General features: G+C 42.2%; 2 protein-coding genes and 1 pseudogene across 4 annotated transcripts; 1 reads left to right on the forward strand and 2 right to left on the reverse strand.

Moving 5' to 3' along the window:
• Positions 1 to 7,212: 7,212 nt before the first annotated feature.
• On the reverse strand, positions 7,213 to 12,066 carry Mrpl40 (mitochondrial ribosomal protein L40). The gene is made up of 4 exons (XM_041677934.1): positions 11,509 to 12,066; positions 10,825 to 10,908; positions 8,659 to 8,817; positions 7,213 to 7,652 (listed from the first exon to the last, which is right to left on the reverse strand). The coding sequence occupies exons 1-4, from the start codon at positions 11,559 to 11,561 to the stop codon at positions 7,328 to 7,330; spliced, it is 621 nt and encodes a 206-aa protein (XP_041533868.1). The 5' UTR covers positions 11,562 to 12,066; the 3' UTR covers positions 7,213 to 7,327.
• A 205-nt stretch (positions 12,067 to 12,271) lies between these two features.
• On the forward strand, positions 12,272 to 110,475 carry LOC121464852 (protein HIRA). 3 transcript variants are annotated; one of them, XM_041677931.1, is made up of 25 exons: positions 12,272 to 12,581; positions 33,658 to 33,720; positions 35,462 to 35,572; positions 36,741 to 36,831; positions 38,570 to 38,664; positions 46,738 to 46,833; positions 48,067 to 48,227; positions 51,229 to 51,396; positions 53,932 to 54,045; positions 57,127 to 57,197; positions 57,693 to 57,798; positions 60,283 to 60,498; positions 61,799 to 61,884; positions 67,959 to 68,153; positions 69,879 to 70,040; positions 81,675 to 81,879; positions 82,751 to 82,855; positions 83,829 to 83,977; positions 85,907 to 86,068; positions 86,382 to 86,440; positions 86,804 to 86,909; positions 88,445 to 88,567; positions 89,081 to 89,244; positions 91,203 to 91,291; positions 109,639 to 110,475. In XM_041677931.1, the coding sequence occupies exons 1-25, from the start codon at positions 12,545 to 12,547 to the stop codon at positions 109,753 to 109,755; spliced, it is 3,051 nt and encodes a 1,016-aa protein (XP_041533865.1). In that variant the 5' UTR covers positions 12,272 to 12,544; the 3' UTR covers positions 109,756 to 110,475. The 3 variants fall into 3 exon arrangements, with proteins under 3 accessions (XP_041533865.1, XP_041533866.1, XP_041533867.1); XM_041677932.1 differs by lacking the exons at positions 12,272 to 12,581; positions 33,658 to 33,720; positions 35,462 to 35,572 and adding an exon at positions 35,612 to 35,722; XM_041677933.1 differs by lacking the exons at positions 12,272 to 12,581; positions 33,658 to 33,720; positions 35,462 to 35,572 and adding an exon at positions 35,647 to 35,781 and having other exon boundaries at positions 109,639 to 110,474.
• LOC121464855 lies at positions 73,575 to 76,778 on the reverse strand (annotated as a pseudogene).
• Positions 110,476 to 144,179: the final 33,704 nt, after the last annotated feature.

The following is a 144,179-nucleotide window of genomic DNA, read 5'->3' on the forward strand; positions in this document are numbered from 1 at the left end:
GGTGACAGGGCTGCTGACAGGGCTGATGAAGATGTGGCCTGGACAAGGAGTTATGCATTCATGGTGTGCCCAGAGATGAAAGTCTACAAGCTTGTTTCTTTTCTCTTTTTTTCTTTTTTTGGTTTTTGAGACAGGGTTCTTCTGTGTAGCTTGGTGCCTGTCCTTAGCTCTTGGCTCTTGTAGACCAGGCTGGCCTCGAACTCACAGAGGTCTAACTACCTTTGCCTCCCGAGTGCTGGAATTAAAGGCATGTGCCACCACCACCCGGCATACAAGCTTGTTTCAATGATGTCTTATTTCCAACTGATTTAGGTAAAGTGCTTAATAATCCTGCATGCTGATGAGATATAGGAGACAAAGAATTCTGCATGGTGATAGAGAAGGCAAATGGAAAACGGTACCCTTTCCTTGTGACAGAAGTTGAAGTAAAAATCAAACTGGACTTGATGAAGAGATTCCCACTCACCTTTCTGTGGTGGTGTGAATAAGAATGGACCCAAAGGCTCATATATTTGAATGCGTAGTCATCAGAAGGTGGTACTACTTGGAAGAGATTTGGAGGTGTGGCCTTGTTGGAGGAAATGCATCACCGAGGATGGGTTTTGAGGTTTCAAAAGGTCAAGCCAGGCCCAGAATCTTTCTCTGTTGCTACCTTCGGATTCCTATGTAGAACTCTCAGCTGCTCTCCAGCATCATGTCAGTCTGTGTGCTACCATGCTCCCGTGATGACAGTAATGGACCAAACTTCTGAAACTGTGAGCCAGTCCTAAATAAACATTTTCTTTTATTAAGAGTTGCAGTGATCATAGTGTCTCCTTACAGCAATAGAACACTGACAATACAGGGGTGTAGACTTCTTTGTTTCTGAGCTGGCAGAAGATAATGTACAAGGGGCAGCAGTGAGTTCTTAGAGGAGGGTCCATGTAACGGACCATGCTAAAAAACAGATGGCAAAGATCCAGAATGTGAGACGCCATATGATGACGGCATCCGCGGAGCGTGTTATGTGAGGTAGCATCTGTGACATCAAAAAAGACTTTTAGTACTGTTACAATTCTTACTGAGATTGCAGTTAAGAAAACAGTTTGGGAAATTTTGCCCTCATTAGAAGAAGAGAATGGGCAAGGGAATCATTTTAAAAATAGCAGGTTTTGTCATAGGTGATGATTTTACCATCATCCATTACCTTAAAGCCATTGGTTTGGTGAAGGAGAATTTGACATTTCTCTTTGACCAGCATAAATTCAGAGTTGGACATTGGATCTCCTCTATTACAACTTTGTGGGAAACGCTGAGACAAAGTTAATAAGGAAAATCTTTTTTTTTTTTTGGTTTTTTTTTTTTCGAGACAGGGTTTCTCTGTGGTTTTGGAGCCTGTCCTGGAACTAGCTGTTGTAGACCAGGCTGGTCTCGAACTCACAGAGATCCGCCTGCCTCTGCCTCCCGAGTGCTGGGATTAAAGGCGTGCGCCACCACCGCCCGGCAATAAGGAAAATCTTTTAACATCATGGTTAGTGTTAGTTTTGTTTAGTAAGGTGAAATGTAATAGAACAGCTGGCTGGACCATGTACTGTAGTTCTGTAGAAGGATAACTGTGTAGCCAGCTGTTTTTGCATCAGAAGGAGAAAGGTGTGTACTTCTAAGTCCTGCTGAAGAGGGGGTCCTCTGGTCACTTAGCTGACAGAGAGGTCTACCTTGATTGGACCATGCTATTGACGCATGAATTCCTAGAGAGACTTTTGAAACACAGAGGGCTGTAAGCAGATTGTCTTGGTTAGGTTACCATTGCTGTGATAAAGCACTAGGCCAAAAGCAAGTTGGATAGGAAAGGGTTTATTTGGCTTACACTTCCATATCGCTGTTCATCATTGAAGGAAGTCAGGGCAGGAACTCGGACAAGGCAGGAACCTGGAGGCAGGAGCTGATGCAGAGGCCACCCAGGAAAACTACTTATTGACTTACTCCCGTGGCTTGCTCAACCTGCTGTCTTATAGAGCCCAGGACTGGTCCAGGGCTGCACCTCCTTCACCAATCACTAGTTAAGAAAATGCCCTAGAGGCTTGCCTACATTACAGTCTTTTTTTTCTTTAAATATTTATTTATTTATTATGTATACAATATTCTGTCTGTGTGCATGTCTGCAGGCCGGAAGAGGGCACCAGACCTCTTTACAGATGGTTGTGAGCCACCATGTGGTTGCTGGGAATTGAACTCAGGACCTTTGGAAGAGCAGGCAATGCTCTTAACCACTAAGCCATCTCTCCAGCCCCTCTACATTACAGTCTTATAGAGCACTTTTTAAATTGAAGGTCCTTCCTGTCTAATGACTTTAGTTGGTGTCAAGCTGACAAAAGCTATCCAGCACAGGGATGATCTGGTCAGAGTAAATCAGAGGTTGCTGAGGCGGGTGGAGGTAAGGGGAGGAGAAGAGAGAAGTGAGTATAGAGTTGATTGTGGTGGCGGTGACTAGTCCCACTGCCAAAGAGAACCGGCAGAAGCAGCAGGGAGCTACAGAGCATCGAAGGGAGGGAGCAGCAGAAAATATAGGACTAGTGTAAAGAATTGTATCTAGCCTGGGTGAAAGGAATGCAGGTCCCTTGCTGCTGGAGTTTCTCCCCAGCATGTAAAAGACCCTTTTGCAGGTATATCAGGAACAAAAGCAGTTGTGGGGTGGGAGCTATTGGGAGAACTTATGTGGAACATTTTGTTTGGGTATAGGGGAAGTTCAGTAAGTCAACATAAGTATGAGGATACTAAGGAAGAAAGAAGTGATGAAGGGGAGGAACCAGAGCATCAGGGAACTGGAAGCTCGTACATAGGAGGTTTGTGGCTGAGTGTTTTCGTGTCCCTGTGTTTTTGGGCCACATCTTTGACAAGTTAGTTTATTTGGTGTGGAAGCAGCATTGTTCCTGGAGGAGTACCAGGTCCCATCATTAGCAGGTTAGAGCTAGTCTTAGAGTAGCAGGAGTCAGTTGAGTTGGTCCTGAAGGATGTTAAGCTGATCCAAAATTTCGCTAAGGTTTTTTGAGCACTAGTGAGACAGAGAGGTTAACTGATGCAAAGAAGGCTCCAGTCCAGCTGTTTTGAGTCCTAAAAACAATGCAAGAGAAGGGATGAGTTCAATGGCCCATGGCCTGTTAGTCCCCCTTCCAGAGGTCAGCCAAACTGCTTTCAGGGATTTGAGGGGGCTCCAGTCTCTCCTTAATAGTTTTAAGCTCACAAAATGTAGGAGGGGCAACAGTGTGCCTCAGAGGAGGGTCCATCTAATGGGATACAATGAAACTTAACAGATGGCAAAATTCCAGAATGTCAGTCAGGAAGTAATAACTGTACAACCTTGTGGCGAACATTAAGTGACAAAATTAATGAGGTAAATTCTACATGAGTTAATAAAGTCTATTAATAAAGTTAAAATAAGATTAAATGATACTGTACAACTGGCTTCTCTAATCGAGAACATTGGTGGTTGGGGCACAGGATGCTATTCTTACAAAACTGTGAGAAGTGCTTTTCTAGAATAAAATATTGTTACCAGGAAGAGAATCATTAGTGAGAGATAGTTGTTCAAATAATGCCTTATATGGTTGAGTAATGTCTGGGTTTTCTGTCCTGCCCGGCTTCCACGGTCATTAAGTCCCAAAGAAATCACACAGAGGTCACATAAACTGGCCCACTAGCTCAGGCTTCTTATTAACTCTTATAACTATATAGCCCATTATTCTAGTCTATGCTAGCCACATGGCTGGGCTTTTCAGTGGGGCAGTCACATCTTGCTTCTGTGGTGGGTTTACAGCTGCAGAAAGAGCTTCCTCCTTCCCAGAATTCTCCTGTTCTCATTGACCCGCCTCTACTTCCTGTCTGGTTGTCCCACCTATACTTTCTGTCTGGCTACTGGCTAATCAGTGTTTATTTAAAATATAATTGACAGAATGCAGAGCATTCTTCCACACCAGTTATGTCTGAGGGCTCTTAAACATATATTGATCATATTAATCCTGGTCATACTTTCCTTCTGCGTGTTTAAGACCATGTAGGCTGCACAAATCACTTTCTTTTCTGTCAGGACCAGTTGAAGATTGGTCCTCAGAGGTCACATGGATTTGGGAGGAGTCTCTAGGTCCTCTAGTCTCTTCTTTTGCTAGTGAGCCTATCTGAGGATACGTTGGGCTTTGCTTGGTCAATGTTTCATTTGTAAGTGTGGAGGACTTTTCTTCTTTATTAGCTCTCCTCTTTATAGACTGGACACTGGTTAGAGTCCATTCAGTGGTGTCTCTCAGACAAAATGTGGCTTTCCATAGTGACAGACTTCTGAGAGTGCCTCACAGTTTGCTGGGACTTAGTTGACCTTGGGAGACAAGGAAAATATTCTCTTTTAATTCCTCTGACTACATCAGGGTATATATGTGAGTATAGCTGTATGTATGTATGTATGTATATATATGTGTAAGTACGGTTATTGAACACCCAGTGGGTCACTTGCACCAGTTTGGTAGTTTAAAAAACATAAAAACGAATATACAGTGTTTAGGTAAAGCTTGAGTAGAAGCTAACCACTTTGAAAATAAACCTTGATTAGCCACACTTAAGTCTATTACAGCTCAACTCTGTGGAGCACGCATGGTGATTTTCTTTCTATTAAAAAAAAAGTACTATCTAAATTATGATGTCCTTTTCATGATCATGTTTAAATTGGGTTTAAGTCCCTGTAATCTAGAGTGTAGTAAACTTAGAAAACAAAACAGGGGGCTGGAGAGATGACTCAGAGGTTAAGAGTATTGACTGCTTTTCCAGAGGTCCTGAGTAATGGGGTGTAGATGGGGTTCTGCAAAGAAGTTATCAAGGCCGTGATGGTATACCACTTGGGAGCTTGGGAGGTGGAAGGAAGAGAAACTCAAGGTCTATTTTGGCTACATAGTGTGCTTTTTAAAAAAGTAAAATGAATAGAATTAACACACAAACAACAATTCCCTTTCTGGGGGTAAACCCCAAAGAATTAGAGCAAGAGAGTTGGAGGCATAGTTAGGTGGTAGAATACTTTCCTGGCATGCTCAAAGCCATTATCTCTCTCTCTCTCTCTCTCCTTCCTTCCTTCCTTCCTTCCTTCCTTTCTTTCTTTCCCGAGACAGGGTTTCTTTGTGTTGTCCTGTCTTGGAACTTGCTTTGTAGGCCAGGCTGGTCTCAAACTCAAAGAGATCTGTCTGCCTGTGCTTCCCAATGCTGGGACTAAAGGCATGCACCACCACAGCGCCACCAAAGCCATTATTTTCATCTCCAGTACTTTTTCCTCAGAAAGGAATTTAAAGCAAGGTCTTTAGAGATTTGTACACGTGTGGTGGGAGCAGCTGCGTTCCTGACAGCTAAACCACAGAAGGGACAAGGTGAATGGATGAACAGAATCACCCTACAGAAATCGAAACAAGTGAGGGATCAAGGCCAGCCTGAGTTACAACAGTGAGACCTGGTCTCAATCACACACTACCCTGAAAAAAATCTAGCAGTGTGTGTGTGTGTGTGTGTGTGTGTGTGTGTGTGTGTGGTGGCATACATAAAGAGGCAGTTACTTGGGAGGCTGAGGCAGGAGGATTAGTTGAACCCACTTTGGGAAGTCTTAAAAAAAAACAAACTGAAAAAATAGAGGCAATATGCCTACAGAAGTGAGGCCAGGCAGAGAGCAACGAGGATTTCACTTAAGTGAAGCGCATGAGTTTGAGGGGTCAGCATCACATGACAGGAGGGATGGCAGGGGTTGGGCTGGGAGAATAAAGAATAGAGGCTAAGTTTCATGATATAGCCCAGGGTAGCCCTAAATTTGAGATCCCCTTGCCTCACTCTCCCAAGGAGCTGGAACTACTGTCACGTGCCATAGTTGGTTGGAGTTTTTTAATAAGTAGTTTTCCATTTCATAATGCAAAGTCCTGAAATAGCATTATAAATATACTGTCAATAGATTGTAAACTATAAATACACAAATATACACTAAATTAGCTAGAACCAGTCAAGAAAGTAAATTTTGCAAAAAGAAGCTTTTTTCTTTGTATGTGATGCTGGCAGTGAAAGCTAGAGCCTCTCATATACTAGACAAACTTCCGCTAGGTCGTATCACCAGCCCTCACTATCTAAGCTCATACTCAGACAAAACTTTCCCCTGGTTTATTTGCAATACAGCACTTAAGCCAAAGCCTTTCTTTTTTTTTTTTTTTTTTTAGTTTTTCAAGACAGGGTTTCTCTGTAGCTTTGGAGCCTGTCCTGGAACTAGCTCTTGTAGACCAGGCTGGCCTCGAACTCACAGAGATCTGCCTGCCTCTGCCTCCTGAGTGTTGGGATTAAAGGCGTGCGCCACCACCGCCCGGCTCAAGCCAAAGCCTTTCTGCAGTTGCATGGCGTCACTAGGAGAAATGGCACCATACTATCACAGGGCTTGTACAAGGCCAAAACCTCATTAAAATTCACATGTTGAAGCCCTAGCCCCTGGCACCTCGGGGTGTTGCGACCATTAGGTTTGCTGTATGGCCACATGAATAGTGCCTTAATAAAATGATAAAACGAGGGTTGAAAGACACCTGTGAAGACAAGGAGGCTGCCTGCAAATCAAAAGGCGGCCTCAGGAGAGATTGCAGTATGGGAAGTTCCAGAAAAGGTTTCCACTGTGGAAGCTGCCTGCGCCCTGGTATTTTGTTACAGCAGCTGGAACAGAAGACTACATTCACTAGTTCTGTGCTTTGGTGTTGTTTAGCAGACAGGGTCTCAGACTATACCTTAGGCTAGCTGCAGTCTTCCCGTATCAATCTCCCCAGTGCTGGACTCCAGGAATAATCCAGATGAATACAGTAACTGCAACAGTCTCAGCCAGGTCTCCTTCTCTTCTGGAGGCCAGAGCAGCTGTCCCTATCATGTTCCTGGCATGTCCCACTCTCGAAAGTCCACCTCCTCACATTAAAACCCAGAGAAACTCCGTAGCTATCCCACAGCAAGGCCCAGCTTCTGGCACGCCTGCCCAACAGGCACAACCTGCATAATTTTTACCTCTGGTCCTTTGGGTTATTTTGTGCCTTCTGCAAATAGTTCAAGACACAACCAAAGTTTTTATTTATTTTTAAGCCATACTTTCCTCACTGGAGGGCCAATGTTGTCTTTCTGCCATTGTTTTACCAGCATCTGAAAATCCCACCGAACCTTAGGCAAATTCATTTAGATTGAAACAAAAGACAGAGGTGCCTTTGATTACATTTTATTTGGTATCAGGCTGTATCATCTGTGGAAAATAGACTTCAGCTCGGTCACTCTGACTCCAAGGGCCAGCATCTTCTGAAGATAGCAGTTTTCAGTTTTATTTTTTGAATTCTATTTGTGTGTATACCTTGGTGATGTCATTGTACCTGCCTTCAGGGGCCTGGTAGTTAGAGATTGGTGGCGTGTGATGTGGCCCTTCTTTCTCAAAGGGAAATAGGCTGCAGTCCCGCTTCACGGCCTCGGCATAGAGCTCTGGAGACTCAAGCTTCAGTTCCCGAAGTGCTTCCTGCTGGGCTTCCAGCATGGCTCGGATGGCGTCCCTCTCTGCCTCATGCTCCTGCTTCTTGTACAGTGCCCACCTCTTCAGCAAGAGAGCTCTCTGCTCACTCTCCTCGGAAGAATGCTCTTCCTGAAGTCGCTGTCTGTGAAAACACAAGTCTAGAGTCGTGAGGCTGAGCAGTACTGACCCTGCAGCAGAGGGACCCTTGTGACCGCACACGACTTACTGACCCTGCAGCAGAGGGACCCTTGTGACCGCACACGACTTACTGACCCTGCAGCAGAGGGACTCTTGTGACCACACATGACTTTATTGCCTACTAGCAGGTACTGCCTCGGAACAACCAGGGCTCAGGAAAATAGTAAATTTGGGGGTAAATTAAGAATGTAAAGGCTGGAGAGATGACTCAGAGGTTAAGAGCATTTTCTGTTCTTAGAGACCAGAATTTCTTTGGCAGCCCCAGAATTAAGTGGCTTACAGCTGCTTATAACTCCATTTCTAGAGGATCTGCTGCCCTCTTCTGGCCACTAAGGGACCTGCAGTCACATGAACATAAAACACACATACGTACACATGAATAAAAATATATCTTAAAAAAAAAGAAAGAAGAACACAGTGTAGGACATGGAAGCAGCTGTTGTCCACCAGCAGAAAGAGCACACTCTGAGAGAACTATGATACCACTGTTTCTTCCCCAGGCAAAGCCTCCTTTTGGTGAAACAAAAACCAAAATCTCAGAGACAAGTGCCCATTTGGTCCTAGAAGCCCACAAAGCACCAGTGCGTCTCAACTTTTTCAGGAAAGCGTGAGCTACCTGCTAAACTTGCAACACACACCAACTATAAACATTTGTAGGTGAGGCTCTGAGTTTTCTATAGTGCAGGCAGGTTGAGAGTGAGCCAGTGCCTATATCATAAGTGACAGTCAACATTCATGGACATGAACAACAGGACCCCTGGAGCAAAGCTGATCCAAACTCCCTTGAGTGTCTGTCTCCAAATCCCCCAAACCACAATCAAGACGAAAAGGACTCCCACCTGGGCCAAGTCGGCCTGACTCACCTGTTCCCAACAGAGAAGAACTTCAGTCAGAACTACTTGAGGGAATTCCTTTGCATTAAGGATGTCAACCCAGATGAGAACCTTTACCTTGATTTATCCAAGAACCGCACAGGGGTGATAAAATCTTCAATGGGAATTAGTTCTTGGGTGGCCTTTTCCAGTTTTCGAATCCTCCTTTTCAAGCGATCCTTTGCTGCTTGGTCCTTTTTAGGGTCTACCTTCTTCTTCTTCCGTAGTGGTTCTGCTCTAGTGGATAGGAAAAAAACATTCAGTGCTTCCATTTCAACCTCAGGATGGACACGATGCTGAATAAAGTGCCTCACACGTGTACCAGATGCCCTGAGAAGGAGGTGTCCACAGTCCTGACTCCAGGAGCCTAGTGACCGGTTTTAGCCCATTGTTTTTGTGAGGTCTGTAGGGATCCTATCAACTCTAGGAAGCAGCAGGAAACTACAGGGACTTATTAAGGGGAGGTGTTAATTTTTCTTTTAAAGACACATTCCCACATAGCCCTGACTTGCCCTCAGACTCTGATCCTACTGTCTCTACCTCCTGACTGCCAGGCTCGTCATTTTCTACCACTCCTGATATTATGGTGCTCAAGATTAAACTGAAGGCTTTGTGCATGCGAGGCAAGGAACTGGGCTACATTCTTAGCTTGGAAGTTGTCAGTTTGTGCTGCAGGGATACCTTGAAACCTCCTGAGAAGTGAACTTACTGAACTAAAATCTACTTACTGAAATTGATAAAAAGCTCATTCACATTTTAAATGAATTTGTGTTTTAAAATATGCTCTAAGAGGCCGGGCGTTGGTGGCGCACGCCTTTAATCCCAGCACTCGGGAGGCAGAGGCAGGTGGATCTCTGTGAGTTCGAGACCAGCCTGGTCTACAGAGCTAGTTCCAGGACAGGCTCCAAAGCCACAGAGAAACCCTGTCTGGAAAAACCAAAAAAAAAAAAAAAATATGCTCTAAGAGCTGGACGGTGGTGGCGCACGCCTTTAATCCCAGCACTCGGGAGGCAGAGGCAGGCGGATCTCTGGGAGCTCGAGTCCAGCCTGGTCTACAAGAGCTAGTTCCGGGACGGGCACCAAAGCTACAGAGAAACCCTGTCTCGAAAAACCAAAAAAAAAAAAAAATGATCTAAGAATTAAAGAGAGCTGGGTAGTGGTGGCGCACGCCTTTAATCCCAGCACTCAGGCAGAGACAGGTGGCAGGTGGATCTCTGTGAGTTCAAGGCCAGCCTGGTTTACAGGTTAAGTAGAGAAACCCTGTCTCGGAAAACCAAAAGGAAAAAAAAAAAAAAGAATAAAAGAGGATAGTAAAAGTGACTGGCCATGTCTTTATTCACTTCTCAGAATTTGTTACCAATTTCTGGAGTATTAAGATGACTTAATCACTTAAGTGATTAAGACTTGCTGCTCACTCTTGGTTCCCAGCACTCACATGGTGGCTTATAACCACCATTAATTCCAGCTCCAAGGGGTCTGGCACCTTCTTCTGGCCTTTGTGGGCATCAGACATGTACACCCATACATACAGACATAACACATTAAAAAAAATTCCATGCCCTGAAGCCGGCAATTATCTGGTTTGCTTTTAGGAACACATCTCTAAGACATAATTTGCCACTAGGAATAAACAAATCTGGGGTTGGAGAGATGGCCCAGAAGTTAAGAGTGCTTGCTGCTTTTGAAGACTGGAGTTTGGTTCCCAGTGCCCACATCAGGGGCTCACAGATGCCTGTAACTCTAGGGAGGGTATCTGTAACTCCGTCTGGCCTCTGAGGGCACCTGAAAACATGTGTGTATACATATGACTGGTACATACACATAAATAAAAGGAAACATAAAAAAAAATCAGCAAACCCTTTAGCATTAAAATCAACTAAATCAAGTCCCAAGAAAGCATCCAAAGTACCCAGAGGAACTATTTTTAGTCTTTGAACCTTCTGCCCACTCAGAATCAGAATGAGCAGGAAAGAGCATGGAAAGAGATACAGAAGTTAAGATGTGTCCTTTAACACACACAAGACTCCTCAAAGTTAACTGCTATTATTTAAACTACTTTACTACACATAAGCAATACATATATATGCTATTATAGTACAGTGTGTTGAAAGGACACAGGCATCTACCTATATTTAACTATAGACGGATCTGCTAACCAAAGATTGGGCAGTCTTACTTTGTTTTGGTCACATGCATACATATGTTTCTCACACCCCAAGAGATAAGGGTCATGTTGAATTTTACCTCATGGGGATGAGTTCCCAGAAGGACAGCAAGGAAGCTCTTTGGTGGGTGTGTCTGGTCTGTGTCTGGCAGATTCCAGGGATCCTGAAGGAAAGAAGGCTATCTATAAAGATCTGACCGGGGAAAGAGAAGGCACATACACATAACCACAGGGCTCTCCAAAACCTGGAAGGCAGCTGTATTTTTTTTTTTCCAGACAAAAGTCTCCGTAATTCTGGCTATCCTGGAACTTGAGGCAATTCTCTTGCCTAGGCTAATCCACCATATCTAGCTCACTTGTATTAGGCCAGCAAGATCAAAGTGAGGACTTTTCAAAACTCCGTTTCGCCCCTACTTGCTCCAGAAGGAATTTTTTTTTAAGTAGGGTCTAATACAGCCTGGTTTTTACGCGGGCTGTGCAGCTGTAGATGACCTTGAATTTCTGACCAAGCACTACCTACACAGGCGTGGAATTGCAGGCGTGTGCCGCCACGCCCAAGATTTTTGTGGCGCTAGGTTGGCGCTTTAAGGCTCCAGACTCGGTAGGCAAGAAGTCTGTCTACTGAGCTATATTCCCAGCTCGGATTTTCATTCGCAACAGACGCGAGCAGCTCAGCCCTGAAATAATCTGCGAGCACCACAGCTGCGCCAGTGCAGAGCCCGCGCACGCGCCCTGGCCACTTCGCCACCCGTGTCGGCACTCACCAGCTCCGCGGCCGCAGAGCTCGCGCAGCACACAGCATCGCAGCGGTAGCCATAGCTTTTCACGCCACCCGCCGGCGGGCAGCTTCCGGCAGCGCGCCCCTGGGCGGTCCGAACTGTTGTACCGAGTAGAGTCAGACAGGCCGCGGCCCGGAACTCGCCGGTCCGCGATTCGGAGAGGCGGGCTCACCCTGGCCCCGCCCCCGACGCAGCCCCGCCCCCGGCAAGCGCGCCTCTCTCCCTGCGGCTGCCGTTCCGCCTCCTGCTGGTGCTGCTGTACAGCCTGCAGTCTTGCCCAAGTGTCTCTTGTGCCTATGTGGCTGCTTTCTGCTCCGCCTGTCCTATGTGTTCACGTCTATGCAAACGCCCCAATAAAACGCGCCCGTCTCGTCCCTTGTATCCCTCCACCAGACTAGCTCTTTTCTGCATCCATTCGAGCCCAGGACCACTGCTGTCTGCCGCTAGCTGCATGCTGGCGCCGGCCCGGATGCAGCTCAAGAGATGCCCAATAGCGCGTGTTGAGGGATGACGGAAGCTAGTTACTAAAGTGGACTCGGAGCCGCGGAGGTATAGAGATCTGGACACTACCCTGGCCCCGCATCGTCGGGCGGCATCTTGAACCTCTGCCCAACCCGTTCACACCGAGCCTCACCAGCGACCGCGCCTGTATCAGACCCAAAGCGGAGTAGCCCAGCGCTCCCCCTGCCTGCCAAAGAGCCGAGGCGGGCCCGTCCGCGTAGGGAGCGGTTTCCCGCCGGGGCGATTTGGCAGGTGCGCGCCGTGACTTCCGGCGTTGCCCCGGAGCCGCCGGAGGAGGAGCGGCGCAGGGGATGCGGCTGTGGCGGCGGCGGCGGCGGCCGAGCGCAGGAGGCGGCTGTGGCGACGGCTGGGGGCGCGGGCCGGCGATGGCGCGGCGGCGCTGAGGGCAAGGGTGGGCGGCGGCCGGAGGGCGGGCGGCGCGGGAGGAAGCGGCTGCGGCTCCATGGCCCAGGCGCGCTGAGGGACACGGTTCTGGCCTCAGCCCGGCGGCGGCCGAACAATGAAGCTCTTGAAGCCAACCTGGGTCAACCACAATGGTGAGTGCGCGCTGGAGTCGTGGGCGGCCGAGCTTGCATCGGGGTGGGGTCTGGAGTTGGCTTGCGGCGCGCGCAAGCCCTGCCTGCCTTGCCCGGACGCCGGTGCCGGGTGCTGGAGCTGCAGAGCGGGCGGGAGCAGACTTTGTCCTCGGCTCCGGGATACCGGCGAGCCCGGGCACGTGCTTCGGGCTGGTTGCGGCCAAGTCCGCCTTCGCCCCAGGCATGGCGCTGAGTCCTGCGCCGCCCACCCCTAGTCTGGAGTGCCTGGCGCCTGGCTTCTGAGAGCCAGCCTGGGTACCGGCCTGGTGCTGCCACCCGGCTTCACCGTCCAATGTGTGCTCGGATGGTTGTAGTGAGTATGAAACTGGGGCGACATCCCCCTTGTGGCCTTTCGGTGGCCTTTTGGAGATATAGACTCTGCATGAGAGACTGACTACACTACCGCTTCTGAGGCCTGGAGCTGATGACAGTGCCCCCACTCGGGCTCTTGCGGTCCTGGGAAGGACCTGGGCGCAGGGTCCTTTGGAGGGCCACGAAGGAACCACATTTAATGCAGGGTCGGGGCTTCAGCGTGACTAAGATCGGGGCCCGTAGTGCACAGGTTATTCTAGGAGACGAGCGACTTTGGATGTGTGGTAGTGACTTTAAAGAACGGGCCACACATCCTGGTCGAGGTGGCTGATGCAAAGCAGCCGGTGGCATCCAGCTTTGTGGAGAACTACTTGCCCTGCCTAGCGGAGAAGAGCTAGAGCCCTCCGCCAGCTGTTAGTACTTAGTCTCTGGAAGCACCCGAAGGACGCAGTGGGAAGCGGCCACTCTCTACCCAAAGCGAGAAGAGTCCCCCCCATACTGTCTTAGTTCCTCCTTTCTACTTTATAGTACATCTAGAGGGAGCTACAGTTTTTTTTTCTTTTTGTAAAGCAAGAGGAGTAGATGCATATTTCTTTTTTAAAAACCCACGTGGTCTTTTCATTTTGTATTTGGTTCGGGAAGCTTTTCACTCCTACAGCCTTGACATCTGCTTTTTGGGTCACAAGCAAGGAGAGTGGTGCTCTGCACTTCACAGTATCATTATGAAGTTCATCTAAGAACAGAGACATTAAAGTTCTTAGCCTAGAAAGCGCATTAGAGATCTAAGTGAAGGGGAGTGGAAAGAATATTACCAAAATACATTGTATGATTTTTTAAATTAAAAATATTGAAGCGATAATGTTTATTAGTGATAAAAATGTTGAGACTTAAGCAAATTTCTGTTCTTTTTTTTTTTTTTTAACAGAACTTGCCTCAAGTTTACTTGTAAAAACAGCATAAGGTCCTGAACATCTGCAAATACTGTGTAGGTGTTCACACCAGTCCATCTGTCTTCACACTGGCAGACTGCAACCTTTTTTATGGGGCCTTCACAGGGGCCTGGGCACCTTTGGAAGCCTGAGCTGCAGCTGAGGCCTCTACCTTGGCTTGAACCTTGGGCTTTGTTTTTTGGAGCCTACGACCCCTGGCCATGTAGCTTCTAATCTGCTTCCCAAGCTTGGGGTGAGCAATTAAAGCCAGGCGGGTGAGTTTGTGGCTGGGGCCCTTTGGCACCTTGGACTTCACCACCCGGGGCTTCACCAGGGCCTTGATGGCCTCCACACGTATGCTCATGGCCTTTGCATTATTTGCCTGCATCTTCTTCAGGCCTTTCTTGTTGTGCTTCTTGGCAAAGCGCATGTTCCTCAGGAACTTGGGGTCAACCCCCTTGAGAGATTTGTATCTTTGTGACCGGGGTTTCTTGATGCCGTTTCTGTGCCATTTCCGGGACTGGTTGTGTGTGGTGTGGTTCTTGGACTTGGCCATGGCTGGACGATAATCGGCCGCTCCCGAAGCGCCTGCGACCGGAAGAGAAAGAGAGAAATTTCTGTTCTTTTAAAATCTAAAGGCACCCTCCCTCTCAGTTGCCTCTGTCTTGGAGAGGATGCTGTTGTGAGTCACTACTAAGCCGGCCTTTAAAGATGGCAGTGGTAGTGGAAGCTGCTTGCTAGCCAGACCCTGAATGGTAGTAGATAGTAAAGCCAATTTCCTTTGAACGAAGGGCCCCACTGCATTGGAGGCGATGCATGCTTGTACTTCCTGTCTTTCTTATTTAGCCGTATAGTTTCCTGCCTCTCTATACAGCATGAACATACTTTTCTCTGGGATCTGAGAGTTCAGAGAGGGGAGGAAAAGAGAGCTGAAGGTTTTCCAAAAGATGGCAGGGTATCCATTTGGACAAGGTAGCTTGAAGAGGTTAAAGGCAGAGAAAGAAGTGTTTGTTGGTCTTCATTTTTGTGGTCCAGTACTAGAGAAACCTCTCACATAGGATTTCTCAGCCCCAGCATGATGGATGTTTTCGTCACACAACTGTCTCAAGGGCTATCCTATGTATTGTGTGATCCTTACTTAGATGTCAGCGTTGTCCACCGCCATAACTTGCCCTTAACCAAAAATATCTGACATTCCTGATGTCCACCTTTTAGCCCAGATCACCTCCACTTGAGATGTTCTGGCCTATGGTTATTAGCATGTTAGTAAATCTTGACATTGTCATTTTGCGGTGAATTTTGCCTTGGATGTGGATTTAGACACAATTCAAGATAATATCGTTTACTAGTTAAAGATTCTTTAAATTTACTAATTCTAGGCTTTGGTAAAAGCATGTAAAAAAGACATATTTCTTCAGCTTGTACTCTATATAAATGATTGCCCCTAATGTATGATGTAAAATAACAGTATCTATTGTTTATATTGATGTTAAATGTAGTACACTTTACACGAATACAGTTTTGAGATGTAATCCTATTGACTTTATTTATTTATTTATTTATTTATTTATTTATTTTTGAGACAAGGTAGCCCTGACTATTCTAGAACTCACAGAGCTTCTCCTGCTTCTGTCTTTCAAGTGCTGAGATTAAAGGCATGCACAATCATATTTTGCCATTTAGTTTACTTTAATCATGGCCAAAATAAGCTTCATTTCTGAATAAGGTTAAGATTATGTATTGGGCTGGGTGGTGGTGGCACACGCCTTTAATCTGGGAGACAGAGGCAGGTAGATCTCTGAGTTCGAGGCCAGTTCCAGGACAAGGCTCCAAAGCTACAGTGAAACCCTGTCTTGAAAATTCCCCCCTCCTCCAAAAAAAGAATTATGTATTGGGTGCTAATTGTGGCACACATCTATAATTATAGTTTTTTGGGGAGGCTGAGGCAGAAGAGAGTTAAAGAAGGGATTATCTCCACGTGTGCATACACTATGTAGATGAGTTGTTCTTGGACAGTCAGGATCAAAGTCCCAAGCATCTAGGAGACACAGAGACTACTGAAGAAGGTAAACTAAGGAGGGAAAGAAGATGTGCCTGGGGGATGGGTGGAGCTGTGACTTTGTTTTTTGGGATTGAGTAGGGGAGTGTTGAAGTTTGAGGGATTTGGACTTCTAGCCTGTGTCTTATGAAGTCCTTGTAGGACTTAGAAGGTGATCTCCAGATCTTGGTAAGATGTGCTGAGAGAGGGACGAAAGATCAGGGGTGACGAGATGAGAAAGATGGTGAGGCAATGTAGATACCTCAGTGTAGGAAGAATTAATGGGATTTAGCCATTATATGCATGTAAGGTAGATTCATATCATTTTTTGAGCTCATTTCTTAAGTGTTCTGGAGAAAGACTCCAGATAAGAGATGGGCACTAGGCAGTGGTGTCTTTTGTGTGTTTGTGTAGGTGCACAGGTATGTGCCAGTGCATATGATGGCACACATTTGGAGGCTGGGAGGATGTCAAGCATACTGCTTTATCACCACTCTGTTGCTTACATCCCTGAGCAACTCTGAGTTGCTCTGAGTCTAGAGCTACTCTGTCAGCCCATCACTCCCAAGCTGGAGTTACAGGTGGATGAGTGGACGTTTTAGGTTTTTAGATGGGTGCTGGGGATTTGAATTTAGGTCCTCATGTTTGTGTAGCAAACTCTTTACTCACTGAGCCATTTCCTGAGACCCCCAGTGGGAATTCTCTCAGACATTTATTTGTATGTTTGTGAGCATGTGCTACTTATTACTTGTATGTTTGTGAGCGTGTGCATGCACATGTATGTAGGAAGTCAATGTGGAGTTTCTTCTGCTGCCCTCTCCCTTTTTGAGACAGTGTTTCTTACTGAACTGGAGCTCATCCTTTAGGCTTAGACTGACTAGCCAGTGACCCCCGCAAGACACTCCTGTCTTTGCCTCCCAAGTGCAGGGATTACTGGTGTGGTGTGACACCTGGCTTTTTATGTAGGTACCAGTGACAGAAGGTATCAGGTATTTAATGTAGGTATCAGGCCCTTGTGCTGGTATGGCAAGCACCTTACCAACTGAGCCCCTGCTTCTAGCCTCTTAAACATTTATTGAGCCGGGCGGTGGTGGCGCACACCTTTAATCCCAGCACTCGGGAGGCAGAGGCAGGCGGATCTCTGTGAGTTCGAGTCCAGCCTGGTCTACAAGAGCTAGTTCCAGGACAGGCACCAAAGCTACAGAGAAACCCTGTCTCGAAAAACAAAACAAAACATTTATTGAAATAACTGTATACGTGGCTTTTGACTGTAAACCCAGCACCAAGGAGGCAGGAGGATTGCAATGAGTTTGATGCCAGCCTTGGTTTAAGATTGAGATCCTTTCTCGTGTGTGTGTTTTTCATTTTAGAATTCTAATCTAATAAGTGGCTGAAAATATACTTTAAACTTTATGAGGAGATTCATAGTTATACAGCTGGGAGGCATACCTTGGGTAGTCAATGGAGGACCTGGTGTTATTGTCCCAATCTTGGGTCTTGTGGTTGTCCATGGAAAGGTTGCATACTGTGTCTGCCTTGACCCTGCAAGTTACCTAGATGTTGCTAGTGTAACCTAGTTACTTTCAGTATTTGCTTATAGACTTGGAGAGACCTAGCAAATGACACAGAGCTGGACTCAGCCCTGGGGACTAAAAATGGATGCAAGCACATTTTATGTTTTCAATAAGATCAGCAACATCACCCAGAGGACTGGGTGGGGCTGTTAAATAGTGGGAAGGGGTACTGCTGATCCTCTGGCCTGTTCTCTTCTTTGCTAACAGAAACCCAGGATTCCTTTGTTTTCTGCCCGACTTTTTCTGCAGGACAATCTCTAGGTAGGGGCATGTGTGTTGATGCTCCTAACCTGGTACACCTGCGAGTTCTAAGGACTTTTAAAATTACTACCATGTAATACTTCTAGCTAGCAAGATATTTGCTGGAGTCTTTTGCATTCCAACTTCTTCTGCAGACTTCACTGGGTCTGAATGTGGCAGCCAGTTTGTAACCAAAAGGACAGGCTCAAACTGAGGTTGACGAGAGGAAGATGGAGGGACTTAACTTGATAAATTACATTAATAAACTCAGAAGAAGTAGACCTATTCCAGGACTTGTCATGTGAGCTAGTGAAACACTCTTTTTTTTTTTTTTTTTTTTTTTGGTTTTTTGAGACAGGGTTTCTCTGTGGTTTTGGAGCCTGTCCTGGAACTAGCTCTTGTAGACCAGGCTGGTCTCGAACTCACAGAGATCCGCCTGCCTCTGCCTCCCAAGTGCTGGGATTAAAGGCGTGCGCCACCACCGCCCGGCTAGTGAAACACTCTTAAGATTTGGAGTAACTTGCATCAGACAGAAAACATGTAGCAGTACAAACTGGCTGAGTTTTGCAGCCTTCTCCAAGATGATAGTAAAGATGAAGGAAATGAGTTGGTAATCCTACCTAGACCAGATCAGGATTCTTCTTTCTGCCTTGCTAAGTAATGGTCTTGTGCTGGTTCTGACCACCTCTGTCTTCCTGGAGAGCTTGGAAACCATTTTCTTCTTCAGAAGGACAGCTTTCAGACACTAAGTGGCACTTGGTACAAGGAATATTATGCTTGGAGGTCACTGTTCTGTGGCTATTTTTGTAGTCGCTTGGTACCTTGGTACTTCCGACCTAGATTTCATTTGAGTTGCTTGGAGAAACTTCTCTAGCATTTGGTTTTTGAGAACTGTCTAGTCATGGAGAAATCAAAGCTGTTTTCTGGGAGGAGGAGGAGGGAGGACTGTAGTGATATTTCACTTGTATTTTAATAAATAAAGCTTGCCTGAAGATCAGAGAGTAAAACAGCACTGATCAGCCTTACAGACCAAGCAGTGGTGATACATACCTTTAATTTAATCCCAGGAGCCACACTAGTTTGCCATAGAAACTGGATGGTAGTGGTACACGCCTTTAATCCCAGCGCTAGAGAGGAATATAAGATGGGAGGAGACAGCTCTCACACACAGTCTCATTCTGAGATTGCTGGAGGCAGAATAGCCATTTCGAACTAAGGTAGGGGTAAAAGAGCCAGTGGCTGGCTGCTTTGCTTTTCTGATCTTCAGGTTGAACCTCAGTTTTTGTTTCTGGGTTTTTATTAATCATACTACAGAGAACCTGTGTTCCAGCTTTGGCCCCGAGTCTTCCCTGTTAGCCCGATTGGACCTTCTAGGTTATATGACTTCTTTTGCTTCGGTTACTATTGACTACTGATTTATATGGGTAGAGATAGATACTTGAGTAAAATAAAATTGAAACCCATTGGAGACTGCCTACAGAGAGTTAGCTCCTGGAAGGCAGACATTTTATCTTGGCTCATGCTTTATTGCCAAAGCTGCAAGCGGTTCCTGGCATACACTACAGTATTCACCTAATCTATTAGTAAACACTTCTGTGTGCTGGATCCTGAAAGAATGGGATGAAAGTTACCTGGTGGGTGGGTGGCCACTACCCTTGACTTGCCTCTTGTTTGTCCTAGCTGTGTCTTTTGTTTTTGTTTTTCGAGACAGGGTTTCTCTGTGTATCTCTGGCTGTCTGAAACTCACTTTGTCAACCAGTCTGGCCTCAAACGTACAGAGATCCGCCTGCCTCTGCTTCCCTGAGTGCTGGGATTAAAGGCATGTACCACCACTGCCCGGACTAGCTGTGTTCTTATAGATCAGATTTTATAGATCTTATAGATTTATAGATCAGGTGGAGTCTGCTGGGACTTCCAGTGATAAGGAAACATTTTGTCCAAGCTTCTACCTAAGGAATTCATTTATGTCAGGGCTTCTTAAATTTTGTTTGTTTCTGTATCGTTTTTGTGGGGGGGGGGAGAGAGAGAGAAAGCAAGAGCTCACAGGCATATTGTGTGTGTGGAAGTCAAGAACTCTTCAGAGTCAATTCTCTCCTGCCACCTCGTGGGAGCGAAGGATCACAACTCAGGCCTGTGTCTTTGCCCTCTGAGCCATGGGCCATCTCACCAGCCCTGTTAGGGTTTAAACTATTCCACTTTTTTTTTTTTTGTTTGATTTGATTTTGTTTTTCAAGACAGGGTTTCATAATGAAACCCCTGCTGTTTTGGAACTTGATTTGTAGACCAGACTGGCCCTGAACTCAGATCAGCCTGTCTCTGCCTCCCAAGTGCTGGAGTTAAATGTGTGTGCCACCACACTTGTCAGCCTTTCCACTCTTGTCCACTTCCCACCCAAAACTTTTTGGCTGTGTAAGTATATAAAAGAGGCATACAGGTCAATCATGATTAAAAATAAATTTTACTTTAAAACAATTTTTTGATATATAATTTTATCATTTATTGAAGATAAGCAAATTTACATACTGTTGAGATGGATGTTTGCCTATTTTTAAATGAAGAACTGAATTAGCTCAGCAGTTGATCCTGTGTGATGTAAAGAATCTTTGACCTCTTTCAGAATTGATAGTTTGATTTTATAATTTTCAGTGCTGAAAACCACTTCCTATATACACATAATGCAAAATGGCAGAAGTTTCTTTAGGGATATTTTTGGAATTGTTCTAATTCTAAGCCCAAACTCATTAAATGGTTTCTTGTGAAACTGAAATCAGTAATTCAAATAGTGGCTTTAAAGTCAAGCATTCTAATACAACAGTCCAAACTAGTATTTTTCTATAAGCCAGAAACATTGTCTGCACAGTAAAAGAATGGTTCCTAACAGAATAATCTTGAATCTGAGCTGTTTCAAGGGGTACTGCTTTGTGATTGAATGCATAGTGAGTGAGACGTGTGTATGTTGTATGTTTAGAACTGAGACAGCAGTGATGTTGTGCAGGGGAACATAGGCAAGAACTGTCGGAAATACCCAGAACCCTACAGGTTTGATCTTGAGTTTTTGATCATTGTGCTATTGGAAACCTTTTGTTGTTGCTAAATTTTTTGTGGCTTTCACATTCGGGGTTCTGATTTACAGTATAAGAACCCTAAAGCTGGGTCATGTTCTATTTTAAGAAGGGAAATGAGTAAATAGAACAGATAGCAAACAACTGACAGTCACCTCTCCCCTGGCAAAAAGAAGACCCATTTAGGTCAAAACTTGTTCTTAAAGCTAACATCTGCTTGATGTATTAACCAACATAAGACAAAGTTTATAGGGAGACTGTTCTGGGAAGCAGCACACTTAGTGAGGAATAGACAAAAGGGACAGTAAGTCTCCTTTAAGGACCAAACATAGACTTTATTGGAACAGACGTCAGGTCTATGGCACTTTCCAAAGATCATCCTGCAGAGAATATAGTAAATCTACCCATTTGACAAATACCAAGGGCTAACCGTGTGTCAGGGAGTGGGCTAAGAGGTAGAAACAGTAGGAAACTAAACAGCATCCCAGATAGAAGTCATCCTTCCAGAGAGCCTGGGGTGGGTATCTTGTCCACAGGAAAGAGATGGTATAGGGAGAGGACTTCCAGAGTAGTCGCTTAGCAAGTCGATGACTACTGTGTACTAAAAGAAGGGTGGAAAACCATCAGTGTCTGCCTGGCAAGTTTGATGATAACAAGTATGTTGTCATGTGGAAAATGGCAAGGACAACAGCATTGCAGGTAAGGCCAGAGAGCAGAGACATCCTGAGCAAGAGCCATCAACAGGGAGCGGGTAGGTTGGTGTGGAGAGGAACAACAGATAGAGAGACAAAAGCAACACTAGGGAGAGATGTGCATAGGAGAATTCCAGCTTTAAATTCAAGAGATCCTCCTCCTGCCTCCCACATATCTGGGACTACATATATGTGCTACTGTTACCACCTTGAGTAGGAAGATTATAAATAAAACATGCTTTGAGAAAAGCCTGAGTAAGAAGCTAGTATTTGGACAAATACTTTGCTACAAAAGTTGCCCACCTGAGAGTTTTGTACATGGGAGGATTATTGGGGAGCACTCTTGGGAATCACACAAGTGTGAATTTGAAAGGTGTTACTAACAGATGGTGACTTGGAATGGAGGCAGAGTGAGAACCACAGGTGGCCTTGTGGGGAGGAAGTAGCTATACCACAACAGGAGGAAGTGGGAGCTGAGAGACTCTTAGGAAGCTCTTCTGGTGATCCAGGCAAGAGATGCTTATGTTTGATTGAGTTGGTAATGATTCTGATAGTCACAGATGGTTTTATGCGGGTACATATGGAGCTGAATTCTCCTAAGTCAGACTATGAGGGGTTGGCCTTTGTACTCTTATGTGCATAGTCGCTGAATGGAGTGGACCTTGCTGAGGATAGCACTTATCCAAATAAGTATTGCTGGAAGCTATCTTGGTGCTAGCACCATACTTTATCTTGTACCCATTCCTGTAGGCAGGAGGCTGCCTCCACAGCATGCTTGAGAGAGATGTGGCAAGTGCCATATGAGGGAAGCACAGTTTAGTTTAGATCTACCAGAAAAGAGCTGATGGCATTGTGGTGTGAGCAATGTCAAGGCTAAGAACCCCAGAGGTGAGGCCAGAAAAAAATAATGGGTGCATAGGGTGATTTGACTAGGCTCTTGGAAGGGAGGTACTGAGGGTAAACTGGAAGAGTATGTGGATTTCTAGGAAGACACTAAGACATCCATACATCTGTTTACTACAGATAGGGGCACTGATAGACCAGAGAAACAATTTCATACAAGTCCAGGTTGATGAAACAATTCATTTATTGAGGTCGGTTATAGGAGCACAGGGACGAACATGAGAACTGCACCGTTGTTCGATCCTCAGTCAGCTTGCTACTTCCTGTATGCTCAAGTGCCTTCCACACAGCTGTGAGACAGGAAGGAATTCAAGGGGAATCTCAGGGTAGGATCCTGTGACTCTACCCTTCTTTTTTGTGAGAGAATTGTAATAGTTCCATTGCTGCTAACCATAGACCTCATCGCTGACCTTGCCATCACTGACCTGGTCATCACTGCATATTTTTGCTTATTTCTTTGCTGTGACTTTAGGGGCAAGGTATTCTCTAGGTTACCACTGGACTCTCTGATGGTAACGGTCATGTTATGCCCAGAGGGAATAGCTATACCACAACAGGAGGAGGAGGGAGCTGGAGACTCTTGGAAAGATGTATTGTGATTTAGGCAAGAGATGATTATATCTGAATGAGTTGATAATCTTGTAGTCATAGAGTAGTTCATGTGGGCATGTGTGCATATATAGAGGTTGAGTGTCCCTAATCCTAAATCCAGGATGCTTCAAATTCAAAGTTTTTTCAGTGCTACTGTGGTGCCACAATGTAGCACTTCCATACCATGGGATATGATTTAAGATACTGTGTATATGAAGTAGAAATGAATCTTCTGTTGTGACTTGGATCCAATTCCCAAAAGAACTTTACATATAAAGTTAGACTCTGGTGGGGCACACCTCTAATATCAGCACCCAGGAGGCAGTCAGATAACTGAGTTTGTAGCCACCCTGGTCTGGATAGTGAGTTCTTAGAATCTGAAGCAGTCCCAAGTGTTTCAGATAAGGAATATTGCATCTGTATTATACATCATTCATTTTATATAATGTGTTTGCATCTGAATAGTATATAGAATATTATGTAACTGAGAGGCAGTATAACAAATCATATACAGTATGTCTGTACATTTAAGGCAAAACCACAGCTTTCAAGAGACTAAGAGAGTTTATTCTGGAGCCACATGAATGACCACAGCCTGGGAAGTGGATTGAGGTTACCCCAAATACCATGTTCCAATGGGGCAAAAGTTTGATTAAGTTCTCATAGTAACAGAGCAAAGAAAGTTATAAATCAAGACATTTTTCAAATACATTGGTGGAAACATTAAGGAGGTAGTTATAGCAAAGAATGGGAAGTCTCTGTTGTAAGCCTCAGATGTTTGAGTCGGTGGAAACTAGGGGACTGTTTGTATAGTTTAAAATTCTTTTACCTAGTCACAAGGATGTTAGGTCACTCAGAGATGGGAAATACATGTCTGTTAAGGGTAAATATAACACAAGATAACTTTGGCTCCCAATTTGTTATACTCTAGCTCTTTAACAGTCAGTTGGCCTTGTAGAATGCTTAACACAGGTGAGACTTTTCCCCAAGAATTCTAATTCTCAATACATACATACATACATGCATGCATGCATACACCTTCCCTCCAATCCTGGCTGTTGAACCAGGACTTCATGCATGCTAGGCAAGTACTTTACCACAGATAATATTCTTTTTTTTTGTCTTTTTAAGAATGTGCATAGTTGTATTTTTTTGTTTTAAATAAAGTTTTAAAATTATTATATTTTATATGTATGGGTATTTTTGCCTGATTGTATGTCTACACCATCTATGTGCCTGATAGTCTCGGAAGCTAGAGGAGGGCATTGGATCCCTTAGGAAGGAATTATAGATGGCTGTGAGCCTCCATGTGGGTGACGAACTGAACCCAGGAAACCTGGAAGAGCAGCCAGTCCTTCCAACTATTGAGCCATCTCTCCAGCACTCTCTTTTGTTTGTATTTTGAGCCAGTCTTGCTTTATAATATAACTCATGCTGAGTTTTTCTTGAGATGCAGCTTTTAGCTTATTTTGGTAAGTATTTAAAAGTAGAATTGCTGGATCATCATGGTTATTCTGTTTCTAATTAGTCCTCAAACTTTCATGTGGTAATCCATGTTTAACATTTTTGAAATCCCAATAAAGTTTCCATTTCCTCCATATGCTTGCCAATATTTGTCATTTTATAGCTTGCTGAATAGTAACCTTTGTTATGACTGAAGTGACATGATAGGTGCCTTGTTGTGATTTGGATTTCAGGATTGCTGAGAATGAGCATCTTTTCATTGACTGCTTCCTGGCAGTTCATGTTTTCTTGGGAAAAATGTGTACTTAAGTCCCATGTTTATTATTTATTTTTTAAAAGTTGCTTTTATTATTTTTAAATTATGTGTAGGTATGTGTCTGTGCATGAGTGCAGCTATGTATGGATGAAGATCTCCTGCAGTGGATGATTCTTTTTTTTTTTAAATATTTATTTATTATGTATACAATATTCTGTCTGCGTGTATGCCTGCAGGCCAGAAGAGGGTACCAGACCTCATTACAGATGGTTGTGAGCCACCATGTGGTAGCTGGGAATTGAACTCAGGACCTTTGGAAGAGCAGGCAATGCTCCTAACCGCTGAGCCATCTCTCCAGCCCCCTGCAGTGGATGATTATGAGTTGCCACAGTTGTCATAGATGTTAGGAGTTGCCTGACGGCTGCTGGGAACTGAATTTAGGTCCTCACAAAGAACAGCAAGTGCTCTTAGCCACCAAACCATCTCTTTAGGCCTCTGTTTGGTTTTTGTTTTAAGTGTTTTAATTTTTATTTTTATATGTATAGGTGTTTTGCCTGCATGTATGTCTGTGCACCACATGTGTGCCTGCTGCCCCAGGAATCAGAAAGTGTCTGCCCACAGAAACTAGAGTTGTAGACGGCTGCGAGCTGCCATGTGGGTGCTGAGAATTGAACCTGGGTCCTCTGGAAGAGCAGCCAGTGCTCTTAACTGCTGAGTTACCTTTCCAATCTTCCTATGTCCATTTTTTTGAGGTTGTTTTTTGTTTGTTTTCAGTCTCTTACCAGATGTCATTTGCAAATGCTTTCTCTTTGCAAATGCTTTCTCCCATGCCTTTTCATGCTATTGGCAATAAGTACCCTTTGATGTACATACACTAATTTTTAATGAGGCCCAATTTGTTGTTTTTGTGTATTAGTTTTATTTTTGTTATATTTTTGTGTGTAGGGTATGTATGTATGTTTACTGCAGAGTGCATTGAAGGTCAGAGAACAGCTTACAAGATTCATTTCTCTTCTACCATGTGCTCTGTGTGGCTATATTCCTGGGGAGATGTGAAGAAATATCTGTCCAACGCAGCTAAGGAATCAACAACAGACCAAAGTGGAGATGCCATCAAAGTTCATCTTGATAAAGCAGTGAGTTTATTGGTGCTTTTTAAAAGCCCACGATGAAGGTTTCCTTCCAGAAGCAGAAATGACTGAAAGAGCAAATTTCCAAAATCGCTAGTGAGAGCGACAGCTCCTGAAAGCTGGAACCTCGGGTTAACTCACCGTGGGACTGTAGATAGTCCTGTAGCTCACTGCAGTCAGTGGTCTGAGAGAGGCTTGTGTTTAGTCATCAGTCCTTAGCTGGGCAGTTTCTGGACTTGCTGAAACTTACAAGTTTTTTACTTCCTGAATTTCAAGGACATACAGTCCTCTCCCCATTAAATGGTCTCCTTGTCAGGACTACAGGTTCACAACATCATACCTAGCTCTCTTGATATTATGGTCTAACAGCTCACTGGGAAGATTAGCCTGAAACATGCTGTGAATGTCCTGGGAATTGGGGTTTGCGTAAGTTTAAGGCATTTCTTTGACTCATTGCATTCTGCCTTAGCAAGTGCCCAATAAAACTTGGCTCAAAAAAATACTGAAATTCAGAACTAAGTGAAGATAAACCAGGAGTGGTGGTGCACACCTGTAGTTCTGGCACTCGGGATGCAGAAGCAGGCATTCTGTGAGTTCAAGGTCAGCCAGAGCTAGGGAAACACTTCCCAAACAAACAAACAAACAAACAAAACTCATAGCAAGTTTAGTATAATTTCTTATCAAAACTCTGATAGTGTTTTGTGCTAGGAGAAAAGCCATTTCTAAAAATTCTTGAAAAAGTTTAAGGATTCCTCCCTCCCCTTCCCTCCCCCCAGATAGGGTTTCTCTGTGAAGCCCGGTCTGTCCTAGAACGCACTCTCTAGACCAGGCTGGCCTTGAACTCTGCCTCCTCAGTGCTTGGATTCAAGGCTTTGCACCACCACCATTGCCTGGCTCTAAGGATTTGTTAATAAGCAAAATAACCTTAAAAGAATGAAGTTGGAGATCTTATACTTTGTGATGGAAATAAAGCGAAGCTATAGCAATGAACACCATATGAGACTGGCGTAAGGACAGACACCAAGAACAATGGAATAAACTAGGGAGCCTAGGAGGATATGGTTAATTGATTTATTAAAATTTATTTTGTTGTTGACACTAGAGTCTGAACCCAGAGCATCACAACCCTGAGCTACTGACTACTGACCAGCTGGCCTCAAACTCACTCTATCTTCCTCTGCTTCCCAATTTCAGGTATTAAAGGCATGTGATTGTCTGCCTGGCTATTCAGTAGGGTCTTGTGTGGGCTGAATAGGAGTGATCTGGAAGCAAATCCTTGGAGAAGAAATAAACGGCTTGTTATGGGTATGCAGGAGTGTTCTAGTTCAGGTTGACTTGAGAAAAGATAGTGCCGTCTTGGGGTTTCTATTGCAGTGAAGAGACCATGATTATGGCGACTTTTTTTTTTTTTGTTAAGGTTTATTTATTAATTTTGTATACAGAGTTCTGCCGGCATATGCCTGCTGGCCAGAAGAGGGCACTGGATCTCATTATAGATGGTTGTGAGCCACCATGTGGGTGCTGGGAATTGAACTTGAACTCAGGATCTCTGGGAAGAGCAGCCAGTGCTTTTAACCTGAGCCATCTCTCCAGCCTCTCCCCCCTCCCCACATGGCAACTCTTATAAAGGAAAAATATTTAATTGGAGTGACTTCCATCTTCAGAGGTTTAGTCCATCATCATCATGGTGCAACATGGTGGTGTGAAGGCAGACATAGTACTGGAGAAGTAGCTGAGAATTATACATCTTGATTTGTAGGTAACCGGAGTGAACTGACTCTGGGCGTGGCTTGAGTTTATATGAGACCTGAAAGCCCACCCCCACAGTGATGTACTCCAACAAGGCCACATCTACTTCAAGGCCACACCTCCTAATAATGCAACTCCCTATGAGTTTATGGGGCCAGTCACATCAAACTACCTCACTGCCCAACATTGCTAGAGTTAAGGGTTTATGCTAATTTATCTGTTGTCTCTGCCTTTAGGCAAAGGAAGGCCTGAAGGTGGAGGTAGTTGGGAAATTATCTTTATCTTGCTGTGCCAAAAGAAAAGTTCTTTAGCCGGCCAAACTGATAAGATCCATTCCCACTGCCCAAAGACCCTTTCATTAAGGTCCTTCCCATTGAGAAGGTGTAGTGGCTGCTTTCTCAGGCCTGAGAGGTCTAGGTTCTGTGGAGTTGGGAGCCAGCACTTCAGGCAGTGCTGTGTGGGTCCACCACCTCTATACTTCCTTTAACCTACAGTGAGGAAGAAAGAATGGGGTCAGGAAACCAGTCATACTTTTCACTATAGTGTATCCTGGTTTGGCAAATGTTAAATTATGAAGTAGATGCATCTTAGAAGCATTGTGATATAGTATCTTGATTTGTCTGTCCACAAAGAGCAGGTGTGTGTAAGCTGAGCATGTCCTCACCACTTGTACAGATTAGAAAGCTGGTGTTTTGGAAAATTAAACAATTTATCAAAGTTGAATAACAGATACTAAAGAGTCAGTCCAGAGAGGGCCAACATTAAAGTCTAAACCTTTTCCTAGTCTTTATTTCCATCTTCCTCTGCAGCGCCTTGAAACCCCCCTGTTTTTCCACATAGCATTTGTTGAGCCATGATGTGACCTTGGCAGTGCTTCTTTGAAATATGACTTTTGAATAATGTCTAAGCTCCTGGATGTGTCCTCATTCAACTGTGCTTACCTCATGAACTCTGGGGCAGTATATTAGTATATTAGGCTGCTTCTTGATGCTATATGTCCTCTGGCTGATCCCACCCTTCTGGTTGACTTGCCTTCAACTGTCGGGATTTAATTGTTACTTCTGAAGGAAGCCCCAGGCTAAGATATATATATATATATATACACACATATATATATACACACACACACACATATATATATATATATGACTGTAGCTTTCTGTCACTGTATATCTTTCCACTTAGGTTTGTATGATTATCTTTAATTCTGGGAGCTTCCATAGGTAAGGGCTATCATACTATGTGTGTTTTTATATTAGGCACACTGTGGATATTTATTAATGGATTGGGTGAGAAAGCATCTAGGTGATGCTTTAATGTATGTGTTCTAAAGGACTAGGCTATAACTGGTATCTGTGTCATCGACTTCTTGGGTAACAAGAATGGTTTGTAGAATGCAAGTAAGTGTTCTGACAAGTTTCCTAAGAGGGCCAACTTGTAATATGATATTTCACAGGCTTACAGGACAGAAAACCATTCTTCCCTGATATGCCTGTCACAAGATATAGAGGTTTTTTTTTTTTTTTTTTTTTTTTTTGCTTATCTTAAGTTGTCTGAAGCCGAAAGGTAGATTGGCATTTTGGATTATCCCTTGTGTGACATACTACTCTCCAGCCTTACTGACTTAAAACAGCCGCTTTTATGATTTGCTTAGGATTCCACAAGTTGACAAGGCTCATTAGGTTGACATTCCCTCACATTTACTGTATCTGCTGGAATGGATGCTTCAGCAGCTTGTGACTAGAACGCCTCAGCTTGTTTGTGCTCAGGGTCTTTTTTTTTTTTTTTTTTTTTTTTAGTTTTTCGAGACAGGGTTTCTCTGTAGCTTTGGAGCCTATCCTGGAACTAGCTCTTGTAGACCAGGCTGGACTCGAACTCACAGAGATCCGCCTGCCTCTGCCTCCTGAGTGCTGGGATTAAAGGCGTGCGCCACTACCGCCCGGTGTGCTCAGGGTCTTGATGCTCACTGTTGTGTCCTTATCAGTTCACTCTCTTTGGACAGCCGAGGCCTCTTCGAAGCATGGTAGTTGAACTGGGAACTGAATTTCTCCAGACAGCAAAAGCTGAGATACTAGACCTTTCTAAGGTTCAATTTAGCACCAGAGCAGTCCCAACCCTAGGCGAAGGAGGCACAGAGGAGCAGGAGTCCCAGGAAGTTGTGTTTTACTAGGACCTGCTGACGGAGTCCAAGGGCCTGAGGGGTATGTCCAGCAAAGCAGGTCTAAAGCTCACATTGTGTCATGAGGACACTTTCATGCTCTGACCCATTCTTGCATCTTTCTTTGCTTCCTTCCTGTTCACAGGCAGTGGTAGATTATGTTGCTTAGTTAGGTACTATATCACAATATTTGAAGCCTCAGGCTTTAGAGCTGGATGCTGTATGGCTTGGGAAAGTTGTTCCTTTGTAGTGTAAAATGACAGTGTTAGAGTATTTATCCCAGGAAGTGGTATAAAATTTAGGAAATGCCTGGACTGAGTCCCCTATAGAATTTTAGGGGCAGATCAGATGTGCAAAAGCATGTTCTGCGAGTGAGGACTGGTCCAGCTTTGGAGAGACAGCATTCACCAGGTGTGTCCAGCGTCGCCCTAGCTCTTCATGCCCAGGAAGCCCCCAGTAGTTGCTATCCTTCTCACACTTGGAAAAGTCCTCTGTCCTGAATGCCACAGGACTTCTTGGTGCTGATTTGCTACTGTACCTTGACATTTGGCAGGACTCACTGCCTTGGCTTAGTGCCGAGTGCCACAGCCCCTGGAAAAAAGTACCTGCATGACTTGAGGTTAGGCCCACAGCTCCAGATGTCTTTCTGGTTTCTTAAGCCTTGAGGGTCTCTTCTTAAGAAGATTGGGTAGGCATGAAAGCCACTGACTTGGAGTCCCTTCCTTCCTGTCCTTTAGCCATTGGGTAAGTGTGATGCCAAAGAAGAGCAGGGCGTGCTAGTGTGGCCCTGGGTGGGTGCATTGACAAGGCTCTTCCTCACCTTACTTTCAGGATGTACCTTCCTTTGTGCCACTGTGTAGTTTTCTGCATCCTTTTTTTTTCTTATTTTTTTAAAACGTGTGTGTGTATATTTGTGTATATATTATGGATGATTGTATGTATGTATATATCTATGTTTGCTTGCTCTCATGTACCACAGTGTGTGTGTGTATTTGTGTATATATTATGTATGATTGTATGTATGTATATATCTGTTTGTGTGCTCTCATGTACCACAGTGTGTGTGTGTATTTGTGTATATATTATGTATGATTGTATGCATGTATATATCTATGTTTATGTTCTCTCATGTACCACAGTGTGTGTGTGTTTTTGTGTATATATTATGTATGATTGTATGCATGTATATACCTGTGTTTATGTGCTCTCATGTACCACAGTGTGTGTGTGTGTTTTTGTGTATATATTATGTATGATTGTATGCATGTATATACCTGTGTTTATGTGCTCTCATGTACCACAGTGTGTGTGTGTGTTTGTGTATATATTATGTATGATTATATGCATGTATATATCTATGTTTGTGTGCTCTCATGTACCACAGTGTGTGTGTGTGGGGGTCAGAGGACAGCTTTCCCATGTTGGTTCTCCCACTATGTGAGTTCTAAGGATTGAACTCAGGTTATCAGGCTTGGTGGAAAACATTTTACCTGAGCTATCTTGCCTGTCCATGGGTTCATTTCTTGAAGAATAAGACAAAACCAATTAAGATCTGCTGTGTCTGGAATCTGGGGGAAGACTGACTTGCAAGTCTTCTCACCTCCCACCTCTAAGTGCACCCACTGCCAGGTCTGTTCCTTCAGAGTTATTGAGTGTGTGAGCTGTTGGGGGCTTATCTCATGAAGTCCAGGAATAAAAGGATAACCCATGTCAGAGAAAACGAGGACCAACGCTGCTGTGTGCCCAGTTTCCAAGATAATTTTAACATTGTGTGTGTGTGCGTGCATGCGTGCTCCAGGAAGGCACCAAGCAGTTGCTTGTCTAGACTTGGCCAATTTGGGTAGAGTTCTGGCTCTCCATTAGCCTGGAGATCACTGAAGGGCTTGGGGGCCAGGCAAGGGCTGTCAGTATGATGATGAGGGTCTATTGTGTTAGCTTTTGTTAATTTGGAATTCAGCATTTGAGACCATGGAGCACATAGTGTGATTTCCAAACTTTCCGAAGGTTTCTGTTCATATTTGGTACACCTGTTCTGTAGTGGTCTTGCACAGCTGTTTCTTTCACTACCACTTAGTGACCAGTAAAAATAAAAATGTATTTCACTGTGTTGGGGGAGTTCATTTGATGGCGTGGATAAGACTCTGGAAGATGATGCCAAAGGGCATGACCAAGGACCCATATTGGTTACTGCCTTTGAGTACCACATTATATTTTCCACCCTGGCATGGGGACCCTGACAGGGTTTACAGCTCTCCCTCAGGTGAACACCATGGACTCCCACCTTACTTGAGGAGTCATATAGAGCTGATGACTTTCATCCCTTGTCTATAACAACAATTACTGATGCTGGTTGACTGTCGCACTTCTAACCTGTCATTCACAGTACTGAGTATAAACTCAGTAGCAACTACTGTGTCTCATTGCAGCTTTTGTACTTTCGACCTTGGAAGCAGACCAGGGAGATGGACAAATACCCACTAAGCACAAGTCCTTAGATTACCTTTCACAGACTATCTGGTTTTGGTTTCTTTGCCTGACTTGGTTACCCTACAAGCCATAAATAAACTTCCTCAGCCAGGCTTGAGTTCAGAGGGGCCCTTTGTGGTCTCTGAGGACCTGTTTTCACTCTTTACCCTCAGGAACTGAACGTCCAGTTTAATAGAGTATACACTTTTAACAGAGGTCTAGATGGAAATGCTGAGAAGGTGGACTCTCTGTGTTGTAGGACACTACTTCTGGTGGGATGTGAGCAAATGTCTACTTACCCCATATGACCATGCAAAGTAAGGATACCATCAAAGTCCACCTTAGTGAACCAGTGAGTTTTTTTGGGTTATGTACAGGAGTATGGATGAGGGGTTATGTACAAGATCATGGAAGACTCAAAGACAGCTGCATCTCCAAAAGCCCACCCTTGCATGGGTGACAACTCACGAAAGCTGGAAACCTGGAGTGCACCACACTGCCTGCAGGCAGCTCGACATGGAGGGGAGTCTTTCTTCCAGCTTGGTCTGAGCTTTCTTTAGGCAGTTCAGCTAGTCTGAAAGCCTTAGTAGGCCCTTACTACTTATAAAAAGTTGGGGAGGGGGCTGGAGAAGTGGCTTAGTTAAGAGCATTGCCTGCTCTTCCAAAGGTCCTGAGTTCAATTCCCAGCAGCCACATGGTGGCTCACAACCATCTGTAATGAGGTCTGGTGCCCTCTTCTGGCCTGCAGACATACACGCAGACAGAATATTGTATACATAATAAATAAATAAATATTTTTAAAAAATATTGCTGAAACAAAATTTAAAAAAAAAGTTGGGGAGGAAGGAAGACATTGTGTCTGTTAGGAATTTCCTAAAGTTTTTGTTATCTACTTTCTAAGTTTTAAGAAACGTCATTGCAGTATAGACTGTTTCATCTCCCTTCAGAACATTCTGAGTCTTTAGAGCTTCCTTCCAAGATTGAGTGTGTAGTATAGACTTAGAGGACCACTTTGAGGAACCAGTAGGCAAGGGAGGGCCTAGGCTGTAATGAGCCTTTTGGCCAGTAGTCAGAAGGGATGGAGAGTGCCCTTCTTTCCAAGCTGTTGCCAAGTAGAGACCCACATTACAGGGAGATGTCCTCAGGTCATAGGAACTTGTGACTGGAACTCTTACTGCAGACAGTTCATAGCCATTATATATTTAGGTCTCTCAGTGATGACGTGTTTAGTCTCTGTTGGGTTTCAGCTGTCTAATGTTGCTTAGTGAGTCCTTAACAGTTTGACTAACTAAAGCTGTTAGATCTCTTTATTCTTACTCGTAGGTAGTTTTATCTGTAGCCTGTAGTCTTGTCCTAGGTGTAAAAGTTAGAGATGTCATTTGAGAAATCAATATTTAAAAAATTGAGAATTCGTTGTTGTTTTCCAGTGAACAAAAACCAAACCAAGCTAGATGTGCTTCTCTTTGTTTCCAGGCAAGCCGATATTTTCAGTTGATATTCACCCTGATGGGACCAAGTTTGCAACTGGAGGACAAGGTATGTTTGTAGTGTGAACATCACTTCTATGTTATCATGCTCTTCTCCTGGTGTTCCATGGTTAACTGTAAAGAGACAACTTGTTGCCTTGCAGTATGGCTGTGACTTAGTTTAAAATGCACAATTTGAACAGGTTAAATCGCAGACTTTTTTATTGAGCTGGATATAGTGGCACAGGTCTGTGATTTCAGCACTGGGAAAACAGGAAGACATGAATTCTAGGCCAGCCTAGACTACAAAGTGAAGTACTACTTTTTTGGGTCTATAAGATGATTTTTTTTTTTCCTCGAGACAGGATTTCTCTGTAGCTTTGTCCTGGAACTAGCTCTTGTAGACCAGGCTGGCCTCAAACTCACAAAGATCTTCCTGCTTCTGCCTCCCAAGTGCTGGGATTAAAGGCGTGTGATACCACTGCCCAGCCTGTAAGATGCTCTTATAAATATTGTGAAGCTCGCTTATTCTAATTATTACTATTTTTATTAAGTTAAAGCTAGGATGAATTTGTGTCCCTACACCCAGGGTTATTCAATATAAATTGGCAAGTGGCCCTCTAGATACAGATCAGCTACAGAGGCAGAGATTCTGTCGGTGTTCTGATCAGTTGAAAAGAGGAGTGGGTAGCTAACTGTATCTTTTCTGGACAAAGGGATTTGACTGTGTTACTGAGAAAGAAAGAATGCCCAGAACATTTAAAAATATTATTCATAGTATTAGCATCGTGCTTTATCCAGCATCTGTTGTAATCTTCAGGTAAGATGGTTCCTTTTGGAGAGACAATAAATACTATTTTTGTGCCAGAAAACCAAGCTTTTATTTATAGTGGTAAGAAGTAGCATTGGCTTAGGACTCCTGACCCCACACCTCTACAGGGTGCTACAGGATGACTTCATAGTGGCCATTTTGCCCAGAGATAGGTGCAAGGAGGTTATGGTTGAGGCGGCTTTTTTTTTTCAGGTCTAGGAGAAATATTTAGGCAATATTTTTACATGATTGACTGAGAGGAGGTTTCAAGCATTTCATAATCACTTTGGAACATCCATTCCAGACATTTTTTTTGGTGACTTGTGTTATGGAGATGGAAAACAAATAATTAGTAAAATGTATAGATAGATTTTTCAGCACAGTTGGCATCAACTTATGACTCTCCTGAATTCCCTCTTTTGGTTGATCTCCATCTATAGGCAGATAAGGAAAGGGCAGATAAGAAGGTAATGGACCCATTTTCCTATGTTCAGGGCATATTTCAGATTTGGGTCTCAAAGCGTCCAATCAGTTCTGGAAACAGCCACTGGATCCAGACAGCACGTTGAAGGGGAGGGAGACCCTGGTAGGGACTGTGCTTTTCTCCTTTTCCTCAGTGTTCATGCACAGACCTGAAAGGGGCCTGGATAGCGACTTTTCTTCCTCTTTATTTTGTAGATGAGGACTCTGCGTTCTGGATAGGGATGAAAACCTCAGAGGCCAGACAGGGGCTCTGTCCCCTCCCAATTTTTAGTTCAGTCAGTATTCATTTCAGGCTGGCCTCAGCTACTATTGAATCCCCTCTCTTTTGGGTCCCTGTAGGTCCTTGTTTTTTTCCCTCACCTTTTGTATCATTTATTTTAATAATTCAAGATAAGTCTGCTTAGATCTAGCCAAGTATGATTTATAGAAACTAAATGAGCATTTTCTATAGTTAATGTAATCAATATCAAATTTCCACTCCTTGCATATTGAGCTTGTTTTTGCTCCTTCATTCCAGGGCAGGATTCTGGGAAGGTTGTGATCTGGAATATGTCTCCAGTCCTCCAGGAGGATGACGAGAAGGATGAAAGTATTCCCAAGATGCTTTGCCAGATGGACAATCACTTAGGTATTACAGAGTGGCCCTTTGCAGGCTTTGCGTGTTGGCAGAGTGCCCAAGGTTAGCACATGTGTTTGTAATTAGAAAGATAAGGCCCCGTGCGGCGTTAACTCCCCTCGGCCTGCTGTCTGAAGGCACAGATGTTGGCTGCACACCTGGGTGAGTTATTCAGCAGAAGACTCGGCCCGCCCACAGAACCATCTTTGGACAGTCTGCAGGTACCTCTGGTGATTTCCTGCTCATGAGTCGTTACTGCCTGATTCCATGGGGCTTTGGGGCCAGCGACCTGGACACAATAGAGTCGTTCTGGGGAAGGGACACACGAGACAACTCACCAGATGTCTCAGATTGGTGCTGTGTCAATAAGAGTCTCTCTGCCAGGACCCTTTAGACTGGACAATTTCATGTTTTCCTTCCCTGTTGTATGCAACACCTTAGTCCCATTGACAGTTACTAGTGTTTGGTTCTTAGTCCCTTCCTCTGCTTTGTGTGTTCTTACCCTCCCAGCAAGCCTTTCATAGTCACTGGGTCTAGAGCATAAGTTGCTCACAGGCCATGCACAGGCTTCAACTTTGTTAGGGTTCACATCATATTCCATATCTCCTGAAGATTGAGCTGTGTGTGCTCCTGGAGGCTCTAACCTAGCAGAAGACTGGGGGGACTTCTGCTGGACTTAGTTTACTAACTACACACCGAGTCAGTCCGTCTCCTGTACTGACAAGTTTGGAAAATCCAAATTTAAAAGGTCTGGCTCTGAATAATTGAGGTTTTTCAGAGCTATATGTTCTACTCACCAGCTTCTTGGAAAGTTCTGGAAAAGGCACCTTAGCCTTAGTACATGTTTCATTTTGAGAATAATCTCTGTTGAAATTCATCTCATCCATAGATAACCCTTTGGGCATAGTGAAGTTTATTGCTGCTCATAGAAATAAGCCTCCAGCTGTCTGTTTCATTCAGCACAATTCTCAGATTATGCATATTTCCCCTCTAGACTGCTCTGGTTATTTGTTATAACACAAGATTAATGTTAAATGAATTGTTTCTCTGAGACTCTTATATAGTAGATGCCATAAATAGATTAGGTAGTTTTATAAACTTCTTACTTCTTGCAGACTCTGTGTAATACATGGACATGCCTATTGGATTTTCATCACCTTATTTTTTTTTTTCTTCCCAGCATGTGTGAACTGTGTGCGGTGGTCAAACAGTGGGATGTATTTAGCTTCTGGGGGAGATGACAAACTGATTATGGTGTGGAAGCGGGCTACGTAAGCATCATTTTCCTTTTTCACATTTAATTTTTAGAAGCTTTTTTGCTGGTCTTTATCAAAGTCACCTTTTCCATCCTGGCATAGAAGTCACAACATTATGAGTAGCAAGGAATTCCCATAGGTCAGAAGCAGATGAAGCCTGATGAGTGAATCGGGAAGCTTCTGCCTGCTGGCCTGGTTAGCTACCTTATTGTAGGAACACAAGATTTAGCTGAGAAGGAAAGGTTGATCTTTACAAAGCTGTTGACATTGTGGCTTCCTTTGTTTAGTTATTCAAATAAAATTTCACATAGAACCGTCACACACAAACATGGCCAAAATCTGATGGAATCGAGGCTTGGAATTCAGAGCCCACTTTCTTTGCCTCATTTTGTGGTAGCCTTGCCTTCTGGTACCTCCTGCTCTGCATCAAAATGAATCAAGGATAATCTGAGGAAATTTTTTCTTTATTCCCGAGCAGAGTGAGTGCCGGTACTGTGTCCGACAATAAACTTTCCATGTGACCTTGGGCCACTCAGGCTGTGCCCCAGACCTGGCATCATTGTTCCGCCAGAGTCATGACCACGGCTTTGAGAGCAGAGTCATCCTGTCTTCTTGTGCCCACTTGACTGCCTCATGAGCTGTCTGGGTAAGCTCAGCTTTATAAGGGCAAAGGACATTCACAGAGGCTCTGAACATGGGTGCCCTATTTCATACTTCAGCTGAAAGCAGTCAGTATCTGTCCTTACTTGTTGAGTCAGGGCATTAAAACATTATAAAGTGACTTAAAGATATTATTCTTTTTTTGAGTCAGGCATAGTTTCTCCTACCTGTGGACCCAGCTACTCAGGAGGGATAGGTTTTAACTTGGGAGTTTGAGATTATCCTGGGTAACATAGTGAGTCAGACCTTGTCTTCAAATAAAAATGCAGTTTCTTGCTCCTTCCTTCCTTCCTTCCTTCCTTCTTTCCTTCCTTTCTTTTTTTCTCTTTTTTTCTTTTTGAGACAGACTTTCTATGTGTAGCCCTGGCTGTCCTGGAACTCACTATGTAGACCAGGCTGCCCTTGAACTCAGAGATCTGCCTGCCTCTGCCTCCCGATTGCTGAGATTATTATAGTTATTATTATTTTTTAAAGACAGGGTTTCATGTAGCCCAGGTCCTTGGATGACCTTGAATTTTTTATACTACTGTTTCTACATCCTTAGTGATGAGATTGCTGGGATGCATCACCATGCCCGGGCACACGTTCATCCATCTATCTATCTATCTATCTATCTATCTATCTATCTATCTATCTATGATACCCTATCTTAAATAACCAACATAAATAACATTTAGTATGCAATTTTGAAATGTAAAAGATAAAAATCTCTCATAGTCCTCCTAAAGAAAGCCATAGTTAAGATTTCATTTTATTCTGGTATATATTCCTTTTCTCTATTCCTTGTGTAGAATGTATGTTACATGTATTTTTTACTTTGTATCATGGTATCATATTGTAGATGATGTCCTGTAGTCTGCTTCTTTTGCTTAGTCTTGAAAATTTTCCTGTTTAAGATTTGCAGTGGTTGAGCAGCATTTCACAAGTGCATGATTGGTTATGTTACCATACCTTTTGTTTAACAACCTGGTGCCTTTAGCTACTATCTGATTTTGATTTTTGTGTTTGCTATGAAAAGCTGTGTTACAGGGAACATCCCTGAACAGCACCTGGAATACTCCATGAGCACATGTCTCATACCTTTTTCACACAGGTACATTGGGCCCAGCACTGTGTTTGGCTCCAGTGGTAAGCTTGCCAATGTGGAGCAATGGCGGTGTGTCTCCATCCTTCGGAGTCATTCAGGTGGTAAGTGTGGCTACTTGTTTGGGTGAGTGAGTTCCTAGTAGTTGCCTTAAATAATCATTAGCACCTTTCTGTCCCTTTGCTACTGTTTGGTCCTTAATGTACTATCTGGGATTTCTCTATCACCACTTGTCCCTTACTTGTCCCTTAAAGTTTATACAGTCACTGGCTCTACCTCCTGCCTATACCTACATTTAATTACCAATACACACTCTCATAGGATCTAAGTGTATGTGCTTAACATAAAGCTCTCAGCCTCTTTTGTTTATTCTGCAGGAGTACCTTCATTCTTGGATCACTAAGTCCATAAGCACATTTTATTTATTCTTGAGAAACAAACCTGTAGGTGCCCATTGGAAAGTTCCTTTCTTTTTACATATATACATACATACATGCATGCATACCTACATTAATTTGTGTGTGTGAGCTCATATACCACTGTAAACATGTAGAGGTGAGAGGACAATTTGCCTGAGTTGGTTCTCTTGTTCTACCATGTGAGTTCTGGAGATTAGAGGTTAGGTTGTCAGACTTGATAGCAAATAGCTTTACCCAGTGAGTCATCTTACTGGTCCTATTGGATACTTTCTTAACTTGACTTTGAATACGTTTATAAAGTGGTTTAAATAGGCTTAGTTTGGAAAGAGTCACATTTTGCAGATTTATGTTGAAGAGGAAGAAGATTGGTCTCCAATCAGCAGATTGATAACAGTATGAAGCCTGTGCACATTAGGTACTAAATAGCATGATCCACATGTGTACAATTTAGACTTTGAAGAAGGCTGTGGTCCAGCCCAGCAGGGACTGTGGGCAGCACAAAGGGCAAGGCTAGGTTGGGTGTGAGTATCAAGGTTGAGGCCTTTTATTTTATTTTTAGTTTTTAAAACCATAGCTGGTCTTCGTAGGTACAACAGGGAGCAGCGCAAGTGAGTTGTGAAACGTGAGAGAGGTGTGTCTGACAGCTCTGGGGAAAGAGCTTGTTTTAGCGGTTCATGACATAGGCAAAGGCAAAGGCCTATGCCATTGGGAAGGAGAGCAAAGAATGGGAAACCAGTTTGCAAAAACTGTAGGAGGACGGTCTGGATCCTGACTAGTGCTTGCATAGTCCATAGTGTTCTCTACTGAGACCAGAAGAGAACAGGCTTATGAAAGTGGACATCAGTTCAGTGTGGATGGATGGGTTTGAGAGCTTGGAGAAGAAACAGCAAACTAAAACAAACAGCATTGAGTCTTCACTAGCAATATATGCACAGCAAATCCTTGTAACTTTAACTATGAATAAAATTATATTTATTTTTATATTGTGTGTATGGATGTTTTGTGGCATGTTTACCTGTGCACTAAATGTGTGCAGTGCCTTGGGAAACCAGAAGAGGAATGTTGGATCCTCTGGAACTAGAGGTAGAGATGATTGTTAGCCACAGTGTGGGTTCTGGGAATTGAACATGGGTTCTTTGGAGTTGCAGCCAGCTTTCTTAACTGCTGACCCATCTCTCTAGCCTGCCCTGCTCCCTCTCTAAAAGATATTACTTTATTTTAAATTATGTATTCAGATCTATTTTGTTCTGGAGGAGCAGTACATAGAAATCTGGAAAGGCAGAAGGAAGTGAAGCATTGTGCTGTATCCAGCACGCGCAATGCAGTAAGACAACAAAGCACTGAAAACTTAGAGCTGCTAAAGGCAGTCATTCAGTTTCCTCATGTGAAAACACGTGCCTCTTATTAGTAACAGTCAAGTAGAAAAGTCTCATGATCCAAAAAAAAAAAAACCTCATACCCAATAAGATACAGAAATGTATACCCAGGAATATTGAAGTATATGATACCTCTGACTTAAACTACAGACCTATTTTAAAAAGTTTTACCATGCTGAGCATTGATTAATTCAGGGTCTTGCATATTAGACAGGCACCCTGCCCTAAGCTACAACTTCAGGTGTCCCTCTTTCTTTCTGTCCCCGCTTTTAAAAAGAAATCGAGTCTTGCTCTGATCTCTTGACTCAAGTAGTCCTACTTCAGCTTCCTAAATAATTGAGTAAGATAACAGGTGTATACTATCATCACAAACTTTCTTTTAAGCATGAGACAAACTCACCAATGTTATCTGGAACTTGCTGTATCCCCAGGGCTGGCCTCAAGTACACAATCATCCTGGCTCAGTTTCTTGAATATTGGGATTATAGGTTTGAACCACCATGCTTGGCTTCATAATCTTTTCTGAGAGATGCGTAATTCATAAATAAAATACATTGTTTATTCTCAGTGTAATTGCTTATCCATGTAACAATTAATTGATCACCTGTTGTATTCTAGGTCCTGTGCTTCCCTCAAGGGGTGCTTGTTAAAAGGACAATCTAAGTAGACCTAGCAGCAAGGACCTGTAATCAGCTCCTTCCTTATAAGGCCAAGGCAGGAGGATCAAATTTCAAGTTTAGCCTAGGTAATTTAGTGAGATCCTGTCTCAAAAAAAAAAAAAAAAAAAAAAAAAAAAAAAAAAAAAAAAGAGTGCTAGTATGCACAAGGCTTAACAGAAGACTTAAAGGGACAGACAGTAAGCTAGTGATGTAGTAACACCAGGGAAAGAGCCATGGGAATCGTTGGCAGGTACTAGGAACCAGTGAGGAGGGGAAGATGCTTTAGTGAAGCATCCCCCAGTTATACTTTATTGAGTTTGACGATCTCTGAAGGGAGAGGTGAGAGAAAAGGCACATAGCCATATACGTAGAGAGAACAGCTGAAGCAGACAGCATGGAGTGTGGGCTTGGGTTTGGGTTATTCAGGGAGCCACTAATGGTGGTAGAGGGAGAGGTTGGAGCTTTGGGGTTTGGGGCTTTGTGACCACTCAGAGCTTTTGTCTGAGGAAAACAACAAGGTCAGGTGGTTTTTCAGTGAGAATTTGAAGCCTGTGGCAATCTCTGATGGCACTTGGGAGACCTATAAGAGGGGACTGATGTAGGTGAGAGGCAATTCTGGGTCCTTACTTGGAAGTGATCAGAAGAGTTCCTGCCGTATCTAACACAAATTCTGAAATATGCAGAATTCAGAGAAGATCATGTTATACTAAACACGAAGAGGATGTCCTGACCAATGGGATGTCATTCCCAGAATTCTGATATGACTGTTTGTGAGGAGGAAGGTTTCGGAGTTTGGGTGTGGATGAGTAAGGAGTCCTGAACACAAGAAAGAGACAGAATGAAGGTTTGAAATGATCAAACCATCAAGAGAGGATAAGACAGACTGGAGAGTCTCAGAGGTAAAGAGCACTGACCGCTCTTCCTGAGGGCCTGGTTCAATTCCCAGCACCCACATGGCAGCTCACAACTGCCTGTAACTCCATGATTTCACACCCTCACACAGACATACATGTAGGCAAAGCACCAACACACATAAAATAAAAATAAATAATTTTTTTAAGAAAGAGGGTGAGATGAGTTCATTCTCATCTGTGACCCTTTCCCAGTGAAGGAGGGCAACACGTTGAGATCCCCAAATGTGCACTCAAACATCAGCCAACCCTATGCTGTTCAAATGCTGGTTGATCGTCTTCCCTTCATTCTTTAGCCATTCTCTACCTCCTGACTGTCTTAAAAATATTAAATTCATTTTGAGTTATTATAATAGTCGTTCATTATGCATTTTCCTTTTTCGTTAAGGATGATACCACTGACAGAATAAAGCTTGAGTGTTGGATTAAAAAAAAAAGGAAAACCAACCAAACAAACACCCGTGTTACAGGGCTGGAGAAATGGACCAGTGATTAAAAGTGCTTATTGTTCTTCCAGGGGCCCTGGGTCACTTTCCAGGACTCACAGTGCAGTGGTGCAGAACTGTCTGGAACTCCAGCTCAAGGGAATCTGATGCTTTCTTCTGACCTCTGCAGGCTTCTGTATGCATGCAGTGTGCATCGATAAACTAGGCACACATACAGAGCACCCACCATTAATCAGTATTTTTAAAATGCCTGAGTTACAAAGTGTGCTATACTAAACCCAGGCTCCCCTGCAGGGCTGCCGTGTGGTGTCTGGAAGAACTTCTCTGGCAGTCTCATACTCACTTCTAAGTTATGATGGTAATACCTAAACTCACACTTTCTTGTATTTCTCTAAGTTAAATGAGGTAACATAAAATAAACTTCCCAGTTGCAACATAAAGATGTAAATTCAGGGGGAAATCAGGAGATTTCAAATGACCTTTCAGGATAATGGGAGTCATGAATGATTTAATAGTGCAAGTCATCATAATGCCTTGTTTGTAGAGAGCTAATCCAATTCATTTTGAAAAAGCGTGATTAATTTGGTGGTCTTAGGAATTTTGTACTTTTATACGAAATTTGTGATCATTCTGTTTCTGTTAGGAATGACATTGGAAGCTGAGTGTGGTGGCACATGCTTGGGCCAGGCAGATCTCTTGAGTTCGAGGCTAGCCTGGCCTACAGAGTGACTTCCAGGACAGCCAGGGGTACACAGGGAAACCCTGTCTCAAAAACTAACCAACTAACAAACAAAAAGAATGACACTGGAATTTTGATGCAGGCAACACTGAATCTGTAGGCTGCTCTTGGTAATGTTCTACTCCACAAGCAGAAGTCTGTTCTCCTCTGGTATCTTCTCGGACATCTTTCTTCAGAGAGTTAAAGTTTTTATTGTAAAGGTTCTTCCTAGCCTTAGGTTTATTCTTAGGGTTTTGCTTGTGTGTTTGTGGCACTGGGAGTGGGATTGTTTTTCAGATTTCTTACCATGTTTGCTATTGTTATATAAGAAGACTCCTGATGTGGGATGTTTAGTTTTGTATACCTTGACATTTTGCTGAAAGTAATCAGATCTAAGAATTTACTGGTAAAGAATTTAAAATCGCATATATAGAATAATCTGCAAATAAACATGATTTGACCTATTTAAAAAAAGTGGTGTGTGTGTGTGTGTGTGTGTGTGTGTGTGAGAGAGAGAGAGAGAGAGAGAGAGAGAGAGAGAGAGAGAGAGAAGCAATTAAGCAAACTGTTTACCGAGATAAAGTGAGGATTGATTTGGAATTAACAACAGGGAAGCCATTGTGGTTTTGGCAGTTTTGTTGGTGGCGTTGGGTTAAAGCCTGTTGGAAGTGCTCAAGAAAGACAGAAGAGAGCTGGATTGAACTAGGCTGACTTGTTGGGAACCAGTGAAAATAGGTGAAGGCAGGGTAAACCGGTAGAGGGAATGTGTTCTTGGGTGGCAGCCTGGACTGCTGTTAAGAGTTGAGAATGAGATGGTATTGCTGACTGGACTTGGAAGCTTGGAATCAAAATCAAGGGTATTTGAGTAGTCTGTTTTGGAAGGGTTCTTGGCATGACTGTGGGTATGACTGTGGTAGAAACCCAGGGATCAGAAGAGTTTAAACAAGCTAGCGCCTTGTGTGTGGGAAGAATCGTCCTCTTGGAATTAGTAGAACAGTAGTGGGAATAATGACTAGACGTTCCATCATAAGGACTTCAGAGAAAATTATTACAGGTGTAGATTCTCTGAGAAGCCAGACACAGATGTCAGACTGGCCAGTGGATAAATATGTTACAGCTGAGAACATTTACAGTATCAGCAGCTGACACATTGTAAGCTTTGGCTAAATCAACGTTGAAGAGGCTACACTGTATTGAAGAACTTTGTGTATCACAGGGATTCATCACTTTTCAAAAGGGAATGAATTCTCTTCACATGTCCTATAGGAACCATTGAACACTTTATGAAGTTATTGTAGAGCCTCAATAAATACAACATATACCCAAATAGATAGGAGATAAACACTAGATAATTAAGCCAGGAGAAGATATAAGTGAGTATTCATCAGCTCTCTAGCCAAGGGGATATTTTTCAAGATGAGCAGAAATATAAGAAAGTATGATGGATAGTGACAGACTACTTTATTAAGATCCTAGAGTATGGGACTGGATAAATGATGCTGGTGGATAATATATGTGAAGTCTAGAAGTTGCTAAGGAAATCGTATCTATTTTCTGGGTTCCATTTGACCACATCAAATATGTATTTAGACCAGACTGTCTTTGAACTTGGAAATCTGCCAGCCTCTGTCTTCTGAATACCAGAGCTAAGGGGGTATACTACCATGCCTGGCACCTGACAACATCTTTTCTGCTGTAGACTCGGCATTATAGAGAAACACTGGAGCTTATGTGTCTACTCCTATAGAACTCTAAGATCTTGTTTTCTTCATCAAGTAGACACTGAATTCAGTTATGTTAACATCCACTTCTCAGAATGATTTCCCAGTTGACAATCATAAAACAGTAATTTAATTAAGGCTTATATTTAAAAACGGTAACCTAATAAGTTAGAAGGAAAAATGGTCACACTCTTCATTGCTGATGAGAAACTTTGAAATAGATGTGTATAGACATGTAAAGGTATTGACCGAAGCTGCTTGTTCGTTCCCAGCTGCCCAGACCATGAAATGATCACACAGAAACTATATTATTTAAATCACTGCTTGGCTAATAGCTTAAGCGTATTGCTAGCTAGCTCTTATACCTAGAATCAACCCATTTTCATTATTTTATATTTTACCACGAGGTTTGTGGCCTACTGACAAGGTTCCAACTGGCAGCTTGCGTCTTTCCCCTCTGGCGGCTCCATGGCATCTCACAACTCCACCTTCTTTCTTCCAGCATTCAATTTAGTTTTCCCTGCCGAGCTCTACACTGCTCTATCACAGGCCAAGACAGTTTCTTCATTAACCAATAAAAGCAACACATATACAGAAGGACTTCCCACACCATTTCCCCTTTTCTGTTTAAATAAAAAAAGGAAGGTTTTATTATTTTTTATTTATTTAGGTCTATTTACAGTAAAGACTATGTACTATACTTTATACATTATTTTATAGTAATGAAGACTATATATGTACTATAGTATGTAGACTATAGAGTAAAACAAAGGCAGCTGTGAAGATGTCCTAGGTAGAGTATGAAATGAAACATGCTGGTATATATGAATTGTGGTCTGTCAAATATAGTGCAATAAGGGAAGTCCCTCAGGCTGTCACTGAAGATTAAAAGGCTAGGAAAAAAATTGCAGTAGAAACTTTTGAATATTTTTCTCCTATCTTAAAACAGTTTCTGGATGGAAAGAATTAGGTGGCAATTAACTGTACCAGGCATTGGTGTTAGAAAACTATGTGAGACCACATTCTTTATAGTAGGACGAGATAAGAATGTCATTGGCATTGACACTGCTGACCATTGTCAGTGTCTTGAAGTACCTGGTACTGTTCAACTGCAGCTTTTCATATCCTCACAATATTCTTAGGAAGGTAGGATTAAAAACAATCATTATCTTGCAGGTTAAGAAAACTGAGTCACAGATAAGTGTTACTAACTAAGCTGAACATGAAGTTCCTGCTCATAATCCAGCCTTGGGAGGCGGATGCAGAGTGATGAGGAAGTCGAGGGCATGCATCTTTGCCTGTGTATCTAGGCCAGCCTGAACTATGTGAGACCTTATCTCATCAAACCAGAAGGCAAGGAAGGAAAGGAACAAAAGGAAAGTGAGAACCAACTGTCACTTGGTTCTGTTGGGGCTCAGTAGGAAAAGGGTATTCCTATAGATTAGTAGTGGGATAGGCCTCCATGACATTCACATAGTCACATTCTCTTGATTTGATTGTGTTGTACAGCATGCTGTCGCATCTTGTGCTGAGAAGGTCCTGGAGAAGGCCAGCTATGACTCTAAAAGCAAGTTAGCAAGCCAAAGAGCAGCTTTGAGGCCACAGGAGCAGGAAATGTCAGGTTCCACATGGACTTGAAGCCACATGACCTAGAAGTTCTCCTCAGAGCTGTGTCCTGAATTTAGTGCATGAAATTCAATGCTCACTGAAAAATGTTAAGTAGGATTGTTTTCCAGATTGGTGCCCCCCCTCCCCCCCCGAAAAAAAGTTGTTCTTGTCTCAGGCTAAGTGTCCCCATGTGTGAAAATCCCAGAGTTAGTTGACCTGGCTTACAGAAAAGACTGCTGGGTTTTTGGTGAAAGTGCCCACCATCACCCAAGTGCACACCAGGTAAGAGATCTTACCATAGCACCCTGTCTTCTTCCAGATGTGATGGATGTAGCATGGTCTCCCCACGATGCCTGGCTAGCCTCATGCAGTGTGGATAACACCGTCGTCATTTGGAATGCCGTGAAGTTCCCAGGTCTGTCTGTGGTTCCTCTCTACTGGTTAACAGCAGAAAATGGCTGTAGCCAACTGTAATGCCTGCCTGTTTGTGGAGCAGGGTGGGGAATGGATTATTTGTCTTTTTAATCTTGGTTACAGAAAGTTAAATGGTCAAGGATTTGTGTGTCTTGTCAGCCAGTTTTGCTTTTTGTTATCAACTATATTTGTTTAATGTTTAAAAAGAGATTAATGCTAAAGAAAAACTAACTGAGTAGTAGCTTGAGTGTTTCAGAGTTTATTAAGGTAGCGTGTGGACAGTTGGCACTGAGAGATTGCTGGCACTCCACACATGCTGTGTGTAATTTCTATATCAGCTCAGTGAAACCATCTCCGTGAAACCATCCAGCAGATAGGGGCTACCACAAACTGAGTTTTGCAAGAGGGGAGCTTTTCTTGTTTCTTGTGTTTCAAAATGTGAGACATTGTGCAATTTGTAGTTTTATAATTTATAACTAGTAAAATATTTGTCACAGCTGGGCATGTGGCGCACCACTTTAATTCCAGCATTTAGGTGGATCTCTGAGTTCGAGGCCAACCTGGTCTACAAAGGGAGATCCAGGCAGCCAGGATTACATATCATGGTTCTAGAGCTCATTTTTATCACGTGGTAAATACATCATCTTGAGTAGATTGAAATAATTTTAATTCCTTCTGGAAGCTACTACCAGTATGTATGGGTACACTTGTTTTGGCTTTAAGAGGAACAGTTGTAGAGCGGTCTAGCATTGACTACAGATCTGAATGAGGTACTTTTGGGGCACATTGTGTCTTTAGCACTGGCTTCCAGAAAACTCACTTAAAAGATGTCCCTTGAACCTATAGGCCTGCTGCTTCTGGGGGCTGTCAAGGAGGCTCACATCAAAATTACCCGAGGGACTTCCAGGTTAAAAATATTTGTGCCTGCTGCAGATAAGATATGGAGTCAGAATTGGCAACTATGGCTCTAGCCTGTACCCTCATTGCTGTTTCTTTGGGGCATGTGTGACCTACCCACATGTGTTAGCTTATTCTGGCCTTCAGTTTGCTTTTGTAGAGGTGAAATATGGGGCTATTCTGCTTGCATTTAAGGGTGGGGATTGGTCAAGTCCCCTCAAGTCCATTCCATGGGCCATCATAACTAATGTTTTCTATATAGTGTTGTTTTTCTTATAGATAACACCTCATATTTTATCTTCTTTTTTTTTTTTTTTTTTTTTTTTTTGCTTCACAGAAATTCTTGCAACTTTGAGAGGTCATTCTGGCTTGGTGAAAGGGTTGACTTGGGACCCTGTTGGTAAATACATTGCCTCTCAAGCTGATGATCGAAGCTTGAAGGTATGGAGAACGCTAGACTGGCAGCTAGAGACCAGCATTACCAAGCCCTTTGATGAGGTAACTGGGGATAGTCTAGAGCTTCAGTGGCCAGCTTTGAAATTAAAAAATATTTTATTATATTTTTAATTAGTATACAATCTTTTAGGTTTCATTATGGCATTTTCAAACATAATTTATTGTTGATCTTTCTCTTGTCTCTTTCCTGATTCCCATACCCTTTTTTGCGTCCTTTACTTCTGGTAGCCTCCTTTCTGCTCCCATGTTTTGTGTTTTGTTGAATGTTCCACTTTTGTAACTACTCTTTTTCCCATCTTGTCCCCTTTCTAGTTTCATGACCTATATTCACACACATGCACGCACTCACACTCTTTCCTCCCAAGCTAGGATCCATGTCTAAGAACATGCAATATTTGTCTGAGTTTAGATTACCTTGCTTACTATAATAATTTCCAGATCTATCAATTTTTCTGCAAGTTTCAGAATCTGACTTTTCTGAATAGTTGAATAAAGTTTCTCTTTGTAAGTATACCATATTTTCATTATTCATTCCCTTGTTCATAGACATCTGGGTAGCATGTAATGCAGCAATAAACATGAATGTGCAGGCATCTCTGCCGTTGGGTGTATGTCCAGGAGCGATAAAGCTGGATCATTCAGTGTTATAGTTTTTAATTTTTTGAGACAGCACTGTACTGATCTCTATAATGGCTGCACTACTTGCACTCCTATCAGTACTAAATAAAGGTTCGTTTCCCCTACAACTTATCAGCATTTGTTACTGCGTTTGTCATTGATGATAGACATTCTGAATAGGGTGAGGTGGAATCTCAAAGTAGTTTTAATTTGCATTTCCCACATGGCTAAGGATAGCAAACACTTTAAAATGTATATATAAAAGTGTTCTTTTGAGATATTTTATTAACCCATTATTTAAGCTTTTTTTTTGGTATTTAGTTTTTGTTGTTCCTTTAAAAAATTTATTTTTTTAAAGTTATCTTTTTACTCATGTTATGTTTTGACCATAATCACTTTACTCACTTGTCTCCCATCTGCTCCCTCTGGAACCCTTCTTTCTAACTTCTTTTTCCTTTATTTTCATGTCCTTTTTTAAAAAAATAGAACTTTGAGTTTAATTTGGGTTGTTTGTATAAACATGGCTGTTGGGTTATTTACTGGCTCCTGGGCAACTTACCAGTGACTATACTCCTGAAGGAAAATGGCTCCTCTTCTCCCAGCAGCCCTTTAACATTCTTTATATATCCTAGATATTAATATACTGTTTGAATAATAGATGGCAAAGATTTTCTTTCGTTCTGTAGGCTGTCTTTTTGCTATGCTGATAGTTTCCTTTGCTGTATAGAAGCCTTTTGATCCCATTGGTTAATTCTTGGGGCTATTTTGTGTTTTGTTAGACAATTGATAGATTTTATTTATTTATTTATTTTTTATTTTTTAATTTTTTTTGGTTTTTCGAGACAGGGTTTCTCTGTGGCTTTGGAGCCTGTGGAGCCTGTCCTGGAACTAGCTCTGTAGACCAGGCTGGTCTCGAACTCACAGAGATCCGCCTGCCTCTGCCTCCCGAGTGCTGGGATTAAGGCGTGCGCCACCATCTCCCGGCTTTTTGATAGATTTTAAAGCTAAAGAGAACCTTATAGCTGCTCTTGTACTATTGTGTGCCTGATTGATGAGTGAAACCCTTTCTTTTTTAAAATTTTATTTTTATTGAGCTCTGCATTTTTCTCTGTTCCCCTTCCTGCCTCTCTCCTCCCCCCTTCAACTCTCCCCGAAGGTCCCTGTGCTCCCAATTTACTCAGGAGATCTTGTCTTTTTCTACTTCCCATGTAGATTAGATCCATGTATGTCTCTCTTAGGGTCCTCATTGTTGTCTAGGTTCTCTGGGATTGTGATTTATAGCTGGTTTTCTTTGCTTTATGTTTAAAAACCACTTATGAGTGAGTACATCTGATAATTGTCTTTCTGGGTCTGGGTTACCTCATTCAAAATGATGTGAAACTTTCTTACCTTGGGGAATTTGCCTTATGGAATGGCCATGCAGAGGAGGCTTTCTTTGTAGGTTATTGGTTGTGATTTTGCTTTGTTTGTTGATATTCCCTCTGTAGGCCAGCTGACCTCTTTGTTGGGAAGAATACAGTTTGTACAGTGTGGAGGGAGATCGGACTGCAGTAGCTTCTGTAGTATTCTGCTATCTGTTTGCATTCTGATTTCATGTGGAATCTGAATTAAAGATGACTGTTATTCATTAGACATTAAGTATCTTTTGTATGTAAAGCAATACTATCAATAGGCAAATAAAATTGGATTGTGATGTTGTCTCTCCTCTTGATGCTTATTGCCCATGGGAAAGACAGACATTCATGTGAATTGTGCATGTGGTGAAGATAGTGTCCAGACTACAGTGATAGCCTAGGTAAGGGACTTATGTCAGAGAAGGCTTCATAAAGCATGGGATACAGGAGTGAATATTTGCAGATATAATTGTTTGTTTACTGGCTATGGTTAGTTGCAGTAAGAAACATAAAATCACATATTTAGTTCCCTCTGAACCAACATCAGCTGGTGGACTAGGTCTACGAGTAAGATCATATTTCACCTTCCTTGCCCTACCCTTCCTTGTTCACAGCTGCCTGGTGTAGTGCATGTGGCTCTCACACTTAGAATTTCTAGATGTCTTGACTGCCAGCCATGGGTGTCTGTGAGCTGGAATCCTAGACTGGCTGGTTGTAGGAGGTCTGGCAGTGCTATGTAGCCTCTGCTACAGCCGTCCTGCACAGAGGGATAAGGATGTACTCCCATTGCACTGGGTTCTGCTCTGCTACTCTGGGACCCTGGTCTTGAAGGCTGATACAGGCTGATCTTGACTTTGACTTTGGACCTAGTTTATATCTTTTGTGGGAGTGTTCTTGTCTTTCCCATGGGCAATAAGTATCAAGGCAAAAGTTAGGTGTGTATCCCATGAACATACATCTGTAAATCACACACTTTATCCTTGAGGCCAGAGTTTTTCTTGAGCTTCTTTTAAGCTCAGATTTTTTTACAGTGTGGAGGAACAACCCATGTACTCCGGCTTAGTTGGTCACCTGATGGCCATTACCTGGTATCTGCCCATGCCATGAATAACTCTGGCCCCACTGCTCAGATCATCGAACGAGAGGGCTGGAAGACCAACATGGACTTCGTGGGGCACCGGAAAGCTGTGACTGTTGTGGTGAGTGTCCCTCACCTCAGAAATCTTACTACCATTCTGAGCTGTCTACCGCAGTGACCTGCATGTGCCTTCTGAGCTCAGGGAGTGCCAACTTCCCCAAGGAGTTTCTCTAGGACTGTCTCATGTAGATTGAGTGATGGGCCCTAGGAGGCAGTGCATTATGGTGCATCTTTCATTTTAATCATGTTTGAATATATATGACTATTTTCATAAGATGGGAGATGTATGTAGGATTGTTTTATATTTGCCAAAGTCTAAAATGACAGATTTCTTCTGGATCAATCTTAGGAATATTGTAGTTCAGCACTAGCCTTTTTTAGGTCTGCCCATAGGTGCTCCTTTAACCAGTTCCTGTGAACAAAGTGCATTCTGGGCACTCTTGAAATGGTGTGCTGCTTCTTATGCCCAGCAGTAGTAGATATGTAGTTGACTGCCTATGCTGAGAGTGCTGGTGTGTGCATCCAGTCTTTTGTTGGAGCACAGGTCTTTGTGCAGGCTAGGCAAGTGCTCTATCACTGAGTTATAGTTAAGCCTATATATGCAGAGAGCCATTGCTCATCTTTATGCTTGAGAGAATATCCTCCACACTGGGTGACTCTAATTTGAATGTCTTGAGAGTGCCCAAGACAGGCTATTAAGGAGTTACAAATAACCTCTTAGAACATGGCTTCTTTTTTGTTTTTGTTTGTTTTAATGTAGATTAACCAAATAAAAGAGATTGTCGATTAGTTTGATACCATTGATGGATCATCCAGAACTTGATCACAATGGGCTCTTGATTACATGGATTCTTTTTTTGTTGTTGTTGCTGCCCCCCCAACACACACACACACACACACACACACACACACACACGGTTTTCTAGGTAGACCTGACTGTTTTGGAATTCACTTTGTAGACCAGTCTGGCCTTGAATTCACAGATACCCACCTGCTTCTCCCTCTTGAGAGCTGGGACTAAAGGTGTGTACCAACCCTTCTCCCTTTATTAAATGTTTTTTAAATTGATTATAAATAAGTATAATATATTGTACCTTAAATTTTTTTAAGAATAAAATAAAATACAGCTTTTTAGATTTGTTTTGTGTTGGGAGTCCATGTTGTGTTTTGTTTGAGACTAGGGCCTTCTTGGTAAATATTTGAAATTACTGATTCATATTTAGTCCAATGGTTTTGTGTTACTCTCTTATGGTCCTCAGCAGCTCTGTAAGAACATGGTACTTGCCTTACCAGGACCCACAAAACTTTGCAAGATCATATAGTCTAATCAGTCTTTAAGAAAGTCAAACCCAGAGCACACACATCCATCTTGTTCAGTATCTGTCCTACCATATGATACCAGACTCCCAGGAGCCATCCTTTACAATTCTAAGAGCTCTACTCTCTTAATCCATGAAGTGGCACAACACTCATTTTGTGTTCCCAGTCTTTCTTAAGGCATCAGCTCTCCAGGCCAACAAGCAGTTAAGGAGGTCATTGTCTGTCAGTCAGAAAAATACAGCTGGGGAGAAGGAATTAAGAGAACCTTCCAGTCCTCCCTTAAAAGATACAGTGAGAGGCTTGAGAGGCTAGAGACATGGCTCTAGCCATGAATGAGTTCAGTTCCTGATATCTATGTGGTAGCTCACAGTCATCTGTAACTCTAGTTCCAGTGGTCTGACACCCTCTCCTGGCTTCCACAGGCACTGCAAGTTGTGGTGCACCAGCATACATGCCAAACACTCATACAAAAAAAAAAAAAAAAAAAAAAAAAGGCGGGGGTGGGTGGGATGCAGTGAGCAGGCCATGGTGTCTCAAGTCCCCTGGCTTCTCAGGTCCAAGGCTGACTGCCAGGTGAAGATGAATTGAAGTCAGTTCCAGTAGTTCTTATTCCCTTGACCTATCTGCAGGCTTCATAAATAGAGTGTTTGGTAGTCCTGACTTCAAATATTCATTTTACCATTCTTTGTGTTTATTTTCTGACCTTGAGCTTTCATTTGTATCATCAGCAAAATACCTTGTTGTAGCTTTCAAGATGAAACTATACATGCTCAGTGCCAAACTTGGGGGGTCTCTGTGAGGTACTCCTATCTGTGGGCTGGGAATTTGGTGTGTATTTGTTTGGTGTTCTAGTTAGCTTTCTGCTGCTCTAATAATACTACAACCTAAAACAGCTTGGGTAGGACAGGATTTATTTGGATTGCATATCCTGATTATAGTCCATCATTGGGGGAAGTCAGGGCAGGAACCACAGAGGAATTCTGCTTCCTGGGTTGCTTTCTCTGGCTTGCTCAACTTTTTTTTTTTTTTTTATGCAACCCAGGACCACCTGCCCAGAGGTGGCACTGCCCACAGAGTGTTGGGTCCTCCCACATCAATCATTAATCAAGAAAATGCCCCACAGACATACCCAGTCTAATGGAGACAATTCCTCAGTAGAGATTCCTTCCCAGAAGAGTTTAGTTTGTGTCAAGTTGACAAAAACTACCCCGTACCTTAAGTGTAGGGATATCTTCGTACTTGATTATTTATTTTAGCCTTGGTTGTTTGACTTTAGAAATTCAACCCAAAAATTTTCAAAAAGAAGCAGAAGAATGGGAGTTCTACAAAGCCCAGCTGCCCATACTGCTGCTGTGCTGTTGGCAGCAAGGACCGCTCACTCTCTGTCTGGGTAAGTGCCTGAGCTTTGGTTGCAGGACAAGGTTGTGGACTGAGAAGATGGTTTGTCTGGAGGACTTCAAGGAAAGAGAGACTCACTGTTTTTGATGTTGCTCAGTGTATTCCTCACCTATACCTGGGTCAGCTCCTTTTCAGAAACATGCATGCTCTCTGTTTAGAAAGAAGCACTGAGACTGGGTCTGGGCCTGGCCAGGAGAGGTCACCCTTCCTCTGTCTAGATTTCTTTCAGCTGTCAGTGTCATAATTGGCATGTGGTATTTGCTTTCTTCTAAGAAGTTCTTTGTGTCTACATATAACATGAAGTGTCTGCACCTGAAAGATATGGTTAAATGAATTTTTATATATTCTGGTATCACTACCACCTTGAATACTTCCTGTTCCTGCCTTTAGTAAGGCACTAATAAGACATCCAAGTGAAAGAGTTTGGCCTGTTCTTGGACTTAATGGAAATGCAGTTGCTCAGTGTATACTTTGCTTGTTTGTTTGGTTCCTTCTTTCATTTAGCATAGTGGGTTTTGAAATTCATATGTGTTATATTTAATAATAGTTTTTCTTATTGTATAGGATATAGTTGTATGATCATAGCATGAACTGTTCATATGTTTTCCTGTGGACAGATATTAAGGTTGTTTTAGTTGAGATGGGGTCTTTTTGTGAGGCCCAGGTTGGCCTTGAGCTCTTCCTGCCATCCTGGCCTGCCAGTATTGACTTCTTTATGTAATTAGTTGGTACCTCCATTTACTTGTCCATTTGGTTGAGACTGTAGGTCTTGTTCTCCTTGCTAGACAGTAGCAAATAGCAGTAGCGCTTGGAGGAAGGTGCTCTCTTAAGCCTCTTTGGACCTAACTCAGTGTGGTCCATTGTGCAGATTCTTAGCATATATTCAGTAATGGGTTGAGAGTAAACTGTGTCAGTTTTCCAAGTTAGGGCTTTGAAAGGTTAAATTCCTTATCACCAGAGGCTAATATTCTGTGTCCCGAGACGATTCCACATTTACTGTGGACTGTGGTCATAACCACTATGTGCATGCCAGCGCACTGAAGGCCCTCCCCAACATACAAATTCAAAAAAATTAAATTAAAACTGTTTCTTCAAAAGAAGAAGTTGTGTATTTGGAAGTTACCCTCTGGCTACATGCATTACAATTTGTTCAGAGAAATATGCCGCTGAAGAGACCCAGGTAGCATTCACTTTACACCCACGCTGGATCTTTGCTCACATGAGTAGTTCTTGGCATACTCTTCTGGTGTCCCCCTCTCTCAGACCATAAAGGGAATGGCTAAGTCTGATAGGCTTCTACAGTCAGGTATGTATACATGCTCCATATTTTCATGGGAAATGGAAACAGTTGTTTTCTGGAAGTAGAATTATGGTAGATCCAGGTAGCTCAGATTCAGTTTTCCCCTCCACTCTCAGGTGGCTGTATTACCTCCTTGCCCACACAACAGGCTGCAGGTGCAAGGTTGAGTAGGTCAGCCTCTCCCAACCTGCCATGGCACAAGAGAGTCCATCCAGCCTCAGATGAACAAATGTATTTTTTTTTTTAAAGATTTTATTTATTATGTACAAAGTATTCTGCAGACCAGAAGAGGGCACCAGATCTTATTATGGGTGATTGTGAGCCACCATATGGTTGCTGGGAAATGACCTCAGGACCTCTGGGAAGAGCAGCCCACTTGGCTCTTAACCACTGAGCCATCTCTCCAGCCCGAACAAATGTATTCTTTTTTTTTTTTAAATATTTATTTATTTATTAGGTATACATTATTCTGTTTTGCTTGTATGCCTGCAGGCCAGAAGAGGGCACCAGACCTCATTACAGATGGTTGTGAGCCACCATGTGGTTGCCGGGAATTGAACTCAGGACCTTTGGAAGAGCAGGCAATGCTCTTAACCACTGAGCCATCTCTCCAGCCCCCGAACAAATGTATTCTTATCAGATCTTTGGGACTTGGGTCTGGGCCTGTGTTCAGAGTAGTCAGGCACTGGTATGAGAGATGGTGCTGGTTATAACGTTAGAATGGCTAACTAGTGAGCCCACCTACTGAATATTATATAACCGCCTGCAAAAGATTTCACAGGATATTCACTTACATATTCATGGTATGGAATATAAAGATATCCACAGACATATGCTTTATTTTGAATACTAAAATATTTACAAGTTCATCAGTTTTTTTAAAAAGAGATTTATTTATTTTTATTTTATATACATGAGTTTTTTGAATAATGTATGTATGTATACCGTGTGTGCTTGGTTGCCTGTGAAGGCCAGAAGAAGGTGTCCATCTCCTGGAACTGAAATTATACTTGTTAGTTCCCATGTGAGTGATGAGAAATGAGCTGTATGCAATGTAAGACATTAATTTGCTTAAACCACTGAGCCATTTCTCCAGATCCCTTCCCCCATTTTTCCTCTGTATTTGTGTGTGCATGTGCGCGCACATACACACTTGCTTATATGTGTACATGTTTGAATACATGTGCACATGTGTACTGTGGCTGGAAGCTGTTGGATCTCCTGGAGCTGGAGTTAAAGGTGGTCGTAAACCTTTATGATGTGGGTGCTAGAACTGAACTCAGGTTCTTTGGAAGAGCAGAAAGCTCTTGACTCTTACTAAGCCATCTCTCAAGCCCCTCATTAAGTTCTATGTTTGTACTAATAACAATTTATATTGGTGTGTTTGTGAGCTATCTGACACACAGCCTGGATGATTTATGTAACTGTTATGGGAACCTTGGGGAATGTAGACCAGAGCTTAGTGCCTAGAGAAGGTGAGCTGGGTTCTTTCTGAGATCATCTCATCCTGCTCTGTAGATCCTCTGCTTTTTTGCTGTTGCTGAATGAATGTACAAAGCTGTCCTCTTGACAGACTGTAGTGTCTCTAGTGTGTAAATTTCTGGTAGGCCTTGGTTTCCCCATCTTGGGGTTTTGGCAGTAGTGTTTGGATTGAGCTGAGTATGCCATGTATGTTAGTGGAAGTGACTGAAGCTCCTAACACAAAGATGGTTTAGCCGAGTGTTTGAGCTGGTTCTCAGTGATTTCATTAATTTTGACTTTTTCTCTTCATAGCTCACGTGTTTGAAACGGCCTCTGGTTGTCATCCATGAGCTGTTTGACAAATCCATCATGGACATTTCCTGGTAAGATGGATATTAACATGCCTGGATACTACAGCATGAGACCTCTTGGGTAGATTAGTACCAGGTGGTTGTTCACCTGCGCTTGGCAGTGCAGACCCCAGGGTTCTGTTTGCACTGTTCTCGGCGCAACAGCTCTGTCCTGCTGCTGGGAGAGGATCACCACCCGTAGGGTTTGTCATGGGGAAATACTGCTTGGACAAACTAGGATTCCCGCAGGTTTATAGCAAATAATGCTTCTCAAGAGTTATAAAACAGGAATTGAAATGTTTGGAAAACTTGGTAAGCATTTCTTTGCTGGTTCCTAGCCCTAAAGGGCACCAAAAGCTTGATTGTTGCCCTTTTTGCCTGCCCTTAAGCTCAGGCCGCAGAAGGGAGCCTTAGGGTTCTAACATTCATTAGAGTATTCTCTGAGCATCCTGATGGTCCAGTTATGTGGTGTGGTTGGCCATCTCAGGCTCATTGTCCCACCTAGGTGCTGACAGCTGTTTCTTTCAGGACTCTGAATGGGTTGGGTATCCTGGTATGTTCCATGGACGGCTCTGTGGCATTCCTTGATTTCTCCCAGGATGAACTTGGAGACCCCCTGAGTGAGGAGGAAAAGGTAGGTTTGTGGACTGTGAGCTGCCACAGTAACTCTGAGGCCTTTTTAATTGGGTTCTCTTTTTTATAGAAGACAGATACATTAAGTATTCTAACATGTTTGCTTTTTATTCACTATGTAATCCTTTTTGAAAAAAATTGGATTAATAATAAATCAGAAACAAGTATTAGAACAAAGAATAAACTGGGTATCTTTGCCTAAGCTGAGATAGGCAGTATCCATAAAGAGGCTTTCACTCTGGGAGAGAGTTTAAGTCACTTCCGTGGGGTTCTTGTTTATGTCATCCTATTGTTTTATGCTGGCACAGCAGCAGTTATGTGACCAGTTAGTACTGGTTATTCTTAGCATCTATGCCAGGCTCTGGGCCAAATAAGGGCTTTACATCTCCTTTAAACCACATACAATTGCTGGGTGAAGTGGATGCATCTTTAATTCCAAAGAGACTGAAGAGAGTTCAGGGCCAGCCTGGGCTACACAATGAGGCTGGTTTAAAATGAATAAATTAACAAAGCAGAACAAGCATCTGCAAAGTGAGGCTTATAGATAGTGGGGATCGAACCCAGGGCCTCACACATGAACAAACGCTCTACCTGCTGAACCCTATGATTTATGTTTTAAGGTATTCTTGAGGCCTACCAATGGAGAACCGCTTTTTTTTAAAAATGTTTAAAAAAAGAGATAAAGTTGAAAACTTGGTAGAAAAATTGCAAAGACAGTCTTTGCACCTAGAGACCATATCTAGTTATTGAAAAGTAGGAACTGGAATAAGCCAGTGATTCTACAGATCTGTTTGTTATTGCTTCTTAACACTGTGTTTGACTTATGCCCTCTTTTTTCCTAGTTTGTATTTTTTTCCTTCTTTCTTCTTTCAGTTTCTTCTCTGCAATCATTTTCTTCCTAGATGCCATAATAAAGGACTAGTTATTTTATAAAAATAATGTTTGTAAAGCAGGTCTATCTGTTTCATCAGTGAGGTGACCAAGCCTAAGAAGATAGCATGGCTCCTTGTCCTTAGTATAAGAGTGGATGGATGTGTGAACTAGGCCTGCTGCCTGTGAGTTAGGCTCCTTCAGCTATGCCTCTCCTCAGGGCATGGGGCCTCCCTGTACTTCTGTATGGGCTTTGGGAAAGGCTCTGCTTTACCTGCTGTAGACACAGAAACTGTTCTTTCTACCGACAGACTTTTGCCAACCGTTAATGGGGTATTATATCCATTTGTCTGAATGGAGCTCTGTGGAAGCCCAGAGCAGGTCAGCAGCTATCCTCTTAGTGATGCTGTTGCTGGGGGTAAGCTACTCTTAATCTACTGTGCGACACCACCACCCTCAACTGAGATCTAAATCCCTTGGGGTGGAGCTCTACCTTATGCACTATGCCTGGAATGGGGGGCAGCCTGTCAGTTGTTGTTGTTGTTTTTTAAAGAAGAAATAAGTTTCTGAGTGTTCTTGTATCTTCATTCTGCCTTGTCCCTGTCATCAAGGACCCTTGCTTGGATCCTTCAGTGGCCTCTTGGAGAGTCACTTGAGAGCATATGGAAGAATCCTTTTCATTTCCCAGGTCATTGGCAGTGGCCCTGTGTTTAAGGAACTCTAGAAAAATCTTGGCCTAATTTTGGCTTGAGATTACAGAGGTTGGATTTGGGAGAGTGGACAAGAGACAGGATGGTAGAGGGGGAAGCTTCCTGGGACTACCCAGGGCCTTCTGGAATTAATCTCAAAGTCCCTATTGTAGAAAGCTGCCTACTAACTAGACATTATCTGGTATGGGCCAGATACCCAATAACTCTAGTCTCTATTTTCTAGGGACTAGACAGGCAAGATACAGCACTGTCATTTGCACATCAAAAATTTCTCGGCATGTTTTTATGAAAACTGTTTACTATGATGTTCTGGGATGCTGCCCCTCCTCTCCTGAGGTTCCTGTCTGACTCCTTATGATATAGGATTAACAAGGACCTAGGGCTGGGAGGAGATCCTGCTCAGAAGGACCATTTTGGGGGTGTTCAGAAGCTTCCAGTGCTCTTGAGAATCAGTGTTAGTTGCATGGGGGACCTCCTGCCATGGTGGCTGGCATCCACAAGAGCAGAGAGAGCAGGCTGGTTTTGTGAGCGTACTTAGAATTCTTGGTGTGATGTAACAATCTCAGTTACCAATTTGGGCATCTGCATTTCAGTTGAGACAGTATCATTGCCATTTGTTTTACACTAGTCAATGTAAAAGGTGATTTCTTGTCAGTATCTATCTCACTATCTTTCCAACTGTAGATGCATAGGTGGCTGTAAACATCTTGTGAGAGATGAGAGGTTTTGACAGATATATCTAGTCAGTGACAGACAGTTGAGTGGGACCTGATGGTGAACTGGCCTCCTGGGCCATTCTTCTCTTAGAACCAGGAGAGTCAGCACTGTAGTGCACCTGCTGGTGGGCAACTGCGGCCATGGCAATACCAACACCCATGTGTTAAATCTCTCCCTGCTTCCTACAGAGTCGTATTCACCAGTCCACCTATGGCAAGAGCCTGGCAATCATGACTGAGGCCCAGCTTTCCACGGCTGTTATTGAGAACCCTGAAATGCTCAAGTACCAGAGGAGACAGCAACAGCAGCAGTTGGACCAGAAGAATGCCACGGCTAGGGAGACAAGCTCAGCATCCTCAGTCACGGGTGTGGTCAATGGGGAAAGTCTGGAAGATATCAGGAAGGTGAGGGTGTAGCCTAGTGACATTAAAGACATTAGCACATGCACAGAGACAGGGCAAAGGGAATGAACAGATAGAACATGGCACGTGAGGTCTGGACAGGGTACAAAGATAGGACTGGGGCATGAGTGGTAGTGAAGAGGGTATGCGGTGAGTCTAGGACTAAACCATAACCTGCTGGGATCCACATTAATAATGGCTTGAAATACCTTCATCAGAGGTCTCTACCCCAGGGAGCCGTAAAGAGGTTTTTCTTTGCAGGAACTGCAAAACTTCACTCTAGGAAAGTAGATACTGAGAAATTAAATTACTTGCCCTCATTGTTGTGTGGGTACCCTTCTTCTGGAAGCCTGTATTTCACTGGCGAACAGGGATAATAGGGAAGAGCAGCGTAAGAGACATGGAGCTTACTGAAAAATTAAGTCATGTCCAGGAGCTTGTGGAGGTCAACCAACCTCTCCCAGGGGATTCTGATGGACTGTGTGGTTGGGAACCACAGTTACAAACCTTTCATGAAGGAAGGCAGCTGTGATAAAAGTCAACATGGAAGCCTGGCATGGTGGGCAGGAGATCACTGCAAATTTGAACCCAGCCTGGGCTATATAATGTGTTCTAGTTCACAGAGTGGTACAGAGTGACATATTTACTTATTTTTATCCTGATAAATAAAGTTGGTTTGCAAGACACCACTTTGTGATAAGAGTGTGGCTCACAAGTTCAAACCTCTAATATCTGATGGCTGTTGGATGTCATGTACTTAACAACCCAAGTTTGGTCACATCTGGTACTGATGGCAGGGAAGAAGGCTCTTAGAAGGAACTTTCTGTTCTTGCTTCTTCTCTGTATTGAAAATCAAGCACGTGCCTTGCTAAACATGCCTATGCTTGAGAGCTGCTCGACTTTCTTTGTACCAAGGCTCTAGAAAGGAGAGTTAGAATACATTTCCCTAGAAGCCTTTATTTTTTCATCTGATAGTGAAGTATACATGATATAATGCATGAAGCACAAATACTGCTCGATGACAATATAAAATAGTCAAATTCAGGAGCAGAGTGGGTACCAGGGCCTTCTAGCACAACATGTACACCATATCTCAGTCCTAGAGTTCTGTAGTGTAGCATAGATTCTGTAGCTGCCAATGCTATATAGTTCATATTTATTTCCTAAAAGAGCTAAGTGTTTTCATCATAAAGGGAAAAGAGAAAACAGCTTTATTTTTTGATATTTAATATTTTCTTTTTTGATATGATAGACATGGTTAGTTGAATTTTTTGAATTTACTTATTTGACTCTACTTTGCCAGAATCTTTTGAAGAAACAAGTGGAAACACGGACAGCAGATGGTCGGAGGAGAATCACACCTCTCTGCATAGCACAGCTGGACACTGGGTACTCTTTCATTCACCAAGCTTTCTGTGACCTTGTATGGGGAGGTCTCCTCTTCTTTTGTCAATTAGCCAGTTAGGGTCTTGGAAGACTCTGGGGCCAATATGGAAGTGGGAGAGAGTCAGGTCCAGCTGACTCAAAGCCCTGTGATCCCTATAGAGCTCCCCATACACTCTGGACTCATGCGGAAGGGTAGGGACTGAGTGGTCCAAGGCCAGGCTGTCTCCATTTGCTGTCTACTCTGCCTTGCTGCTGACAAGGCACTGCAGGACAAGAAAGGAAGTTATGCTTTCTTTTTTTTTTTTTTATAACTGTTCTTCCCATATTATGGAAGATATATAGTTGGAAAATTAGAAAGATAGTAAAAAGTTCAAAGAAGAGGATAATATCATTCTCCAGCTTTTGTTATCATCCTGATACCTGTATTTCCAGTCTTTCCCCACTTGTTACTGTATCTTGACCTCTCATCCACTGAATAAATAGTCCTCTGAAGCATTGCTTGCTGATTATCCAGATTCCTGTTGTCTGAATGCACCATGAGTTAATGAACCAGCTCCTTTATTGTGGACTTGTAATTTGTGTCCAGTTTTTGTGACTGTTAATCTTTGAACACACATGTCACTGTCCTCTTGGGTAATTCCTGAAGTAGAACTGGTGGACAGAGGGCAGGACTCTGAGATACATCGATTGCTCTGGGGAGGCAGGGATGATATGTGCGGTCAGGCTTGTGTTTGTACTGATTGGTCTCTAAAAATGACATATGCTGAATCAGAGGATGCTAAGTCCTTTGAAAGTGGTAGGCCCATGCCAGCTGTCTCTCTGGGTTCTGCTCCGGTCATCAGGAAGTCTTTCACAGAGACTATATAAATAGTTTTTTACATTTTTAAAAATTTTATATGCATTGGTATTTTCTCCGCATTCATGTCTGCATGTGGGTGTTAGATCCCCTGGAACTGGAATGATAGACAGTTGTGAGCTGCCATTTGGGTGCTGGGAATTGGACCTGGGTCCTCTGGAAGAACAGCCAGTTTTTAACCATTGAGCTATTTCCCTTGATGCTAGAGACTTCATTTGTTATGCTAACCCTAACTCTCAGGCTAGGTGTACCAGCTACCTGTTCAGAACCTGCTCTCTTGACTCCTCAGAAGGTGATTTAATCTTCACTACCTCTGCCTCACGTTCATTAGAATCAAGTGTGGAAATGTGCTGTGAATGCTGCAGGCCTGAGTTGGGGAAAGAGGTGATGGCAGTGCACTTTGATTCATGGATCTTTCCATGCCTTACACGAAAGGTTTGCAACAATGAAGAGCCAGAGGAAAAAGGGTCTTTCTGGCTGACCTTGAGTCAGCTTTCTATTACTAGGCACTTAGTTCTGGTATCAGAACTTGATTATTTTTTGTTAGGACTTACTACCTTTTTGATTGCTATGTCAAAACAAATAGAAATACAGCAAGTTATTGGTGCTGGTGGCACACACCTTTAATTCAGCACTTGGGAGGCAAAGGCAAATGGATCTCTGTGAGTTTGAGGCCAGCCTGATCTACAAAGTGAGTTCCAGAACAGCTAGGACTGTAACACAGAGAAACTCTGCCTAGAAAAACAAAACAAGAAAAAACAAAACAAGCAAACAAAAACCCACAAAGAGTCAAAAGGATGAGAGACTTCACTAAACTCTGAAAAATAAGTTTATATATCTCTATATAAATATAAATAAAATTCCCAAAATTTGAAATATTTCTAGAAAAGAAGTTGTGTTCACCCTCTTTAAAGCCACCAGATTAGAAAGACTTTACAGGGGAATTGTAATAGCATGTTGTATATTCTAGTACATAGATAAACAGAGACTTAGATCCAAATGTAGCACAAATAACAATTTCCCACAGTATATAACATAGTCCCAACTATTCAGGAGACTGAGGCAGGAGAACACTTGATCTCAGGCTTGGGCAGCATAGACTTGGTCACCACAGAGAACTTAATTTCAGTTACTGTAGTTTCTGGATGTCAGTGCCAAATCTTAAAAACACAGTAATGAGGAGAACCTTATAGAGTCTTGAGATGCTAACTAATATCAGGGCTGGGCGTGGTGGTGCATACCTTTTATTCCAGCACTTGAGAGGCAGAGGAAGGCAGAAATCTGTGAGTTTTATACTTGTCTTATCCACATAGGGAGTTCCAGGCCATTCAGGTCAGCATACCAATCTCAGAAAAACAAAAACAAATCTAATAATATGATCAAATAAGGCTTATTTTAGGTAAGTAAGAATGTTCAAAATTGTCGGAAATAGTTAAGTCTCAGCATCAACTGACTGAAACAAACAAATGGAACAATCACTTCCATAGCTGTTTTAAGGGTCATTTTGATAAAATTTATCATTGTTCTGACTTCAGATTTGATGAAATTAAAGTAGATAGAAGCTTCATAAACTGGTAAGCTGTCTTCTTTCATATCACATTTAGAAATGAATATCTTTTTACTCCCCTGATTATAATTTAACATTCATCTTGAGGCTTTTTGTAGTTGGTCAACACTGAGTTCCAAAGGAGAACAAAGGATGATATGATTTAGAGAAATATCCCTGGGAATGCTGTGGGTAATAAAAGAAAGCAATAAAGCACATTGTGCTTCTGCATGTCACTTATTGCTGTGTTTAGGAAGTAGAGGCAGGAGGATTATATGTTTGGCAATCTGGGCTGCATAGTAGGACCCAGTCCTGAAGAAACTCTATGAGTGAAAGCATGTGTGTTTGAGAGTGTGAGCCCTGATGGGTATAGCTGAGACGAGATCAAGTAATGCCTTTAGAAGCAATTCCTTTCGAAGATATAAAGGAAGAAATTGCATTAACAAATATCCCCCCCTCCCCCTTTTTTAAAGACAGCATCTTATTGTGTTGCCCAAGCCAGTCTTGAACTTGGAGGTACAAATAACCTTTTTAATCTTACCCTCCTGAATATCAGGGCTTATAGATGTACACTACCAGGTCCAGCTAAGAATGTAAATCTGAAGAAAAATTTAAGGATTTTATTTAGTGGGCTGGGGAGATGCTCAGTGGATAAAGTACTTGCTGCATAAGCATGAGGACCTGAGTTCCTATCCCCATCATACGAGTAACATCCAGGTACGTGTGTGTGTGTGTGTCTTACTGGCTGGCCATTCTTGCTAAATTGGTGAGCTCCTGGTATAGTGAGAAAGATGGTATCTAAAAATGAAAAAGATGGAGAGTGATGGACAAGATATCTGACATGGACCTTTGCCCTGCATGTGTGCATACACATGCTCTGCTCTCAGAATTCTGAGAGACCTAAAGAAAACTCAAAGTAAAACTGGAAAGATATGCTTACTAATTAGCTAAGGTGATTCAACATCAAGATTGCCAGTTATTCCTAAACAAGTTTGATATGAATCAGGAGAAGTAGCCATAGTTTTCAGAATTATAAAGGTTATTTTGAAGTTATATGGAGAAATAGTAATGTTAGAGATATTTTAGAAAGGAAAGAGCCGGGCGGTGGTGGCGCACGCCTTTAATCCCAGCACTCGGGAGGCAGAGGCAGGCGGATCTCTGTGAGTTCGAGACCAGCCTGGTCTACAAGAGCTAGTTCCAGGACAGGCTCCAAAGCTACAGAGAAACCCTGTCTCGAAAAAACCAAAAAAAAAAAAAAAAAAGGAAAAAAAAAGGGTTGATTAGGGAAAACTACCTCTGCCAGGAATCAACTCTTCCAGGGATTTTAAACCAGGGAGATACTGACATGTGAGTAGGCAGACCAATGGAATATAATACAATTTCTAGAAGAAGCCCAAATATTCAAGGAAGTTTATGTGTGGTTGTTGGTGTGCATATGCAAATATTTGTACATGCGTGTGGAGGCAGAAGCTGTCATAGGGTGTCTTCCTCAGTTGTTCCCTACTGTATTTTTTGAGACAGGATTTCTCCCTGAGCGTGGAGCTTACTAATGCAGCTAGACTGGCAGCAGGCATCAAATGTTCTCTCTTTGCCTCCCCAGCACTGGGATTGCAGGCGCATGGCATGGTGCTTGGCTTTTTATGTGGTTGTTGGAGATCTTAACTCAGGTCCCCATGGTTTTGTGGGAAGTAGTTTACCAACTGAGTTATCTCACTACCCACTTCAAGGGAATTAAAAAAACAAAACAAAACAACAACAACAACAAAACCCAGGGTCTCACTCTGTAGCCCTGGTTGGCCTAGAACTCATCATGTAGACCAGGCTGGTTTTGAAATCATTGAGATATCCCTGCTTCTGCCTTGAGAGTGCTGGGATTAAAGGTGTGCATCACCATGCCTACCTTAAAGGGAGTGTTAAAGCCAGTGTCTCAATTAGTGATGAAGAAGCATTGGCCAATTAAGTAAATGAAACCAGATGGCTTGTCACTATAGAAACCACATTGAATCTCACCCCTTTAGCAATGTCTACAGCTTAGCAGTTTTTTGCTTGTTTTAGTCTTTCTTTTCTTTTCTTCTTTTGTCATTTAAAACGTTTGTTTTGAAAGACAAGGACTCACTATGCAGCCTTGACTGGCCTGGAATTTGATATGTAGACCACACTGTCTTCAGACTCATAGAGATCCACCTTTCTTTGCCTCAAGATTGATGATGTTAAAGGTGTGTGCTTCCATGCCTGGCCTTAAAACTTTATAAATTTATAAGAGTCCATAAAGAAATACTTTTATAATATCAAAGGTTAAAGTTGTTTTCCATAAATTATATTAGGTTTAAAACACACCAAAATGAATGACATTGTTTTAGCCAGGCTAAAATCTTAAACTAACAAAAAAACTTATTCTCATTTGTTTCCTTCTTCTAAGTCAGATGTTTCTGCATGAAAATTTTTAATTTTTAGTTATATCAAGATAACTATAGTAAAATGCTAATTATTCATCAATTGATAGATAGCAAGAAATTGATAAAACTGTAAGTGGGGGGTCTTGCAGGGCAGGCCGGTAATTCTGGCTACTCAAGAGGCCTGTCTAGGCTACAGAGTGAGTTCATTGCTAGTCTGGGTAACTTACTAACACCTTTTGTCAAAATAAAAACATCATTGCTCAGTGTTGTTACAGTTGCTTTGCATGTGTAAAGCTCTGGACTCTATCCCAGTATCATAAAACCAACCAACAAATAAACATAACCACTACCACTAGCATGACAACCAAAAAAAAAAAAAACCTGTTAGGTTGTAGGGAAACAGGTACTCTCCTAAGTGGTTTGTGACTTAACCACCGAAGAGAGAGCTTTAGAAATGCTTCTCAAAACCACGTGTAAACATTACATTTGCTAATCTCACTACGTTTTTCTGACTATATCCCACATTACACAGCGATTTAATTCCCTATCTTTGGGCAGCTACTATGAGCTCTATATATGTACTACACAGTATTTTTTAGTCATGATCATAATCCATTGGAGAGAGTCCAGGTACTTGGCAGATGAGCACTTGAGGCACAGTGGAAGTGACCGAAGTGCACAAGTGTGTGAGCTTGCAATTGGCCAGAGAGTTACTGTGGATAGTCTACTCCAGGTTCCTCAGTCTCAACACTTATATCTCCTGTTGGGGCAGTATGTCTCAGAAGCAGGGAGGCAAACCTGCCTCTCAGTAGAGGCTATGTTAAGTAAATTACATGCCCACTCAGTAGGGAAGCCTATAGCCCCTCAAACAAAAGGGAGGCTGCTGTAGGTACTATAGGTGCAATGTAGGCTCAGTACCATCTAAAAGTTGTAGATAGTAGCCTGGTTGTCTTTTTTGCAGTCTTATGTGTATTACTACTTTACTTTAGAATCAATTAAACAGTATATTAAGGGTTTCATTTTTTTAAACTCTTCATTTTGGAAACAGGGTTTCTCTCTGTATAGAGCTGCCTGTCTTGGAACTCACTCTGTAGATCAGGCCTCTTTGTAGACCAGGCTGGCCTTGAACTCACAGAGATCCACCTGCCTCTGCCTTCATTTTTAAAACTTAACTTTCCATGTTACCCATGCCTCAAGACCCAGACAAATGTTATTTAGAAGTTATAAAATGCAAGATGTGACATTTCTGTGCTGATTGACTTTTCCTTGTTAATGACAGGGACTTCTCCACGGCATTCTTTAACAGCATCCCACTCTCCAGCTCCCTAGCAGGCACCATGCTCTCCTCTCCTAGCAGTCAGCAGCTACTGCCACTGGACTCCAATACCCCCTCCTTCGGCGCCTCAAAGCCTTGCACAGAGCCAGTGGCAGCCACTGGTGCCAGGCCTACAGGCGAGTCTGTCAATAAGGACAGGTTAGTAGATACCAATGATCAGTCATGTCTCTGGGGGAAAGTTCAGGTTTGGGACATGGTTCCAGGAATAAAAATTATGTTTTATTTTTAGTTCATGGCCACTTCACTAGAAAAGGGAAGAAATGCTTGGTTTCAAATGAGTGACTTGGATGGGAGGATTTGTTTAATTTAGTCCTTGAGGCTATGTGGACTTGACAGAGAAGCTGGCTGAAGGTAAAGCTACAAAGGTTTGGGGACATGCCAGTGAATATTACTGATTACAGGATCCTACTTTTTGGAGATCTAGACTAGAGATAGCCTGACATTTCTGGCTTTCATCTACGTTGTGCTGTGAGTTCCACAGTTCATCACTGCCAGGGTGATCCTGTGAGCATGTAGATTTCCCATCATACTTAGAATCAGATTTATCCACTGTCCATTTCTTCACTGCCCACTATATCTAGTCAGAACTGGAGGAGCATGGGTAAGAACCGAGAGTGAATATTGGCCACATTCCCACTCTGGGCTATACACTGTAAGGACCAGGTATATACAGGGCATAGATTGGCAGGTGCTTGCCTTCCAGAGAGAACTCATGGTCATTTTGCAGAAAGGGCTGCTTGTTCATTGGGGGGTTTAGCAAACAGCTTTCATTGAGATTTTTCAGAAAGTGTTTTTTACAGAGCCCATACAAGACAATTGGAGAAGGCTGGTAGCCAGGACAATGTCACAAACAGTATTCCAAGTCTCTTAGATGGGTTAGAAAAGATGGGTGGTGGAGGGAGAAAGAAGGCTGGGTTCCTATTCTGAACTAGTTAGACTGGACTTTTCTCAGGGGAGACAGAAAACTTTGTGACTTACATTTAGGAAGATAGTTCCAATAGGTAGTGGGGCCCAAAATTAAGCAACACCTACTACTTATATCTGATAAAGGAGAATGCTTCTCTGTCAATGGAGCAAATTTTGGGTTACTGCTTTCTGGGCTCTAGGAAGATGGCACCAAGCAACAGTTGTCACTGCCCATAAGAAATGATGAGTGTACATCAGAGAGGAGATAGTACAACACAGCACTGTATTTAGGAAGCAAAGCAAAGGGTGTCTGGGAAGGATAGGTGCCACCAGGGCTGAGCAGTGTTTTGTGGGTTGGAACTAGAGATCATGAAGTAGGAAAACAGTACCATCAGGGATGGCTGCCAGCATCTGGTATGAGAATGGGGGTGTAAGTAGATGGAAGTAGAGTAACCTTCTTAAGGTAAGCCAAAGCCCAGTAGCTTTGCTCAGGAATTGGGAGAGGGTTGGAGCAGGAGGAAGGCTAGACAAGCCGTTCCACAGGAGCAATGGGCGGGGCCACTTAGGATGGTGGCAACTAGACTGAAGGTGAAAGGCAGGATTAGGCCAGGACTTCAAGACCCCAATGAGGGCTTTGCTCCCTCGCGGCCCTGTGGAAGTGGCAAAGCTAGTGGTTGAGTCACTTGGGGTGGACATGCTGTACTCAGGTTGTGGAGACCCAGTATTTAGTCCAACTCCAAAAAACTGTCAGTATGACACAAAAGGGAAAATAAATGTGAATGCGTTTGCCCTTGAACTTTTCAGATAGACTTCTAGAATTTCAATGCATGGATATTAAAAAAGTAGATTATATTTTGAGGCTTCTTGTATTTGTAGAAAGAAGTTTGATGCTTATGCTTCTTTAAATAGGCTCCTTTGTCACTTGTGTTTGATGACCCTCCCATCTTTATTTCCCAGTATGAATGCTACCTCTACTCCTGCTGCATTGTCACCCTCCGTGTTAACAACCCCATCCAAGATTGAACCCATGAAAGCATTTGACTCCCGATTCACAGAGCGGTCCAAAGCCACACCGGGTGCTCCTTCCTTGACCAGTGTGATTCCAACAGCTGTTGAAAGGTACGTGGTAGATGTTGTCCTTCCCCAGATCTACCATGCATCCTGGCTCGTGTAGGAGAGTAAGACTCCAGAGACCTCTGTGAGTGAAAGAAGTGAGTGACTGCTAAAAGTGGGGAGGTGACTGGAAGGGGCTATTGGGAGGAGACTGTGGCCTAAGGATAGCAAAGGCAGGAGGCATAAGAACCAGGCATTCTAGCCTGATGAATGGATCCCAGAGTTTGCTGAGAAGGAGAACATAAATGTGCTTGGAGAAATAGAAGGCTTGGATACAGTTACACTGAGCAGGTCAAGGGCTTCTGCTCAGAAGGTGAAATGTAAGACACAAGGGATTTAAATGAAGTCTTTGTAGGACATATGGCCTTTTAAGTTCTGCAGACTTGGTATGGCTTGTCTATTTCTTCTTTCTTCCTAACATACATCAGCCAAAATACACAGGCTGTGATTTTTTTGTTTGTTTGCTTTTTAATTTCTTGGAGTTGTGGAAGTGTGTCCTGAGGTAGCTGGAGCAAGCCTCTGTCATTGGCACTGAGTTTGACTTCCTACAGAGAAGAACTCACTGCATGTCCTAGCGAGTTAGAATAAAAGAAGTAGTCATGGGCTAGGCTACCTTCTTTCAGTGAGTTGTAAGAGTTGTTTACTTGTGGATATGTTACCTACAGTTAAGTGCAGGGACATTGGCCAGAGGATATTGTGATGTCCACTTAGCCAATAGATGTCCAGTAAGACTGACATTTGTATGAGATCTGTTCTTGAAGTTAGCATGTCTAAAACTACAGTGGGCTGTTCCTGAGATATTCCTGACTAATAACTGCTTGTTTGCTTCTGGTTTGCTCTTGGAGTATAATCCCAAGAGGTCAGCACAGGTTTGCTACTTTGTTAAGTTGTTGAATCTAGTATTCCAATCTGATGTAATCATTTTTGTATTCACATGTAAACGTTTTCATGTCATCTTTTTATTTACTAATTTCTTTATCTAGCCATAAAGAGAAATCTTGCAACTAAGCACTTTGAGATGCTAGATCAGCACTTATAAGGCAGAGGCAGGAGAATTGCTGCAAGTTTGAGGCCAGCCTGTTCTACATAGCAAATACTAGGCCAGCCAGGGCCATATAGGACCCCTGTCTCAAAACAAGCAAACAAACAAACCCAATCTCTAAAATATGTGATTATTCACAGAACTCAGGACCTAAAATCTGTTGAGTGATCAAAAATTTAGAGCAGTAGACTATACCACCCTGTGAATGCTTGGTGACAGACTAGCAAAGGACCTTGAGTTTTGATTCAGTTCAAGAAAAATAGGTGTTTCAACTGAGTCACTAATATAAAGTCAAGTTGCTTAGAAAAGTGCAGCTCTGACCAGGCAGTGGTGGTGTATGCCTTTAATCCCAGCACTTGGGAGGCAGAGGCAGGCCTGGTCTATAGAGCTAGTTCCAGGACAGCCAGGACTGTTACACAGAGAAACCCTGTCTAGAAACGTGCACCCCCCCCCCCCCCCCCCAAGAAAAAAAACAGTGCCACCACTGTGAGTTGAGTCCTAGAAAAAAACCCAGCTGGTGTTTCAGGAACATGCAGAGACGTTGGATTGTCTGAACTAGTCCTAGGTTTAGGTATCTAGGAATCACCAACCTAGGATATGAACACAAAAGAGGATTTTGATTTGTTAACATCTAGAGGCACTTGGCAAAGGTGTAAATATGGAGTTACTTTTCTGTTTTGCTACCAATAAACCATTACCTGGATGGACTTGGATCTGAAGTAATAAAACATGCGAGGAAGTGGTGCAGCTTGGCATGGCATACTCCTGTTATCCCCACACTCTGGAAGCAGAGACAGAGGGATCATGGGGGTGAGAGAGAGAAGAGGGATATGAGGGAAGGAGGGAGAGAGAATCTATCACCTAGAAATGTAAAGAACACAAAGTTTAGGATTTGACAGATCTGATCATAGAATTGTTAGGAGGGGTTTATAAAATAAATACACTTAAAGTCTTTAAAATATGCTATTAATATTTTATATATAAAACTGGGTCAAAATGTGTTGAGATAGGAGCGGCGGGGCTGTGTCCCGCCACCCGGCTAGCTTTACCCGAAATAATTACAAGGAAACTGTATTCTTTTAAACACTGCTTGGCCCATTAGTTCCAGCCTCTTATTGGCTAGCTCTTACATATTGATCTAACCCATTTCTAATAATCTGTGTGGCCCACGAGGTGGCTTATCAGGGGAGATCTTAACCTGCATCTGTCTGGAGTGGGAGAATCATGGCGACTCACTGACTCGGCTTCTTTCTCCCAGAATTCTGTTCTGTCTACTCCGCCTACCTAATTTTCTGTCCTATTAGAGGCCAAGCAGTTTCTTTATTACTTAACCAATGAAACAACAGATAGAAAGATGACCCTCCTCCATCAAAAATTGATCAAAGAACTATATATGAACTAAAATTATAAAACTCTTTAAAAGAAAACAAATATATGTATAGTTAGACAACTATTTCTTAGATTTGCTGCTAAAAACAGACAACTAAAAACAAATTACTAAAAAGTCCTTGAAATTTAAAGCTTATGCTTCCTAGAGGACACACAGGCCTCACAGGAAATGCCTCAAGGAATATTAGGTGGGGCGGTTGTTGAGGAGGAGGTCACAGGCCTATGGAGGTCCTGAAATCTGTTTGGAAAATGGAGAGGATTCCGAACTGAATGAATTGAATGCTGATTAGAGAGGAGAGCAGAGCTCTATAGACGGGAAGGCCTTGTGCTCCTTGTGAGGTCTGTCAAGATTGCATTCCTGGTTCTAATGGACAGTCACCATTTCCTTCGGCAGAGGATCAACTTGAGTTGGCAGTTTTACTGAAGACCAGGTCTTTTCTCAGTAGCTGTGTCCCAGGTTCTCAGGAGACTTTCCAGCTGTTTAGATACAGTGTGATCTACCTTCCCCATTTGTGGATGACTTCCAGCATCCACTTTTTCTCAGTACTTTGACCAATTGTCTCTTACTGCCCCCTACAGAAAGAAGCATCTTTGATCAAGGCTGGCAACAGCACTAATCTATGAACATAAACAGAAGGATTTGAAGAAAGTTTGATAGGCACATCATCCATTTAGCAAAACAGCCCTGTACTGTCTTGAGTAAGGTCTGTGCTCTCTAGCCACAGGCTTTCGTTGAAAGTTATAGCACGTCCTGTAGAGTGGGCCTCAGTTCTACTGCTTGGTACCACCATAACAGGTTTGTCACTGTTGTGCCCATGGGCGGATCTTGCTTAAGTAGTTAGTATGCACATATGGCCCACAGCTGAGTAAGGTTTTTTGTTGATGACAGTTCTGTCCCATCAGCTATGGTAGCACCTCCTGACTTTTGAGGACTAGCCAGCAAAGAAGAAGGGCCCATTACTGTTCAGCTCGATTTTTCCATGTCTTCCTTTCCTTTCCTTTCCTTTCCTTTCCTTTCCTTCCTTCCTTCCTTCCTTCCTTCCTTCCTTCCTTCCTTCCTTCTGTCTCCTCCTCTTCCTTTCTCCCTTCTCCTTTTATCCTCTCCCCCTCCCTCTCCCTTTCCCTCTCCTTCTCCCCCTCCCCTCTCCTCCCCCCTTTCCCTCCCTGCCTCCCTCCCTCCCTCCCTCCCTCCCCTCTCTTTCTTCCCCAGACAGGGTTTCTTTGTGTAATAGTCCTAGCTGTTCTGGAAGTCACTCTGTAGACCAGGCTGGCCCTGAACTCAAAGATCCTCCTGCCTCTGCCTCCTGAGTGCTGGTATCAAAGATAGGCGCCATCAGGGCCCAGCCTTTCACTAATTTTCAGAGTGTCTGTACCAGTTTCTACTCATATTAACAGTGAATAAGGGTTTCTTTTTCCCACATTTTCACCACTGTTTTATTTTATTATTTTTTTGATATCTGTTCTGACTGGGGGTAAGGTAGAGTCTCAAAGTAGTTTAATAAATTATTTTATTACAATGATTTATTTATTTAGTGTAGTATGTATGTATATATGGGCATGTGTATATCACTTTATGCATGTAAAGTTTAGGGATAGTTTTTCTCCTACAGTGTGAATTCCCAGGATTGCACTCAGGACATCAGTTTTGAGGTGCTTTTATTTGTTGAGCCAAATTGTCAGCCTCTTGTCTAGTAGAATTCTGCAGTGCATTTCTCTGTGGCTGGACTTTCATTATTTCGCAGATTTATTTTTATTATTGTTTCAGTCTCATTGCTTATTATTGATCTGTTTAAATCATTTATCTCATCTTGGCTTATGCATCTACAAATTCATCTATTTCTATTCATTTTCCAATTTAGCAGACGATACGTTTTTAAGGTATGTGCTCGTGCCTTTTGGATTTCATTGTTATCTGTTGTCATGACTCCCTGCTTGTCTCACTCTCAGTAACTCGGGTTTGTCAATCTTGTTTTCCTTTTCAAAGAACCAACTCTTTTTGCTTTTGTCTTTTTGTGTTTTCTTTTCATTACTTGCTACTCTGATGAGCTTAATTATTTTTTTCTGTCTGCTGATTTGGGGTTTTGCTTATACTCGTTGTTTTTCCCAAGGCCCTAAGGCACATCATTATTTAATTTATGAGGTTTCTTTTATTTTTTTTGTAAATATAGACACTTGTCACTATAAACTTCTTTCTAAGAAATACTTTAATTTGCATCACAGGTTTTGTTACGTTGTGTTTTCATTTAAATCTATGAATTTTTTAATGGACCCATTTGTCACTTTATAGTGTTTTGTTAATTTTGATGACTGTATATTTCTATAGTTCCTTTTATAGTTAATTTCTAACTGTATTTGCTTGTGGTCAGATCAGGATAAAAGTGGTTGTTTCTGTTTTCTTATAGTTACCAAAGTTTAGTTCTGTCCCAACACATGTTCTGTGGTTGTCCAGCTTGTTGCTGTTGCTGTGACAAGTACTCCAAAGAAACAACTTAGGGGAGCAAGTTCATTTGGCTACAATTGTAGGGTGCAGTCCATTAGAGAGGTCAAAGCAGGGATCAAGTCAGCTACCCTTGATAGAAAAACAAAACGAACCCAAAACACTTTCTCAAAAAGAGAAGAGTAGTTCACTGTGTGGCAGGTAGAAAGCAAGACACTTCACCCTGCCCACCTTCTAGGATCTTTTTTTTTGTCCTGGGTTTTTTGCAGTTTGAGTATGTTATGTCTAGGTATAGATATTTGTTATTTAATGTTCTCTAAACAACCTGGTTCTATAGTTCGCTGTCTTTCCTTGGTTTTGGAAAGTTTTACTGATATTATTCTCAGCTGTTGTCATTATCATTCATTACAACATTATCTTTTTGACATTTTCTGCCATAGCATTAGTATGTTAATGATACCTCTTTAAAACTTTATAATTTGGTAATTATAGAAGTTCTGTCATATTTAAATTTGACTCTAATTTTTTGAGATAGGATCTTTCTATATATCTCTGGTAGACCTGGAACTTGCCCAGCCTGGTCTTGAACTTACCAAGATCCACTTGCCTCTGCTTCCCAGGTGCTGGGGTCAAAGGTGTGTCACCATGCCCGGATTTTATTTTATTTTTTCTTTTTGAAGCTGTCTTTTGTTTTGGGATTTATCTTTGTCTTTTTGGTTTTTGTTTGTTTGTTGTTTTTGTTGTTAGGTTTCATTTATTTTTATCATGATTTATAATTTTTTATTATATAGGCTGTGTGTTTTGTTTCCTATAACTAGGTGTTAAAAGCATCATTTTGTATGGCAACTTTGTTCTGTCTATTCAGTTATCTTTGAATGCTCCCCAAAACAGCTCTCTCAGTTGTAATCTTCTATAGCAGCTTGTTGTTTGTGGTGGTGCAGTATTGATGCTGTCATAGTGATGTCTGGGACTTTAGGAAGGCATTCTTTTCTGCTGCTTTAAAGAAGAAAGAGGCAAGCTGGGCGGTGGTGGCGCACGCCTTTAATCCCAGCACTCGGGAGGCAGAGGCAGGCGGATCTCTGTGAGTTCGAGGCCAGCCTGGTCTAAAAGAGCTAGTTCCAGGACCAAAAGAGCTACAGAGAAAAATAAAAAAATAAAAAAATATATTTTTTTGTTTCTTTGTTTGCTTTGCTATATATATATATATATATATATATATATATATATATATATATATATATATCATTAGATCAGTCCCGCCATCTCAGTGAGTGGATGCACCCCTCGCTGTCCTGACTTCCTTGCTCATGCTCTCCCTCCTTCTGCTCTTCATATGGACCTTGGGAGCTCAGTCCAGTGCTCCAATGTGGGTCTCTGTTTCTATCTCCATCCATCGCCAGATGAAGGTTCTCTTCTTAAGCCCATTGGGGAGCTACGGCTGGTCCCTCGTCCACCTCGGAGCAGGTTTGACCTCGGAGAGACATCCCGCCCCTAAGCAGAGTTCTGGTGGCACTTCCCTCATGTAGTCCTCCTCCTCGGGGCAAGCCTCTCTAGATTATGGGTAGGCCTCTTCCTCCAATTGCTCTCCTGGCCAGGGCACCTATGGGTCGGCCTAAACGTGCCTGGATGTTACTCTTACCTAGGTGCTTCTTTAAGCTCTGCTTAATGCTGCCTGGACAGAGGCTCTATTCTCCATCTGCTGGGTAAGTCTTCTGTTTCTGGCACTGGCTAGCTGCTGCTGCTGCTGCTGCTGCATCGAAGCCCGAATATTCACTGGCATCGGCTGTTTGTTCTTCAGCATGGTAGTAAAGCGTTCATTTAGAGACATCTTGGTGGTGCTTTTTAGCACAACTTTTGGCGCCGACTGAGTAGCCATCTTCAAATCCCGAGAATCGAAGGAGAAGGACGCCAGTGCTCCTCCCGGGGCTGCCACCACAGCTGCGGCAGGCAGGCCGGGGGCTGGCCGAACCTGAGCTGATGGGGCCCGCTTGGGTCAACTAGCTGGGCGGTTGGGTTAGATGCTTAAACGGTATGACGCGAAGCTTACTTCTTGCCGGCTGGGTACCTAGTCTGCTGATCCTCCCGCTTGTCAGGCCTGCCCTTTCCTTTCCTTCGTTTGTGCCACCACGGCCAGTGCCGCCAACTCCCGCTAGGTGCCCAAAACAAAATCTTGGAGAAGATCTTTTCCCATTGAGTAGGCTGCTTTTTGTCTTATTGGCTGTGCCCTTTGCTTCTTAGTCAGGAGGTCCCATTTATTTACTATTGCTCCCAGTGTCTGTGCTACTGGTGTTACATTTAGGAAGTGCTGACACATTGGAGGCTACTTCCCACTTTCTCTTCTGTCAGGTTAAGTGTGGTTGAATTATATTGAGGATTTTATTAATTTGGATTTCAGTTTTCTGCATGGTGATAGATATGGATCTATTTTCATTTTTTACATGTTGATATGCAGTTATGCCAGTACCATTTGTTGAAGTTGCTTTCTTTCTTCCATTGTATAATTTTAGTTTCTTTGTCAAAAATCAGGTGTTTATAGGTGTGTGAATTAATATCCAGGTCTTCAATTTGATTTCATTGGTCAACGTCTCTGTTTTTATGCCAATACCAAGCTGTTTTCATTACTGTAGCTCTATGATAGAGTGTAATGCCAGGTGATATCTCTGGAAGTTCTTTATTGTACAGAATTGTTTTGGCTATCCTGTAGTTTTATTTTTCCATGTGAAGTTGAGTATTGTTCTTTCAAGGTCTGTGAAGAATTATGTTGAGATTTTGATGGGGATTGCATTGAATCTGTAGATTGCTTTTGGTAGGGTTGGCATTTTTATTATGTTGGACTTGCCTATCCAAGAACATGGGAGATCTTTCTATTTTTGGTATCCTCTTCAATTTCTTTCTTCAAAGACAAATTTCTTGTCGAACAGGTCTTTTACTTCTTTGGTTAGTGTTATCCCAAGATATTTTATGCTATTTGTGGCTATTGTGAAAGGTGATGTTTCTCTGATTTCTTTCTCAGCTTCTTTTTTTTTTTTTTTTTTTTTTTTAAGTTTTTCGAGACAGGGTTTCTCTGTGGTTTTGGAGCCTGTCCTGGAACTAGCTCTTGTAGACCAGGCTGGTCTCGAACTCACAGAGATCCGCCTGCCTCTGCCTCCCGAGTGCTGGGATTAAAGGCGTGCGCCACCACCGCCCGGCTCTCAGCTTCTTTATCATTTGCCATTTATCATTTATCAGGAGGGCTACTGATTGTTTTGTGTTGGTCTTGTATCCTGCTACATTACTGAAGGTATTGATCAGCTGTAGGAGTTCCCTAGTAGAGTTTTTGGTGTCACTTATATATACTGTCATATCATCTGCAAATACCGAAAGTTTGACTTCTTCCTTTCCAATTTGAATCCCCTCGATCTCCTTTTGTTGTCTAATTGCTCTAGCCAGAACTTCAAGAACTATGTTGAAGAGATATAGAGAGAGTAGACAGCCTTATCTTGTTCCTGATTTTAGTGGAATCGGTTTGAGTTTCTCTCCGTTTAATTTGATGTTGACTGTCGGCTTGCTATATATTGTTTTTATTATGCCTTATATCCCTGATCTCTCTAAGACATTTATCATGAAGGGGTGTTAGATTTTTTCAAATGCTTTTTCAACATCTAATGAGATGATCATATGTTTTTTTTCTTTCAGTTTATTTATATGATAGATTACATTGATAGATTTTTGTATTTTGACATCCCTGCATCTCTTGGTTGAAGCTGACTTGATCATGGTGGATGATTTTTTTTTTTTTTGATGTGTTCTTGGATTTGGTACATGATATCTATCCAGAAAATTGTTCATTTCTTTTATATTTTCCAATTTTGTGGAGTACAGTTTTTTTAGTATGACCTAATGCTTCTCTGGATTTCCTCAGTTTCTGTTATGTCTCCCTTTTCATTTCTGATTTTGTTAATTTAGATGTTTTCTCTCTGCCTTTTGATTAGTTTGGATAAGGGTTTATCTTGTTGACTTTTCTCAAATAACCAGCTCTTTGTTTCATTGATTCTTTGTGGTTTTTTTTTTGTTTACATTTTATTGATTTCAGCCCTTATTTTGATTATTTCCTGTTTTCTACTCCTCCTGGGTGAGTCTGCTTCTATTTGTTCTAGAGCTTTCAGGTGTGCTGTTAAGTCACTAGTGTGAGCTTTCTCCACTTTCTTTATGTAGGCACTTAGGGCTAAGAACTTTCCACTTAGCACTGCTTTCATAGTATCCCATAGGTTTGGGTATATTGTGCCTTCATTTTCATTGAATTCTAGGCAGTCTTTAATTTCTTTATTTCTTTCTTGACCCAGGGGTGATTTAGTTGAGCACTGTTCAATTTCCATGAGTTTGTAGGCTTTCTGCATTGGTGCAATGGGTGTGGTTAGCAGGATGACTTATGGTCCCCTCCGTCTGGTTTCCAGTGACTCCAGATGGTGTCTCTTAACATAGACCCAATCCCTTAGTCAGAACCCAATGGGTTCAGTGAGAACACCAGATTCATAGAGGGCCCTGAGCTTGGCCCAGACTTCCTTGTGTGCCCACTGGACGTCTTGCATAGTATCAAGGAGGTTTGGCCATCCAATTTTGTCAGCAGTTATGCCTGGAGATTGGGAATGATGGGAGGTGGTGTGACAAACATGATGTTGAACAGGGTAAGCTCCCTATGGTGGGAAATTCCTGACTCTTTACAGGGCAAAGGGTAGGAGAATCACCCAGTCCATGCCAGTTTCCAAGCTCAATTTAGTTAGGGTCTCATTTAGAGTTCTGTTCATGCTTTCTACCTTTCCTGAACTCTGGGGTCTGTATGCACAAATGTAACTTCCAGTCACTCCCCAGAAATGTGGCTAAACTCTGACTTACATGGAACACAACCACTGTCTGTCTCTATTGTGGTTGGAAAGACATACCTGGTCAGGATGTCTTCAAGTAACTTCTTTGCCGCCACCTGTGCCGTTTTATATTTGATGGGGAAAACCTCTGTCCACCATGAAAAAGTATCTACAAATACTAGCAAATACCTATAGCCATACTTGCCAGGTGAAGAGGACCTGCAAAAGCTGCTGACAGTCATCCCAAGTAGGTTGGTGGGTGAAAAGAATTGTCTCAAAGAGGCTAATCAGTTCCTTAGGGTTTTCTGAGAAGGGTGCATTTTCAGTTCTCCAACTGTAAAAATTACTAGTAGCAAAGGGCCAATAGTGATGTGGCTGATTGCTATCTTGGTCTTGGGGTCCCGCCACCCTGTGGGGACAGATCATGGTCTCCAGCTCAGGCTGTGGCTGTGGATCCAAAGGGGTGGTCTCCCCTCTAAAGCAGCTGGGACTGGTGGAGGAGGGCCAGCTGAATTTGTCAGCAGAGCTGGCTATGGAATAACTGCACCAGGGTCAGGGGTGTAGGGAGGAGGGGTGAAAATCTCCTGGGTTGCTTCCTTGGAGGATTTCCAGATTGGGAGCCAAAGGGGCTTGTCGGGTGGGTCTTCTTCAGCAACAGCCAAGACTTTAACCTGCCTGGGCAAGAATGGTTTAATCCAGGAAGTGGGGGGTCTTCTACCAGGTTTCTCCAAGCAACTATGTAGGTCACTTGGTTGGGGTACCCCATCCATGGCCTGAAGACAATTTCCTCTGCTGCTCCTCTGAGGTTCAGGTCAAATGTTAATCTTGGAGGACCAGCCAACATTGAAAGTTGGCCATTCCAACCTGCAAAAGTGACAAGTTTAGACTTTTTAATCAGGACTGAGAAGTTGTGAGCATTGTCATCCTTGTAATGAATCAAGAGTAAGTCTAGGGGAGAAGAAGTAGTCTATCCCATAGTGTCCATCACAGTCAGGAACACAAGTACAGACAAACTCAGACACCATAGGAGACTGAGGGCACAGGAAAAAAGTTTGCCCCAACAAGACTGAAACAAAGTGACAAATAGGAAGACGGCTTGTAGTCACTCCATGAGAGTGACCCACTTCTGCGCCCAAACACTGTCCAAACCTGGGCCTCTCCTTCCTCAGTTAAACAGATGTAGGGCTCTCTGTCCCCACTACTGGGGTCGGGAACATCTTCCAGCCCCCTGTGATCAAGGTTTTTCTAGCACATCTGCTCTAACTGCTGTCAATCACAATTACTGATTCGGTGTGCCACAAGAAGCGAAAGTAAGGAAAGTGAGTGCAGACAGATAAAGAACAAAGACTTACCAGCAGGGTTGTGGGGCTCCTGGACAATGCACCAAACTGTTGTCAAGCTCTTTGTTGGAGTAGAAACTAGAGTTCTCCTCTACAGTGTTTATTAACTTTTGTGAAAAGTAGATTTTTTTTTTTTTTTTTTGGTTTTTCGAGACAGGGTTTCTCTGTGGCTTTGGAGCCTGTCCTGGAACTAGCTCTGTAGACCAGGCTGGTCTCGAACTCACAGAGATCCGCCTGCCTCTGCCTCCCGAGTGCTGGGATTAAAGGCGTGCGCCACCACCGCCCGGCAAAAGTAGATTTTTAAAGAAAAGTATGGGGTTTGGAGAGGTGGTTCAAAGTTAAGAGCTCTGTTGCTGTCACACAGGATCTGGGCTCAATTCCTAGCACTCACACAGTGGCTTTTAACTGTCTGTGACTGTAGTTCCAGGGTGTCTGGTGCCCTCTTCTGACCTCTGGAGGGCATCAATCACACACATGGTACATTGATATACATGCAGGCCAAACACTCATACACATCAAGTAAATAAAATCTAAAAAAGCATTACAGAAAAATGGCTTTGTAGATAGGATTATAGATGTCTTTGTTTTCAGGTTAAAAGAGCAGAACCTTGTGAAAGATCTGAGACCTCGGGACCTCCTGGAGAGTAGTAGTGACAGTGACGAGAAGGTCCACCTGGCCAAGCCCTCCTCACTATCCAAGCGGAAACTTGAGCTTGAGGTAGAGACGGTGGAAAAAAAGAAGAAAGGTCGCCCTCGGAAGGATTCTCGTCTCCTGCCCATGTCTCTCTCTGTCCAGGTGAGACCTATGAACTGTGTTGCCTGCCCCACCCTGCCTCCTTGTGGGGCCCTTGCATGTGGAGGGGTATCTTGTTAGTGTGGGATGCTTAGGCATTCATTGTATCTTGTAGGCCATGTTCCTTCAGACCTGCCTGCCACTCATCTAGACCTTGAGCAGGCCTGTTAAAACTTTTCCTGGGAGACAAAAAAAGAAATGTCTGTTTACTTCAGATAGGTGCCAACAGATCAAAGAAATAATTCCATTCAAGTCCAGCTGGGGTTACTTAAAGAACATGGACAAGGAGCATAGGCAATTCAGAAGCAGTGATGCAGTTGCGAAGTCCCACCCCAGCATAGGTGACACGTATATAAGCTGTATTACTGGAGTCCTGTCTTCAGTCTAGTTTTTGCCTCTTACTCTAACCCATTCCTTAAGATCATGTGCAGCCTAGTGGTGGGAGGGTGTGGTGTCTGGAACGTCAGGTGAGGGTCTAGTAACACCCTTCCCCAACTTCATTGAAGGAATGTTAACAGCTCCATTACTGGTACTGTAGACCCAGCTATCACTGTATTGTTTTGCTTATTTCATTGCCATGACGTGGGGCCAACATATTCTGTAGGTCACCACAGCAGTCTCTGCTCCATGATGGCGAGATGATACTCAGAGGAAATAGCTACACCACAACTGGTCCCCTGATGTCAGCCCCCTCATCTGTCAGGTGGGGATCCTTGTAGCATTCCCTTGTGCTTTCTGTCTTCCAGAGTAGGTGGACATGCCTTGGGAGCAGGCCCAGCCTCACTTTAGGTCCTTACTTCTGGGAGACTTACTTTCCCTAATGCTACCCCTGTAGTGTTGAGGTGGGGCTCAGGGATATTTCTGGCTCTTTTAGTCTCCAGCTGCCCTGTCTGCAGAGAAGGAGGCCATGTGTCTGTCTGCACCAGCACTTGCACTGAAGCTGCCAATTCCAGGCCTGCAGAGAGCGTTCACCCTCCAGGTGAGGACCTGCCCCAACCACTCCTTCACAAGCACACACAGTCTCTCTCCTCTAATCTAAGCCCTATCTTGTCACACCTTGGGGACTACTCTAGTAGCTCTCCATCCCCTTCTGGAGGGATACTAGCTGACTACGGTGGGCTGCTAGCATCCTATCCCTACCCTCATGCCTCTTCCTCTCTCTAGTTTTGCTTTTAAGTCTCAACTGCCAGGGCTGCCCTTACCATCAAATCTGGACATCAACTCCTTCAAGTCCTGATTTGCATCTCTTCTGAGAAGCCTTTTGCATCTCTTCCATCACTCCCGACAGCTTCGGGGCACATGGGTTTGTGGTTTGTTTAGTCTCACTGTCCTGAACTGCTTCTGAGTACCACATGGAACCCTCCTTGTTTCTACTGTCAGTAAAGAGAATTCAGTTCCTTGCTTATGAACATCTCCATTCCAGTTCACCTACTTGTATGGCCGGCCATTTATGTAAACTTGTCAGCTGTTTTGCCTTGGTTTCCATATAGAAACCCAGTTTAGATATATATCACCTACAGATATTTGTATAAGGCTGAACCCAGGCATTAATTAAACTAGAACATGATGTGTGTTTATGTAATATTGTAGTATTGCACAGGGAAGTTAATATGGAGAGCATATTGGGGTTATCAAATATTGCAGTCTTTGGTAATCCTTCAAATTGTAGGCTTACTCCCAAATTCATTTTTGTATGACTGTAGTCTTTACAGTATATTCTTGGGCAAGTTATACCCCTGCGAGATAATGTGGTAACTTTCTTTCCCTGTTCCTCCTTACCCTAGTCCCTCGTCCTCTTAGTCCCAGGTTACTCTCTTTGGTGGCCAGTCAGCTAGTTGGATTCTTTGTTGTCTTTGTCCTGCCTCAGAGCTCTGCTGTACAGTCCCTGAGTGCCCCACATGTCTAGGCCCAGTGTTAACTGAAAAGACATGTGTTTGTTTTCCTTCATCTAGGTGAGCTCTGACCCCTCCATGTACATCGAGGTGGAAAATGAAGCGACTGCTGTTGGGGGGATAAGACTGAGTCGCCTGAAGTGCAACCGGGAAGGGAAAGAGTGGGAGACGGTGCTCACCAGCCGTGTCCTCACTGCTGCTGGCAGCTGGTAAGGGCAGTGATGGACAGCACTGGCACAGTTACAGAATATGACCCACGAGAAGAGGATGGCTCTTATAGAGACTTCCATTGGGCCTTCTGAACATATTAATTCTCCTTCTCATCCCTATAGAACCCAGAACTGTCAGTGTTAGTGTCCTCCACTTCATACTCTCACAAGGCAGGCTCTGAGCCTGGGATTTATTACCCTGTCTAGCAAGACCCTATCTGAGGTCTGCCTGCCTCTCCCTGACCTGGCCTGGACAGGCAGTTTTCCCTGGACCCTGGATTTTCATCCTGAGGGTGTGGTAGACTGATGGTGCTGCAAGTCCTGGCTCTGCTGGCTGAAACCTGTACTGCACTGGAGGAGGGATTGTCTTAGTTCATTGCTGTCACCCAGTGCCTTTTACAGCAGCACAAGAGTCCCATCCTTCTTGTCTCACTCTGAGAAGATGACTAGCTCTTTCTAAGGTGCATACCAGCTCTCTTGTTTACAAATGTCTGTTTTCATAAGTTTGAATACAAGAAAACTTTGAACAGTACCCAGTAGCAGGGAGGGAGCTCTCTTTATGATGTAGCTATGTTCTGTCTGATCAGCTCTCATGATGAGGACCCAGTCAAGACTGTTTAGCAGATGCTTCTACTAGGACTTTATAACAGTAATCACTCAGAAAACCATTTCAATTAGATCCTTGGTTGTCTGTCTTGAGAGCATGTGTGAATGCTGCCACCTAGCTGTAGGTCTTAAGAGTCCCTTGAACAAGTGAGTTTCAAGTATTAGGTTCTGAAGGATCCCAGAGTTCTGTTCTTGGGGTTTTCCTTTAGCATGAACTCACTGAGTTCTACGTCCTGGCTTGTGTGTTTGGTACTGCTGTGGGCACCAACTGTATGTCTCTGGTCCCAAGGCAAGTGGCATGTCCCAGCAGGGGCCTAAGAATGTCAGCACAGACTTTTCTATAGCAATAGCTGCAGGAACTGGGCCTTCTGTACAGTCTTAACATGCAGGTTTACAAAGATCCCTGCCAGTGCTGTAGCCCATGTCACAGCTTCATTGCTGGGAGCTGGCTAAAGGAAGGCCCTGGTCGTGAGAGGTGATCAGACGGCACCTAGTCACATCATAAAGAGAACTCCCTCCCTGCTATTGTTCAAAGGTTTCTTGTATTCATACTTTGAAACCAGACAGTTGTAAATAAACATGTCTTGCTTGCCTTCCCTCCTTAAAATATAGTAACATCTCATTGTGGAAGAGTTGGGTGTATTCTTACACTGGGTTAAATTGTCCATACTGATGTCTAACCCATGTGCCCTGGCTTGTTGGGTTAGATATAATGAAGATAGCTCCAAATATTTTGCTAGTATGTGAGCTATAGTAACCCCTGAACCAATGACCTAACCTTAGAAGCCATACTTGGGTGACAGAGGCCTCCTTGAGGACCACATCTCCATCAGGGCTGCTGCTGTGAAGCACTCCTTGCTCATAGAGTGATACACCTCTCATGTCCTTGTCCTGACAGCCCAGACTGTAGCAGCTGGTACTAGTATGCCCACCTTCCTCCAGCCTGTCCCCAGGTACTTGTCTGGACTCCCTTGGCTAGTTGTAGCCAGGAGACTGTTACCTGGGTACTCTGGTCTTATCTGAAGAATTAGACACATTTTTGGGGTGACCATCAGGTACAGTAGCTGTGTGAAGCACCTCACCCCTTGGTCGGTATCAGTATTAGTAGCTTTTTAGCTGAAGAAGGGAAAACAGAAGTCCCTTTGTAAGAGCCCAAGCAGGCTGCCTGCCCAGTTGTCCTGTCCTGTCCTTACATAGCACTTTTCTTGTCATTCCAATAGAAGCACCTGCAAAGTGCAAATATATTAGGTTCGCTGGGCCTTGGTAGAAGGAAGACTCTGCATCATTCACCTGGCCCCTGTGACGCCTTCCTCTCTTTTACAGTGATGTGGTATGTGTTGCCTGTGAAAAGAGGATGCTGTCGGTGTTCTCTACCTGTGGTCGCCGTCTTCTCCCTCCCATCCTTCTTCCATCTCCAATCTCTACTTTGCACTGCACGGGCCCCTACGTCATGGCACTCACTGCTGCAGCCACACTGTCTGTCTGGTAAGAGGCAGGCACAGTCTGGGGCCTCCAGGCTATGCAGGAGTCTGGTGGGGAAGCAACAGAGAAAGTGGCCAGTGAGCTCAAGAGCAGTTGGCAGTGTTCTCTGGTAATGAAGTGTCTTTTTAGCAGAGGTAGCTACATTCCTATTTCTCTCAGGATGGGCGTGGGTCTTGGGAGTGGTCCAATAGCTCTATGAAGCTTCTCTTAGATTTGGGCAGAATGGGCTGGGAATCTATGCGGGGATGAGGGTATTGAGCAGCAAAGATATTCTGATATCTTTGACTTGGGTGTAAACTGTTCCCTGTCTCTTTAGGGATGTTCACAGGCAGGTGGTTGTGGTGAAAGAAGAGTCTCTACACTCCATTTTGTCAGGTAATCCCTATGGTGGGCACCGCTCTTCCCCTGTGGGCAGAGTCCCAGGTCTGATGCAGATGTGGACTCTGGCCTCTTAGTCTATGTAGAGAGCCAGACTTAGGGCCCAACCTGAGACTTTAGTGAGACAGGGCTAAACTTATGTAGTAGGGAGACACGCTTTTGGGGCAGAAGATTAAATGGGTCCCTAAAATGGGTGACACAGAATGGCTTGGCTAAAGCATCAAGGAGCAGTATATAGATTATATATGAGCAGTCCAGAGGCTTAGTTTTGGGATTGTGGGAGCCAGGGCTCAGATTTCTCTATTAGTGAATATGCATTCATGCTTACTGATTAGAACTTAATCCTGTGGTATCCTCCAGGAAGTGATATGACGGTGTCACAGATCTTGCTAACACAGCATGGAATCCCAGTGATGAACTTGTCTGATGGGAAAGCATACTGCTTTAATCCATCACTCTCCACATGGTAAGAAGCTGCCCCTCTGTCCTGTTCCCTGGGAGGGTATCTACACTGGATACCAGGGCATAGGCCCTGGGTCCTAGTAGTTAGTCCTGGCTGGCTTTACTTCTTTTGAACTTTGACCACACCCATATATGCACTACTGTTCCTGTAGGATAGTGTGAATCTGGGCTTCCCTCCCTTCAGAGTCTAGGTAAGGGCACACTGGCCTTCTATATTATTTCCTGGAATGTTTGTGGCTCTTGTTAGACTGGTCTCCTTTACCAGCAACAACCTGGGGATATAACTCCATGGTTGCCTTATTAATAGTTAGCTTTGTGGGCTTAACTAGATCAAATGATTTTTGAGACTTACTGAGAAGGTCAGGCTACTGTGATTTCTATATTTCCTTTGACTAGTTTGGAATTTGGAGCCACTTTCTGTGTTTGTAATATCTCTGTATACATTAGAGATTTAAAAAAATGTGTATATGTCCATGTGTGCATATGTGTTATGTGTATTTGCATGTGTAGGGTGGATATGTATATAAGTGTATGCACATATGTCTATGTGAAGGCCAGAAAGTTGATGTCTGATGTCTTCTCCACCTTCTTTACTGAGGCAGGGACTCTCATTGAACCAGAGTGCTGCCTTCTAGATCCTTTTTCTGTTTATTTGTCTGTGTATCTATCTCAATATTTTGTTTGTTTATTTATTGAGACAGGGTTTCTCTGTGTAGCTTTGACTGTCTTGGAACTTGCTCTACAGACCAGGCTGATCTTGAACTCACAGAGATCTGCCTGCCTCTGCTTCCCAAGTTCTGGGATTAAAGGCGTACACCACCATCACCAGGCCTAGTTCCTTTTCTGTCAAGAGTAGCCACACTGAGATTTCAGTTTTCAGTTAAAAAAAAAAAAACAAAAAACAAACCAAATCTCTGCTATGTCCTTTCTCAATTTGCAAATACTTATGTATTATGTGTGATTATTGTCGTGATGCAAAAAAGTTGATCATTTAAGAATAGGCAAGCCAGTATGGTGGTATATGCATGTAACAGTGGTATTTGCTTAGGAAGTTGAGACAGGAGGATCCCAAGTTTGACTTTTCAGAAATTCAGAAGAAGGAAAAGACATACCAGCTGTTTGTTTTGGCCCTGAGAAAGAAAGTGGGAGAACCACCTTATCAGAAGAGTCAGAGGGACAGAGAAGCTGGAGGCCTGGCAATGCCCAGCAGATGGAGCAGGGCCAGACCATACAGGGCCATGGGCAGCTACAGCATTGTGTGAGCCAGGCATTCAGAATACATTTCATACAGGAGTCCATTAGACATCAAGAACCAAGACTGTGTAGTTAAAATGTTAATTGAGACTCCTCTCATCATCCTTGCCTTAAAATAAATATTTGTTAGACTCATGACTAGAAACCGTGCCAGTAATGGGCACCTGTCTTGGAGGACTGTGATTCTCAGTCTCTTTTGGTGAGCTGCCAGTGTGGTGGCTCTGCTCCCCTGTTCTTTTTGTCTTCTTGTTTTCTTGACATTTGCTCCTTTCTTTGCTTTCTCAGGAACCTTATTTCTGACAAGCAGGATTCACTGGCCCAGTGTGCAGACTTCAGGAACAGCCTGCCATCCCAGGATGCCATGCTGTGTTCAGGACCGTTAGCCATAATTCAGGGCCGTACCTCCAAGTATGTGAGCTGAGTATCTTGGCCACTTCAACAGTGCTGTACTGGGAGGGAACTGGGTCTGGTCAATGATTTTGTCCTGTGTCCTAATTGCTATTCATTCAGTGCAGAATGGGTTTTTATTTTTACCTATGTCAGGTATGTGTCAGGAATGGCCCCATCAATTTAAAGGCTCAGGTGACAGTCTATAAGGGTCCTAAGGGGCATAAATACCTATCTGGTACAGGGTTTGGGAATGGGTAGACCTGTAATTTTGGGGACCCAAACGACAGGTACTGGGCAGGTTGCCTCTGGAATTTCATGCTGCCTAACTTGTGATGAGGGGTAGGGAGGTTGGTAGGAATCGGCACCTGTTAATAGATTGGCTAGCTGATGAATGGGAGGCCTTGGATAGTTTATTTGCCCTCTCTCCACCCTTCCATCTTCTCTCTGGTATACCAGGACACATGGGAACAGCCTCCTGATACCCATGTAGTACACCCTGTCTTATTGTGCCTGCCTTGCTGGTCTCTGCAGCTCTGGAAGGCAAGCTGCCCGGCTCTTCTCTGTGCCTCATGTGGTACAGCAAGAGACCACATTGGCCTACCTAGAGAACCAGGTTGCTGTGGCACTTACCCTGCAGTCAAGCCATGAGTACCGCCACTGGCTCCTCCTCTATGCTCGGTACCTTGTGAATGAAGGTAAGGTCATTTCAAAGAAGGTTGTCTGTTGACAGTTTTTTTCTCCCTTCTCTGAGCCCCTTATGCTAGAAGATCCTACATGCTCCCTAGTGTCTTTTCTAGGCTCTCCAGGCCATACCCACCCCTCCATGGTTCTTAGAGTACCTGCACCTTCAGCAGCATCCCCACAGAGAGCAACGTGTATTGGAAAAGGATAGTGCAGTGACCTCCAGCCACCTCTCATCCCTTGGTGGGCAATTCCTATCCTGTCTTACCAGCTTACCTCTCCCTGGCTTCCAGTGTATGGCACAGACTGACTCCTCCAAAGCTCTCCTGTGACTCACTCACACAGTCCAGCTCTGCTTCCAGAGTTCTTCCACAGCTTTGCCGTCCTTTCCTTTGTCTGTTGTAGGAATCTAGCAGAGTCACTGTATTAAGGGAAAACATTGGAACAGAATAGTTGCTTTTCATTGTATCTAAGGTAAACATCAGGATGAATAGTTCTTTTCTAGAAGTGCTTTGACCTTGAAGAAATCTTGGTGGAAATAAGTGATTGTTTTCTGTGATTTATAGAGTTGTTTTTCTGAAGCAGTGTCACAGCCGTTGCCTGACTAGTCACAAGATGCTTCTGGAACACCTGGAGCTCTTGAATTATTGGGCACTGCAAACGGTACACTTTTAAGTACTAAAGTGGCAGGGTGTGATGCTTTTCTTGAGAAAATCATATAGATTAGACAGGAACTTTGGTATGAGGAACTTGTTTACCCACACAAACAACAGTGTAACCATCAGTAAATATGTCTTTGAATGACTGTTCAAGGTTCAGTCCATTAAAGGGTGGACCTTCCTGTTGCCACACAGGCCTAAAATCTGTCTTGGAGTGACCTTTTTCTTTGATCATGTCACACAGCACAGAGTACTCAGTATTTGTCCTTCATCACCTTGTCCATTTTGTTACGATTTAAAGGAAAGAAATCTAATTATCTAAAAGACAGAAAAATGTACCAGTTGTCTGCAAATGTAACTCATAGAGTTAGTATCTCATGCTTATCTGATTCAGTTTGAAGGTGTATGTTTGTTAGTAAATCTTATAGTCACAGTAGACATTACTGTTGAGCCTGCCTTCCTCTCTGACTCTTTCTGTGCTTAGTATGTGGTCACTGGCCTTCCTAAACATGTTGACATAACCCAAGTTGACCTGGGTTATGTCAGCCACGTGTTAGGTCGTGTACCCTGCTCCTGAGAAATGGTTTGCTCCTTCCAGGGTGTTGAGAGCAGAACTCACTCTTATATATCATGGAGGCTCTGCTTCCTCTGGGATTGTCACTTCTTGGAGAGAACACGAAGACCCAGTCTTTCCTCTTGTTTTCTTGGCTGTGAGAGGAGGAACTGTCTGTAAAGCGTGTGAGACACTATTTACTTCTCAAATTTCTCAGATTCTAGCTTCATCCTTTTCATTCTCTCCAGTCCCTATGGTTTCAACTGTCTAAGCACTGCCTAAAGCTCTGCCTCTTTCTGGTAGCACCACCCTCACTGTGGTGCCTATGACCCTTGATGTTGCCATGTTCAGTTGTCATTCTGAAGTCGGCTTCCCAATCCACTCCCTCCCTTTTGAAGTTGCTTCCTAATTGTGATCTCTTCACACCATTGCCAAGTGGCTCGTGTTAACTCACTCCCCTTCACCAGTTCCCATGTTCCCCACAACTTTTTATCACTGAGCTACCTGTGTCTTACTTTTTTGGGCCCAGCAGACAGCGAGGGTGCTGCCTGTCTTGTCCAGGGGCTGATGGATGAGTAAGAAACTATTATTCATGGGTCTCTAGGCCCCAAACAGCAAGAGACAGACATGTTTTGCTCGTAGTAGGAAATATAATATTTTTTCATTTATTCTGGTGTGTATAACAACTTAGCATATTCTTGATTTTCATTTCCTTTAATAATGTGTTCCTGTTTTTGTTGTTTTATTTGTCTGTGTTTAGGGTTTGAATACCGACTCCGAGAAATATGCAAGGATTTGCTGGGTCCAGTTCACTGCTCCACTGGAAGTCAGTGGGAGTCAACAGTAGTGGTAGGTGCTTCTTTCATTCTTGCCACAAGAAGTATACTGCATTTCACGAAGGTAAAATTTTGAAAATAAGACAGAATACTTTGAGAGTTCTTTCCATGAGGCATCCAGCTGCTTACTTTAGCCACAGTATCAGTAGGATACTGGCATACTGACACTGCACACCTGGGCAGGAGTTCAGTAGGCGCTAATCACTCCTGTGCTGAGGGAAGTGATCTACCAGCACTTGGTGTGATAATAATGAAGGATCATGTCAGGCCTGGTGGCACATGCCCTTGATCCCAGTACTTGAGAGAGAGATCTCTGTGTGTTCAAGGCCAGCCTGATCTATATAGAGTTCAGGCCAGAACAGCTATGACTACGTAGTGAGACCTACTTTTCAAAAAAAAAAAATCATGTCCTGTCTTCGTGAGGACCAATGTCTCTAGTAAGGGAGCACACATAAGAGGGAGGTTAACAAGCTACAATGAGACTGAATTGCCTTAGAGGAGTGGCAAGAATGTAGAGAAGGACACTGTAGATGAAACCCATGGATGAGGAGAAGTAGCCTACAGACTTGGACCAAACATTCTGGTGGAGGTAATGAGGAAGGCAGTACATTAGCTGCCCACATGAGGTACATTGGCAGACACACAGGAAGCTAGAAGGTGGTGTGGAATGATGGGGAGACCCATGTAGAAAATAGCCCTTTAGGCTCTTCCAAAGACCCAGGAGTCAATAGGAAGTTGTATTAGTGTGATGGCCATGGAAGGGGCAAGGAGACAAATTCTGTATGTATTTAGTAGTAGAACCAACAAGGCTTGGTAGGTAGATGAGTTGTGTGGAAGGAAAGGGGATAATGAAATTTTCACCTTCATAGTTTTTGGCCTGATAAAGGTAGATGGGAATGCCATTGAGTGAGTTGGGAAAGGAACCAATGGTCAAAGATAGGAGAAGCTAAGGATCCAAGAATTAGCTCACAGCTGGCACCTGCTCTGACCAGGTACATTCTGGCATGATACAGCCTTATTGTACAAGGCTGACCTAGTTCCCTTCTTGTAGAGAGGGACAGACTTACATGTACAATATCTTGGGTGATAGAAACAAAGAAAGATAAGTGGATAAATGGATATGGAGCTATTTTGCACTGAGTAATCTAAAAGGCCTAACTTCCAGAGTAGAGGAAACCAGAAAGTCATGCACATGTTTGACAGAAAGATGTCCAGGCAGAGGGAAGAGCAGGTCATACGGAGTACTTAGAGTGTTAAGGAACAGTTATGCAGAGTGCCAATCAGAAGGCCAAAAGGAAATGAGATGGCAAAGCTTAAAATGTCAGTCATCACAGGCTTTGAAGATGTTGCTGTGTACAGTGACTGATTCTGTATTCTGTTTGTTACTTTCATTGCACTACTTTCAGTTGGGTAATGAAATTCTAGGTTCAGAATCTTCCTCCTTAATGGCCCTGTTGATGTTTTTCCTTAGACTTTAGCATTGAGTGCTGTTGCTAGAAGATCTGGTATAATCTGTTTTACATGGTTTTGCTTTTGGGATCTTGCATTGAGGGTTTTTTTTTTTTTTTGTACAAAAGTATACATGGTTGTATAAAGATTTATTATTGGTTGGTTTTTAATCACCACAGTAGAAAAGTAACTAACACAGTGGCTATTATGATGTGATTGCTTCTCTGTATGTTATTGGTATGATATCTGTGTGTTAATTTTCTATCCTACCACTTTGTTGAAAGAATTTATCAGGTCTAAGATGTTTTGGGTGGAGTCTTTGGAAATTTCTTTTTGCTGCCAACCAGCTCCCAAATAAAGACATGGAGACTTACTATTAATTATGAATACTTTACTTTATCTTAGGCTTGTCCCACTAGCTCTTTTAACTTAATTTAACCTGTTTGTATTTATTTACATTTTGCATTGGTGCTTTTACCTTGCTTTCATTCCTGCTTTGCTGATTTCTTCATTCTGTCTGGTGCCTGGCATCTCCCTGCCATCTCTTGTTCTTTCTTCCTCCTTGAGCTTAAATTTCTCCTCCTCTTTACTTTCCCTTCCCAGAAGTCCTACCTATACATCCTTCCTCATTATTGGCCAGTCAGCTTTTTTTTTTTAGACCAATAAGATGACTTAGGTAAGCAAGGTAAAACAACAACACATATTTACATAGTTAAACAAATACAACACATCCTTACATAGTTAAACAAATATTCTGCCACAGTCTGTTGTAGTCAGGCTTTCTTTTCTGTTACCAGCCCAAATAATGCCTCGCTGGCATCTCCCAGGTGCCTAGATTCATCTCCAGTTCCTGTCTTTCCTTGGAAGTCCCTCTTGTCTTTCCTGCCTAGCGATTGTCTGTTCAGCTTTTTACTACACCAATCACAGTGACACATCTTCATACAACGTATAAATAGTTCACAATATTCTCTTATGTATAGAATCATGTCATATGCAATAAGGATACTTTGACAGTGTGTCCTATTTGTATCCCTTTTATTTCCTTCTCTTGACTTGTTTGTCTAGATAAGACTTCAGGTACTATGTTGAGTGACAGTGAAGAGAGTAGACACTCTTGTTCTTGATCACACTAGGAATTTTTTGAGGCAAAAGTCATGTAAGGAATTCCACAACATCCTTAGCCATCAGGGAAATGCAAATCAAAACAACTCTGATATACCTTCTTACACTTGTAAGAATGGGTAAGATCAAAAACACTAATAACACCTTATTCTGGAAAGCATGTGGAATAAGGGGAACACTTCTCCATTGCTGGTGGGAATGCAAACTTGTTCAGCCACTCTGGAAATCAGTATAGTGGTTTCTCAAAAAATTGGGAAACAACCTACCTCAAGACCAAGCAGTACTACTCTTGGGCATATACCCAAAGGATACTCATACCACAACCATATTTGTTCAACTATGTTTATAAAAGCATTATTTGTAATAGCCAGAACCTGGAAAAAATTAGATAAAGAAAATGTGGTACATTTACACAATAGAGTACTACTCAGCAGTAAAAACAAAACAAAACAACAACAACAACAACAAAAAATGATGTTGAAAAAATGGTTGGAACTAAATAAAAATCATTCTGAGGTATCCTTGACCCAGAAATACAAATACGGCACGTACTTACTCATAAGTGGATATCAGACATAAAGCAAAGGATAACCAGCCTACAGTGCACGACCCCAGAGAATCTAGGTAACAAGGAAGACCCTAAGGGAGGCATATATGGACCCCCCCCCCCGGGAAGGGTAAATAGACAAGATCTCTTGAGTAAATTGGGAGCATGTTGGGGAGGAGGAGTGAAGAATGGGAGAGGAATAGGGGAACGGGGAGGAAAACATGAAGGAATGGGATGATCAAGTTAGTGGAAGGACAGAATGGGAGAACAAGGAAAGAGTATCTTGATTGAGGGAGCCATTATGAGGCTAACAAGAAACCTGGCACTTGGGAAAGTCTCCGGAAAAAACAAGGATGACCTCAGCTAAGACCCTAAGCAATAGTGGAGTGTCTGAACTGTCCTTCCCCTGTAATAAGATTGATGACTACCTTAGTTATCTTAATTGTCATCATAGTACTGATGGAAGCAGATGCAGAGATCCACAGCTAAGAATTAGTCTGAGCTCTCTGGGTTCAGTCAAAAAGAGGGAGGAACGATAATATGAGCAAATGGGTCAAGACCATGATGGGGATACCCACAGAAACAGCTGACCTGAGGTAGTGGGAGCTTACTGACTCTGGACTGACAGTTGGGGAACCTGCAAAGGACCGAACTAGGCTCTCTGAATGTGGGTGACAGTTGTGTGGCTTGGGCAGTTTGTGGGGCCACTGGCAGTGGGATCAGGATTTATCCCTAGTGTATTAACTGGATTTTTGTTTCTATTGTGCGGAAAAATATGAGCAGTATTAGCTCTATTTTGAAATTCTGGTAGAATTTTGCAATGAAACTATCCAGCCCTGATTTTTTTTTTTTTTAAATATTGAGAGACTTGATGACTGCTTCTATTTCCTTAGAGGTGGACAGGTGACAGGTCTATTTAAATTGTTTATTTGGTTTTGCTGTAAATTTGGTATGTGGTCCATATCCAGAAGATTGTCCATTTCTTTTTGATTCTCCAATTTCGTGGAGTACAGGTTTTTGAAGTATGACATGATGATTTTGTGGATTTCCCTGGTGTCTGTTGTTATGTTTCCCTTTTCATTTCTGATTTTGTTATTCTCTCTCTGCCTTTTGGTTAGTTTGAATAAAGGTTTGTCTCACACAAAGAACCTGGAGAAATCTCACACTAGCAACTTAAACAGCACAACTGAAAGCTCTAGAACAAAAACAAGCCAACTCACCCAGGAGGAGTACATGACAGGAAATAGTCAAATTGAGGGCTGAAATAAATAAAATATATCTGAGTGCAGACCAAATAGTTTTGAATCTACTAAAAATGACGGACCAGAGTCCATATACAGTTAGTCATACCCAGGTCTCCATAGCATTGGAGGCAGGAATATCCAGAACAGCAGTCTTACTGTCCAAGCCAGGCCTGTAAGGTGGAAGAGGGACATGGAAAAGACTGACCTTATTTTGTCAAGGCAAAAGTGGTGCAATCAATTCTCCAAGGTCCTGCAGTTTGTCCACAGTCTGGACCGGGTCCTGGCGGCCGGTGTTGCACTGGGGTCATCTCACCCAGCAGTCAGCATTGTTGTAATCCAGATGGAGACCTCATGGCATCTCATAATCTTCTTTGGAGACCTTGGGTTACTGTTAGGATATCGAAGTCTCTGCCTAATGTAATAAACTTTTTAACTATTATTTTAAATGTCATATTCTACAGATCTCTGAAATAAGAGGGCTGCCTAGGCACGTCTGATTAGACAAACCCTGCTTTTTATTACCTGTTTTAAGTTTGACCTTGAAAACATACACAGGGGACTGAATAAGACCCATTCCTGTAACCTACCATATCAGCACTTTAAAGATGACTGACTAACTTGTATTTTCTTTTTTTTTTTTTTAAATTTATTTATTATGCATACAATATTCTGTCTGTGTGCATGTCTGCAGGCCAGAAGAGGGCACCAGACCCCATTACAGATGGTTGTGAGCCACCATGTGGTTGCTGGGAATTGAACTCAGGACCTTTGGAAGAACAGGCAATGCTCTTAACCACTGAGCCATCTCTCCAGCCCCTAACTTGTATTTTCAACAGTCTACAATAAGTTAGTAGCTTTAACAAATTAGAGCTCCAAACTCTGTAAAGAAACCGAATTAGTCATTTTGAGGGTAAACACACAAGTTTATATCAAGCTGTTAATGCTGTCTCCTGCAAAGGCAAGGAACAGGCCCAAAAGTGAAATCGGAAGAGGAGGGAGTCTAAAAGCTAGCATTGCCCTAGGGCAAACTGAGACTAAGATCTATCTTTTTGCTGTTCTATAGAACCTGTTTTGGCAGGTGTGTACTAAGCTGACTTGGGAAAACTGCCATAGGCCTTACATTTTTCCTCCTTCACAAGTACCGCTGGCAGGACTCAATCATGGATCCCGTCTGCCCAGGGAGTCAAGGGGGTGATGTTGGAACCTTAATACCATCAGTTGAGCAGTATTGGCCCGTTTTCGAACAAAAGCCATCAAGTCTGTTGATAAGAAGCAAGATCATTAGAGCTGGAAGCAAAGTTTTAACCAAGGAGACCAATTGAGCAAGTTTTCATCCAGCTTCTCTGTGTGGTTTTTTTTTTAATTATTAACAAGACCATTGAATTTTTAATTACTCCAGAATGATTGACACAAAAACAACATTGTTTTACCAGAAGAGGGGGCCTAAACCTCTTAGTATTAATACAATCTCAGTTTTTATTTCTCTTTTTTTCTTTTTCTTTTCTTTTTTCCCCCTTGCCATAAAAGGCCACTTGGAGTGGCCTCTGGTCTCTCTGGCTTCTGAGTCACCCTGACCGGATCCAGCCAGGGCTCAAGGGACACCTTGCCACGGGTCCCTGCAGTGTTTGCATCGATTTGCACCCCGCCAATAGGGGGAGACATCCCATTATAGGCCTTGTGGTATTTTGCGGGTTTTCACAATTTCACGGGTTTTCACAATTTCACATAGTAAGTAGTCATTCATTGCTCTATTAGCTTATTAGAACTACACCATGGGGGGAGGGGAAGAAATCAGAAACATATATATCTTAAGTTATTATTTTTAGACCCTCAAGCTTATGAACTTTTATATCCTCAGACCTTAAAACAGAAAGAAATCAGAGAAATATCATCCTTTACAGTAGCCACAAATAAAATACCTTGGGATAACTCTAACCAAATAAGTGTAAGTGAAAGACCTCCTCCCCTCCTCCTGCCTGAGACAGGGTTTCTCTGTAGCCTTGGCAGTCCTGGAACTTGCTCTGTAGACTAGGCTGGCCCTGAACTCACAGTGATCTGCATGGGGATTAAAGGTGCCACAGTCTGGCTGAAAGACCTGTATTTTAAGAACTATTTTTTCCTGTTTTTTTTTTTTTGATTTTTATTGAGCTCTATATTTTTCTCTGCTCCCCTTCCTGCCTCTCCCCTCTCCTTCAACCCTCCCCCAAGGTCCCCATGCTCCCAATTTACTCAGGAGATCTTGTCTTTTCTACTTCCTATGTAGATCTATGTATGTCTCTCTTAGGGTCCTCATTGTTGTCTAAGTTCTCTGGGATTGTGATTTGTGAGCTGGTTTTCTTTGTTTTATGTTTAAAAACCACTTAGGAGTGAGTACATGTGAAATTGAAGACACCAGAAAGTGGAAAGATCTCCACTTGGGTAGATCTTGGGTAGGTAGAATTAACATAGTAAAAATGGCAATCTTACCAAAAGCAATCTGCAGATTAAATGCAGTGCCCATCAAAATCCCAGCAAAATTCTTCACAGACCTCGAAAGAACAGTACTCAACTTCATATGGAAAAGCAAATAAACCTAGGCTAGCCAAAACAATCCTGTACAATTAAAGAAATTCTGGAGGCATCACAATCCCTGACTTCAAACTCTACTACAGAGCTACAGTACTGAAAACAGCCTGGTATTGGAATAAGAACAGACAGGAGGATCGATGGATTATTAAGAACTAGTTTAAGCATAGTCCTTTTCTTTTAGATTTTTCAACTTAATGAAATAGATTTTTAAAATATGTCTTTATTGTTTTCTGAATTTTATTGCTTTCTGTTGTTTGCCCCTCTTTTGATTTTCAAATTAGTTAATTTAGGTCTTTTGAGTTTTTTCCTGTGGAATTCTTTCTCTCTCTCTCTCTCTCTCTCTCTCTCTCTCTCTCTCTCTCTCGTCCCATTGTTCTGTGGGGTAGAGACCCAGTGACCACTCAGCATGACTAAAATCCTGAGAGTCTTTATTAAGCTGACTGACATCTGGTGACTGCCTGGAGAGAAAAAAACCTCACAGAGAGGCCTTGAATGCATTTTACAGGGAGCATTAGAGGCAAAGAACACAGAAACTGCATCCTGATTGGCGGTTGCAGGCAGAAGTAAAGCAAACCTTGGTATCCAGAGGCAGCAATACCCAAGAGCACCGAGAACTGTTGACCCTGTCTCTTAGCCTTTGGGGTTGGGATCTGAAGGATGGCAGCAATCCTACTCTGAGACAGTCTCCTTTGTCCTCCCCTCAGCTGGTAGCTGAGATAGGTAGCTTCTGATGTACAAAGTTGGGTTTTCTTAGCTGACCACTCCGCAATCATCGACTTATTGTTAAGAGATGAAACTGGGAAAGCTTATGGATGGGCAGGAGGTTAGCATTTACTCCTCATCAAACATGGTTGGAGAATTTTTAAATCCTAAGGGCAACCTGGTCCAGCTGTAACCTCCCTCTGCATCTGTCTATTCAAAGCAAAGATGGGTTGACTCATCTGCCAATGGGAGGCCAAAAAATGCATCTTTAGGTCCAAGACAGTGTACACTTGTTTCTCTGGAGGAATCAGTCTCATGAGTGGATAGGTTTGGGGCATGATGGTCTCAACTCTCTTATTCATGTCCCTCAAATCTTGGATGGGTCTGTCATAAGATGTCCCAGGTTTCTTCATAGACAAGAGAAGTGTTTTCCAGGGTGACTGGCAGGGCAGAAGTTCTGTCTCTCTAAGCCAGTCAATATGGACTACAATGCCCCCTTTGCTTCCTTGGTCATTATTTAATCTGGATAGTGTTAGCTGGACTGATTAGTTGAACAATTATCGGAATTTGATGTTCGGCCAGTGGGTTGGGGGTGTTGTTTTCTGCCTATTCCCCCAAGAATCTTTTGTTGTAAATCTGAGAGATTACCCAATTCAATATTTTGATTGGGGCAGGACTTTCAGCTAGGATATTTTTTTCTGACTGAGGATAAGACCAAAAATTTTCAGTTTTTCCAGGAACTAGGACCTATTCACAACTTAAAATCCCTCTAACTTCTGTAACTTCTTTCTAATATCTGACTAGGTGACTGAGTAGGGGCTCACTAGGTGACAGGCAATGTTGAGCACCTGCCCATTCTCCAGTGCATCTGGGTCTAAGGGTGTATAGGCATGGTAAGGCTCTAGGAGGTGCTTTAGGTATGCAGCAGGATGCTTTGAGGTACCCTGTATGACCTCACTTCCCCTTGATAGGTCTATGGGCTTCCTTGGTGCTATTTGTAGTCTAGCCAGGAAAGTCTGGCTGTAGGTGTCTAGTGCTCTGTTACCTTGGTCTGTGTTAGGATCTCAATGTGATAGGTGTTATCAGCCAGAGAATCCCGTCTGGAGCCAAGACTGCATTCTTTGCTTCCAGCCTCACGTGGTCCCTTTTTTTCTGATGTGAACAGGATGTCCAGTAACTATTGACAGTCATCCTAGGTGGGCTGGTGGGAATAGAAAACAGTCTCTAGGAGAGAGCTTGCAGTTTCTCAGAGAAAGGGAGGTTCTGGGACTTCAGCTCTGCAGGTCATTGGCTGGGAAGGGAACATATATCATGGATGGGAATGGGGGCTTCTTGCTTAACTCTTTCTCAAAAGGAGTCTGGGGGTTTGACAGAGGGGAGGAATGACAGAAACCACTAGGGTCTGGGTCAAGTCAGAGGAGTTCAGGGAATCAGGGATGGTAATTGAGACATCCACTGTATTCTGGTAGGGGGCATGATTGGAACCCTTGGGTATGCAGGAGAGACATAAACTTGGGAGGAACCCTTTGTAGGGCGAAAAGAAGAGTAAAAGGCCACTGGGCCCCGGCCCATAGTGGAGTCATCATTCTTCATCCAGGGACAAGGGTGAGGAAGTTCTTCATTCTGGGTCACTGAATAAAAATTTTGGTGCTTTTTCCTCTTGGGGCTTAGCTACTAGAATCTTGATACCAGCTTTAAGGGAGTAAGTTCTGAGCCATGGAGGAAGCTGTTGCTAGGGACTTAACCAAACATCTATGTAGGGAAACTGATCAGGGTGGCCAGAATTTCCTGTGATCATCAGCCATGCTGCTTAGGCCTTTTGGCTATTATATGTTCCTGCAGATAGCTGTCAAAAGAGGGTCACTCTAACTCACAAAGGGTCTGGAAGACTTTGTATGCACCCTGAAAATAGTGGAGGAAACAGTCCAAAGATGTGAGCTGGTTAGAAGCAGAGCCGCCCATAGTTTCTCTTTCAGGATCTCAATTCCCAATGACAAGTACCAGACCCATCAGAAGAGACAAAGACAAACAAGACAGGAACAGACGATAATATGGAGACAACTTAGGGGTGGCACTCATGCATCTGAACAGACCTGGGGAATGTGTTGACATTTCACACAGATCCTGGACATTGACCAGTGGCTGTACTGACCTCTCCTATGTGTCCAAACAGAAGACACCTTAAGCAGACTTACCTGGAAGTGACAAATCAGGTGGCCCACTGAAGGGTATTTAGACAGGGACGTGGGAGGGTCTGGGTTGTTGTGAACAAGTTCTCTCAGCCGTGACCTGTGCCGAGGCCTTGGGGTTGGTCAAACTGGTGAGCATCTTGAAAGGATTTTGTTTTGGGATAGAGACCCAAAGACCATTTATCATGACCAGAGTCGGAATTGAGAATCTGTAGTAAGCTGGCGACTGCCTAGAGAGAAACACTTCTCACAGAGAGCCTCAAATGCATTTCACAGGGAGCTTTAAAGGCAAAGGAAAACTACATCCTGGTTGGCAGTTGCAGGAAAAAGTAAAGCAGGCAGTGCAACAGAAGCCAAAAGCATGCAGCTAGCTGGGGTATTTCAACCCCGAGTTTCTAGAACAGAGTTGGGTGCTTTCCCACTGGGCTTTACATGGTGGAGATAGAAAGGGGTGGTGGTGGTGGTGTCAGTTTTAAGCTAAACCACAGATGTCCCAAGCTGAGGGAGGATGGGGGAGCCTTTGCCCAGTCACTGTTGTTACAAATTTGTCTAATGGTTCGCCAGTTTTGTTAATTCTTTGAAAGAACCAGCTCTTCCTTTTGTTGATTCTTTGGATTATATCTTTCATTTTTGTTTTCTTAATTTCTGCCCTGGTTGTGGTCATCTCTTTCTGTTTACTGTTTTTGTCGTTGGTTTGTCCTTGTTTTTCTAAGGCCCAAAGAAACATCATTAAGGTATTACTTTGAAGTTTCTCAATTTTTTTTTGATGAGCTAAATGCATATAACACATAGAATGAATATGTGAATATTAAAATAACATCTACCCCCACTGCATTGTTGGGGTCTACATACAACCCAGGAAACTCTCTTGAAGTCTTCAGACCTCTGTGGAAACTAAATCTTGAGCAAGAAGAGGTAAATTCTCTGTGTCAGTACAGGAGGTTTGCACTGATGCAGAGAGATATCTCAGAGACCCCAAATACTGTGCAGAGGAGGCTAGAGACATTCTGAACTCTTGAGGACAGGGTAGGCATGACTCATCCTCACCATAGCGTCCCATGGGGGTTTCTCTGGTTGCTTGGGGGTCCTGGAGAGAGTCCTAAAGGACCCCACTAGGACTGAGTCCTTTCTGAGAGGCAGGCTCACCTGGTGAGAACCTCATTTCCAAGGGGCCTTTGTTTTGAGGGGGTCTGTTCGTTCCCACATTGAGTGACATGTGGTCCTGAAACACTGCCAGACAGTGCTCTAGGTGTGATCAAGAGACTCTGGACAGTCACCCCTGATGTGATTGGTCTGGGACCCTGAGGTCCATTGGTCATGCCTATAAAGCTGGGCATCCTGGCCTTTGAGCTCTTGACTGTCCTCCCTGCTCTGGCTGGGTGGCAGATTTAGGAGTTTATAAACTTTTCCACAATTTTGTTGTTGTCATTAGGTCTCTTGCTGACCAAACCTTTCCTAGTGCCTGAATACAACCCTCGCTGTCCCTATTCGCCTCCTGATGTCTAAAATAGTTCCCTCTTTTGAACTGAGGTTTCCTCCCAGATAGACAAAGTTGACTGTTTGCTTGAGGTTCTGATTCTTTATTACAGTGTTAGAATCCTTGTGTGCCCTTCCCATGTGTTGTATCTCAGTCTTCTCGATGTTTGCTTTCATACCAAGGCTGTCACTGATTCACACCCCGTCTATCTACAGGCCGTTCTCCTCATTCTCCAGGGCTGTTGCTATTATTAATTCTAGGACTGCTCAAGCTACAGGGGCGTTAATTTGTTGTGCCACAGCAGTCCATTATCCCGCAAAGGATAAAGGGCAGAACAGAGGAAATCCTAGCAGAAGCCCAGTGCAGATTCAGAGCTAACAGGAGCACAGTTGATTAGATCTTCACTTTGAGGCAACTGGCAGAAAAATATGAAAAAGATGGTTTTGTCTGTTAATGCCAATTTTAACAAGGCATTAGATAGCATTTGGAGGAAAGAACTTTGGGAAACAATGAGGTTCTACAGATACCCAGAAGAAATCTTAAGAATACTAGAAAATGCCTATAAAGACACCTTTGCATCCGTCAGTCTGTGGAGAACTAAGTGACCAGTTTAAGACAATTGTAGGAGTGTTGCAGGGATGCGTCCTCTCACCACTACTCTTTAAATATATTCTTTTGATTAGCTACCCTGCCATTATTAATCTATTTTCCATGACTTCTTGGTGTGTTTATCCATCTCTTCAGAGTGAAGTGTCCTTTCTAGCGACCTCTGTAGAGCTGGCTGAGTCAGCATAAATTCCTTTCATCTGATTTTATCATAGAGTTTTCAACATTAGTAGGTAGTTTTGCTGGGTAAAGTAGTCTGTATTGGAATTTGTGGTATTCAGAACTTGGAATCTTCTGGCTTTAAATGTTTTCTTTTGGAGGTATTATTCTGATGGGTCATCAGTGACTTGAGCTTTCTCTCTTGTGGCTTTTAATGCTCATTCTTTATTTTATGTTTTAGTGTTTTATCTATAATATGTTGTGGAAGCTTCCTTTTCTAGTCTTTTCTGTTTGGATTTCTGTAGGCTTTTGTATCTGCAATTTCTACCCTTCCTTATCTTGTGAGACCCACACACCTTGATGGTTCTCTCTTCTGCTGCCTTTTGGTGTATCTCCATGTCTGGTTTTCCTCTCTTGAGTAAGCTCTGGCCAACTGGTTGTTGGAGACAAGAGATCTTGGGAGGTAGGGTACAGTCAGGAGAGCTCTTATGTCCAGAGGCTGTGAGGGCCTACCTGGGAGTGCTGAGAAGTGAGGTCTCAGGGGAACAAGTGGCTCACAGGGTAGGAGGAAGCAGTCCTAGTCTGAGGGGTGGTTGATGGAAGATCTACAAGTAGCCAGGTCTCCTGGCAGCACTTGGAGGTGATATCGCAGAGGAACCCTTGGACCTGTGGAGTGAGGCAGAGTGGTGGATGGTTTACAAGATGGGAAGGGCATGAGAGGGAGGTCCTAGAGTTGTTGTGCAGGCCTGTGAGGTGGATTGGAGTGGAGCCTACCTAATTAATGGTGTGGGGAAAGCAAGTCCTAGTGAAGTTGAGAGGGAATTTTCTGATTTTAGTATTTGCTATTGTTATATTTTATACCCGTTAGTTTATTAGCTGTAACTGTAGCATGGGTGTATACATGTACATGAGTTTATGTTTTGGTTTTGGTGTTTTTTCTAAGGAAATATAAATATAAAATTTGCTGTAATCTCTCCATGTGATAAGATACTACTATACTATTTTACCTGTTGTAAGACACCTAAATTATTTTTTAGATTATTTTATGTGTATAGGTATTTTGCCTACATGTATGTGTACTACATGTGTGCCTGCAGAGGTCAGAAGGTATTGGATCCACTAGAACTGGAGTTATAGATGGTTGGCAGCCACCGTGTCAGTGCTGGAAATTGAATCTGGATCCTCTGCAAGACCAACAAGCGCTCTTAAAAAAGATTTTTTTTTATTTATATATTTTATGTATAGGGCTCTTTGTCTGCATGTACCATGTATGTCTGCACACCAGAAGAGGGCATGAAACTACAGTTATAAATGGTTGTTATCTGCCATGTGGGTGCTGGGAATTGAACTCAGGACTTCTGGGAAAGCAGCCAGGCTCTTAACTGCTGTGTGGTTTCTCTAGCCCCAAGAATCTGTTAAAGTAATGCTTTCATATTCTTCTGATCTCATAAGTTATAAACCACAGACTATGATTTCATTGTCTTCTTTACAAAGCAGGTCTTTTTGATGTTTTAGATTGTTTTACCCTGTAATTTTTAAACCCTTTGGAATATGTAGAATGTTGAGCATCTGCCTTTTTTTTTTTGTCTCATTTGAATAGCCAAGTAGCACTTACTGAATAGCCCCCTCCTTTTTCTCCCACTGTATCTCCTTTATGGTTTATTTTGCTTATCTAAGTGTGGATCTGATTTCAGGATCTATTTAGGTTTCCATTGCTTCAATTTTAAGTTTTTTAGTCTGTAGGAATAGTGATTAATTTTTTGATTTCATCCTTGATCTTAGTTCTTTCTTTTCTTCTGCTGATTTAGGGTTTGCTTTATTCTTGTTTTCCAGTGCATTGTTTGGTTTGTTTGCCTAAGATTTCTCTGAGTTTTCCAAGTGGGCACTTAGAGATAGAAATGTCCCTCTTAGGATTGCCTTCATTGTATCCCATAGCTTTTGGTAAGTTGTGTGTTTGTTTTTATTCATTTATAGAATTTAAAAAATTCTTGAATTAGCCCATCCCTCATTCAAATATGCTGTTCAAACTTGGTCAGCCTCTGTTTTCTGTAATTTCTCTTCCTATTAATTTGTGGTCTTACTCAATTTTGATAAGAATACAAAGAATTCTTTGATTTTTTTTTTTTTCTTTCTGTATTTGTTGAGACTTACTTGCTTTGTATCCTGATGTTGTAGAAAAAGTTCCATGGGCTGCAGAGAATGAGGATCCTTTAGTGTAAGTGAAATGTAAATGACTTGGTCCATTTAATCTGTGGAGCCATTGAATTCTACTCCTCTATTTTTTCTTTCTTTCTGGTTGACCTGTCAAAAGGTGGGAGTGAGAGTCGCTGGCTGTCACTACTTTGGGGTTGCTCTGTGACTTTATACTTAGTGTATCTGCTATGAAACTGAGTCAGCCCGTGTTTGATGGGTATTTATTTAGAGCTGGATTATTCTTTTGGTGGAGTGCTTCTTTGATCAGTACGAATGGACCCCTCTTATCTCTGACTAGATGAAGTCTATTTTATGGGATATTAGACTAGCACACTTGCTTACTTTCATTGTTTTTATTGTTGGGTTGTTTTGCTACCATTTGCTTGGAAAACCTTAAGGTGGTGGCGCCTGTCATTGTTGGTGAGGTATGTTTCTCAGAAGAAGCAGAAGGAAGGTTCTTCTTCTCTTTACTCCTTCCCTCCCTCATTTCTTCTTTTCTGAGGCAGTTTTTCTATATAGACCAGGCTGGCCTCAAACTCAGAGATTGCCTGCCTTTGTCTTCTGAGTGCTGGGATTTAAAGGTGTGTGTCGTTCCCTGCCAGGATCTTGTTTTATAATCCAGGCTTCTAGTCCTTATCTTTTTGTTGGGAAATTCCAGCCATTGATATTCAGGATATTCAGTTATTACTGAAAGATGTATATTGATGCTTATCATTTGATTGATACATACTGTGTATGTGTGTGCGCGCGCATGCATGCACACGTTTCTTGGTTTGATTTCCTTTTAAAATTTAGTTTTGCTTATTTTTTTTTCTGTATCCTCTTGTGTATGTTTATTTTTCTCCTCAGTTGAAAGTATTCCTTTCAGGATCCTCTGTAAGGCTGAATTGGTGGTTATAAAATTGCTTCTGCCTACTTTTTAAAAAAAGATTTATCTTAATATGCGTGTGTGTGTGTGTGTGTGTGTGTATGTGTGTGCATGCATAGATGCCTGTGGAGGCCAGACCAGGGCATGGAATCTTCTGGACCTGGAGCTACAGATGCCACCCAGTGTGGGTACTGAGAACTGAATTTGGTTCCTCTGAAAGAACAGCTACCTGAGCCATCTGTCCAGTCCTCCTTTAACCTGCTTTCATTGTGGAGAGTTTTTCTTCTTTCTTTCTTTCTTTCTTTCTTTCTTTCTTTCTTTCTTTTTTTTTTTGATTTCATTTTGCCTCCCAACCACAGTTCTCCCTCTCACCCCTCCTCTCGTCTCCCTTCTCCCCTCAGCCCACTCCCCCATACACTCCTCTCATGGGAATCAACCAAGTTCCGCACATTAAGCTGGGGCAGTACCAAGCTCCTCTCCTTTGCGCTAAGGCTGAGCATGGCTTCCCACCATAGGGAACGGGCTCTAACAAGCTAGCTCATGCACCCAGGGATAGATCCTGGTCTATGCCAGGGGCCTCTCAGATAGACCAAGCTTCACCACTGTCTCCCACATATTTAGGGCCTCGTTTGGTCTAAGTTGAGAGCTCATGAGTTTCCACAAGCTTGGTCCAGCTGTCTGTAGATTTCTCCATTATGAACTTGACCTCCCCTGCTCATATATTCCATCCTCCCTGTCTTCGACTGGATTCCCAGAGCTTGTCCTGATGCTTGGTTGTGGATTTCTGGATCTGGTTCCATCAGTTAACTTGGATGAAGACTTTATGATGATAGTTGGAATATTCACCAATTTGGTTACAGGGGAAGGACAGTTCGGGCACCCTGGAGAGTTTTTCTTCCATTTTAACAGATAGTTTCGCTGGTATATTAGGCTGGCTTCTCAATTATGTTTTTTTTAGAACTTGAGAAGCACATCTCTCTAAGCCTGCTTGGCTTTTGAGGTTTCCATTGAGAAGTGAGTAATTACTGTGGCCTGGCTTTCTGTGTGATTTGGCCCTCTCTCTTGGAGCTTGAGGTACTCTTTCTTTGTGCCCTGTGCATTTAGTGTTTTAACTGTTTACTTGGTGTTCTGTGAGTTAATCTGAATGGTACTTTCCTTAGATTTGGGAAATTTTCTTCTTTGATTTCATTGCAAATATTTCCTGTTCTTTGGCATGAAATTCTTCTCTTGTACACTCAAGATTCACAAATTTTGCTTTCTCTTAGTATCCCAAAGATCTTGTCACTATCATTAAATATGCTTTCTAATTTTTTTTTTTTTTTTTGAGACAGGAGCTCATTATGTATTTCAGGCTGTCTTTTAAGCTCATTGAAATCCTTCTCCTGTTTCCACTTCCTGGGGTTAAAGGTGTGAACCACCACACTGGGCAGAGAGGCAGTGGGGTAGTGATTGTTGCTGTTGCTGCTGCTTCCTCCTTCTCCCTCCTCCTCCCCTCCTCTGCTTTCCTCATTTCCCTCCTCCCTTTCACCTTCCCCTTCCTCTTCTTTTTTTTTTTTTTTTTTAAAGAAATGGTCTCTCTGTGTAGCTTTGGGCCCAGAGCATGCAGTTCTCCTGTCCCTACCTTCCAGATGCTGAGATTATAGATATCACCATGCCAGACTTTAGCTGTTATCTTTATTATGCTTGTCTGCCAGTATTTTGTGATTTTGTGTTTTCTACATGGAACAAGAAATCAAATCATTTTAAAGAAGCGTTTTCTATTTTCCAGTTCCATGCCTTCCTCACGTATCTTACTGTTTTTGCTACAATTTTGAAATCTTTTAACATAGTAAATTATACATTTTTAAATTATTTAACTCCCCTTTTCTGGATCAACTCAACTTGGTTATAGTTTCATTAGGAAAGATTGTTAATTATTTATAAGGGATTTGTACATGCAGTTTCATGCTGACATCCATTGGTGTTTGATTTAAGGCTAGCCTAGGTTATTTACAAAGTAGATGAAGTTAGGGTTCTTCAATTTTTTCCCCCTCTAAGTTTGTATAAGATTGGAAAATGCTGATCTTTGGGTGTTCGTTAGAGGGCATTTCACAAACCTGGTATTTCTGGCGTATTCTTTGGTAAGAGTTTCTTTCCGAGTGAAGCATGTTACGAACAAGTTGTCCCAGCACTGTTAACTAGTGGCTCTTACCATCTTTAACTCCTGGAGTCCATGGTTCTGTGTTATTTTCCTGGGCAGGCTGCTGTGGGTGGAACCTGGACTCTTGTACGTTCAAGGCAAATGGTTTTCTATTGAACCAGATCCCTGATCTTAAGAATATCATAGAACCCACTCACATTTTAAGTAGAATTTTGAGTGTCTTTGAAATCTAGATTATAGAGTTGAGGATGTAACTCTGTGTGGTGATAAATTCCAGTGCATGAGTGGCAGAGACAAGGTGACAAGATGTTTATGGTCGTTCTTGGCAACATTCAGAGTGTAAGGCTCCTTGGTTGCATGGACCCTGTTTCAAACATAAAATCTAGAATATGATACGGGATTGTTTTTACATGTATGTGCTGGTGACTGAACCTGGGACCCCACATACTCTGGTGTGTCCTATACCTGCCCTCAGCCATTACTCATACACTTTCGTCCCTCTGACCTGGCCTCTGGCAGCTCCCATTCTTTGCCTAAATTCTGGGTCTTCTCTGCTCTTGGCAAATGCTTCCTGTCAGGCTGGTTTCCATTTGATACTATTGTTTAGATTTACTCTTCGGCCTGGGCAACAGAGAGCCTGCTTAGTGATGACGACTGCATGTGGCGAGCAGGAGCCAAGGGAGGAGATAGAGAAAGAATATCAAAAGCCACCACTGTCCCTGAGTGCATTATTAACCCAGGGTTGCCCTGCAGTACCTGGAGTAGGAGAACATCTGTCTGAGGGACAGCCTAGAAGCCCTCAATCCTGGTATGCCACCTGCCTCACCCTACAAGGTTAAATTTCAAGACCTCTGCCCAGGAAGTGAAAGTTTAGTGGGAACTGTCAACAACTGTAGGGCAGGTGGGAACAGAGCCTGGTCTTTCCTGCTGCCTGTGCCACCATGTCTCCTCCTGCCACCCTTTCCTCATACACACTCATCTGATCCCACCTTTTAGCTTTCTGGGTTTATCAGGTGTGGGGTCTCTGCCAATCCAGGAAAGGTACCATGTCTGGACCCCCTGACACTTCCCTCAGCTGTTATTCTTGTGTCTACAGGGTCTGCGGAAGAGGGAGCTGCTGAAGGAACTGCTGCCAGTCATTGGGCAGAATCTTCGATTCCAGCGCCTCTTTACTGAGTGCCAGGAACAGCTGGACATCCTGAGAGACAAATAACCTGCCCTGGCCGTCCCCAGCTTCATGAGGGGCAGGACCACACTCTTGCTCCTGGCACGTGCCAGGGCTAGCCCCCACCTGTCAGGGCGGTAGTGGAAAGAGAGAACTTGGCGGAAGGTGTATTGTGCTGCACCAGCACAAGCCCAGTTCCTGGGTGGACATACTCTATGTCCCAGGTCTGGGATGACCCCCAAAGGGGGCAGCTTGTCCCTCCAATACAGGCCTAGCTGTGGACCTGGGGTTGGTACTGGGGCTCTGCCTTGCTGCCCGGAGTCAGCGGCAATCTCCTGAGCCTGTGTCCAGCTCGGCCCCAAGGTAGACATTGACTCCTGACCAGGTAGATGCTGTGCTGCTTCCGCTCTGACGAAGCCGTTTGTGAGAGCAGAGCCTGGGAGCGTGAGGGCTATGCAGTCAGCAGACGGACCTGAAGCCTGTGTAAAAGCAAAGCTGTTCTGACACACGGACTATTTTTATACTAGAATTTGCTAACTTGGAATATGAAGTTTCTTTTGGTTGATCAGGATACCCCTATGAGTTACTTGGACATTGGTCACTTGTAGGAAATTTAAACTCTAATTATGACAGCTACACTGAAAAATAATTGTACTGAAATTAACTTGTCTATCTTCATTTGGTTTAATTTTTAAATGTTTGTAAAAAGAGACACTTTGTGTGTTGGGGGGTTGGGACAAGGGAGGGCAATTTCTTTTCTAAGTGTAAAATAAATAAACATGCATTGGATACCAAATCATTTGCCTTCCTTGCCTTTTTCTCCTCATGTCCTATCTTCCCTCACCATCTTTCTCCTCTTGTGGCAGTGACAAGGTTGGAGCATGAAAGGATCTCCCCGTGTCATGTGGTCCCTCTCGGTACCCCATGTTGAAGTTCATCTTTGGTGTGTGGAAATCAGCTGTCTGGTCATCCAGCACCTCAGGCTAGCTTCGGGCTGACAGACAAGGGTGCCTCAGCTCTTCGTTATGAAAGATACAAACATGAGGATACTGAATTATCAGAAACCTCAGTCATGTGGGCAAAGTCCTGGCAACTAGAAACCACTCTTGAATTATTTCTCTTTCTCTCTTAACATTTACTCATATGCTTGTGGATGTGTATGCCACGGTGCTTCTGGAGGTCAGAAGACAACTTTGGGTGTTCTTTCCACTGTGTGAGCTCTGGGGATTGAACACAGGGCACCAGGCTTGCTGGCAGGTACCTTGCCAAAGTCTAGCAAGTCTAGTTTAACCACCACTGCTTGCAGTAGGTGGAGGCCAGGGACTGCTGTTTTCAGTCAAGATGGAATAACACAGACCAAATTTACTCTCCTGCCTGAGACAAGCAATGAGCCAGTCAAAATTCATGAGTCAATGGTTTTAAGACATTGGGTATGAGAAAAGGATGGCGACTGGAGTGTTCAGCTGATAGTGCAAGGCCCTGAGTTTGATTTTAAGCATCACATACACAAAAGATGGAAAATGCTGAGCCCAAAAGTGCCAAGCTTCCATGGAGAGAGTAAGGAAGTGGAACACAGGGCTGCCTGAATTGAGGAAGTAGAGTGGAGAGAACAGGCAGCTGGTTAATGGAACAGGATACCAGAGATAAAAGAGCTCCATGGAGAATAGGAAAGTTCAGGGATCCCTTGAGCATTCATTCAGCTTAATGCTGTCCAGTACATGCATGGTGGAAGCTCCCACATGGGAAGACCACTGGGCCAAGTTTGAGATTTCCGGTTCATTGTTTTGTTGTCAAGACAGCATAACTATCACAACCATTTCTTATGGTACCTTTTAAGAAGTACATATGGGACTGGAGAGATGGCTTGGTGGCTAGGAACACTTGTTGCTCTTGCAGAGGACCTGAGTTCAGTTTCCAACATCCATATTGGATGGCTCACAACCACTGGTTACTCAAGTTCCAGGGGAACTAATGCCCTCTTCTGGCTTACACAGGCACACCCCCGCCATGTGTATAAGCCTACACTCACATGTATACACAAAATTTAAAAATGAAAATAAATCTTTTTTTCTTTTGTTTTTCGAGACAGGGTTTCTCTGTGTAGCCTTGACTGTCCTGGAACTTGCTCTTTAGTTCAAGGCTGACCTTGAACTCACAAGAGATCTGCCTCTTAAGTGCTAGAATTAAAGGTGTGTGTTGCTACCTGCATGGCTGTTTCTTGTCTTGTTTTTTTCTTTTGAAAAATGAAAATAAAACTGAAGATTATATTTAAGATATGTAGTTTGAAGCAGGTAATTTGATGGTCTTTAGTGCCATCATGCCTATGTGCATACATAATCAGTCATTGTTGGAGCATTTTCATTGCCTCAAAAAGAAAATTGAAAGTTGGACATAGCCATTCACACCTATACTTTTAGCACCTAAGAGGCTGAGGCTGAGGGATTGCCCCAGGTTTCAGGACAGTCCTGCTACACAAATGAGATCCTTTCTAAAAACTGCAGACTGGAATATAACTCACTTGGTAGTAGTGTTTGGATAGGATGCACAAAGCCCTGAATTCAACCCCCAGTGCCATTTAAACCAAGTGTGGTGGCCCAATCTGTCCTCCCATTATTCAGGAGGTGGAGGCAGAATCAGAGGTTCAAGAACATCTTCAGCTACACAGGAAGCTTCAGGCCAGGCTAGAGTATGAGACACTGTATGAAAAATTAAATGCAGATGGGATGGTAAGAAAAGGAATATTGGGAGGGATAGCCAACACTAAAGAATATTTAAGGGCTGGAGAGATGGCTCAGTGGTTAAGAGCGCTGGCTGCTCTTCCAGAGGTCCTGAGTTCAATTCCCAGCAACCACACGGTGGCTCACAACCATCTGTAATGAGATCTGGCGCCCTCTTCTGGTGTGTGGGCATACATGGAGGCAGAATATTTACATAATAAATAAATCTTAAAGAATATTTGAGGAGTCATATGGGAATCTACTATAATAGAAACTTCTTAAATATATACATACAGGAAAGAAATTTAAATGGAATTACCAAGTAATGGAGAAGACAAAGCCCCGACTAGATGTCTCTTGCCACCAAGTGAGACCTCCAGTGCCAGAAATGGATTAAGAATAATTAAGTTGTTGGCCAATGGGGCCACATCGAAGCTGCCACACAACCCAGGTTATTGCCAGAGCTATTGGTTGCTCTCCACAAATTGATGGTAAGGTTCTATTGCTGAAGAAAACACCTATATATCTCATTGAATATGGGGAAGTTGAGTTGGTAGCTAACTAGAGCCTCCATCCATTTTTACTAGTGTTCATGGTACTGGTAGGTACTTGGCATGCTACAAGAAGAGAAAGGTAAACACCAACTCTGATGCTAAACCTTTGATCTACAATGATGACCTGCCGGCATGATACACTGGTGGTACAAATGTTTTGGGAGTAACCAACCACTATCTGATTTTATTTTAGGCCCCCTCCATGAAATAAAAAACATCCCTGACACTGCTGGGGTGCCAATAACCTGAGACTAGAAAGGCCATGGACCTAGGGGAAAACCAAATGCTATTTTTATCTAAGGAATGTTGCAATAAAATGGCTTCTAATGGCATTCTGCTATAACCATAGACCCATGTCTCACTCAGCCATCATCAGAGAAGCTTCCTTCTGTAGAAGATGAGAACAAATATAGAGATCCACACTAGAAAATGTGCAGAGTGAGAGACCTTGAAATATTCTATCCTAAATGTGGGAGCCCACGTGTGACTCAGTTTCCATCTGGAGTCAATTCTGACATAAAGAAGTCATTTGAGTTCAAGCTTGCCTGCTCTGCCTGCATCCTTGTGGGCTGTGAGACAGTTCTGATTAAGCCCATGGGAAGGAGCATTTTGCCCATGAGAATAAAACACACTCTACAGTAGAAAGAATTGTGCTGATACCAGACCTCAGAAACATTGAGACAGACATTGAAAGTGCTTACTCAATGTCTTGTGGTTAGATACTGACTGACTGTGCTGTGCTTTGTTCTGCTTTTGAATATAAGCAGGCTCTGAAATAAACTCAGGACTGGTTGGTATTCACCTCCAGTCTATCCTGTTTTCTGTCTCAATTTCTTACAATCTGCCATTTCCTCAACCTCATGCCCCCTTCCAGGTGCCCTATGTGACTTTGTTGGAACAGGCTCCAACATGTGCACCCAGTGTGGGGCTGGACATGGGGGATTTTCATGATGGACCCCGTGGGTTGAAAGAGTATACTCTTTTAAAGTGGATCTGCTGTGAGCTTATCTGGGAGCCACGTGTTGTAAATATAAAGGTAAGTAAATGAGCAGAGCAAATACTAAAAAGGTCAGTTGCACGGTCTAAAAATAAAAAAGTAACTTGAGTTTAAATGTTAATTATGGGCCAAGGAAATAGTAAACAGTTATTTATACATTAAATTAAAGATATTTTAAAAGTCAGCGGTGCCAACATAGGACATCAAAAACTGTGTAAACTTTTAAAATTTGTACATTTAATTATAGATATTTTAAAGGCTAGGGGTACTAAGGACGGGCAACAGAAATTGCTTTAGTTTTTGAAATTTATAAAGGATGTATGCCCCTGGTTCCCTGCAGAAGGGGCCATGAGTCTAGAGATTTAAAAGGTGTAAATGAACGAGCGCCCTTTGTCTTATTCTGTGTTTTGTCTGTTACTATGTTGCTGTTCTGTTTTATGTGTTCACATCTCTGAAAAACTTAAGTGGTACCAGTACCTGGTTGTCTGTCATTGGTGTAGGAAGTCCTTCTGTATATATATTGCTTTTATTAGTTAATAGAGAAGTTGCTTTTGGCCAATGTCTTAACAGAAGTTATCCAGGCTGGAAGATCTCTCTCTCTATATATATATATAGAGAGAGAGAGAGGCAGAGTCAGTGAGAAGCCATGAAGCTGCTGGAGGAGACAGACATACTGAAACCTTGCTGGTAAGCCACAGCCACATGGCGATACACAGATTAATAGAAATGGGTTAATTTAAGATATAAGAGCTAGCCAATAAGAAGCTAGAGCTAGTAGGCCAAGCAGTGATCTAATTAATACATTTTCTGTGTGATTATTTGCATGCAGGCAGCCAGGAACGAACAGTGAATTGTGGGGGGAGGCTGCTTGTTTGTTTCCTCACCACCCAGACTCCCGAAATAATCACACTGAAACTATATTAATTGCAAGACTGTTTGGCCAATAGCTTAAGTGTACTTCTAGCTAGCTCTGCTCTTATATCTTAAATTAACCCATTTCTATTATTTTATATTTTGCCACGAGGCTCTTGGCCTACTGGCAATGTTGGTGGCTTGTGTCTTTCTACTCTGGTGGCTATATGGTGTCTCACTAATCTGCCTTCTTTCTCTTTATATATCTCTTTCAGCCTGGCTATATTCTGTTAAGCCATTGGCTGAAAGCAGCTTTTTTATTAACCAATAAAAGCAACACATATGCAGAAGGACTTTGCACACCATATCATTATTGTCTTTTTTTGGTCTATTGACCTTTGATATCCTAGAGGAGAGGAGGCAGACAGCCTCTGCCTCTAGCTCCCTGTGCTTTTTATTGGATTAGTTCCCTGAGGATACATATAAAGTTGTAAAAGTCCAGAGGCAATATAAATAATGCTGAGTGTAAAGGAAAACTATAAAATATGTATGAGATTTGACTATGTTGTGTTAATTCTGGTTGGTTTCTCCATTAAAGAGGCTGGAAATTTTTCACTTCAGAATATTCATGTTATAAGTAGGGTTATACTCTTTAAAGGTGAAAGTAGGACCAAGGACCAAAATACAAGTTAATAATTAATGATATTGCAACCTTCTGAGTTACAGGGTTCTGTATGATTGGCCTCCTATAAAACAACAAGGCTAAAGCTCTTAGTTATTCAGACTTTGACAGAGAAGTTCAAACATGTTTCTTAAAAACTGTCAAAATAAAAAAAAACCTGTCAAAAATCACATCTGTGGTCTGTAAATGAAAACTGCAATCTAACTGCTCCTATAATGGCTATAAATAGGACAAATGCTTATGAGTATATATAAATTCTGAGGGTCTAAAAATGTAAAGGCCTGAGGACATCAATACAGGTTGTAAAGATCTAAAGGCATAAAAGCTTGGATTACATGGGTCTGAAAAGATATTCTAAAAAATATAGATACAATTTATAAGAATAAAATGGTTTAATAGGTATATAAAATATTATAGGATTTCTTTCACCTTCCATAATATTATTATGTTAGGATTTCAAAAAGTTTAGAGTTTAACATTAATAGAGTTCTGACAAGCTAAAAGATGAATGGCTGCTTACTATTTGGGTCACTAGCTCAAGTTTTTAAATTTCATTTGGTTGTCTTCTGTATATAGGCTTATATGCTGTTTAATCCAAATCTATAGCTTTTCCTAGGGTTCAAGGAGTTGAGTCTATTCCTGCTCTTTTACACATAGTTGTTACCCTGCCCTTTCTACAATATGGATGTCAGTGCAGATTGATAATGCTAACATATCTAAAACTTTTATTATTTTATAAAATGGAGATTCATACAAACTTCAGAAAATTGAGAGAATTATAAAACTTGGATCTACTTCTCACAAGTCAAAAGGATTGTGGTATTTTTTTTCTCTTTCCTAGTCTTGGGATTCTTTCTCTTCTTCAATTACTGAGACAATGAGTCTACAAGTTTCAAATGAGTTCATAAATTTTAACTTCTGTTCCTAGTTTGTATCTGTCTCAACAGGTTTCCACATGGCTGACGAATCCATCCAAGCATCAGATGCTGACAACTTACTTCAGATAACCATGAACAATGAACTTGCTGAAAGCTAACGGGGACCAATCCAGCCGATGATGAAAACGAAGCTCCTTCATGCAGTGTGCGGAACAGAGATTTGCTGATCCTTGTGTTGCTGGCGATAATCCAGAAAAGCCAGAGGGAGATCTATTGGGCCTATGTTTACAGCCTGCAGTTTGGGAAGGAAAAGAAATTGTGGTCACAGTCAACACATTTTTTTTTTTTTTTTTTTTTTTTTTTTTTTTTTTTTTTAGATCAACCTGCCACACAAGGGCTCCTGATTGCTCGAAAATTTTCTCATGTTGGGTATGGGCTGAGTGTTCCAAGGTGTCTCATTCTTTGCATGATGTCTGACCGTGGGTAGCTCTGTATTTGTTGCCATCTGCGGCAGGAGGAAGCTTCTCTGGTGATGACTGAGCAAGGCACTGGTATGAGTGTTACAGAATCTCATTAGGAGTCATTTTATTGCTGTTTTTTCTTCAGAATAGTAGTATTTGGTTTTGCCCTATGCTCCTGGGCGATCTAGTGCCAGGTTCTCGGTCTGACCCAGGCAGTGTCAGGTATAGGTTCCACCTCGTGGAGTGGGACTTAAGTCAAATCAGATATTAGTTGGTTACTCTCTCGTGCTTTGTGTCACTCTTCCAGTAACACAACATCACAGGCAGGACACTCTTGTCAACCCAAGAGTTTGTGGCTGGGTTGCTGTTTGCCTTTCTCTTTTGATAGCATGCAAAGTGCCTTCCTGTACCAAGGATGCTAGAACTTGTGTGTGAAGACTTTATGTAGGAACCAGGTCAATTTCTCCATGTTCAATGAGTTGTATAGGCTTTGTCTTCAGCAATAGAGTTTTGTCATCAGTTTGTGAAGCATGATCTACAGTCTTGGCAGCAGCCTATGCTGTTTTGGGGTTCCCATGAGACCCCCTTTGGTCAACAGTTCAATTAGATATAAACCAATTCTAGTGCTGGAAGCTTTGTTTATGTCTTCTTTCATCCTTTTACCTTGAAGTGATGTCTATCCTTGATGTTAAGGTGTGTTTTTTTGGATATAGCAGAAAAACAAATTCTGTTTGCACATCCATTCTGTTAGCCTGTCTCTTCTTATTGGGGAATTGAGACACTGATGTTGAGAGGTCTCCATGAGTAGTGTTTATTGATTCTTATTACATTGTTGTTGTGTGTGTGCATTTTGCCTCTTTTGATTTGCTGGTCTGTGCTGATTTATTCCTTGTGGGATTTTTTTGGGGTGTGACTTACCTCTTTAAGTTGAAAATTTCCTTCTAGTGTCTTCTATAGGGCTGGATTTTGTAGTTGGTTTCTTTCTTTCTTTTTTGTACTCATTGGTCTTTGGGGGCCCGCCACCCAGTTCCCAAATAAATACACAGAGACGTATTCTTACTTATGAAGGCTTGGTCTTAGAATGGCTTGTATTTAGGCAGCTTTTCTTAAATTATCTAATCTACATTTTGCCTCTGGACATTTGCTGTTCTCTATTCTATATACCTCTCTTTCCTTCTTACTCCGTGTCTGGTTGTGTGTCTGAGTGACTGGCCGCTAACATCCTACTCTCTTAGATTAACATTTTCTTTGACCTAGGTATCTATTCCTTTTATTGTGTCTTCAATTCCTGAGATTTTCTCTTCCATATTTTTTATTCTGTTGTTGAGGCTTGCCTCTGAGGTTCCTGCTCGAGTTCCTAAGTTTTTCATTCCCAGATTTCCCTCAATATGGGTTTTATTTATTGATTCTATTCCTATTTCCTTCCACTGTTTTATTCATTTATTTATTTATTTATTTATTTTTACATAGGCTCATTTAGTGGATTAATTCATCTCCTCTTTAAGGACTTCTATCACATCCATAAAGGCTATTCTAAGGTCTTTTCCATGTGCTTCGGCTATGTTGCAGTGCTGAGGGCCTGCCGTGGGAGGGCGCTAGTGGAGACATAGTGTTCCTGCTGCTATGGATTGTTTTTACACTTACTTTTAGGCATCCAGGGTTGGGAAGATTGTAATTCTGGGTGCCGATATCTGGTCTTGTCTTTGTTCGGTGGGTGTTCTGTCCCCTGGTTTCTGTTTTCTTCTCTGGTTCTGAATAGAGTGTCATGACTATGTGTTGCCTGGTAGGAAATTCTTCTGGGATCCTGATTGGTGTGGCCACTGGAGGTTCTAGGTATTGGGAGCCGACACTTAGGGATGGGAATAGGTTGGGGCCCACTGAGGAGGACCATAAGAGGGAGGAAAGCAGGTTGCTCCACCAGGATCTACTTAGTTCCCTGGGAATGGGGTCAGAGAGTGAGAAGAGGTAGCAGCATTGATTAAATGTATTTTTGTCTTTTATCATTTTATTCAGAACAAAACTAAAAATTTTTAGTTTTGTTCTGAATAAAATGACATCCTGTATATCTTCTACATTTTCATTATCTATTTGTCAGTTGAAGAGCATTTAGTTGTTTCCACTTCCCGGTTATTGTGAATAGAGCAGCAGTGACCATGGTTGTGCAGGCTTCTGCGGAGTATGATGTCGAGTCCTTTGGGCATCTGCCAAGGATGGTATATAAATGTGCCATATGGGTCATATGCCAGATTTATTTTTACCTTGTTGAGAATTTTTAATACCAATATTCAGAGTGGCTGCAACAGTTTTCAGTTCGACCAGAGTTTCTTTTTCCTCACATTCTTGACAGAACTTGTTATTAGCACCTAGATCTGCAATTACCCCAAACCTAGATGCGTACATGCTAGCATAAGAATACATTAACAGTCAGGGCAATATGTCTTCGCTAAAGCCTAGCTATCCTATAATAGCAGGCCCTGAATATTCCAACACAGCTGAAACATAAGACAAAGACCTTGAAACCAACTATTTGAAGATGATAGAGGTCCTTAAAGAGGAGATGAATAAATCCCTTAAAGAAAGACAGGAAAACACAAACAACTGGAGGAAATGAAGAATTCCCTCAAAGAACGTCAAGAAGAAACAAACAAACAGTTGAAGGAAATGAATAAAACTGCTCAAGATCTGAAAATGAAAATAGAAACAATAAAAATCACAAAATGAGGAATTTCTGGAAATGGAAAATTTAAGAATGCAAAATATAGGAACTAAAGAGGCAAACTTTTCATTACTGTAATTGCTAAGGATGATAAACGTTTTTTGAAATATTTTTAAGCCATTTTTACTTCTTTATTTGAAAACTCTCTCTCTCTCTCTCTCTCTCTCTCTCTCTCTATATATATATATATATATATATAGCCCATTTTTGAATAATTTGTTTTTCATCTAATTTTTGAGTTCTTTGTATATTCTGGAAATTAATCCTTTGTCGGATTTACAGCTGACAAAATTCTCTCCCACTCTGTGTGCTTTCTATTCACTCAACTATTCCTTCAGCTGTGTGTGAGCTCTCTAGTTTTTATGAGTTTCTACTGATCAGTTGTTGGCCTTGGTTCTTAGGCAAATGGAGTTCTCTTCAGACAACTGTTTCCTACAACTCTGGTATGCAGAGCTCCATCCATGCTTTCGTCTAACAGTTTTCGATTTTACACTGAAGCTTCGATCTGTTTGGAGTTAATTTCTATGTAACGTGATAGATATGGATCTAATTTCATTCTTCCACATGTGCACAGTCAGTTTCCCCAGAACCATTTGCTAAAGATGCTTTGTTTCTTTTTTTTTATTAGTGAACGATTTTAGTCTCTTTTTCAAATTTCAGGTGACTGAAATTATGTGCACTCCCATGTGGGTCTTCCAGTGCTCCATGTTTGTTTTGTGTCAGTACTGGACTGTTTTATATCACTATGGCTCTGTAACACATCTTAAAGCATGGAATGGTAATCTCTCCAAAATTTTTCTCCTTGCTAAGGATTAATTTGGGTATCTGGGTTCTTTGGTGGTCCAAATGAATTTTATGATAGTTTTTTTCCTATTTTTGTGAGGAGTCAGAGATTTTGATTAGTTTTGCATCAAATTTGTAAATAGTTCTTGGTATAATGGTTTTTGGCACCCTATTAATTCTAGCAATCCATAAGAATGGAAAATCTTCCCATTTTCTAGTATCTTTCTCAATATCTTTCCTCAGAAATGTAAAGTTTTTTATTGTAGAAGTCCTTCATCTACTTGGTTAGGTTTATTCCCTGATTCTTTATTGTCTTTGATGCTATTGTACATCAGAGTGTTCTCCTGACGTCTTTCTCAGTGTTTGTTGTTAGTGTACAGAAAGGCTATTGATTTTATTTTTTGAGCTGATTTTGTATCTGATACTTTGATGAAATCGTTGATTAGTACTAGAAGTTTTCTGGTGGAATTTTTGGATCTTTATGTATAATATCTCATTTACAAATAGGGATAGTTGACCTCATTTCTTACTTAAATCCTTTAAATTTTCTTCTCTTGTTTTATCACTTCAGCTAGTGCTTAAATTACTATATTGGAAAGAGGTAGGGATGATGGGTATCTTTGTCTCTTTCCTGAAATGAGGCTTTTATCCATGAGGATGATGTTGACTATGTTTTGGTCATGTGTAGCTGTTATTATATTGAAGTATGCTCCTTCCAGTTCTACTCTCTCTAGGATTTTTCTTATGATGGCATGGTAGATTTTGTCAAAGGTTTTTCCTACATCTATTGAAATCATCACATGACTTTTGTCTTTAAGTTTACTTTTGCGATTTATTACATTTATTGACTTGTGTATGTTGATTCATCCTTGAATTTTTAGGATAAAGGAAACTTATGGTGGTGAATAATCTTTCGATGCATGCCTACATTTGACTTGGAAGTGCTCCTTCTAATTTTGTTTATCTGAGTAATGTAAGTAGTATTTGCTGTAGATCTGTGAAAGTCTGACAGAATTATGTGTGTACCTATCTGAGCTTTTTGTTGTTGCCGTTGTTATAAGGCTTTTATTACTGTTTCAATGTCCTCAGTTTAGGGACTTTTTAGGTTAGTGTTTTCTTCTTGGTTTAACTTTGGTGATTTGTGTGAATTTATAAATTCTCTCATTTATTTTAGTTTTTTAACTTAATGCAGTACAGGTTGTAAGTATTATGACATTCCAAGCAAATGGGTTATGCAAGTAATAGGTTATAAATATTATAAGTATTCCTTTATAATATTCTGATTTTTTTTTGCTTTTTGTTGTAATTTTCCCCTGTAATTTCTGATTCTGTTAATTTGGATCCATACTCTCTTTAGGATAGTTGGGTCAATGGTCTGTTGATCTTGTTTATCTTCTCAAAGAACCAGCTCTTAGGATTATTGATTTTTTGTATTATTTTTATTAATGTATGCTTTTACTTTTATTATTTCATGAAGTCTACTGTAGTTGAGTTTGTTTTGTTCTTATCCCCTCTCTCAATCCTTGAGTTGTTTCAGGAAATCATTTATTTGTGCTCATTTTGAATTTTAATGCAGACAATTGGAGCTATAAGTTCCCCTGAAATATTGTTTTATTGTGTCCCACAGGTTTTTTTTTGTGCTTTAATTTTTTATTTAGTTCCAGGAATATTTTAATCTCTCCTCTGACCCATTAATTACTAATTAATGGGTGTTCAGTCTCCATAAGTGTAAGCATTCATTAGATATTTGTCTGCTGTCAGTTTTAAGTTTCATTGCATTAGGTTCAGATAGATTGCATGGAGTTATTTCAATTTTTAATGGAAATTTTCAAGTTTTATTTTGTGTCACAGGATGTGGTCAACTTAAAGACACCTATATGGGTTCCTTAGCGGAGTTTTGATGGAATATTTTGAAGATATTTGTCAAGTTCATTTGACGTATGATGCCATTTATTTCTGATGTTTTTCTACTTATCTTTTTGTTTAGATAACTTGTCTGTTGGAGAAAGTGGGACTTTAAAATCACTTAGTATTATTGAGTTGAAGTTAATATGTGTCTATTTCTAGTAGTAAGTTTTTAAAATAAAATTTGGTGCACCAAAGTTTGATGTATATATGTTTAAGAATGTAGTGTTGTGGAGGAGTGTTCCCCTTACTCCACATCCTCTTCAACATGTCTGTTTTATTTATTTATTTATTAAAAATTTCCACCTCCTCCCATATTCCCATTTCCCTCCCCTTCCCCCACTAGCCTCCTCCTCCCTCTCCAGTCCTAAGAGAAGTCAGGGTGCCCTGCCCTGTGGGAAGTCCAAGGCCCTCTCTCTTTCCATCTATGTCTAGGAAGGTGAGCATCCAAACAGACTAGGCTCCCAAAAAGCCAGTACCTGCAGTAGAATCAAAACCTGGTATCATTAGCATTGGCTTCTCAGTCCGCCCTCATTGTCAGCCACATTCAGAGAGTTCAGTTTTGTCACATGCTTGTTCAGTCCCAGTCCAGCTGGCCTTGGTGAGCTCCCATTAGATCAGCACCACCGTCTCAGTGGGTGGGTACATCCCTAGTGGTCCTGACTTCCTTGCTCATGTTCTCCCTCATTCTGCTCCTCATTTGGACCTTGGGAGCTTAGTCCAGTACTCCAATGTGGGTCTCTGTCTCTATCTCCATCCATCACCAGATGAAGGTTCTATGGTGATATGCAAGATATTCATCAGTGTGGCTATGGGAGAAGGCCAGTTCAGGCACCCTCTCCTCTGCTGCCCAGGGACCTAGCTGGGGACATCCCCTTGGACACCTGTAAACCCCTCTAGATCCAAGTCTCTTGCCAAACCTAAAATGGATCCCTTAGTTATCTTCTTCCCTGCTCCCATATCCACCCTTCCTCCCTTTCAACTATCCCATTCCCCCAAGCTCTCCCAAATCCTCCCCTTATCCCTTCTTTCTCCCCAGCTTCCCTTCCCCAACCCACCCCCATCCCTGTGCTCCCAACTTTTGCTCGGCGATATTGTCTACTTCCAATATCCAGGAGGATAACTATATGTTTTTCTTTGGGTTCACCTTCTTATTTAGCTTCTCTAGGATCATGAATTATAGGCTCATTGTTCTTTGTTTATGGCTAGAATCCACTTATGAGTGAGTACATACCATATTTATCTTTTTGGGTCTGGAATATCTCACTCAGTAAAGTGTTTTCTATTTCCATCCATTTGCATGCAAAATTCAAGATGTAGTTGAACAAATGCTTTTGTAGTACGATTGGGCATCTCTTGGGTATATTCCCAAGAGTGGAATTGTGGGATCCTGAGGTAGGTTTACTTCCAGTTTCCTGAGAAACAGCCACACTGATTTTCAAAGTGGTTACACAAGTTTGCATTCCCACCAACAATGGATGAGTGTTCCCCTTACTCCACATCCTCTCCAGCATAGGCTATCATTGGTGTTTTTGATTTCAGCCATTAAAAGGAGTTTGGCAGTGACTCTTCTGTTTCTATTTTGTGAAACACATTAAGGAGTATAGGTATTAGCTCCTCCTGGAAGTTCTGGTGGAATTCTGCATTGAAACCATCTGGTCCTGAGCTTTTTTGGTAGGGAGGTTTTTGATGACAGCTTCTAATTCCTTGCGACTTACAGGTCTATTTAAATTGTTCACCTGGTCTTGATCTAATTTTGGTATATGGTACTTATCTAAAAACGTGTCCATTTCTTTCACATTTTCCAATTTTGTGGCATACAGGCTTTGTAGTAAGATCTAATGATTCTCTGAATTTCCTCTGTGTCTGTGGTTATGTCCCCCTTTTCATTTCTGATCTTGTTAATTTGTGTGTTCTCTCTCTGCTGTTTGATTAGTTTGGATAGGGGTTTGTCAATCTTGTTGATTTTCTCCAAGAGCCAGCTTTTTGTTTCATTGATTCTTTGTATTGTTTTCTGTGTTTCTATTTTGTTGATTTCAGCCCTCAGTTTGATTATTTCCAGTCTTCTACTCCTCTTGGGTGAGTCTGCTTCTTTTTTATTTTCTAGACCTTTCAAGTGTGCTGTTAAGTCTCTAATGTGTGCTTTCTCTGTTTTCTTTATGTGGGCACTTAGTGCTATGAACTTTCCTCTTAGCACTGCTTTCATAGTGTCCCATAGGTTTGGATATGATGTGTCTTTATTTTCATTGAATTCAAGGAAGACTTTAATTTCTTTCTTTATTTCTTCCTTGACCCAGTGGTGGTTCAGTTTGACTGTTCAGTTTCCATGAGTTTGTAGGCTTTCTGGGGGTAGAATTGTTGTTGAATCCTAACTTTATTTCAGGGTGATTCAATAGTACACAGGTGGTTACTACAATTTCTTTCTATCTATGGATATTTGCTTTGTTAGCAATTATGTGATCAATTTTTCTAGAAGGTTCCATGAGATGCTGAGAAGAAGGTATATTCTTTTCTGTTTGGGTGGAATGTTCTATAGATGTTTGTTAAGTCCATTTTGTTCATTACATCTGTTAGTTCTCTTATTTCTCTGTTAAGTTTCTGTCTGGTTGACCTGTCCACTGGTGAGAGAGGAGTGTTGAAATCTCCTACTATTAGACTGTGGGGTTTGGTGTATGCTTTGAGTTCTAGTAATGTTTCTTTTACATATGTGGGTGCTTTTATGTTAGGGGCATAGATATTCAGGATTGAGACTTCCTCCTGATGAATTGTTCCTGTTATGAGTATAAAGTGTCCTTCTCCATCTCTCCTGATTGATTTTAGTTTGAAGTCAATTTTGTTAGATATTAGTATAGCCACACCTGCTTGTTCTTTGGTCCATTTGATTGAAAACCCTTTTACCAACCCTTTACTCTGAGGTAGTGTCTGTCTTTGAGTTTGAAGTATATTTCTTGTAAACAGCAGAATGTTGGATCATGTTTTCACATCCATTCTCTTAACCTGTGCCTTTTTATATGTGAATTGAGTCATTGATATTAAGTGATATTAATGACCAGTGGTTGTTACCTTCCGTTATTTTTTCTGGTGGTAGTGTTTGTGTGTTTTCCTTCTTTGAGTTGTGTTGATGGAGGGTTGTCAGATGCTTGTGTTATTATGAGTGTTGTTGGCTTCCTTGGTTTGTGGTTTTCCTTCTAGTATTTTCTTTTGGGCTGGGTTTGTGGCTACGTATTGTTTAAATCTCTTTTTGTCCTGGAATATCTTGTTTTCTCCATAGATGGTGAATGCAAGCTTTGATGGGTTTAGTAGTCTGGGCTTGCATCCATGGTCTTTTAGTGTCTGCAGCATATCTATCCAAGACCTTCTGACTTTCATGGTTTCCATTGAGAAATCAGGTGTAATTCTGATATGTTTCCCTTTATATATTACTTGACCTTTTTTCCTTGCAGCTCTTAATATTCATTCTTTATTCTGTATGTTTTGTGTTTTGATTATTATATGGTGAGGGGATTTTTTTTTGATCCAGTCTATTTGTTGTTCTGTATGCTTCTTGTACCTTCATAGGAATATCCTTCTTTAGGTTGGGAAAGTTTTCTTTGATAATTTTATTGATTATATTTTCTGGGCCTTTGAGCTGTAATCCTTCTCCTTCTTCTACCCTTATTATTCTTAGGTTTGGTCTTTTCACCATGTCCCAGATTTCCTGGATGTTTTGAGTTAAGAATTTGTTGGATTTGTTATTTTCTTTAATCAATGAGTTTGTTTCCTCTATAGTATCTTCAGTGCTGAGATTTTTTCTTCTATCTCTTGGCGGTGGCACCAGGATTTATTCCTACTGCATGTACTGTTTTTATTTTGGAACTTACTCTCTCTTTTTTTTCTAAATATTTATTTATTTATTATGTATACAATATTCTGTCTGTATGCCTGAAGGCCAGATGAGGGCGCCAGACGTCTTTATAGATGGTTGTGAGCCACCATGTGGTTGCTGGGAATTGAACTCAGGACCTTTGGAAGAGCAGGCAATGCTCTTAACCACTGAGCCATCTCTCCAGCCCCGGAACTTACTCTCTTTGAATGGATATCTTGCTCAGTGTAGATATAGTAGAGAGGGCCTTGGTTCTTCCTCAAAGCAATGTGCCTTATCCTCTCTGAGGAGGGGATAGGGGAGGGATGGAGTAGGGGGGAGGAGAGTACAGGATGAGGGGAGGAAGTTGGAACTGGAGTTTGCATGTAAAATGGAAAAATAGTTTTTTTTTTGTTTTTGTTTAAATAAAATAAAAAAAATTAAAAAAGAATGCAATGTCTTATTTATTAACTATTATCTTGATTGGAATGTAGTGTCCTTCTTTATCTCCTTTGATTTGTCCTAGTTTGAAATAGTTTTTGTCAGATATGAGGATAGCAATACCTGATTGCTTCCAGGTCCTAGTTGCTTGGAATATTTCATCCTTTTACTTTGAGAAGGTGCTCATCTTTTAACAACAGAGTGATATATTTTTTTTCTTAATCCATTTAACTAATCTATATCCTTTGATTGGGAATTCAAGGCCACTAATATTTAAAGCTATTGTTGAAAAGGGTGTGCTGATTTCAGGCATTTTGTTGTTATTTGTGTGCCTAAACAGTTTGTGTTTCAGCAAATATATCTTTGTTTTCTTTCTACAGTCTCTTGGCTATATTTGTTCCTCTCTTCATTCCAAATTATTGCTTCCAGCATTCTTTGCTGGGCTGGCTTGTTGCATATGACTTCATTTAACCTTTTGTATGTGAGAAGTTTCTTCTATTGACCTCAACTATGGTTGGTAGTTTTGCTGGGTATAGTAGTCTAGGTTGGCATTGTATTTTAGAATTTGAAGTACAGCACTTCAGGCTCTTCTGGCTTCCAAAAATTTCTTTGAAAGCAATCAATTGTTATTCTGATGAGGTTTTCCTTTACTTGTGGCTCATGTTTTTTCTTCCACAGTTTTAATACTCTTTTTTATGCTATGTATATTTAGTGTTATAAATATGACACAACCCAAGGAATTTGTTTTTTTTTTTTTAATCTTGACTATTTGGTATTTTGTGTATGGGTGTGTCTTTCCTTAATTTGGGAGAAGCTTTCTTCCATGATTTTTTTTTAAGAACTAGTCTATGTCATTGACCTGGACTACTTCTCCCTCAGTTATGCTTACAATTTAAATATTTGATATTTTCATAAAGTCCAAAAATTCCTGTGTACTCCTTCTAGTATTTTAATTTTTTTTTAATATTTTTTTTGTAAGACCTAGTTCCTCCACTTTGTAACATGATATTCTAGTCTCTACTTGTAAAGTGTTTCCTGAAGTTCTGTTACTGGGATATTGAGTATTCAATTCCATCTTCATTTCAACCTTAACTCTCTTCAATGCTTGGTTTTCAAATCCTGGATTGCTTTTTTATTTCATTCAGTCTTATATTTGCGTTTTCTTGGCCATTGTTTGGTCTTTTATTCTCTTTATTTGTGTCTTTTTAAAATTTATTGATTAATTTGATTTAGTTTATGATAGTACTTTTAAAGATCTGTGTCCTGGGGTTTTAACTAAGTAATTCTCACTGGAGAACATTTCTCAAGGATTGGTGGTTTTGGGGGCAGAGATATCCTGTTTTGACCTTTCATATTGTTTGTGTTTGTGTGAAGAGATTGAGTTATGTGTACTTTTTGTTGTTTGTGTGTCTGATGTGGACACAGCAAGCTGGGGCAGGAGCAGGGCTCCTCAGACTGTCCTGGGGTGTGGGGTATGGTATTCTGGTTTTGTCTGAAGATTGTGGTGAGGGTAGGATTATGACCATGAATTCAGCAAGCTGGGCTAGACTTCAGGCCAGGGTAGGCATGAAGGCAGTATAACATGGGGCATGACGTGATAAGATTTGTAGGACAACAGTGGAAATACATATTTCATTTCTAACAGATATTTAAACCATCTTTCTAATATTATGGACAGGGTATTTATGGTAGCTACCAAGGCCTACCTTTTATTTAAGGTCAAAATTAATTAAGTCCATGATATTTAGTCAGTTGATGAATTTTAACTGGAGGTAAATTTAATTTAGAATCTGCACTCAGTGATACAAAATCCAGTTAACTCCCTGTGCATTGCTTTTACATTTTCTTTTTTTTTTCCAGGTCTCAGTTTCCGCTTTTTATTTGGTTGCCAAGCCTCCGTGAGTATCTGTTCGTTGAGGACAACTCTTACAAGGTCCCCATCTTGTTTCTTTCTTTTTTTTTAATTTTTTAATTTATTTATTTATTAAAGATTTCTGTCTCTTCCCCGCCACCGCCTCCCATTTCCCTCCCCCTCCCCCAATTAAGTCCCCCCCCCCCCTCAGCCCGAAAAGCAATCAGGGTTCCCTGTCCTGTGGGAAGTCCAAGGAACCCCCACCTCCATCCAGGTCTAGTAAGTTGAGCATCCAAACTGCCTAGGCTCCCACAAAGTCAGTGTGTGCAGTGGGATCAGAAACCCATTGCTATTGTTCTTGAGTTCTCAGTAGTCCTCATTGTCCGCTATGTTTCTGTTGGAAAGTACATGACGCGCAGATCACGTGGCGTGGCGGGTTGCGTCCTGACCCTAGCCAGCCACCATTACCATCTTAGCCCCATTGTACTCTTGCCTGCCACTCCTGACTCTCAAATCCTTGGAAATATAACTTGGAGGCTTTTAAAATTGTGATGAAACCGCAGCTGCCAATACCTGTGCGTTGATTTCCATACTGAATACGATGCATCGTCCTTGAATCCCATTTTGGTTTTGTGTTTGGCACGGAGTGCAAACGTTAGAATATTACCGTGCTGTTGAATTACTGCCTGCTGTATAAATATGAATGTCTTATTCCTGGGTGAGGCTTCATCACTGCTGCCATTTATTTCCACGCTGCTTTTACATTTTCATAATTAATTTTAGCTAATTTTGGATTTCTGAGTACCCATTCATAGCATGTGGTTATTTTATCTATATGTGTATGGATCTAATTCTTTTTATATACACCATTTAGGGAGACAGATAAAAAGAGAAAGGAGGCTACCACAAAAAGTTTGCATATAATTTAATGTGTATTTAATAATAGCTTATATATATTAAACAGAATAATTCATTTGGATTTTATATGTATATACATATGAGCATATTTTGAAATAGTTCTTTCATTATTCTTATTTTGAACCTTCATGGTTCTTATAGAGCTTATTGAGAAATAATTTTTGTACCTGTCTTGTACAAGCTTGAACTTACATTTTCTGCTGCTGGCAATGGTGCAGACACACTTGTCCCTGTCTGTTGTCTTTTCAGTTTGTGAAAACAGTATGGTATGTTGTTAGGTTCCTGGTTTCTGTCTGTTCCTTTCTCATTTTAAGGATATCATGAAGATGCAAGTTCACAGTTAGTGTTTTTGTATGATGCATTAGCTGTCACTCACATCATTACTTTACATCCTGTAAGGGCTGAGGGCCTTGTTTCATCTCATAACACAGGACTGACAAAGTTCAAGTGTGTTTTGCTATATTTGAGTGTGACAGTGCTGCTTGCCTTTTGGTGGTTGAACTTGTTTTCCCAGCATGCTGGAAATCATATGCCTGATTTAATTCATGTGCTCAGAGCACTTTTCTATGCATGCTTAATTTATACAATAGCACTTTGTCCTCTATGGAGGCTCCCAAGGCACAGAATAGGTGCAGAGGCTCCCACGAACTTCCCAAAGCGGTGGAGATCACTGGGTGCCTGACACAGCGTCATCCTTTTGCTGAACACAGACTCTTTAGCTGTAGTTTGCTCCTGTGGATGAGACTGGGATTATACAGAATACTCCGGCAGATGTGGCTGGGAAGATGAGTTCCCACAGGGAAGAGGTGACAGCCCACCTGGGTCCTTCTATGTTGTTTTTTTTTACTAACTAGTTAAGTTGAGTTTTCCCATTGGTAGCTCCCCCTTCTACATTCCCAAGGCTACGGCTGTCTTGGTGAAGAGCAGGACTTGACTAGCAGTGCAGTGGGAGAGGAGTGGATGGTGCACCCTCTATATAACCCTGTCTGGGGCCTCCCTTCACTTCATTCACAGAAAATTCTCAGGCTGCCTAGTGCTTATTTCTCTACTTCATTTGCAGTAAGTGCTTAAGGCTGAAGACCTGAGGAAGAGGCTGGGAGCAGTAGGATGGTTTCCACTAAAACAACAGAGCTGTATCTGTCCAGGACATGGTCTGTGTGCTCACTGAGTCCTAAGTAAGTAGGAATACATGAAAAGAACAATTTCACAAAAGGTGAAAACCCATACATTTGTAGTTTTGATAAGTGCTTTTTTTGGATAACTTTCTGAAGTATTAGATTGGATTTATATTTTAACTTTTTAAAGATACATTCACAGTTTGTTTTAGGACAATTAATAAAAACACAGAGACAGAGATTGGGGTTCAATTTGAAGGTCAGCAAAGCAAAACTGAGCCACTGGCTGTTACCTCTACCTCAGTCCAAAAGTAGGATTTTTCATTTTGGATTGAGGCAGAGGTAAGAGTTAGTGAGTGGCTGGTTTGTTTTTCTGACCTTCATGTTGAACCCCACTACCAGTCTCTGGGTTTTTATTAGTCATGCTACAGTTTGTCTTTTTATATGTATCTATCTGCAGTTCTTCTAGTAGAATATACCACTTCTGAAAGAATTCAGTGTGCTGTACTCATATTTTGAATCTCAGGAGATCTTTAAAATCATTTTAATAAAAATTTCATGTGCACATTCATTGATTGTATTATGTGATCCTTTCATATTTTAAGGCTGTTTTATCACATCATTGTGAAAGGAAGGTGTTCTATTGCTGTACAATAATTAGTTTTGGTGGCCCTACAAATAGTTTTCTTTTACTACATAATGATTATTAAGGCAACTTTCAGTGACCATTAAATTATCTCCAAATAAGATATTTTGTTATTAATGAATTTTGTGAAGTTCAAATATTTTCTTAAAAACGGTCAAATTTTATACGTCAAATGGAACTTACAATAATGATTAGAATATTAATTTTGTAAGGATTAAAGAAATGCAGTAAGTAAAATTTTCAACCTTTAGACAAGATTACATACATTAGAGAAAACATAATATAGAAATATCTAGAACTTTATTTTTCACCACAAATATATAACTAGGTTCATTTATTAAACACGTATTCACGAAATCTTAAGTTAAACTCCAGTTTAGTTTCTGAGTTATTATAAGATTATTGACTATTTCTGAACTCAGTAGTAGTTTTCTAACATCTATGTGTCTTTAGAATGGAAGGCAGAGAAGTTGGTCTCATCTTGTAAAAGTGGAACAAAATGCTGTCACAGGATTGTCCATTTGATCAGGAATTTGATAATCATGATACTCGTTTTAAGCGCCATGCCCCTCTCCTGGGCAGACACACGCCATGAAGCTCCGACCCAGGATGGACTAGGCTAGAATCTTCCCGGTAAGACCGGTTCTCACAGATTATTAGAGATGGGTTGATCGGGATATCAGAATTAGCCAGTAAGGGCTAGAGCTTAAAGGGCCAAGCAGTGTTTAAATGAATACAGTTTATTGTTATTTCGGGCATAAGCTAGCAGGCGGCTGGGGTGTTGGGGACGCAGCCCCGCCGCTCTTATCACTACACAAGGCACTTAGACATTTGAAACACACTGCTGAACCATGAGGGGCATCATCTTTACTTACTGAGGCCTGAGGTGTTTCAAGGGCAATAGAAGGGATTGCTGTATTAAGTGGAACCTCAGGAAAGGCTTCTAGGAAATCACTTTGATGTGTACTCATGACAGTCATAAATTGCACATATGATGATGATTTTTGGATCCCAACATAACACTTGATGCCCTGATCCTGACAGAAGAGAAAGTAGGTAATACAGTTGTTCTCTTGATGATTGTTTATTGTCTATTGTCTTTGAGTCATTTCTATTCCTGTAAGGAACCCCTTACCTGTATGCCTGTAAGTAAACACAATAAAATTCATTGGTTCATCATGTTGGATTTTGGAGTAATCAACTACTTTATGATCAGATTTAAGGCCCAATTTACAAAATGAAATTGTTGTGTGACATTACTGCTAGGGAGACATGAACAGTTGTCTAATCACTCTAGACAGTGAACCAACAACAGATGCCACCTTGCATCACCAAAAGCTGGGAACCTGGAGCTCACTGCATGCCCTGCATACAACTCACGGGTAGAAAAATGTCCTTTCCAGGCTGTTCAGGTCACCTCACCCTCTTTAAGGAAAATCACCTTTTCTGAGTGTGTGTCTCAGCAGTCCTTACTGCTTCTATATGCTTGGGAATGGAAGAGCCTGGAGAGTTTGGCCAGTTTTAGAAAGTTCCTGAAGCTGTTTTGAGTTGTTTACTTCCTGAGCTTAAGTTTTCTTGCAAGAAGGAATGCTTCAGCTCCCCTTAGAACATCCTGTTGCTTCTCCTCTCTGTAAAAATCCTGTCTTAAAATATTCAGTTGTTTTATCTCTCTTTCAACATCTAGTGTTTTTAGGATCCTCCCTCCAAGATGTAAAATTTTAATCCCTAAGGAAACTGCAATAGGACAGAAACCCACACCCAGCACCATTTCAGTCTGGATAGTTCATGGGCCTTACTGCTGTTATTCTGATAAATGCTATCCTGCTAGGTTCCTGTTGACTTGTTATTATACCCATGGGTTAATTCATCTCTCAACCCTTCTATATGCAGTAGACGGTGATTAACACAGAGACTCTCACAAGAGTTCAAGGTCTTGAGAGTGAGGGAATAAGGAATTCTCATTCCTAAAAGGTACATTTATATCACACACTCCTCTCCAAGTACTCAGGGGTCCCTATGGGAGAGGGGGCAGAAAAAGTGTAAGAGGCAGAGTTAATGGAAGATAAGAAGAAAACAGTGCCTTCTGCACACAGCCAGGAGGCCACACAGTTTAAGCTAACAGTTATGACAGCAGACACAACACCTATACAAATTTAAACCAACTAAATCCCAGAATGGAGAGGGGAGGTGGGCAGGAAGGACCATCCCTAGCGGAGGGGTTACAGGCAAACTGATCTCTGTGGAGGGAGGAAGGGTCAGTTTTCTTAGAAGTGTAGTCACTTATAAGTCACTGTGCTCCAGTGGAAGCTGAACGTCCATGAGTATATGGGCAACACAAATTGAGCTTGATGTGGAAGCTGCAGAGATGGCTCAGAAGTTAAGAGCACTGAGTGCTCTTCCACAGAACCTGGGTTCAAATCCCAGCACCCACATAGAGACTCACAGCCATGGTAATTCCAGTTACCTCTTCTAGATTCTGTGGGCACCAGGCACACAAGTGGTACATAGAAATAAATACAGGCAAAGCATTCATATCTATAAATAAAATAAAAAATCAAATTGGACTTTATGGGTTTAAAAGAGGAGACAAAGTTGGGCATGTAGGTGCCTTGTGACAATTGTCTTTTATCCTGTCACTTGTATAATTTTTAATAAAATGCTGATTGGTCAGTAGCCAGGCAGAAAGTAGAGGCCAGGTGATGAGAATTCTTGGAAGAGGGAAGTTTCAGTCTACAGTCATGACCCAGATACGGAGGACACAAGTTGTGACTGCCTCGCCAAAAAAGGTACCAAGCCACGTGGCCTATGCAGACAAGAATTATGGGCTAATATAAGTTATAAGAATTAGTTAATAAGAAGTCTGAGCTAATGGGCCAGTCAGTTTATAACTAATGTAGACCTCTGTGTGATTCTTTGGGACTTAACAACTGCAGGGACCAGCAGGGACAGAAAACCCCAGTCAACACGTAGGGAAGATGGGTGGATCAAGCAGGATTTGTAGGGGGAAAATATGATAAAATAATTTGTGCAATATTCTCAAAAACCATTAATTATCTTAAAAAACAGCAGAAAAAAATAACATCTTGAATTTTGCAGGAAAATGGATGGAGCTAGAAAACTTTGAGTGAGGTAACTCAGTCACAGAAAGACAATTATCACATGTACTCACTCATAGGTGTTTTTTAAGCATAAAGCAAAGAAAGCCAGCCTACAAATCACAATCCCAGAGAACTGAAACAACAATGAGGACACTAAGAGAGACATACATGGATCTAATCTTCATGGGAAGTAGAAAAAGACAAGATCTCCTGAGCAAATTGGAAGCATGGGGACCTTGGGGAAGGGTTGAAGGGGAAGGGGAGAGACAGGAAGGGGAGCAGAGAAAAATGTAGAGATCAATAAAAATAAAAAAGAGAAAATCTTAATGATGGCATTGGGTGTTTCTTTCATTCCTTTCTAAACTCACATCTCTTTCTTTCTACACACAGAATTCTGCCCTCTGTCATGAAGAGAAATGAGATATACACTCAAGTCATCATTAAGAACATTTGTTATTTCCAAATTGGCATTGGAATTTCAGCCAACACTTTCCTTCTTTTGTTGCATGTCTTCATGGTCCTTCAAGACTGCAGAGCTAAGCCCACGGAGATGATCACATGTCACTTGGCCCTCATTCATATTGTGATGCTGCTCATTGCATTAGATTTTTTGTCTCCAGACATGTTTGAGTCACTGAATTTACAGAATGACTTCAAATGCAAGGCATTGTTTTACCTGTACAGGGTGATGAGGGGCCTCTCCATCTGTATTACCTGCTTCCTGAGTGTGCTACAGGCCACCATCATCAGCCCAAGCTCTGCCTGGGTGGTTAAAACCAAACACGCACTTACAAATTACATCATGTATATTTTCTTGTTTTTCTGGTCCCTCAATTTGTCTTTTAGTAGTAACATCATTTCGTTCACTGTAGCTTATTCCAACACAAGCCAGACTAATCTACTTGTGGTCAGTGAATACTGCTCGATGTCTCCAACTACCCCCATCAGGAGGGGGCTATTTTTTATTTTGACATTTTCCAGGGATGTCTTCTTTGTGGGGCTCATGATGTTCTCTAGTGCATACATGGTGTTTCTGTTGTTCTGGCATCATAGGCAATCACTGCATCTCCACAGAAGCAGCCTCTCTGCAAGACACTCCCCGGAGCAAAGAGCCACCTGGACTATCCTGGCTCTGGTGAGTGTCTTTGTGGTCACATACTGGATGAACCTTTTAATTTCATCCTACTCAACATTGCTTTGGAGGTATGACCCTGTCCTTCTGAGTCTTCAGAAACTTGTACTCAATGCCTATGCCAGCATGTGTCCAGTGATACAAATGACTTTCCAGAAGAGAATACACGATATTGTGCAATTCATGTACTGGAAATGCAGTCACTTTATAACAAGATAATGGTGGGATTTTTTTTCTTGAAAATAGAATACCTAACAATCAGATAACCAATCAAGAAACACAACATTCTTTTTTATGGTTTAAATAAATGTATGGAAGTCATTTCAATAAACATAATTTTTAAGACGATACCATCAACGACTACATAATTATTTTAGTTCAGTGCTCACCATAATTAATTTTTCTTTTAATTTTTTTATTCATATCACACACCAACCACAGTTCATTCCCCCATCTTGCATCCCCCACCTCCACCCACCCCACCCCATCCTCTCCTCAGAAAGAATAAGGCCTCCTATGGGGAGTCAATAATGTCAGGCACATCAAGTTAGACAAGACCAAAACCCTCATCTCTGCATCAAAACTGAGCAAGGCATCTCACCATAGGGAACTGTTTCCAAATAGCCAGCTTATTCACCAAGGATAGATTCTGTTCCTACTGCCAGACCAAGCTACAAACTGTTACCCACATGTAGAGGACCTAGTTTGTTTCCATGCGGGCTCCCCAGCTGTCAGTCTAGAGTCTGTGAGCTCTCATGAGCTCAGGTCAGCTGTCTCTGTGGATTTCCCCATCATGATCTTGACCTCACCTTACTCATATAATCCCTCCTCCCTCTTCTTCAAGTGGACTGCCAGTGCTTGGCTGTGGATCTCTGCATCTGCTTCCATCAGTTACTGAGTATAAGTTCTATGGTGACAGTTAGGGTATTCACCCATCTGATTAGAGTGGAAGGACAGTTCAGGCACCCTCTCCACTACTGCTAGGAGTCTTACTGGGATCGTCCTTGTGGATTCCTAGGAATTTCCCTAGCACTGTGTTTCTCCCTAACCCAATAATGGCTCACTCTATCAAGATATCTTTCATTGTTCTCCCGCTCCACCCCTCTTCCAACTCAGCTATTCTGTTACCTCATGTTCTCATCTGCAATTTCCTCCCGTCTACCACACTGACCCCAGTTTATCCAGGAGATTTCATCTATTTCCCCTTCCTAGGGCGACCAATGAATCCCTCTTATGGCCCTCCTTGTTACCTAGCTTCTTTGGAGCTGTGGATTGGAATCTGTTTATCCTTTGCTTTATATTTAGTAGTATCCATTTATGAGTGAGTCCATACCATATTTTTCTTTTCTTTTTTGTTTTTAAGAGTACAATGTCTTTTATTTACTGAAAAAGTCCAATTTTAGTTTTTCTTTAAAGCATACAAAGGCCAACTAATCTTCAGACTCTGAGCCATCTTCATCCTGACTAATCTGGAAATAACGAAGTTCATAGGTCTCTTTGTCAGATGCAACCACATGAAGCCAATCACGGAGATTATTCTTCTTAAGGTATTTCTTGGTAAGATATTTCAAATATCTTTTAGAGAACTGTTTCTCAGAAACAACTGTGATTTTATTCTCAGAAATGTGAACAACATTTCCAAGATTTCTAGTTTTCCCATTGACTTTAACCTTCTCCCGGAGAAACTGAAGTTTCCAGAATCAAAAATTCCATCTTCTACCTCTGGTTCCTTCCCTATCCAGCTGGAATTGGTAAGCTCCCATTACCTCAGTGTTTCAGTGGGTGTCCCCATCATGGTCTTGACCTCTTTGCTCATATTCTTATTCTTCCTACTCTTCAACTGGACTTTGGGAGCTCAGCCCAGTGCTCTGCTGCAGGTCTCTGCATCTCTTTCCATAAATTGCTGGATGAAGGTTCCGTGGTGACATGTAATATTCATCAATCTGACTATAGGTCAAGGCCAGTTCAGGAACCTTCTCATCTATTGCTTAGGGTCTTAGCTGGAGTCGTCCTTGTGGATTCCTGGGAATTTCCCCAATGTCAGGTTTCTTACTAGCCCCATAATGGCTCCCTCAATCAAAATATCTCTTTCCATGCTCTCATCTCTGTCCTTCCTCCATCTTGACAATCCCTTTCCCTCAAGTTCTCCTACCCCTTCCCTTCTCCCCTCCTTTTCCCCCATTTCCACCCTCCTCCTACCAACCCCCATGCTCACAATTTTGTCAGGTGAGCTTGTCTATTTCCCCTTTCCAGGTGGATCTATGTATGTTTTTCTTAGGTTTCACCTTGTTACTTAGCTTCTCTAGAATCATGAACTATAGGCTCAATATCCTTTGCTTTACAGCTAGTATCCACTTATGAGTACATACCACGTTTATTTTCTGGATCTGGGTTACCCCACTTGATATGGGATTCCCCTTTGTATGCTGTGAATACAATTGGTTAATAAAGAAATTGCGTTGGCCTGTTGAGAGGGTAGAGCAGAGCCAGGAGGAGAAAACTAAAGTAAATGCTGGGAGAAAGGAGGCAAGAGTGGAAGAGAATCCTTGGACCTCCTGGAGACAGACACATTAGAACCTTGCTGGTAGGCCGCGAGCCTCATGGTAGAATATAATGGAAATGGGTTCAATTAAGATGTAAAAACTAGCCAATAAGAAGTTAGAGCTAATAGTCAAGAAGTGAATCAATTAATACAGTTTTTGTGTGGTTATTTTGGGAGTCTGGGTGGCCAGGAAATGAACAAGTGGCCTCCTACAACAATCACTCAGCATGGTTTTTATAGTTCCATTCATTTGCATACAAATTCAAGATGTCTTTTTTTTAACCAATGAGTAGTACTCTGATGTATAATGTACCACATTTCTTTATCCATTCTTTGGTTGAGGGGCATCTAGGTTGTTTCCAGGTTCTGGCTATTACAAATAATGCTGCCTTTAACATAGTTGAACAAATGTCCTCGTAGTATGATTGAGCATCTTTTGGGTACATGCCCAAAAGTGGTGTTTCTGTGTCCTGAAATAGTTTGATTCCCAATTTTCTAAGAAACTACCATGCTGATTTCCATAGTACAAGTTTGCATGTTTTTTTTGTGTGCTCCTGAATTCGGTTTGCCAGTATTTTATTGAGTGTTTTTGCATAAATGTTCATGAGGGAGGTTGTTATATATTTCTCTTTTTTAGTGGAGTCTTGGTGTGCTTTGAGTATCAGTATAACTGTAGTCTTGCCAAAAGAATATGGCAATGTTACTTCTGTTTCTGTCATGTGTAATAATTTGAGGAATATTGGTATTAGCTCCTCCTTGATGTTGTGGTAGAATTCTGTGTTGAAACCATCCAGCCCTGAACTTTTTTTGGTTGGAAGACTTTTGATGACTTCTTCTATTTCCTTATAGGACTATTGAAATTGTTCATCTGATTTTGATTTAATTTTGGTATGTGGTACCCATCCAGAAAACTGTCCTTTTCTTTTAGATTTTCTAATTTTGTGGAATACAGGCTTTTTGAAGTATGACCTAATGATTCTCTGGATTTCCTCAGTTATGTCCCCCTTTTCTTTTTTTGCTTTTGTTAATTTGGATGTTCTCTCTCTGCCTTTTGATTAGTTTGGATAAGTGTTTGTCTATCTTGTTTAGTTTCTCAAAGAAACAGCACTTTGTATCGATTCTTTGTGTTTTGTGTTTTTCTATTTTATTGATTTCAGCCCTCAATCTGATTATTTCCTGTCATCTTTTTCTCCTGGGTGAATCTGCTTCTTTTTGTTCTAGGACTTTCAGGTGTGCTATTTAAGTTCTCTTTTTAAGTTGTTAGTGTGAGATTTCTCCACTTTCTTTGTATAGGCACTTAGTGCTATGAACTTTCATCTTAGCACTGCTTTCATAGTGTCCCATAGGTTTGGGTGTGTAGTGTCTTCATTTTCATTCTATTGTAGGAAGTATTTAATTTCTCTATTTCTTCCTTGACCCAGGGGTGATTCAATTGAACACTGTTCAAGTTCCGTGCGTTTGTTTGTAGGCTTTCTGCAATTGGTATTGTTGTTGAATTCTAACTTTAAGTCATGGTGATCCAATAAGATACAGGCGGTTATTCCAATTTTTTCTCTATTGAGGTTTTCTTTGTTATGAGTTGTAATCAATTTTAGAGAAGGTTCCATGAGGTGCTGAGAAGAAGGTATATTCTTTTGTGTTTGGGTGAAATATTCTGTAGAAGTCTGTTAAGTCCACTTGAGTCATAACATGTTAGTTCTCTTATTTCTCTGTTAAGTTTCTGACTGAACTGTCCATTGGTGGGAGTGGGGCCTTGAAGTCTCCTACTGTTAGTGTGTGGGATTTGATGTAAGATTTAAGCTTTAGTAATGTTTCTTTTACATATGTGGGTGCTCTTGTATTTGGGCCATAGATGTTCAATATTGAGATTTCATCTTGATGGATTTTTCCTGTGTTGAGTATGAAGTGTTCTTCTCCATCTCCTCTGATTGATTTTAGTTTGAAGTCTATTTTGTTAGATATTAGGAGAGCTACACCCACTTGTTCCTTAGATCCATTTGATTGGGAAGTCTTTTCCCAACCGTTTACTCTGAGGTAATGTCTGTCCTTGAGGTTGAGGTGTGTTTCTTATATAAAGCAGAAGGATGAATGCTATTGTGGTATCCATTCTCTTAGCCTGTTCTTTTTTTTTTCTTTTTTTATTGAGAAAAGGAGAAAAAAAAAACAAGTTTCCACCTCCTCCCAGCCTCCCATTTCCCTCCCCCTCCTCCCACCCTACGCCCACTCCTCCCACCCTTCTCCCCGTCCCCCCACTCCTTTCCCCCTCCCTCTCCAGTCCAAAGAGCAGTCAGGGTTTTCTGCCCTGTGGTAAGACCTAGGACCTCCCACCTCCGTCCACATCTAGGAAGGTGAACATCCACACTGGCTGGGCTCCCACAAAGCCATCACATTATGTAGGATCAAACCCCCGTGCCATTGTCCTTTGCGTCTCATCAGCCCTCATTGGTCGCCATGTTCAGAGAGTCCAGTTTTATCCCATGCTTTTTCAGTCACAGTCCAGCTGGTCTTGGTCAGCGCCACTGTCTCAGTGGGTGGTTGCATCCCTCGTGGTCCCGACTTCTTTGCTCATGTTCTCCCTCCTTCTGCTCCTCATTGGGACTTTGGGAGCTCAGTCCAGTGCTCCAGTGTGGGTCTCTGTCTCTATCTCCATCCATCACCAGATGAAGGTTCTATGATGATATGCAAGACATTCGTCAATATTGCTCAAGGATAGGGTCATTTCAGGTTCCCTATTCTCAACTGCCCAAGGAACTAACTGGGGACCTCAGCTTGGGCACCTGGGAGCCCCTCTAGGGTCAGGTCTCTTGCCAACCCTAAAGTGGTTCCCTTAACTAAGAATTGTGGTTCCGTGCTCCCCTGTCCAACCTTCCTTTATCCCAATCCTCCTGCTTTCCCAAGGCCCGACCTCCTTCCCTTCTAACTTTTCTCTCCCCATCTCCCCTTACCCCCAACCCACCCCACCCCAAGATCCCAGTTTTCTCCCCGGCAATTTTGTCTACTTCCCTTAGCCAAGAGGATAACTATATGTTTTTCCTTGGGTTCACCTTCTTACTTAGCTTCTTTAGATTCACCTATTGTAGACTCCGTGACCCTTCTTTATGGCTAGAAACCAATTATGAGTGAGTACATCCCATGTTCATCTTTTTTGGTCTGGGATACCTCACTCAGGATAGTGTTTTCTATTTCCATCCATTTGCATGCAAAATTCGAGAAGTCATTGTTTTTTACCGCTGAGTAGTACTCTAATGTGTAGATATTCCATACTTTCTTCATCCATTCTTCCATTGAAGGGCATCTAGGTTGTTTCCAGGTTCTGGCTATTACAAATAATACTGCTATGAACATAGTTGAACAAATGCTTTTGTCATATGATAGGGAATCTCTTGGGTATATTCCCAAGAGTGGTATTGCTGGGTCCAGGGGTAGGTTGATCCCGAATTTCCTGAGAAACCGAAACACTGACTTCCATAGTGGTTGCACAAGATTGCATTCCCACCAGCAATGGATGAGGGTACCCGTTCCTCCACAGCCTCTCCAGCAAAGGTTATCCTTGGTGTTTTTGACTTTAGCCATTCTGACAGGTGTAAGATGATATCTCAAAGTTGTTTTGATTTGCATTTCCCTGATTGCTAAGGAAGTTGAGCATGACCTTAAGCGTCTTTTGGCCATTTGAAATTCTTCTGTTGAGAATTCTCTGTTCAGATCAGTGCCCCATTTTTTTAAATTGGGTTAATTAGCATTTTAAAGTCTAGTTTCTTGAGTTCTCTATATATTTTGGAGATCAGACCTTTGTCTGTTGCGGGGTTGGTGAAGATCTCCCAGTCAGTAGGTTGCCTTTGTGTCTTAGTGACAATGTCCTTTGCTTTGCAGAAGCTTCTCAGTTTTAGTAGGTCCCATTTATTCAATGTTGCTCTTAATGTCTGTGCTTCTGGGGTTATACATAGGAAGCGATCTCCTGTGCCCATCTGTTGTAGGGTATTTCCCACTTTCTCTTCTATCCTTTTCAGTGTGTTCGGGCTGATATTGAGGTCTTTAATCCATTTGGACTTGAGTTTTGTGCACGGTGAAAGATGTGGGTCTATTTTCATTCTTCTACAGGTTGACATCCAGTTGTGCCAGCACCATTTGTTGAAGATGCTTTCTTTCTTCCATTGTATACTTTTAGCTCCTTTATCAAAAAAGAGGTGTTCATAGGTTTGTGGGTTAAAATCCGGGTCTTCTATACGATTCCATTGGTCGACTTCTCTGTTTTTATGCCAGTACCACACTGTTTTCATTACTGTAGCTCTGTAATAGATTTGAAGTCAGGGATGGTAATGCCTCCAGAAGATCCTTTATTGTATAGGATTGTTTTGGCTATCCTGGGTTTTTTGTTTTTCCATATAAAGTTGATTATTGTCCTCTCCAGATCTGTGAAGAATTTTGATGGGATCTTGATGGGGATTGCATTGAATCTATAAATTGCCTTAGGTAGAATTGCCATTTTTACTATGTTGATCCTCCCAATCCAAGAGCAAGGGAGGTCCATCCATTTTTTGGTATCCTCTTCAATTTCTTTCTTCAATGCCTTAAAGTTCTTGTCAAATAGATCTTTCACTTCCTTGGTTAGATTTACCCCAAGATATTTAATGCTGTTTGTGGCTATCGTGAATGGTGAAGCTTCTCTGATTTCCCTCTCTGCTTCCATATCCTTTGTGTATAAGAGGGCGACTGATTTTTTGGAGTTGATCTTGTATCCTGCCACATTACTAAAGCTGTTTATCAGCTGTAAAAGTTCTTTGGTGGAGTTTTGGGGGTCGCTTAAGTACACTATCATATCATCTGCGAATAACGAAAGTTTAACTTCTTCCTTTCCAATTCGAATCCCCTTGATCCCATTATGTTGTCTTATTGCTATTGCTAGAACTTCAAGTACTATATTGAAGAGGTATGGCGAGAGTGGACATCCTTGTTGTGTTCCTGAGTTAAGCGGGATGGCTTTGAGTTTCTCTCCGTTTAATTTGATGTTAGCTGTCGGCTTGCTGTATATAGCTTTTATTATATTTAGGTATGACCCTTGTATCCCTAATCTCTCCAAGATTTTTAACATAAATGGATGTTGAATTTTGTCGAATGCTTTTTCAGCATCTAATGAGATGATCATGTGGTTATTTTCTTTCAGTTTATTTATATGCTGGATTACATTGATAGATTTTCGTATGTTGAACCAGCCCTGCATCTCAGGAATGAAGCCTACTTGATCATAATGGATAATTTTCCTAATGTGTTCTTGGATTTGGTTTGCCAGTATTTTGTTGAGGATTTTTGCGTCGATGTTCATGAGTGAGATTGGCCTGTAATTCTCTTTCCTGGTTTAGTCTTTGTGTGGTTTTGGTATCAGAGTAACTGTAGCTTCATAAAAGGAATTAGGTAGGTGGGCCCTTTGTTCGCGAACTAACCAAGCAGCGCAGAGTTTCCATCCGGGCACCGAGTGAAACCTCATTGTGGTGAGTGAGTGCTGAGGCAGCTGGGATCATACCTCAGCCCGCCCACACTTCCTGGCCATCCTACAGAGGCTATACTGCCCAAACCGCCTCTCTCTTCCTATCCCATTCAGCTTACATCCAGATCCACACGCCCCCTGTCTCCCTCCCTCCCTTCTTTGGGGCATAGCGCCTCCCTGCTCAGCCTGCTAGGGTGCTGGGACAGAACCCGAATCCGGAGGACAAAGGGGTGGCCGGTAGCTCCTTTGTTCCCATAGCCTGCCCGCAGCAAGCGGGGTGGGCCCTTTGTTCGCGAGCTAACCAAGCAGCGCAGAGTTTCGATCTGGGCACCGAGTGAAACATCATTGTGGTTAGTGAGTGCTAAGGCAGCTGGGATCATACCTCAGCCCGCCCACACTTCCTGGCCATCCTACAGGGGCTATACTGCCCAAACCGCCTCTCTCTTCCTATCCCATTCAGCTTACATCCAGATCCCCACGCCCCCTGTCTCCCTCCCTCCCTTCTTTGGGGCATAGCGCCTCCCTGCTCAGCCTGCTAGGGTGCTGGGACAGAACCCGAACCGGGAGGACAAAGGGGTGGCCGGTAGCTCCTTTGTTCCCATAGCCTGCCCTCAGCAAGCAGGGTGGGCCCTTTGTTCGCGAGCTAACCAAGCAGCACGGAGTTTCGATCTGGGCACCGAGTGAAACCTCACTGTGGAGAAACATCTCTGGGGAGTGACATCACTGGGAAGGTACATCAGTGGGCAAGAAGACCTGATCCTATAAAAGAAGATCCAAAGGGGAGTATTGGGAGGAAGAGATGGGCAGACGCCAATGCAGGAATTCTCCCAACAATCTGAAAAACAACACGAAACCACCAG

This window comes from Microtus oregoni, unplaced genomic scaffold, assembly GCF_018167655.1.
Source record: "Microtus oregoni isolate MIOR12 unplaced genomic scaffold, Mior012 000029F_ref0000214, whole genome shotgun sequence".
Taxonomy (NCBI): Eukaryota; Metazoa; Chordata; class Mammalia; order Rodentia; family Cricetidae; genus Microtus; species Microtus oregoni.

Bases quoted from the DNA above. Each gene is read 5' to 3' on its own strand.
- Mrpl40 (XM_041677934.1), bottom strand. From the start codon at position 11,561: ATGGCTACCGCTGCGATGCTGTGTGCTGCGCGAGCTCTGCGGCCGCGG. The intron at 10,909-11,508 runs GTGAGTGCCGAC...TCTTTCCTTCAG, and splicing joins GCTCTGCGGCCGCGGAGCTG to GATCCCTGGAATCTGCCAGA. The intron at 7,653-8,658 runs GTAAAGGTTCTC...GTGTTTTCACAG, and splicing joins CGGTTCTTGGATAAATCAAG to ACAGCGACTTCAGGAAGAGC.
- LOC121464852 (XM_041677931.1), top strand. From the start codon at position 12,545: ATGAAGCTCTTGAAGCCAACCTGGGTCAACCACAATG. The intron at 81,880-82,750 runs GTGAGACCTATG...TGGCTCTTTTAG, and splicing joins CCATGTCTCTCTCTGTCCAG to TCTCCAGCTGCCCTGTCTGC. The intron at 86,069-86,381 runs GTAAGAGGCAGG...CTGTCTCTTTAG, and splicing joins GCAGCCACACTGTCTGTCTG to GGATGTTCACAGGCAGGTGG.